General features: G+C 34.7%; 4 protein-coding genes and 1 pseudogene across 10 annotated transcripts; 1 reads left to right on the top strand and 4 right to left on the bottom strand.

The window, feature by feature from the left end:
• Positions 1-23,730: 23,730 nt before the first annotated feature.
• Not1 (CCR4-NOT transcription complex subunit 1) lies at positions 23,731-45,535 on the bottom strand. Of its 6 annotated transcripts, none has more exons than XM_090103107.1 (17): positions 45,176-45,535; positions 41,871-42,089; positions 39,858-40,041; positions 37,228-39,739; positions 35,698-37,141; positions 35,181-35,570; positions 34,927-35,106; positions 34,551-34,799; positions 34,170-34,475; positions 33,676-34,053; positions 33,434-33,580; positions 32,208-32,342; positions 30,631-31,074; positions 30,013-30,197; positions 29,094-29,357; positions 25,390-25,529; positions 23,731-23,895 (listed from the first exon to the last, which is right to left on the bottom strand). In XM_090103107.1, exons 1-16 carry the CDS (start codon positions 45,275-45,277, stop codon positions 25,451-25,453), a joined length of 7,218 nt encoding a protein of 2,405 aa, XP_089959233.1. In that variant the 5' UTR covers positions 45,278-45,535; the 3' UTR covers positions 23,731-23,895; positions 25,390-25,450. The 6 variants fall into 6 exon arrangements, with proteins under 6 accessions (XP_089959233.1, XP_089959257.1, XP_089959249.1 ...); XM_090103131.1 differs by having other exon boundaries at positions 30,631-31,059; XM_090103123.1 differs by having other exon boundaries at positions 34,927-35,103.
• Positions 45,536-46,026: 491 nt separating this feature from the next.
• Positions 46,027-47,203, top strand: ND-MNLL (NADH dehydrogenase (ubiquinone) MNLL subunit). Its single transcript, XM_090110623.1, has 2 exons — positions 46,027-46,131; positions 46,847-47,203. Exon 2 carries the CDS (start codon positions 46,975-46,977, stop codon positions 47,146-47,148), a length of 174 nt encoding a protein of 57 aa, XP_089966749.1. The 5' UTR covers positions 46,027-46,131; positions 46,847-46,974; the 3' UTR covers positions 47,149-47,203.
• Positions 47,204-53,175: 5,972 nt separating this feature from the next.
• Ets65A (DNA-binding protein D-ETS-3) lies at positions 53,176-107,322 on the bottom strand. Of its 2 annotated transcripts, XM_090103094.1 has the most exons (9): positions 107,197-107,322; positions 102,459-102,826; positions 98,304-98,387; positions 74,305-74,358; positions 68,777-68,848; positions 61,171-61,218; positions 57,387-57,576; positions 56,979-57,187; positions 53,176-55,835 (listed from the first exon to the last, which is right to left on the bottom strand). In XM_090103094.1, exons 1-9 carry the CDS (start codon positions 107,199-107,201, stop codon positions 55,711-55,713), a joined length of 1,155 nt encoding a protein of 384 aa, XP_089959220.1. In that variant the 5' UTR covers positions 107,202-107,322; the 3' UTR covers positions 53,176-55,710. The 2 variants fall into 2 exon arrangements, with proteins under 2 accessions (XP_089959220.1, XP_089959212.1); XM_090103086.1 differs by lacking the exons at positions 98,304-98,387; positions 102,459-102,826; positions 107,197-107,322 and adding an exon at positions 79,423-79,495.
• LOC149911128 (dynein regulatory complex subunit 11-like) lies at positions 89,854-92,556 on the bottom strand. The gene has a single exon (XM_090103074.1). The coding sequence runs from the start codon at positions 92,554-92,556 to the stop codon at positions 89,854-89,856; it is 2,703 nt and encodes a 900-aa protein (XP_089959200.1).
• A 30,911-nt stretch (positions 107,323-138,233) lies between the features above and the next one.
• Positions 138,234-138,704, bottom strand: LOC149911126 (uncharacterized; annotated as a pseudogene).
• Positions 138,705-144,179: the final 5,475 nt, after the last annotated feature.

The raw sequence follows: 144,179 nt of genomic DNA, 5'->3' as shown, positions 1-144,179 counted from the left end.
CTCGTTCAAATGCGAGAGACGGAGTACGGAACAGAATTAATTATAGGCCGTTTGTGTAATATTTGTGCATCGGTCTGATTCCCGCCCAGCAAGAATCGTCGTTGCATGCGCTGTATGGAATTTGCTAGATCATTGCCCGCGGCCACGTCGTGTAATAAATCGCAGCATTATATTTCAGATGTTGGCTCTGCCTCTGTAGTTTCGATTTCAAATGTATGACGTATCTTACACCTGAATAAATGTGAAAAATAGACAGAGTGAAGGATGAATATGCAGAATAATTGACTTAACTGTGTCCTGTGTTAGCCAAACCGCTATAGATCTAGCACTCTGATCTTCAATATTGGATTATTGTCCTGTTACTAGAACCAAGTGCATTGGTGTAAGGCTATTAATGTTATGAATACAACCGAACTACTCAGTACTTAACTTTGTAAGCGCAACTCTATACCATTGTATTATTTCTTCAAGCTTTGTAGACGAAACTTGCATACCTACGTCTTATTTAATTTTATTTCAGATTATTACTCAGGTCAATAAAACTTGTACCTATAAATTCTCTGTGATTAAGATTAAGATATTTCATTGTGATAGTTTTTATTTTTTGCAAACCATTACAACAATTACAAAGAGGGAATAGTTATTAGGTACTAGTTGCACTAGTAAGCCCACAATTCAATTCAATTATTCACTCATATTACTCGTACTAATTTACACATATAGGTACTTACAGTGCCATCCCTGACCATTCATGACTCTAATATTATATGCAACTGCAAGTGAACACATTGGAAGTATTTTTAATAGACATAATACAGCAATATATTCTGGTTTGTCTGTGGTCACGTCAGGCTCAAATCTAGCGGACATCAGGACTAGGCGGAAGGTGGCCACTCCAATTATTCTCCGCCTAATCGAATTCCCATGTCTATGGAGCAAGATGGACGCCTTTAGACGGCATGCTGTCAATCCAGTGTACATGAAGCAATCCCATTAAAAGTACCTCTTTGTAGTACTAATATGGTTGAATTAAGCTAACCCATTCAAGAAGCCACAAATAGATTGAGTAGAACCACCGCCACTTAGAGCCCTACAGTAGGTAGGTAGCCACCTGTAAATTTTCATCATTGTATGTACGTGTTTTCATCATTGCAAACCTTTGGTTGTTTTCTAAGGAGAATCCTGCGAAATGTGCCAAAGAAGTTTCAAAACGAGTTCTCGAAAATATTGAACAATATACAATTGTTTAACTTGTGGTCAAGCAACAATTAGCAATTGCCGAGAAACAAATTTTCCTTCAAATATTGTAAGATAGGTGTTTTTGCTTTAGTTCTACTTTTTTATTACTTTATATAACCAGAAAAAAGTTTACCTATTATCTCGTCAACGGCGCATGCTCGGAAAACTTTAAGAGAACCAACATTATGCTTTGAATTAAACATTTTGTATAGTACAATATTTATTATTCTATTTCTAATGGGTGTTGATTATATGTATTTCAATTATATAACTTAAAGTTTCTTACTTTGAACATAGACTTTTCGCGAATACGATTTCGAAAGCAACAGTAAATAACTTCATAATTGAAGTCCTGTGTCCCCAAGTGGGGTAAGGGGTAGATGCATTATGCATACATCTGTTTCACTGAACGATTTTCTTTAGGGACATGTAAGTGCCTTCTGTGGCCTGCCAGACCGAGACATTTTTTTTGTCTCCACCGGGAATCGAACCCGGGTTTGTCGGTTCATCGGTTCTACGCTAACGCTAACCACTGTACCTAAGAAGCGGTCAAAATACAACTAACTTCATACTCAACAGTAAGTTACTACATATTCTACTGGCGAATTTTGAGTTTAGTTATATTTTGTAAGAGCAGATGTTGAATATGATAAAAGAAACAGTAATAATATCAATATCAGTTTGCAATGCGTGCATATAATCTAGCCGATCGGAACCCCATCGCGTGGCCTACTTCGGTCTAGACTCGCAGGGGTGGCTATCGATGGAACATACGGCCACAATGTAGCAGCTCATTATTGTATTCGGTCTTTGCTGGAATTTCCATTTTTTTTCCTTTCATATGGTTTTTGTTGATATTTGAAGAAATTATAATACCTATTTACGGTGATGAATGAAGCCAATTGATGCGTGGTTAATGACTAAACTAGCATAGATACATATTCAATTGTTGGTTGAATAACTACCACATTCAAGTACTATAATATTTTGTAATAATGAGTAAAAATATCTATGAGTTATAAGTAAACAAAATACATATTTTATTAATTATATATTTGATAAATCTTAATGTGATGTCTAGTCAATTTCACGCTAATGTGGCCAATGTCAATGGACATTAACGCAAATTAATTATTAACCAGGCGCAAGGGATAGTAACTAGTAACTACTAACTACCTATAGATACCTATTTATTTGTGTACATAGTTTCATACTATGAGTTATGACAGACCGTTACTTTTTTTGTGCAGTAGGAATAAAAATTAAAATCTGCCCCTGATTTTTATGACCAATATTTTATTAAGTACTGTTAATTTTTCACTATTCTATCTTATCTAGAAAAATCAACAAACATTTTTAAAACTAGACATTTCTATTCTCATCTGTATATCCCGATTTATGATTTAGCCGTAACAAGAGCATAGAGTTATTTCCATTGATAGTTTATTAGATACTTACCTATGAGGTGGATAAATATTGGAACAAATGGACGTGAAGAAGCTACTATATCGCAATAATGAAAAAATAAAATCTCCTCATTACATCTACATATAGATAGGCTATATTAGAACGAGATATTTTAGAACAATGTGATGTAGTACAGTTCAAGTTCTAATCAAATTAAATAAAAAATTGTTAAAAACTACCTACTAGATTGCAAGACTATCTTATCTATCAGGACTACAATAATTTATATTGAAAATAAATAATACCACTAAATGTAGTACAATGTAATAAGTAGGTATTATATAGTAAACCAATTAACAGATTTATAGATATTAGATTGTAATAAAGTAATCTACCACTATACGAAATGTTATTATAATCAGTTCAGTTCTTTTTCAACGCAAGATCAACAAACATCTTCACATCCATCCACACACCGGACCTAATAACTAGATCTATATCATTGAGATAATATTAATATGGAGACGACACCGCCTACATCACTTATGTTCCACTCAACATACGTCATGTGACGTATGTTGAGCGGTATTTTTTAATGGTTTTAAAGTGAAACGCATCAAACATGCCTTCGTGTGTGTTACGATATTGCAAAAATAATACAAATAATACGGAAAAGTGCAAAGGGATAACTTTCATCGTTAAGTACCTAACTAGATAATAATTTTTAAAACTTAGTTAGAGCAAAAAAATGGCGCACAGATTTTGTTCGTGGTGTCTCCTCCATACGTAGTAATATTATCTCAATGATCTATATGTATATTATTATAAATTAAAACCTACGGATTCATATTGTACTCTTATTTAAATTGTCGGTTAATTATTATTAATTCCGTGAATGTAATATGGTCGTGTCCCTCCAGTGTCCCACATAACATGTCCATCGACCACGACTCACAGGCGTGATATCCGAACCGACATTGCAATTCAATTATTTATTGTAACACTTACATTATTTACATTTCGTAAACAATAGCTTCATTTACGATGCCATTAATTAGTGAAAATGTATGAATAAAGAAAACACGGAATCAAGCAACGCGTGATCAAAAATTGTACTGAATTTTAATTTGGAAGTCTATTGCTGTTGTCTTTTAAATATGTACTTACCTTGTATTCAAAACAGTAATTTATTTTATTGAAATATCTTTATTGTGCTAGTAAATAAATGGTTTCATACAATCATATATTTTATTGCCTTTTTACCCGTACCAATTGTTTGCTTTAGGCCTCGTGGATTAGTAAATAAATGTCCCCCAACTCATAAGTGCATACCTATAAACAATAGCCCAAATAGGCAAACATACCATTTGTGTAGATAATTTACTACCGTGGCGAACAAATGACGTAATAACTTTTTAACATATATAAGTCGAACGTCGATGTGTCTATGAGAAGCACACTGCACAGCAGAGGCGCGCCCATGACGCACGGACTCGCAAACATACTATAAAGTATAACTTTATTATGGCACCACCCTCTAAGGTCATTAGGCATCGACAAACATACAACTTTACCTTTATTTACTACTAACTATAAGCATTTATAACGTTTCTTAACCGGCACTACACGTTAGGTAATAGTCGTCGTGAATGAAATGTTATTGTACTATCAAATGTAAATTCTATATCTATACTTAGTAGTGGCAAATTTTTAACCATTAAGTTTAAAAAGACGAATATCTTGTTATGGCGAACATTTTATATTCTGTTCTATTCTATATTCAATAGTTTTTTTATCTAGGTTTTATCTAGAAAGTTTATTTTATCTAGTTCTTGTTTATCTAGAAAACAAAACACCGATTCTTATAGACACGCTTAAATAGGTACCTATTATTTGAAGATCAGTACCTTCCATATTCTTAACCTCCATCAACTCTGGGTCCCCACAGGATATGAAGATTTCATACATAAGTATTCTTAAACATAAAATAAAAGCAAAATATTGAACAACAAGACTGCCAGATTTATTTAAATGTTAAATACCTACCGTCTTAGTTCACAGTTCAATAACAGACTGAAGCAATGCCTGAATCTTGTAAAAGCCTAAGCCGGAACTGCAAACGACAAGAGGATATTATAATAGAATTTCAAAGGAAATCGAAAACGCCATGCTTCAATGGTAGACGTTGGGTGTGTCCTTAAAGACGATATCTGTAGGTAGCAAATCCCGACGTTAATTTACCTAGACTGAGCTCATAAGTGATCAGCTTAAGCCAAATTTGGATCTTAGGAAAATGTATCAATAAACATTTAAAGATTTAATTTTATTAAAAAGAAGTGATTATTGATTTGCTTTGCAAGAAAAAGTTGGTAAGGTTCTGATATAAATGTAATAAATATATGAGAAGAAAAGATTGAATTTATAATAACAAATTGACGGGGGTTTTGATGCATTTTCAAATGACTGCCCTATTGCTTCAACCCAGGGGCAAAAGGGGCTCGCGGGCTGCTTGCAGCCCGCGCACAACGCACTAGCTAGATCTTATCTTATCTTCAAGATCTTTCTGTACATAACTTAGAATTCAGAATGCTTAAACATATATTTCTGCTTACAACATTAGATCAGAATTATATGAAAATTGAATAGGTACTATTTTCTTAGTATTGAAATATCAACATAATAAGCTTGAATTCGCTTGTAAGTACCCGTCATGCTCAGAAGTCGTAAACGATATCTTCGTATGAAAGATGCTGATTATACAGGCGAACAATTGATTCCCGACGAATGCGATGTAACAACGTCAGATTTAACCAAAATATTTGAATATGAAATACCACAGAAGCAGAAGCGAGGCATACGGCTCGATACAGCCGTTTCTCCCCATTGACTAACGATTTGATTTGCCCCAAGGCTCAGCGATAGCTCTAAAATGTTACCAAAACGTAAAATTTCAAATCCGAATACGGCGAAATGATTGGTCGCATGTGTCGCGTTCGGATTAGAAAAATCTCTTCTATTGGTCGTTTATAAATTGATATAATTCAAATATTACCATCCCCGAGACGGTAACCTTACGGCAATTTATTTTCATGGGGAGCATTATTCAATTTTCTCTCACCTTGCCGTTTAATAATAAATTATATATATTGAGGGTTTACAGTTTAGGGACATCGAGCGTACGCAATTGAATCTTCCGTCGCGCCGCGCCTTGCACCGCGCGCCGTTCCCTCACCGAATATTATTCCACTAAAAACCGTTCACGATTGGAGCAATAGCATTATTCTTACTAGCTAAAATTCTAAAACTTGCTTCTTTTCTATGCATGAAATAATGGTCTAAGAATATGGTCTACTGGTTTTTTATAAAACAAGTTCTAAAAATGAGTAGAGGCTAACAACAACCATTGTCGAATTCGGTTTTTTTTTGAAGTGAAAACTTCTTTAGCGGCGTTGAGCAGTGAGCACTTTTTCTGTACCTAATGGGTATAAAATCTTAAACTCGCGTCAGGACTCAGGACACGTGACCTGATCGAAAAAGCGTAAGACTGATACCATTCCAAAATATCAAACATGCTCAACGTTTATAATCAAGTTTTCACTTCTGCCGGCACTCCCGGAGTGCAAACCCGTCTTTTTTTTATATATATTGGAATAATTCTACCAAAATGTTTCGTTCTTGATAATAAATTCGCAAATTAGACAAAAAATAAATTATGACGGCATTTAAAACATTTTCAAGCCAATTCAAATAAGTTGGCAGCAAATCTGTGAACAGGTAATCTAAGATGTTAACGAGTCGGTCAGGTTTCCGCGCGGAAATCACGGTCTGGCCTCTCGTTTCCGTCGAAAGGGAAAGACTATATAATGACAGAAGGAGCTTGTTAGTCTATATCAGACTCAAACATGAGAGATAGTGTAAGCCCCGCCCAACGAGGATCACGTTCCTCGAAAAGAGTGTTTATATTATTCTTAAATTATATTCAACAGTATTGATTGACGGATTAAACCAGTTTAACAATTTCCTGGATGAAGTTTTAACAATCTTCGAAAGCCGGCACGGGTAGGCAATTATTAGCTTGTGAAATAATGGGTATCCGTATCAAGTGCCAAATAAAAACTGTGGAAACGGTTTAATCAGCGCTTCAGAGTTCTATCAGTCGTTTAACGATACTTGGTAGAAAGTAAGAGCAGAGATTAAGAGATAGTAAAAATATTTCGTACCTACCCAGTTGTTGATCGATAGTATTCGAGCGCAACTTATTAATCGTGCATTTTTGTTGACTCATGTAAGTTTCATTAGCGGGGAAGTTTTCTAAACAATAATTGCAAGGGAGAAATAATAAAGTCTGTGCAGCGCGGTCCGTATCCGCTAGCAATAAAAATGTAAAACGCCCCGATAAGCGGCAGCGCTAAGGGCTCGAATGTTAAACCGTAGTGGTGGCTGAATTTTATCGACTATCGATAATTTGTATTGGTAAACTTTATAATATACACTCGCACAGTCGCACTACTACTGAGTTAACTTTTGCAGATAATACGTTCAATAATACACATAGATAATCGTCATTGGATCATCATCTACTTTTGGAAGATGCATTATGTCATTTAAAATTGTAGGTACGTGCGTCATTTAAATTGTGATATACTTCGAACTTCGGTCGAACAGCTTTAAAAAAATATTTAAGTATGTTAGCTATTCGTCTAAAATAATTCACATACATACTCATCCACAGCAAACTCTCTTTAATCCTATAAGTAATTATAGGGTACCTTAATTCATCGTGAAACAAATTGACATTGAATTAGATCTTTAATTATTGTGTACGCTCGGAAAAAGCTATCGACAAGAGCGAGCAGCACTACACTGCTCCGCCTCAGTTTTTACGTCCGGATCAAACGGCGGGCTATTTTGTCACACAAAATATAAATGTGGCTGGCTTCCTTCCTTCATTGGCCGAGTTTATCTATGTGATTAATTATGCCTTGTACAACCGTGCTTGCTTTCAACGGACACTGCGTTATATGCCGCAATGTTTGTATTATAATTTGCAATTTGTTAACTAGTTTCCATATGGGACTTCTTTGAATAATTGTTGGTGGTTTCCCCGCTTTCCGTTCGTTGGTCGATTGTCTTTTGGACTTTTGTTAATGTGAGCTTTTCATGCTAAATTGTGGTGTGGTGGAGCATTATGATATTAGTTGAAATGTTAATAAGAAAATAATACTTATACACTTTCGGCCATTCGTTGAGGGAAATCGGTTGGATCTATTTCGTTAGTGCTGTTGTTTTAAACAGTTTGATTCTTAGGGATATCTTAATGTCTTCTTCAACAGAAAAATTTGGAAATAGATACAATTTTCCAAAAGCTGTGAAATTGAAATGTACTTTATTAAACAAACACTTTGTACCTATACATCTGTCTACTTTTAAATAAATATGTACGTATTATAATTTATATTGGATTGTTTATTTATATTGGAAAAGGAAATTCGTTTTGGAATATAACCTTATGACTAGTCAATCGTTGACCCTTTATGATTAGTGAAGTCTTTGTGATCGGTATTTGGTAATAGGTATAAACTATAAACCTATCCCAACAAAATATTGGGCGACCCTTTACTTGTGAAAAATGGCGAAAACAATAACAATAAATAGGTTCAAGGTAAGATGTTGAACGCAAATCGATTAAATCACAACTGATACTTACTTACTGCTTTACAAGATTTGTATACGGAGGCACGCTGCAGCCGATACTAAACATTCCATAAAGTTAATTTATTCGCAACTATAATGTAAAAATCGTAGCTATTCAAGATCGTGAGAAAGTCATAATAAATACATCAATTTGAACATCGATCAGCTTTCTCGTGATTCTGAACTGTTTATTAGTAGGAATATAAGGGATAGCGGAGAGCACGGCGTCCATATTTATTGAAATTACTTTTGATTGTAGACAGTAATGAGTGGCTGCAAGCCGGTAGCTCCCCTTACCTTAAAATTAAGCCAGGTTTTTGTTTGAAACGGTTAGATTAGACGGTTTACATGTAGATTCGCTGACCACAGAACATTGTTTCTTGCTTTATACCCTACTACTACCTGGGGTTTATTCTACGGTGGAGATAAAAGATTTATTTCAATGTATTAATCATTAAATATTCACTAAAAAAGAAACTCAATCAAAATAATTTATAGAACAAATCAATTAATTTCAATATGACCCGATAAGCTTTCTATTTGATATAAAAAGATTCCCAGTTCAGTGAGGTTAATGAAAAGAGATGATTATTTCTTCTTATTGAAACCCGAAAAGTTATTGAAAGACATTAATGAAATATTTTATATTAACAGTACAAAGGGCAAATCACAGTTCTTATGTTATTGATATAATTAAGTATACTATAAAATCATATTAAAATCATGACTTAAGTACATAATATAAATTAAAATCTAAATAACAATAATTATATGTAATAGTGGTACTTAGGTACCTACTAGGTTACATTTTCATCAATGATAATAATAAAGTAAAACTTTGCAAGCGAACAATCAATTCGTTTAAAAAGGTTTAAAACCATGAGAAAGTTTAAAAATTAGCTATTCAACATAAGTATCAGCTCTTATAAATATGCTAAAATGCTTTTGATAAAATATTGAAACATATTAATTTTCGATGCAAATAAGCCGCATTTAGCTGATCAGTAAAATGCAGAACGCAAAAAGACAAAGAAAAAATCTCATACAGTAGCACTTGAAAAGCCTATATTGGCTATCCCTTTTGCTTGCGAGATGGAGGCGTATTTATAGCGGGGAATTTTAATTTTTAATACGAACTGAGGTTACTTATTCAGTTAACTGAATGAATTGAAATTACGTGTTTGCTCTATATATACCGTACTATGGTAGTGCAAATGTATGTTTAAAATAGTATATTTTTTATTAAGTTAAACAACCTCAGTTTTTAATTAAATAGTTAAATTCACTCATAACATTTTTTACTAACGTACCTACTTATGTAAAGATACCTACTGATCATCACTACATAGTATAAAAAAACAAAGTCGCTTTCTCTGTCCCTATTTCCCTATGTCCCTTTATATGCTTAAATCTTTAAAACTACGCAACGGATTTTGATGCGGTTTTTTTTAATAGAGTATCTATATAATATATAGATAGAGTAATTAATAAATGAAATGAATAAATTTAATATGATAACAAAACCTTTACATCATTTTCAATTATGAATGTTCTAAAATCGCGAATTTATTAAATTTATGTTTGAGGTTAAAATTACTATGTTAAATATACTAATTAGAATATTGTTCACTGGGCCAAAAATTAAGAAATTAGCAAGTAGACTTGAATGATTATTTTGCCGCGATGTGTGAAAAGTATACCTAATATAATGTTCATAATATTTGCTTAGACTCTCTCACTGGCTCCATACAATAATCATAACTTGAAGCGCATTGCCTCGCTTAAGACCACGAAAGAGGTTATTAATTATATTTTTATATAATTTCTAATGACTGACTGCGGGCTACCCGCTACTCGCTCGCCTACCCGTGCGCTTTCATTATCCTTACATTGTTTATTTTAATATACTAATACAAAAGCAAATGCAGAGAAATCGATCTATTAAAAACCCTCATTAGGTAGTCATTAGTGCTTTAGCAATAATGTCGTGTGTTTTCCAATTGCATTTAGAAATAAAGAATTATAATTATAGAGCAGGCTCCAAGGAGATCCGGGGTCGTGGACGATTTCTAAGAGTACCCGCGGCCCCGGCTAACTGCGCGGCTCGACGGAACACAGTGGGGTTTTAGTCGGTAAGAATCCGACATAACCCTTGGCTCCTTCCCCGGGGGCCGTGGGTATCTTTGGAAGATTTCCCCACTATAAAAAAAAGACTCCAAGGAGATGTTCGTTTGCAAAAATAGCGGACCTAAATCTTCTAAATAGTTTGGAAAATCCAAAAGTGCACGCCTCATAATTTTTTTTTAATAATGTAACACAATGTATGCAAGTTGACCGCACTCACAACTAGATGGCGCCAGCTGTCGTATCACGATAGTTAGATCTCGCTATCGTTTATCTCACTAAGAATAGTGACCTTCGGCCGCATACAAATATTTGTCGATCGCACTGCAGCAGGACACTTCCCGGACACGACACCTCGGACCATTAGGTCCCACCCAGTGCCCCGCCTGTAGTTGCAGGCGGCGTTGCCACCACTGAAAGGGGCCGTCGCCCCGAACAGTTACCCCGAGGCCTGTGAAGGCCTGCGTGGAAGACCCCGAGATGGATATTTGTCGTTCGGTTCCGTCCGGTTAGGGCCTGGATACACGCACGCTATACGCTTTCACCTTTGCTGAGACGTTTTAGTGTCAAGTACCCAGATATTCCCGTTGTTATCATAGTGAACTTCCACCCCTGTTGGGATTCACCTTGATAGCACGGCACGCATCACAATTGTCAGTACTCTGTATTTAATACTTTCACTCAATAAATACTGTAGTATCAATCTGCATTCTCTGTCACCCTTCACCCCTTCCCCCTTACAATAATTATTTATTAATTATTATTTTTGTTTATTTAATAACAATTAAACCACATCGAATCAGACCCTGAAAAATGAAAGGGTTCTATTCCTGAGCATACTCAAGCGTAAGAGAAAAAAAAAGACTCGATTAGTAAAGTATTTCGGTCGCTATCGTGTTAACAAGAAAATCCTCCGCACATACAGACACACGGACGTCCAAGACAGAACTTTTTTAAACTGTTTTTAACTAGTTTAAATAACAAAAATGACATCAAAAATATCATGAACGTTAAAAATAGTGTTTTTTCTTAATATGTGTGTGTATGTATTATCTTACAAGTGCAATGTATGGATACATAAAGACATTTTAAGTTTGAAAAATCAGATGTTTTGCGCGAAGTGACAGTAGTACCCACCTCAACGCTTCGCTTATGAGGCGTGCAATAATATATTCTAAATAATATACTTCAAAATAATATATCTTAATATATATTCATGAGTTTTCAATCTATAGTTAATATATATAGTTAATATATAGTTAATTTAAAGTTAACTCAAAAATGGAGCATTTTCGTAAATTTTCTAAAAAATCTTAGAGAAAGTGTAAGAAATGTTATAGTATGCTATATATTCGTGATCTATTTAATAAGCTCTTTCATTTGATACCCCACACGGCATGTTTTGGAAATTTTTATTTTTTTTCTTTGTATGCCATATTTAATTACCGGGGTGCGGGAAGGGGGACCACAAAACTGGTTGGCAACATCTGTCTATAGGATGTCTGGGATCTATACAATATATATCAGAAGTCAGATTTAGGTCCGCTATTTTTGCAAACGAACATCTCCTTGGAGCCTGCTCTATTACTTATTTCACACGTAAATTTCACTGGTTCAAAAGAACATGCAAAATGGCAAGCACATATATTATATCTATTTTTTAATAGGTATGTGACCGAGGTTTTTCCACGCTCAGTCAGTGTTGACGTGGGTCACCAGTACACACCACTCACCACACTGAGCGTGCTTCGCGAAGCTGCTTGCTCTGTGGGGAACTGCCTCATCAGAACGAAATATTTATTGAATAAAATAAATAATTAATATTTGACGTTTCTTATGTATAGTAAGTAATAGTAGGTTAGTTTGTACCTAAATTTTTCTGAGGTTGTAGAGAGTAATTACTGGATCTCCTAAAATGATTGTGTTTCCATAAAATACGATAAATTAGAGATAAAGAGGTAGTATCGTATAAATATGAAGTAATAAATGAATCTGAATTCGGTAGTCTATTTCTACGTATAACGTGCGTATAACCCTTGGTGATGTTTTTTTAAAAAGGCAATAGTTTGCGCGGTAACACGATCTGCCGGATTTTATTTAGTTGAGCCGATGCGTGTGAGCTGTCTGACAATCAAGCCATAAAATCGAATTTGTTCATTCCCGAAACTCCGATTAGGTCGAACTTTTAAAGTTTTCACGCATGTAATCCTTTTACAATTGGTGACAGCCGACAGGTTACCTTTTATTGCATTTTATATCTTTTATAATTTTTGTAAAGAACTAAAACAATCGCTAGAAGCATGGAATGTCCTTGGAATTTCAATAAAAATCACTTAAATTTAATTTATCTAAAACTTTTCAAATGTTATATAAAATATTTTTTTTTCTGAAAATTGTACAGAGGATGCTAAAGCTTTCTTGATAATGTAAGTAAGATTGAAATAAGAAGAAAACGTTTCTTGAATCTATCTATTAGCTTAGGTATGGAATCGTGTATGGTAATATCCTAACTCAAGCCACAACGCGAACGCTTTACATTACATGTAGGTAGGTTATTGATGAACCTTTCAGTTTTAAAGCTTTTTTAACTATTTTTTGGAGTGAAACTTCTTTAGGCGCGCTGAGAGTAAAATTTCAAGGTCGCGTCATGACAATATCGTCACGTCATGGGTTAAGGCAACGATTTAGATATCTTTGAAACTCGCCAACGAAGTTTAACTTCTGACACGTGTGCTCTACGCATACGCTCTTTTTTGCACTTCCTAAAATACAAAGTTAAGTATGTTTTATGCTATGTGTGTCTGTGATGTCATTGTCCAATCGTTGATCCATTATCGATCGGTCAAACGAATCGAAAATCATCAATAGTTCTACATATCATGAACGAATTTAAAACTACCAAAATATCTTGCCACAAAGATAGGTTGGTAGACATTCAACATTTGAACTTATTATTCGTGTCTTTTTTCCTCGGCGAGACTGGCCATCACATTGTCCCCGTTTAATTATATCAAGCAGCAAGTGCAAGCCGCCAACTTTCTATTTGAACATTCTACTCGAAATAAAGACAGGCAGAGAGCTAAATTAAGCATCGTGTATCTTCACAGGATTTAACTGTCATTAATAACATTTAAAAGCAACAATTACATTTTAACACATACCCTATAATTTCGCGCTAAAAACAGCAACTATAAACTTCGGAGATAATTGAGAGAAAATTATATAAAAATCATCCAATCTTAATAAATATTCACAACAAACGCACGACTGTCTGTTCGTATAGGTACATAATTGTATGTTGGTTGTATATACTGAGGGAATGCGGTTCGAGTCCCGAACGTATAATTCTAACTCATAAATTTCTGCCTCAAATAATACATATTCTCTGGCTATCGCATTCTGATTGATGTCAAGTCGTAGGTTATGCTTATAAGACTAGGCGTGTTTCGTGTTTTTGGCGAAACGTTTCAGAAATATAGACACATTTTACGTGGGGCTTTCAATGAGAGTTTTGTTTTCATCGCTTCGAATGTTTTTGTTCCGGTATTTTTTAATATTGGTAGGAAGTGTATAAACTATAAAACGAAAGGTATGTAATATATTGAGAAGGTCAGCATTTGGGCACAATGCAATCTATCTACGTAGGTAGGTGTATAAAGTTGATGAGATTTAAAAATAGTTTTTAATCTCATCTTTTTTGAGTGAATCAATATCAGTTACTTTACATAGAGAGAACATAGGTAAGTAGGTAATATTATAGATAATAACTACATACCTAATTATATTCTCCTAGTGACGATGCCAGATGGGTATACCGTATAGTTATGTGATCACTGAAATACGTCTTGTTACGTACGTAAATGATTGGGATGACTCGTTTAGCGTTTACCTACGGCCTTAGATTTCAATATAAAAGACTACGGCTATATAGGTACTAAGTATTTAAGCGATTAAATTAAAGAGTTCGAAATAAAAGGTTTTTGTGACATTAGGAATAATTAATTCAGGGCAGAGAATTACTAAGTGAGTGACTGACTGCGACTGACGAGATATCAGTAGAATAGCAACTTACAAACATTAATTTGAGTTACAATACAAAATAAGAAGCATTTGAATGTCAACGTTTGTCGTTACGTCCTGTATTTTTTCCATTTATTTATACCATATCTACTAGAGGTCCGCCCCGGCTTCGCCCGTGGTACATATTTCGCAATAAAAGGTAGCCTATGTCCTTTCTCGGGTATCAAAATATCTCCATACCAAATTTCATGCAAATTGGTTCAGTAGTTTAGGCGTGATTGAGTAACAGACAGAGAGACAGAGTTACTTTCGCATTTATAATAGATATTAATTAGTATGGATTTATACTGAGCAGTATTTTATCTTAAAGGAAGTGTTTCGAATAGAAAAACTTTTCCATTTCAAAATTTTTCGAAAATTGTATGAAATCATCATTTGATGAAATTCTTAATAGCCAATATAATTATTGAAGGGTAGATAATTAAATGAAACAATATATTCAAAAAAATATCTATGTAGATATTAACACCCATCACATGAAAAATAAAAATAAAATAAGACGCTTCAGTAAATAAAAAGGAACATCGACAATCTTTAGTTTTAGATTGTACTTATTAGTTATTAGTACCTAGTGCGTTAGGAATGTAAAACCCTAATTGGAATAATCGTTTTCCTCTTTGTATTTCTAGTCCTCGCAATTTGAACTGACGTAGGTATGTACCTACAAATACCTTCACTCATCTTCTGAAAGCATTGAATCTGAAATGTCAAGAGAAATGATTTAATTAATTTTAAAAATATACGTTTATCATCCTGTAATTATTTTTATTATTTTTATTATAGTTGGTTACCAATTCTGTAATTATTTTCAATCCTGTAATTATTTAATAGTAATTAGTTACCAATTATTATGACAACCTTCCAAGTTCCAACAATCTACATCTACTTTTGATAATTTTATTCATTAAACCAGATAAAGATTTTTCATCAAACAATACCTATTACGTCGTTATTTGTACATAAAAATTAACTGAGCAGCGATAAATTTTAAGCATCCAATTACAGGTAATTTCATATATACGGGCACATGATCATACTATTTTATGCAGTTTATTGAATATTACCAACTTTTTCTTAAATACGTAAGTACCTACATACGAGATGGTATAGGAATAGATATAGTTACTATAATCTAAAATATTACCTAAGCACTTGAATATAGCCCGCAGTGGTAGGTACTTCTGCCTTAACTCGCCCGAAAACCACCGTGAAATCAAGTTTTATATTGAATTGAGGTATCTTCACACGTGTAGCGATAAATCGCCGTCACACGTCGAAACTACGCAACTTTATCATTTCAGAAGGTATATTTACTAAGAAGATATAGGCTAGTTTCATGAACAACACTATTTGTACTTATTATAAAATCCTAGGTATTTTAAATACCTATATAATTTTTTGTAGCCTCATAAATTCCTAATAGACATTGAAATCCACACTACCTACCACACTTATTGAACAAAAGTCTAGATAATATAAGATCTAGGAATCAGGTAAATCAAGCTTGCTATATTTTATACTAGCTTTCCACCCGCGGCTTCGCCCGCGTTTTCAAAGAAAAACCCGCATAGTTCCCGTTCCCTTCTGATTTCCGGGATAAAACCTATCCTATGTGTTATTCTGATGAATAAGCTATATTGTGGTAAAGTTTCATTCAAATCCATTCGGTAGTTTTTACGTGAAAGAGTAACAAACATCCATACATCCATACATCCATACTTACAAACTTTCGCCTTTATAATAGTAGTAGGATAATACTCCGTTATCCGTTTAGTGTAATCCGTGCTGTGGAACGCGCCCCATGCCTCACTCCTTAACGTGTAGATGTTCGCGACACCCCACAGTGCCGTGGATGTAATTGAACAGTTGTGATGTGATAGACCCTTGCGTAGACCGCAGGGCGTGCTCCTCAGAACCCTAACGTGTTATTAAAACATCTAATGCGTATAAAATAATTTGAGCGCCGCCCGCGGTGACGAAAATGCTCGCCTAATATGTTTCGATCTCGCAAAAATACGTTTGCAACCTATTATACTGGAATCATATTTTTTATTGGATTAGTTGAGTTTTTTTGTGAGGGATGCATATTTTAAAGTGCACTAACTATTTGCGGAGGTCACATGATAAATTTAATCTAATATCATTTAGGACACTGTGTTGTCAGCTGTGCACTGTGTGCATACACGTAATTTAAATATATTTTAACCTGTGACTAAAAGTAAAGAACAATCAAGTAAAAGTTTCAAAATAATTGGAGCTAATAGTATTTTTTCTTCTACCTACATTTTTTTTTAATATTGGCTTAGATGGCTCCAATTTACAAAAAGACATATTATGCACTTATTTTTTTTAACTAGGTATAATATTAGTTAAAAATTTTAGAAGGAGCAGCTGTATAGAATTCAGTAGGTACGAATCATAACACTCCAACAATTAGGTACTCCAACTAGGGAAAGATCAGTTTTATCTGTACCTAAGAGTAGTATTAAAGTACCTACTAGATGATACGTAGGTATCTATGTATTTATGTATTTAGTAATCCGTGATGCTACCTCCTCTTTTTCTCCTAGGTATGTTTCATTCCTTATCTTTTCAAATTTCTCGCACTTTCTAGAAGTTCAATCCCAATTCCCAGCCAATTCTGAGGGTTGCAAAACGTAAAAAAATAAATTCCTTAAAAGACAGCCCCGTTACTAATTACTCGATATTAGAGAAGCATTTTATTGGAAAACACCCATATACTTTTACACTGTCAAATTCTTGCAAAATATGCTACTGGACCAGCTATGCTTTTTGAGTTGTCTAAATAAAATACCTATAACTATTTTACGAGACAAAAAATAATGATAAGAGATTGTAATGTTACAGCAATACCAATATTTAGGTCTTAGGATATTATAATAAAACTTTCATATGAATTACACGTATCTTATTCTTAAGACTCCAGTAGTATCTACCTAAAATCGTGAGGGCTAACAATTGTGTCTAATATGTATTGTGTACCTAGGTATATCACAGACCATACAGATATTCCACCCGTGCAATCAGTCAACCCGCAGGACACCTTGTGGCGTGGTGTCGGGGAGTAGCGACCCCGCGGGAACCGAGTGCTCTCGGGGGAGGCCCCTGTCTTCATCTCCGGCTCGCCTTCACCGGCCGGTCAGAGTGAAGCCTGACGAGGACAGGACTCCCACCTCTGGCTTGCCTTAACCGGCCGGCCAGAGTGGAGTCGCGAGAGCTTTTAGCTCGAAGGGTGGATGCGAATCATAAGTGGCGAGTGGGCACATGATGCTGGACCCTCAGGGAGCGCGTGATCGTAGTTTAAAGTCCAGGGACGCCTCTCCACCCTTAACTGCTCACAATATGTTGCTTTCTTGTCGCACTATTGCAGCGACTTATTTCGGGGGCCCATACAGTGAGAGGGCGAGTCACCACCTGCCAACAAATTTTTACTTCCCTTAAGTAGAAAGGCAGGTGCCATAGTTTCCATAGTCCCCAATTCCAGTCCATGTAGCATCCCATTCCATAGCCCGGTTTATTTTGCTTCCATTTCTCACAACAGTCTTACATCGGCCGCGGACTGCTGTATCTCTATAGTGCAGTCATGGGCAGGCTGCGGCTGGTGTCCCACAACACAGTAAAATTCTCGAAAGGGCCTCTGCGTGTTGGATCCGTGTCCCCACGTAAGCCTTCCAAAGGTCCAGGTACCGTCCTTCTGGTGGTACCTGAGTATTATGGAACCGAGAAACATAATAATAATAAAGAGCCGAAGGAGGACGGGGTATTATCCATATACAAAACCTACATAATAAAATTATTATCTACTAATTTACGTTCATACTTTCACAATAAAACCTTAGATTCCATACTGCACAAGGCTATCTCTCACACCGACAAAAAACTCACACCTCTAAACCTATCAGACAGAAGTACCCAAAAAAATGAAAAAATTAGAAAACCACAAGAGAAAATAGATGCATGGCTACAGAAATCTCTACATGGCAGACACCGACGCGATTTGATGAATACTGACATCGACAAGCTGGCATCGAACACATGGCTCAAACGCGGCGAGTTGTTTCCAGAGACAGAAGGTTTTATGATTGCCATACAAGACCAAATAATGAATATTAGAAACTATAGGAAGTTCGTACGGAAAGACCCAAATTTAGTTACAGACCAATGTAGACAATATCACAGCGCATCCGAAACAATCCAGCACATTACAGGGGCTTGCAGGTCGCTTGCTCAGACAGACTACAACTTACAAGCATAGGCACGACCAAGTCGCGTCTATAATTAATTCATCAATATCTGGCCATCAAATATAATCTCATCACCGAAAAAGTATCTTACTATAAATACACCCCTAAAATAATTCTAGTTTCCACAAACTACAAACTCTACTGGGACAGAACCATTATCACGGATAAAACAATACAAAGCAATAGACCTGATATTACCCTCCTAGATAAACGAAACAAAGTTGTATATTTAATAGATGTCGCTATCTACACACATACACACAACCTATACACACAACCTAACATCCACATTCTCCAACAAAATTGCTAAGTATACCTGATCTCTCCATTGAAATAAAAACTCAGAGTCAGTTATTATTATAATATATAGGTAGTAATTAATTAAGCGTGGAATACAGTAAACCTTTTCCATTTGGTACTAGTTGCGCCATCTTTTGACGTCAAAGATTATCTGATTTTCATGAATACTTCTTTACTTTAGCGCTATCTGTGGAAAATTCTATGAAGCCTTATTTTCCAAGGTTGACCTTGATGACCAGCGGTTCATTAGGAACATTCTAGTTTCTTTAAAACCTCAGAGGAATAAACCTAGGTTTATTGCTCTGAGTTTAAAACCTATTATAACAAGTACTCTTTTAGGAATCAGGACACCTTATCAAATTTAGTAGTCGACAAACGTTCCTAGCAGCTTATGTGGTTTAATTATTTTATTAAATACTAGCTTCCGCCCGCGACTCCGTCCGCGCGGATGTCGGTCTTCGCGTGGATGGTTTATTTCTCCATTTTGAGTAACTCTGACAATGACATCTTATAAATATCTATTGGACCCAAATACGGCTAAGCCTATAATAATACGCAACGTATTCGCGGTTCTACAGAACAACGTCTATGGAAAAATGAAAAATTAAGATTAATTTTTTTTCTACGTATTTTTCCAGGATAAAAAGTATCCTATTTTACGCCCAGGATAATAAGATATAATTATACCAAGTTTCATCGAAATCGAACCGGTAGTTTTCACGTGATGTCTTCACATACAGACAGACAGACAGGCAGACAGACAGACAGACAGACAGACAGACAGACAAAAATTTTTTTAATCACATACAGTAGCACCTCGTTAAGTCGAACCTCGATAAGTCAAAAACCTCCAAATCTCGAAAAAATGTCTTGTTCCCTTCCCTTCAAACCCGAAAACCTCCGTAACTTGAAATTTTGGCCCTCTGTTAGTCGAAATAATCACCGAGTCCCTCCAAGCCATTTTGGTACATATTTTCACTCTATAACTCGAAAAATTAAATTTGACCTCTGTATCTCGAACATGGCAACATTTTATTTTACAATCTTTATAACTTGATCATTTGGACTTTAACAACTTGCCGACAGTGCAGTACACTATAATTGTTTCTTAGAAAACATTTTAGGAGTATGCGATAATAAATTTATGACTCACGTAAACACGTGTTTGCATTAAGTAGGTATCTGATGACGAAATTATCGATTCAGTAGCTCAGAAAACCGATACTAATGATAAAGATGACATAGAAGACGTGAATAGTACATGCGCTCCATGCGTTTCCATCAAAGAGGCAAGAACCGCATTGAATACCTTACGAAATTTTATAGAGCAAACCAGTATCTCTGAAGAAGAAGAATTTTCTGTTCTTTATAGATTAGACAATGCTAGAGAACAACCAAATTATATAAAGCAAAAAAAATACTGACTTTTTTAATGCCATATTTTTTATTTTTTTAAATGATTTGAAATAATGTTGATTTATAATAAATAAAAACATGTTTGTCACCTCTGCAAGTTGAATTTTAATGTACTTTACCTCTCTAACTCAAAATTTATAAGAATAAACCTCAAACTCTTTATGTCGAATCAAAATCCGCCTAAGTCGAAATCCTCCTTAAGTTGAAAACTCTATAACTCGAATTTTTTGGCGTCTCCCTTGATATTCGACTTATAGAGGTGCTACTGTATTTGGGTTTGGTATCGATCCAGTAACACCCCCTGCTATTTATTTTTTCAATATTTTCAATGTACAGAAATGACCCTTCTACAGATTTATTATATGTATAGATGTCAAAGAATGAAAAATCCTGAATACTGAGTTTTACCTGCCTTTCGTCTAAATCTATACTAATATTATAAAGCTGAATAGTCGTTTGTTTGAACGCGCTAATCTCAGGAACTGGTCCGATTTGAAAAATTCTTTCGGTGTTAGATAGCCTATTTATCGAGGAAGGCTATAGGCTAGGTATATGTATATCATCACACTAAGACCAACGGGAGCGGAGCAAAACAAAAATATTTCTGCTTTATTATTTTCTAATATCTATAGCTAAATGTATAGTTACTTGACTTTTCAGTTATCTAATTTTAACAACATATTTGACTTACTTCCAGAACGTATTACTAAATCATTCATGCGTAATCCTATCCTATCCTACTAGTCCTACTATCCTATCCTACTAATATTATAAATGCAAGTTTGTGAGGATGGATGTGTAATATGTTTGTTACTCTTTCACGCAAACACTACTGAACCGAGTATAATATATGTGATACGAACTTTCCGCCCGCGTTTTCAAAGAAAAACCCGCATAGTTCCCGTTCCCGTGGGATTTCCGGGATAAAACCTATCCTATGTGTTAATCCAAGTTAGCCTCTATATGTGTGCTAAATTTAATCAACCGATTAAATTTAGCAGTAGTATTTGCGTGAGAGTAACAAACATACACATCCTCACAAACTTTCGCATTTATAATATTAATTATTAATTAAATAGGACTATGTACAACATGTATTACGAAACTGAATAGTGAAAGTACGTGCTACCATACCGTCCATACCATTGAATGACGATTTCATTTTTTGGATAAATTAATATCACAGTTGTTAATATAATATCGAAAGCGTAAACTGTCATTCAGCATGAAATTATAAATAAAGTAAATATCATATTCTCTCGGCTATTTAACCAATTACGTAGGTTAAATAACCAAAAACGGTCTCTTCACAAAGCTAAATATAATCATCATAGCCTAACCTTATGTATCAATACCTACTTCTAAATCCTAACAATTAAGTCTTGCCGTTTATGTTTATAATTGAAAGTATTCAGAGGTATTTATAGTTACATATTAAAATATTATGACCTTTTTAAATGCGAGTTAAAAATAAGACATCGATACAGAAAAAGAATAAAACAAAACTTTGCTAAAAAAATATTTATTTAAAACACCTTTAAAAAATGGAGTACATGGCTTACGACAAGTTGCAGCGTAGAACATATCATACGCCACTTTTATTACTTGAAATTACAAAAAAAAAAACGCTTTACAAATCGCGCTGCTTACCATCTGAGTTTGAATTCTTTTTAATTTATATTTCATTTAAAGATATTTAAAAGCCAACTTTCAAACCCTGGATAAAATATGCAACGCGCTTTGGTACCTTAAACTATTTAAGTTAATCTATATTTATAAAACAAAATCGTGTTACACCACATGAAAGTCAAGAACAGCTGAACAGATTTTAATGATTTTTGGTTCGCTGGATTTCGTTTCCGATAGGATTAGAATAACTTAAAAATTTGAAAGTCTTACAAAAAAGTCATCAAGCCGGGCGGAGCTCCGGCGAGCAGCTAGTATTAATTAAATCTACAATAATTAGTACTTGAACAACTATATCTAATTATTACACAAGTGAATCTTAAAATATACTTATATGCGAACGGTTCAAAAAACTAAGTTTATTGTTACAATATACCGCAGGTCCGTCTCCCTGTACGGGGACAACTTGATGCAGCTTCAGTCGTTCGCGTACAGTCACACCGACTTGCGGTCTGCAAACATTGACTTATGTGCGCAAGTTATGTTTAAGTTCATAAAACAATTGACAGTGATTCACGAGCTAAACATCAAATTTAATTATGATAAAAATATTGACGGCATCAGGCCGGATCGAGGGTGTAGCAGAGATCACGTTTACTAGAAAACTATCAGTTGAAATACAATGCTTATCCAGACGTGGCGTAAGCGTGCGAAGCCCCTTACATGTACATAGTGAGTCTGCGTCGAACAAGCGATAAAACATTCGTAGAGCCAAAATATTATGTATACATCTCGGCCTTATCATATGGACAACGTTCTCTGGCACACCCTCGCGAGTCGAGTGTAGCACAAAACGCCTTATCGGTATGTACATTATTCACAGACATCAGCATACGTTAAAATATCACATGTTTTTAAATCATTATACATAATTCAAAACCAACGTTCAGTTGTAAATTCATGATCATTGAATTATTCACTTTAATGCCAAAAGCCAAATTAAGAAATATATTAATTCCATCTGGTTAAAAAAATCATATTCGGAGGCCTGCACGTTTTTAATATGTAGTTTAAAAATTTTATTAAATCAAAATGTTTACCAGATAACATTCTATGGAAAGTTAAAACATTATTCACCAAAATTTTTAATTCATAAGACATGCATTAGAGGAAATATATTTGAGAAAGAATACATCGTTTCTAATTATCACTAATTAAGAATCAAACGAGAGCTTATTCGGCTAAGTATTGCATCAGTTTCATTATATACATACACATTCAATAAGGAATACATCTAGTGAGGGTATTAGGGCACATATCAGTCACCACGTCGCGGCGTAACCGAGTAGGACGAATAGAAATACATTATTGCATAGATTCAGATCACCTAATCGAGCGTGATCCGAGCTTATATACCGCAATCGGCATGTAGTCATTCAACGTTACACGAATCACTAAACGTTAACGCATCACCAAAATATCACAGAGCACGTCCACCGTAATCGGGACAAACTGTTTTCGTATATTAAAAATGTTTATTGATCGGCTGGTATAATGTGTGTCGTGGAATTAATTCAGCGTCAATGTTTGGAGCTCGGAATGAGCGTGAGATGTGCGAGTGCGCATTTCGCGCACATGGTCAATGTTTACTTCTTGAAGAGCTTGTTCCAATGCATCACTTTGGGCGGGGGGACGCCCGACGTTGAGGGCTGCGGCGCTAACTCCGCTTGCGCCTCTTGAGAGCCTGCGCACACAAATCACAATTCATTTTATAAAAAGACATTATAATTCAAAATAAAAAGTATCACATGAATATTATGCAGTGGCGTGCATTCCATAAAGACATAAAGACACTGCCTACCCTACCATTTACCAAACTCTGATCAATATTTAATATTATGCATAAATGAAATTCACAGCGTCATTAAATTTTATTAATTGCGCAATGTAGTTATGAAATAAAAATATATTTCAAATATATTTTAGATCCATCTATCGGTATTTTGGTAGCATTATTATCTAATTTCTCTAACACCGGCTCGGCTCAAGTCACTATTCATGCGCTGCACTAGCGCCGCCACAGGACCCAGTACGTCACGGGACGGCACAAACTATGCGTGTCTAAGTTTTTATATGTGTGCTCTGCGTGTCTACGCATATTTTATATGTGTGCGTGCCTATAAACACGGCACACTGATGTAATAAAACCACGCACACAAACACTCAAGGTAGGCAGTGTCTTTTTACGAAGATATACGAATTAGGTACGAACCGAATTCGGAACTACATCGAAAGTCGAAACTGAAGTTTAATATGCGACCAATTTAAGAAGTGTGATAATGTAAGTATACAATTTTGTAGCGGTAAAGACCATCTGCAAATAGTATCATTATTCGTTTGTTTTGTTTTGGAAATAACAAACGTTTACTTTGAGGTTAAATTTGTTTTTTGAGAAAATTAATAATGTTTACTACGACAATTTGCAAGTGAAGTGTTTTGAGAGTAACTAAAAAGATTATGTATATCATCAGTGTATTTTGTAAGATAATAAGGCATGTAAGTACCTAATTTAACGAAAAATTCTTATTTTTGTTTTATGAATAAACTTTTATCAAACAGAGAGTGATAGGAAAAAGGCCGATCTATAAATGGATCTATACCGGAATTTGTAATAGGTACACAAAGGTAAAGTTAATCATTAATTACATAATATAGAATACTAGTTAGGATATCATACCTACTTTGACAATTATTTTATAGATAACATGACCTATGTTCGTGATAATATGTTTTCCATTATTTTGCGGAAATACTATGTATCTCCAATCTACTTTCAGTACTGCAATATGAAATATTAGTTTTTATGACTTATTATCATTGCAATATTTCTGCCTACCCTGTCCAAAAACTCTGTGCACGCCCCTGATATTATGCGAGTTGTGTTAATATTTATAGGAGTGGTTCTATATTAATAAAGAAAAATTGACAATTTAATTGAAAAAATAAATCGGACTTGTATTCAAAATAAACATGAAAATATTTTATTTTTGCCGATCTTTGATATGTGTACAAAGTTTAGATTGAATGTGTCTATATTAAGGTCAACATCGTCTAAAGGGATCAGTTACAAAAATTCGTGTAGGTGAAGTTTGGTGTGTGTTGGAAGGTGAATAAAAAATATTTAGTGTCCATACTGTGGTTTAGTATGGTGTAGTGTTTATATGACAGCAATACATACCTCTCTCGGCAAAGCCATGGAAGTAATGCTTATACCGGACAGACTCCCAAATGGCTCGACGCTACTCAACTAGATCCCGTTCTCCCCCGCCGGCACCCGTCTTGTCGGCGATGCACGAGCGCGCCACAGACGCGAACAACCTAACGAGAGCGTTTATTGTTATTATACTGTTTATGTATACCCATATTGTTTGCACAACATTTAGTCGTATTATTATTTTACGCTCAGAGACCGAATCGCGATCGCTCATTGAGTGAAAATTTTGCGCACAACCCGTCGTGGTCACAGGTCAAAGCTGATTAGAGTCACCCGGCACCCAGTCCGTTTCGCCTCACCCCTGCGGTGTTATGGACTTGTATGCGCTCTCTACATCACCTCCGTAGCGTCACCGGGTCGCCTCCGGTCTCGGTGACAACTCGCCGCTGGCACGCTTTCCGCGCGTTGACTTCGCCTTAACAACGCGCGTCTCCCTTAAGGACCACAGTCGATTGACGACGAAAGGTCCACTGGTTGACCGCGCTATGTTTATTGGTTATAATCATTGTTCTTATAGTGTGGCGTCAATGCGTGGCACACTTTTAAACAACCAGCGGACGCCGGGCGTCAAGGCGGAGCGAGGTTTCGGGTGGCCCTAATGAACTGAAACCATAAAAGATCCTCATCGCAAAATTCGCGTTATGACTCTAGCTGAAACGCTCACGGCGCCTTGTTCCAATAATAAAATGATAACATAGGGAAATTGGTGTAAAACGACATACTATTCGACCACAACGCGTAGTGGCAATGAAGAAAAGCCATGACGCATTATATAGACCTAAAAAGAAAACATTAATTGATATTTCATCCTCTTATGAATAATTTCTTAAATTTCTATGAGACTTAGCAATTGCTCTATTTTCGTAAAATGGCCACTACTCGGGGTGAATCATCTACAAATCATAAAGAATAGAAAAAATTCGATCACGTGGCCCGCCTCGAACCCGCATCCTTTCGCGCCAAACGGGAATTTTTTTCTATTCTTTATAAATTTATATTTATAAAGCATTTGAATGCCATTAAACCAAAAATATCAAATTCAAAATGTACAAATCAATTCAGCAGTAGATTTATATTGAGCTATAATATTGACACGTGTAAAAAATGAATGAAAATAATAAAATCGTGAAGGATTTTAATTGTTGCTAATTTTTTTTTATTTGTAGGATGAAATTATAGCCATATATAGTAGGACGGATGATAATTAAAAATTTTATGACACAATAAAAATAAAACTTAAATTCTTTCCAGGCTCCAGCGTTCCACAATTCTACGATTTTAAAATAAAATACAGTATAAAAGTTTAGAAGTGCTAGATATAAACTACCTATTTATCTATCTAAAATATTTTAGCGAGCATTTTTTGTATATCTATAAACTGGGAAACTGCTACCTTATAAAATTTTATATGCAAGGGGTTTGACGGACGATAAATGAATCTGACTAAGATTAATTCAGAAAATATACTGAGCGAAGCTCGCTCATTCAGGGAAAATGTATTAGTTCAGAGTGTAAAATATATATTAAAAGAGTAACTACAGGGTGTCTTGACGGTTCTTATATGTAAACTACTTATATATAAACATAAATTTGTAAGTTTGGGTATCCAAGCGTATATATTAAAAAAAAATATAACAAGATGACTTCAAAAATGTTTTGTACAACTATTTGAATTTGAATAAAAAAAAAAAAAATTATGACGTGGCCATTTTACGACTCTCTATAACCTCCAAAAACATCAAATAGGTGAAGTTTAATATGTACTTCAAAATGATTCATATTATGAATTCTTTTTAAGAACGTACACACACCGAAATTAAGATTATCAATCGTCTCAGTTGTGATACAAAATGCCGCAAGCGGCAGGGCATCTTATACTGAATTTAAGATGTGTGACCGGTTAAAAAATGTATGTTAAGTATCATTTTCACATTTACATTCTGGTAGTGAGAGGCTAACTTATTTATAAGCTATTTCAACATTTCTAATCAGATTCATATCACAAGACTGGGCTGAAAAGTTCGGATATCACATAAGTAGTGTTACTATTATTAAATTGATTGGATTTCTAGTTAACCCTAACCTTAAAAATATAGGTGTACAAATTTGCCAGCTGTCGGACTATATATTTTTGGGATACAGAATTTTGAGTGACGCCACTTTCATTACTTTGAAGAAAATGGATAAATATGATTTAATCTGTCAAAAAAGATTCGTCGCATGAGCTCACAAAAACTAACAACGAGTAAATCTTTCAGAGCAATGTTTGAAGCCGTTGCACAATAAAAAACCTGAATGTATGTATCAATATGTGCCAACAGGTGAAACCATTAATATCACTTCTGAATCAAAAGGATCGTCGTCTGAGCGGAATACATGTGGTAGACAACTCCAAAGCTTGCAAACTTTTCAGCCCAACTGTTAGGATATTCTTATGATTCACCGAAAGAAGCCATTTTAGCCTTACTGGACATTAATAAATTACCATAACCCGACGTACAATCATTTCTAAATTCAACAAAGTCGATTTAGGCTCTCTGGTGGGTCACAGTCAACCTAACATATATTTTTTCGCTCAATGAGCGTTATCGGTCCTTAAGCGTAACGTAACGTAAAAGTTACATCACTTTACGAGCGGATTTTGTTTAATTTTGCTGTTGCTTTTGCTTTGTTGGATTTGAATCCGCCTGGAACAGGATAATAACTGGATAAAAATTTGACAAACTTACAAAAATATGTTACCCGGGTGAAGCCGGCGCGAGCAGCTAGTATATATATAGAAAAAAAGTCGTGTTAGTTACACCACTTATAACTCAAGAACGACTGGGCGCATTTTAATGAGAATTGCTTTGTTAGATATGTCTCCGCCTGGATTAGTATAACTGTTGAAAAAGTCATTGGGCATTTGACCCACTGCATACACAAATTTATTTTACAGTTAACTGGCTCTGCAAACTGTATGCAGTCTTTCATGAACCAGGTCAAATATGCGCAATGACCTTTGAAAAATATCTACATGGGCGGGCCCGGGTCAACAAGCTTGTTGTATCATAATATGAAAAAGTATTAGGGTCGGTGTCACGGCTTCTGTATATATACTTTTTAATTTAAGTTAGTTAAAATGACAGATATTGTATAAAAATATGTCAATTTCACAATCAGAGACTATGAGCAAGTGGTGAAACCGGTCCTTAGAGTAGATTTAAGCATGAGGTAAGAACTGAGACTTCTATTATTCTTTAGAATTAGCTAATAAAGCTTCAGCAAGGCATAAGAAGCATATTATCTATTTATAGCTTAAGAAAAAATTGTGTTCAGTGTAAAGATAAAATAATAATGTTGATAGGCACTGTTTCTCTTTGATGACAAAACTAACTCATCTAATATCCCTTTACCTTAAGTATGGTTAATAACAAATTAATGGGTTAATACAGGGAGAAAAAGTTAGTAAAATCCATTTGATCGAACATCACACTGGATGTAAAAGTACTCACCTGATACAGAATGAAAAGATAGCTTGCTGTGTTAGTTACGAAAATCAGGAATAATTGTAGATGAAGATACTATTTGTGTTCTTCTAATAAGAAAACTAACTCTAACGTACAATCTCATTACGATAGCATAAAGATATTCGCAAGAATGAGCCAAGTAAAAAGTCCAGCACTCACTTCTCGATTTCGGGCGCACAGTGGACGAATTCGTGCGACCAAAACTTATATATGGGGTTCTTGATGAGTTCTATGAATGTTATGAGGAGTCCCCAAGGGTGCGGTCGGTTGACTATGAGTCTCTCGAGCAGCATCCTTGTGATCTGCTCCTGGACCGCCTCCGAGTTGGCCTCCGCGAACAGGTAGAGCAGGCAGCAGCTGAAGTAGTGCGTGTGGCTGTTCGGGTACCGAAGTTGGTTCGCGATCGCGTTCAGGAACAGGTAGCTAGAAGTAGATTTGGGGGTTACAGTAAATGCTGTGCTGTGCATATCTATACTAATATTATAAAGCTGACGAGTTTGTTTGTTTGAATGCGCTAATCTCGGGAACTACTGGTCCGATTTGAAAAATTCTTTCGGTGTTAGATAGCCCATTTATCGAGGAAGGTTATAGGCTATATATCATCACGCTACGACCAACAGGAGTGGAGCCACGGGGGTGAAACCGCGCGGAGCAGCTAGTAGCTCATATAGCTAAAGTAAATGTTAAAGAATACCATTAAACTGTTAAACAGTACTAGAGTAACTAGTGTTTATAGGCGGTGGTGACCACTTAGCGTCAGATGGCTCACCTGCCCTTTGCTTTCTCTGACATTAATAAATATTGGACCAGTGCAAGCAAGCATTCAAGACCATCTAGTATATCTGCCAAAATTCAATTACGTAAAAATATGATATAAAAATTGGTTGTCTGTAAAGTCGGTTTACTGACGATAGTTGAACGTGACAACGTCCGATTGTGCTTCTTTGTCGCTCGTTCCGCGCTCTCGCTCGTTTTTTCGTGCGTGCAGTCGGCTCTATCGAATTATAAGACGTTGTCACGTCAAAAAGTGTACGAAAAAAACGTTATATCTATTATTATTAGGTACGAAAGCACTCACCGCCCCTCATAGTCGAAGTCAACGGTGAAGTTCTGGAAGATGTCCATATGCGCGGAGTGAGCTATAGTGGACATGTTCGGCGTCTGGCCCTTCGCCCTGATGTGTGCGATGGCCTGCGTGCCCACGTACAGCACCACGGCGTTCATCAGCTGACTGTTGTATCTGCGGCCCGGCTCGTTCACGATCTATAATAATTAGTCTCACATGATTAAACACCATTGGCTCGTATGGTTTTAATAAACAAACATCTATGTACTTAAATTCGATTGGGAAATAAAATAGTCTAAACATTTAAAAAAAAATTGGTTGTTCGTAAAGTAGGTTAAATATCGAGATGTTTACGTGATAACGTCTTATTGGTGGCAGCGCTCGAGACGGGAGATCGGTCCGTTTCTCTCTCGTTATACCTGCGATCGCGCTCGTGAGGTTTTGGTGTGACTCAAGTTTCTGAACATGTCACCCGACTAAAACGATTTTAAAAACGTTATCACGTTAAAATCACAGTAAATAATATACTGAAGGTAATACATATGTCCTGAAGGAAAAGGAATTTGCAAGACACTCCCGCAGTACATCCGTCACCAGGATCCAATATAGGCTATTAAACACTATAATCACCTGCATATTGCTTCTCAGTTCCGAGAGGAAAGTGACCGGAGCTCTCGCCTTGAGGTACGCGTCCAGGTCCTTCTTGAACTGCGACGACGGGATGAGGTTCGCGTAGTTGATGACGGCGCGGGGCGGGAGGTTGATCTCGGCCAACAGATCTACTTTCAGGTTCGGGGTGAACGGGTCGGGTAGTCTCATGTTACGCGGGAAGGCGGACAGAATAAGGTTTCTCATCTGAATACAATTCGGCGGTATCTCGTCGCAAAACCCGTAATGGTAATCGCAAAGGAATTCCGGGAAATCGTGAAGCAATACGAGCAGCACTTTCAGTGTGCCCTTATAGAGCATCATCACCGGGGAGGCGAGCTCTGTATTGCGTAAGAACGGATCTAAGAATTTGAACAGATCAATGAGGAGTGTCGAATACATTCCCCAGCCCTGGAAAAGTAAAACCTACTTATATTGCTGTATGAGGTCACATTCAACACTGAAGGCGACTCGATGCAATGATATTACCCTGTTCTAACGAGCCGTTCAAGCGTATATCAAACGAGGCTATTCATTCGCCACAAACATTGACGAAAAATAAAACATGCACACAAAGCAAACAATATAATTTAATCCAAAATGTAAGAAGCGGTCAATGAACATAGCATCGTGTGAACAGGTAAAACTTTTTATTTCTGATAAAATATTCTAGTTTAGAAATATTTTCATTTGGGATCAAAATGAATAGATTTTTTTTTTTAATTGTATTGAAGAATATTTTCTATTTAGAAGGTTACATTAGTTTAAAAATTTCATTGCATCGAATATTACACGCAAAAACATTGCAGAGCAAATTATAATTCAATAATTCACATGAAATTTAATTTAGCAATTGACAAACTCTTCAAATTCCATAACATTCCAAGTTAATAATAAAGTATTAATGAATGAATTGTTTTACCAGTGCGAATAACTTGGTGGCATAAAATAAAACAAAAATGGTATAGTTGTATGTTTATGACAATCAATTTATATAACTTATAACAAAGTTTATACATAACTAGCATTTATAAACTTCATTATAAAGTATACATATTACACAGTATTTCAAAAGTAAGATCACTTAAAAAGTGTTAATAGATTAGTACATCACTTGTATCAGTAAAAATATTCAGTGAAACAAACACTAATGTTCATCTTATTTTTCATATAATGAAGATCGATAGATGTGTTCTAAATGAATCAAATAGCAACAGAATGTATTAATGAAAATAAAGGCCAGTATTTAGAGAGATAAGCTCAATTAATCATTATGCCAACATGGTACAATATTCATAGATATCAGTAAAAACAAAGTACAATTAGCGTAGCACCATAAAATTGAGCTTCAAAGGTACAAGTATAAACGTAAAAGTATGTATATAAATCTAAAATCAAAATCGCCGGAGCACAAAACAATTCATTTGGGACATCTGACAGCCCGTCTCAAAAATGAATTATTCTGCGTCCGTCATAAGGAAAGGAGCGTTAAAACAAGCCGAACCGATTATTAGTATGTGTTGTGTGTAGGGGGTGTGTGTAATGTGTTGCATATCTACCTTCTGTTGCGGGGTGACGGCGAGCACGCGGTTGATGAACGATCGGTGCGCGACGAGCTCGAGCCACGCGTAGCAGAAGCCCGGCGCCAGGCTCGGCCGGATGATGCGGAACGTGTGGCAGAATGCGGTGAGAACCTGCCGACACCACGTGTTATACCAATGGGTCATTTTTTTTTATCAGAGCAAGCAAAGGAGCAGATGGGCCACCTGATGTTAAGTGGTCACCACCGCCCATAAACACATATAACACTAGAAGTGTTACAGGTGCTTTGCCAGCCTTTTATGGACAAATAAGCTCTTTTCTTGCAGGCGGCCCCAATGTCGTAGTTACCAATGAAAGTTAGTTACATTACCAATCATTCACCCGAATGTTTTATACAAATGCATGTGTAATCACGACCGCCTCCTTGGTACAGTGGTTGACGCGTGAGCGTAACACCTAGGGGTTCTGGGTTCGATTCCCAGTTCCCAGTTCGGTTTAGACGAAGAAAAAAAAATATCTCGGTCTGGCAGGACACAGAAGGCTGATCACCTTCTTGTCCCTAAAAGAAAATAGATCAGTGAAACAGATGTATAATGCATCTGCCCCTTACCCCACTAGGGGACATGGGACTTCACTTGTGCAATCACGTGTAATTATGTGTAATCACGAATCGTATTCACACTACTGTTTTATACCAAGCATGTGTAATTACGAACCGTATTCACACTACTCTTTAGTGTTAACACTCTCAAGTTGAAAATCCTACTTCCTACTAATCCTATACTACTAATATTATAAATGCGAAAGTTTGTGAGGATGTGTGTGTGTTTGTTACTCTTTCACGCAAATACTACTGAACAGATTACAATGAAATTTAGCACACATATAATGAGTAACTTGGATTAACACATAGAATAGGTTTTATCCCGGAAATCCCACGGGAACGGGAACTTCTTTGAAAACGCGGGCGAAGCCGCGGGCGGAATGCTAGTATATCATAAAAGTATACTAGAAGCCAAGTATGTAGTCACTTTTATGTTAGTAAAGTTAAAAAGAAATCCTTCAAAATTATGCTCGAAGCATGTTTGATGTCAATATTCATTCTTTATATTACACGATTACATAAATACATACACAAGAGAAATGGTGAGCACAGGTTTGATGATTAAACATATTACATACAACACGTTTCCGAAATCTACGGAAATCTAGACAAACTAGAAATAGCATAAACCACACGAACCTGATAGTTCATAGATTCTAAAACGGGTTCAGCCATGTTCATGTCGAGGAAGAGAATCAGTAGCAGTCTGTGGTACGGGAGCTGTTGGAAATTCGCTCCATGCTCTTCATGGTCTTGCAACAAGCAACCAGCGATGATTCCAAGGATCTAAACTCACATAAAAATGTACATTATTATCCAACTTCAATAAACCGAAAACAATTACAAATTAGCAAAGTCAGCTATTATAAAATAAATGTAACCTTGTTCAACAAATTCAACTTTGGTGTTGGATTCCCTGCATCTGCCGTATTCTTGATTAGCAAAGACACCAATTTTATGAAGGAGTCACACATTGCGTAGTATTTCTCCCTCTTTGGAGGCACAGGCGGAGGGTTCAGTCTGTCCTCAGTCAACAGCTGGTAAACATTTTCGACACACATTTGAGTCGCAATTCTAAAGAATCTTGTGATCATGTCGTCCGATTTGAGTATTCCATTCATATTCATGCGATGCACGTATATGTTGAAATTTTGTGCTATTTCGATTTCAGTGAGTGGGCTCAATAAAACGTTGCGCCATTCGCGTAATAGATTCTCAGTTTTCTCTTGTAGGCCAGGTGGGTCATCGTATTCACGATTCTATAAAATGAATAACCACGATTAGTACTAACAAGACACAAACAAGACAACAGTTCTCTTAAAATAAGTTAATTTATATTATATTTTGGTGCTATTTTAAAAAGATCTATACTCACTCGCACTTGCATAATTCCAGTGTGAATATGAGAAGTGGGTCCGAGCGGCGACCGCTCACCCAAGTACGTGCTCGGGTCCTGGTTGATTCTGATGGCCTCAATGAGAGACGCGAGTCCCTCCGGCGGCGGGTTGCGGGAGTGCGACATCATGCGAACCAGCGTCTCCGTCGTGTGGTACAGGTCCGACTCGTTCGCGTACATGTTGTTCCTGTCATCCACGAGATACAGCTGCACGAGTTGCATCGCAAACGCTACAGCCACGTAATTGTTCCCGCTGTCCATGAGGTGCGCGAGCGCAAGATCGTACTGAAAGTATTTTTTATATGATTGACATGTGCGAAGAGACAGCCACATTCATACAAATATTTGTTTAATGCTTACTTGAGGTAGATTAACAAGATGATTTCTAACAAGGCAATCTATCGCTTCCAGGTTGTATTTGAGCTCGTCGCGACATTCCGTGACGCAGCAGGTTATTTGTTTCGTAGTCCACGCGTGGCCGTACACCCTGGCGTCTTCTAGAAGCTTCAGGACTCGAAGGTGGATATCACGGTAGCGAGTCATCATCTCGACGTGCTCGCTACTTGCGCCTGGTTGAACTATGTGACCGTCTAGAAGCCCCTCTACGGCCTGAATAAAAAGCATATTTAATTATTGATAGACAAATGTTGTGATAAAATTGTCCTTTTAAATATGTATTGTTAATTAATGTACAAATAATTTTGAATATTAAATTTGGAGTAAAGGTATCGCTCACCCTCTGAAGAAGTGTATATCCAGAAACAAAGTCACGATTCCTTCTTGCCATGATGAGACACTCAAGAAGGGTGTGCATGTTTGTGGCCTGCACAGCAAAGGAGGGAACCGAGAGGGCATTGCTCAGGAACATTTCCGCTGCCGAAATCAGCGCACCCATTTCGTCGGTGCCGTACATCTGCTTTACGAATAAATACTCATTAAAACTGTAAATGCTTCAAATATTTTATATTTTCCTTAAATAATAGTACTAACCTGAGTCGGATTAATGACTTGACTGTAAGTCATCTGCGGAATCTGCTCTTGGGATGAGGGCTTCGGCATGAACATACCGGCGTCACGCACCGGCACAAAGCCGGGAATGTTACACGCAAATTCTTCGTATACAACAATTTGTGATTCTGTCGGACCGCCTACACGACAGCGGACTCTTTCTGGGATTCTCTCAGTTTGGTAGCTCAAAACGATCGGATCGTAGTATCGTCTGCCTTCTTGCCTCGCCAGTTTCCTCAATTCATAGTCATTGAGCAATCGTTTGTCGAGTTCTGGTAACGCCTTTTCGACGGCGGTTTTCTGTATGAATGCGCACGCTAACTCCATGTTCTCAGCTGCGAGAACGGCTGCGGCGCTTTCGATTATGTCCTTCTGGAAAGAATGAGTGTATGAGTCGATTGTGTACATTTTAAATAGACTTTTGTTTAATTTTTTTAGTTTAAAATTATAACAGTATAATAAATCAACATGATAATACAAATATGAAACGAACTCGTACCTGCTGTGGTGTAGTCGGTAAAAGGGCAGTAATAAATGCAGCTTTCAAATTGGTGGTGATCGTATTTATGATTTGCTCCCGGCAAGTAATCATCGCCATGCCTGCGGTCAAGTTACGCATCATGTGGTGTGCACATGTACGCATTCGTACTTCATCGGGATCGAAAGCAAAATCTTTTCTTATTATTTGTTCGCATGTCGTCAGAGCGTATTTGATCGATCGGTCGACAACAGGGTGAATCCATTCTTGTATGGATCGTTCGATGGCTGGTTTCACGAATTGCTTCAAATGCGGATAGCTTTGGAAGAGCAATATATGCGGATTGAACGAAATCTTCTGCCCAAAAGCTGAAGTTGAAGATACATTAACATCCAAGTAGTTAAATCTAGGTTCTGGGATTCCTATTACACCCATTAGGGTAGGATCATTTACTAAGCCGTTAGTTGGAGTTGGCGCCGCAGCTGAAATGTCCTCTGTAGGAATCATAGGCGTCTGTGGTGGTATCATCTGGATTTGCGGAGCTTGAATTATCGTTTGATTAATGGTCATAACATTGGGCTGCGGTTGAGGCGGCGGTGGCTGTTGCTGTTGTTGTTGCTCTTTATTTTGTTTTGGTTGTGAGAGCTGGAACTCTATTGTTCTTATTTTGTCTGGATCTTTTAGGTACAGAGTAGGCTTCAAGTCTTGTATGTCGAGACAGAGGTTTTTACAAAGTACTTCTATTTCAAACTTCAAATTAAGTTTCAAATCTGGTTCCTGATGTAATTCAGCCAGAACGTTCATTAGAGCCATCGACCATGGATTGGGCGGTTTGAAAACAACGCTCTTAGCGCAGGATTCTAAGACCTTGGCTACAAACGGCACCACGTACAATAACTCTTGTTGGCCTTTGTGATAAGCTTCAAGTAGAAGTGCTTTGAGGTCTAGATCGACTTGAAGAATGGGTAAATTACGCGCCAATGTAAGCATGCCTAACCAATGACCAAGATTCTTGAGCAAAGAACGGTCGGAAAAGTTAGCTATGCCTTTGTCAGAACGCAATAACACTCTGATATTCCGGTATGTTTCTTTTGTCACCAGTTTGTTTATTTCCCTTAATTTGAGTACATCTAGGAAATTTGAATATAAAACGTGGAAATTTAATTCAATTGACGCTCTTTTCATGACTAGATATTGCGCAAGCCAAGGAAAATATTCGTCTGTTATTATTTCTTTCAATTCATCACATTTCGCTTGTAAATTAAGCTGGCTGAGGTTATTGAAAATGAAAGCAGTTTTATCTTGAATAGCCTCTGGAGGTGTATTTATCTTGTCGTCTCTGTCTGTAGCAGTCAATAATGTATCGATGTTTGTTGCGTTTGCAATGGATGGCCTACTGCCTATTCCACCGGCAGCACAGTTTGCATTCTTGGATAATACTGATATGCAAGGTGGAACAACCGTCCTGAAAAACAAAAACAGATTAGAAATATGAAAATATCAGTCAGTACTAATACAGAAGAAGAGTCAAAAATGGGTATCAAATAGTACCTGTATGGTGCAGCAACAGTTACGACAGCAGTTTGGCTCAACATAGAAGCTAATGTGGCTGGTAACACCGCTCCTTGCGGTTTAGTTGGCGGCTCTTGGCTCTGCAAGCCATATTCGATGTATTCAATCAAGTGAGGAGGGAATTCACTAAAATGTGGGATGGCTCTTACGTGTTCACAATATTTATGATAATCTTTAAGCCTGGACTTAAATCTGTCCAAAGCGGCAATGCCAAAGTAGTACATTTTAGAACCCTCGGGTTTCCTTAAAGCGTCTAAGACGAATCTCAAAGCTAGCCCGAGCGATACGTAACTTGGAACTAGGCCCTTTTCGATGATACCACCAAATAGTTGTGCAGTTATATGCAATTCCTTATCAGGGTACTGTGGAAAGAACTTGTATTCTTCAAATAAATTTCGCAACATACAAGAGAATACTTCGCGTTCTCTTTTATTAGGCGAATCTTGAAATTTCTTCAACATATCAAGCACTTCATCAATGGACAGAGTTGGATGCGGGGGATGATTATAGATCCTTTGAAAGTACCCATTAGCCTCATCTTCGATTTCTTTCGATACATTATGCATAATTTCAGGAAAATGTATTGGATCGGGTATACGGTGTTTATCCATCGCTGGCCCGGGCGGCATCCGGGCTAAAGCACTCATAGTTGCCACATTAGCACCATGTTGCATCGGTATCATAGGGAAGGGGCTATTCGGACCCGCACCAATGAGACGAGACGGTGACCCCGGAGCAGTCACCAAAGGTCCAAGGGTGCCAGGCATTGCAAATGCCGTATTACCGGGAGCCCCAAGAGTCAGATTTGCTACATTAGGAGTTAAACTTGCAATAGAATCGACATGCGGAGTGAAAAGCTGCCCGCCTAAACCGGCAGGGTTGAAGGGTGTTTCTATTACTCTCGTGTGAGCTCTTGGTATTGCTGTAATATTTGGTCTAGTTTTACTCAGTATTAATGTTTGACAATTTGTGATAAGTGCATAAATTGCTTCCTGTAATTCTTGTTGAACATTAGGTACGCAAAGTTGTAGGCATGCTAACATAGTACCGACTGTTTCTGGCGGTAGTTGAGCTGCTTTAGGAAGTTGTTCTTCGGGTACTTTGCCAATGACTGGTGGACATCTTCGTTGTAGAAACTTAACCATAGCAGTAACAAAAGACTCGCCATGGTCTCGTATTTTGTCTGTAAGCCATTTATCGAGTTTTAAATATTCTCTCCGAGATGCTAAGCATGCCAGATCAATGATAAATGGGAATGACTGGACATTCAGCAGCAGCGAAAGTGCCTTGAGGTCCTGAGCAACATCCAATATTCTTGATAGTTTTGACTGATCACAATCTCCGCGCATGTACCAGTCTGCCATAGCGTGCATTATAATTGGTTTTATATTTGGATTTTGGGTATGCCACGCATGTTGTAATATGATGCCTGAATTTGGATGATTTCCCAAAAATATCGGTATTAGTGTAGTCAGTAACTCTTGTCTGAAAACAGTGATAGGTGGACTGATCTGTAGCAATGCCAAGAGCAAGATATCAGGACAATGTTGCAATGGAAACTTAAAAAGTTCATGTACTTGTAAATAATAGCCACGCTCAGAGGCATACAAAAGCAGTTCGACTAAATAGAGACAACGCCATGTTGCTACTTCTTTGTTGTCAGTTTCTGGCGGTGACTTCAGTAAATCGATTGACACTGGATGGAAAGGATAATCGGCAAGGCTGAACACATCGGGGTATTTGAGAATATTTGTGATTAGACTCATCTGTCCTTCTAAATTTGTCCATCGTCGACAAAGATATTCTACTGGAAAGATATTCGCTGGGTATCCTGCGCTTTGTAAACCCAAGCGTAAAATTGTAAAAAGCAAGCTTAAACCTTGCCTGTCGGGAACAATAAATTCGGGGTGATCTAGTTGAAGAATTACTTCTTTCCAATTTAAGTTAGAAGCAAGCTCTTTCAATGTCTGCACAAACACTTCTGCATTCCATGCTTCGCCATGTCCATGATTAGCATCTTTTTTGGCTTCGTGGTTCACCCAGAAATTACCTGGGTTTTGAATTTGTGGAGTTTCTGGAATAGTAGCATGATATCTCACCATAAGTGATATGATTCTTGCCACATCGATAGCTGTAGGCTCTCGTGCACCAAAGTTCAACATGTGCGTTTTGCATTCTTCCACTGAGGCTGTAAATGCATATCCGAGATCACGAATAACTTCGGCCAGTGAATTGTCCATCATCGTTGTGGCCATGTCACTGCCTGTTGTCATTTCCTCAAGAGGCGTCTTTGTATCGTCGGGATATAGGAGAGGAGCTAATACAATAGGAACTACTTCTCGTGGAAAGTCTACTCGTAATCGTTTAAGAAATAAATCCTTTGTGACTGTTGCTAATCTAAAATTATCATAAGTGAGACTGGTCAATAGAGTTTGCAAAACTTCAGGGCTGCATTCCTGAAGACCTGCACGCTCCGCTTGGTGTCCACGCTCTGCAAGAAACATTTTTTGTATGATTATGCTCTACAATTATAACAAAAAAAAAGTAATAATTCTTACTATAATTATTCATTAAATTTTAAAGATAATATTTGTCTATATTTAAAATACCTGCGTCGAGATAACACTGTACTAGATCCAAAAAACGTTTTTTGAGATGTTGTTTTGCAAATGTTGCTATCTCAGGCTTCGAAGAGTGTCTTCTTAATACCAGTGAGAAAGCGACATCTTGAGCAGTCGTTAATTTTAGTAGCCTTGCAAGGCGAGTAAGTAATGTGTTTGTTGGTTTAAGAGTCTGAAATAAATACAATAATAAATATTCTTATATGATTATCATTGCATGGGTGGTACAACTCCAATAGAGAACTGCAAGCTTTTATTTTTTAATTATTTTGTAGTAAACCGTAAAAGCTGTTGATTTGACCGTTATCAATCAATGTTATTAGAACAATGATGCAATATTCCTCTGCACAACTTTCTTGTTTTATTAGTATTCCTTAGAATTAGAAACAAAATTGTTCTAACAAACATTACAGAAGTTTTTTATATAATACATAATACATTCCTTTGATGCCTTAAAAATTAATCGTATTTATAGTATTTAAGTTTATTAAATTTGACTTTGTAATGTCCAGTAGTTTAGTCTAAAATATAGTGTCATCATTTATGCAAACCAACTGCTTTTACAGTGATTCAAATGACTAATCATCCCTACGCCCACATAGTTAAATATTTTCGTTTTGTATTAAAAATTAAGTACCTACATCTGCATGTCGCCTGTTATGTCCATGTCTACGTTAAGGTCCAAGCCCAGCGGACCAGCTGCAGTTAAAAAAATATTTCTCAAAGAAGGTTTGTGTCACAGCTAAACTTAAAATCTGATATGTCACAAATAAAAGATAGACAAAATGATATGAAATAGAGAAAAATACCTAATATTTCATGCCACCTTACGCTAGTAATAAAAGTTATTATTGATATGTAATTGTCATATCAATTGAAAGTATGTATTTGATGTTGAAAAATCTTATTTGTTTTCATATAAGAATCAAGTAAGGCAGTTTGAAATTAAACAGAAAAGGACAAACAGACAACACAGGATGATGTACTAAGTAAAGAAATTCTATGCATGCTTCGAGTCTAGAGGATAAGGAAAATCTACTGGCTATGGGCAACCAATAATTATGTAAATTATAATAAATAATAAAACTCATCACAAACCATTTTTTGTTGTATAATGATTAAAAAATCATACTTTTAAAATAACCTTACGATTTTAGAGAGGAAAAAAAACATACTGAACAAATGTTAAATGTACCATCCGAATGTAACCTTTAATTATAATTTCATTTTCTTTTTTAGTGATATATTTTATATCTACCATATAAATGAATAACAGAAATAAAAGTAAATTAGCAGTATATATTTTTAATAGTACTTTATTAGCATTTATTAAATATGTTTCAAGAACAAACTTAACCAATGTTGAAATTATAGAATGAAAATGTAATATTGTAATACTTTATTAAAGTTTTTATTAAATTCAGGTACATAAAGTTGAATTGTTTGTTCCAATCACTTTTCTAATTTCAATTTTACATATTCCATTCAGTTTCCCATCATTTTCAAATAAAATTGAATGTTAGTAAATTATAATATGTATTTTAAATGTTTATGATCAAAGAAGCAAAATAACTATAATATGTTATGCTGTAAAAACCAATGTAAGAAAACTTTGAAATTGCTAACTTTATAATGGTCAAGATTTTTGTTAACAGAATTTATTTTCATCATGGTTACATACACATTATATTGACATTTTTGGCTTGTTTTATATGTTTTACTCATGACAAGTTTCATAATTACTTAACACGTAACAGTAACTGGTAGTATTAATAATTAACTTATGACTATACAACTAATGTATATGAAAAATAATATGGTATAGTTTTCCATGCATAAGTTCAACTGCATCTCGCCAGGCTTGTAGGCTCTAAGCAACTACATACATGATTTGATGAGCATGTAAAATTGCGCGTTCTTTATTGCATAGATCCATGTTACCATGCTCAATGATCCATATGATCCAACTAGAAAATGTAGTTCGCTTAACTTCATACACACCTTTTGCAAAGACCGAGCGGGGTTATCAATAGCCCGACATACAACTGTGGATTTGGCTGGATGGTTGAGGAGAGAGGCAAGAATCTGAGCAAGAAGTGATGCGTGGATGCCGAGGCTAGTGGTCCCCGTGCGATCGTTGTCCCACGATGCCTTCACAGCTTCAGTGAACAATGACCTCAGCAGTTGATTTTCAGCTTCCAAGCCATGAGTGTTGACAATCTGGATGAGATAAGAACATTGTAACAATACATACAATCACAAAAATTTATCCAACATAATAAATCGCATTGCAAGTAGACATTAGCAATGTAATGTAATGTACAATACATTTTTTACACCAAATGCACATTTGCAATGCAAAAAGGCAACTTTTAATATCTCTACATATTTACATTTTATAATTAATAATTAAATAGCAGTCATAACAAATCAGATAAGCTGTGAAATGAATGGCTGCCACAATATTTACTAGAAATTATTTTTTAGTTTACCCACTGTATTAATATTTAATTTCTTCTATATGAAATGATACTCATTAAAAATTTAAAAATCTGTCTTTATTATTCTCACAATAAATATAGTTCTAAAGACAGAAGCAAAAATACACCAAGCGGAAGGATACAAAGCAGTTACAAACATGTTATTTCTTTTAACTGATAAATGAAAGTAAAGGCTCTAACCCCATTGATATGTAAAAGAAATTTCATAGCATTTAATATTGCTAGCATGGAAAGGCATAGACAAAGAACACAAGTAGCAGAGCACAGATTAATAAGTATTTCATAGCTAAACGAACAACTGCCATTATTAATATCATAAATAATTATTATTTATTATACATATTATACTAATTCATGATTTTGTATATATTAAAATAACTATGTGATAATTATCTAAAGAGATGTGAACTATTTTATCCAATACAAACACAGTGGCATTGGGAGTTGCTACTAAAAAAAAAGAAAATTATGAAAATTACTGGAATGGAAAACTACACTTAACACAACTTAGACTCTTATTAATTGCCATCATTTGGTATGATTATTTATTTAATGAATTAAAAAAAAATGTTTTGTTTCAAAGTAATCAATTTAACAAACTTATTAACAAATTTTAAGAAGAATTTATTAAATTCCCAGTAAGTACTAAATTCTATGTATATTCTACTAAAATTTTATGAAAATAATGATAATATACACTCATACGTCTTATGTCCCAGCAGTGGGAACAATATGGGCTGATGATGGTGATGATGAATGATAAGGTATGTACATATTATAGGATGTATAAATGTTTCTGTGCATGTTATTGTCACTGAACTTCTCCCTAATGGCTGGACTGATTTCAATGAAATTTTTTGTTGTGCCTAAAGGTGAATTTTAAAATGGTTTTGATTTACAATTCAAATGCAAAAGAAACTGTAGGTTAAAGATAATATATAACGAAATAAAGAAAAATTCGCATTGCTTGTAGTTTTTGTAACTTTATCTTATTGTATTATTTATATGCATCTATAATTATTTTTGTACTTAGTAAAGCCGGGTCCGCAGCGACAATTTTCTAACAAAACATGTTATCGAAACATGTCACCAAAACATGTTTGCAAAACTGCTCGTCCGCTGCGCCTATTTTTACGTTACGTCCCAAAGCACCGGTCTTTCTCTAATTAGTTGTATAAAATACAAAGTATTTTCTTTATTCCACTCCATCACACACAACAGAAACAAAACAAAGAGAATTGTCATACAAAATCAACACAATTATGGCGGACATCAAAGAGAATATAGGCGGACGGACCATAGATAAATTAGGACGGACGTCTTCTTCTCGTGAGTGCGAACATAAAATGCGTTCCTTCCCCTCCCCGCAGGCGAACGCGGGGGATGTTATCCATTCGTCTCGGCAAACATGTTATTGTGATTTTGCTAACAAAACTGTTAGGCCACACCCCTATTCGGTTAGCAAAACATGTTATCGTGTTAGCTAACACGATAACACGTTGCAGGGGACCCGGCTTAATAGTTACTTTATTAAAAACCAACAGACGTACAAATAAGTAATAACAGATAGTGTAATAATATATTATTTCATTCAAATATAAAACATAACATTTAAATTGTATTCAATTAAAGTTATATATAATTCTATTTTAGTTAAATATAAAACATAACAGTTAGAATTAACGAAATGAAAATGATCAGCAAAGCACATGGTTGAATACCATGTGCTTTGCTGAAAATTTCAAACTACCCTCAATTAAATATCTTTTTATTCCAACTAAAAAATGTTCTCTTAACGGTAATCCAATATGAACTGGCAGGAAACTTGGTTACTCTACCATTCTTAAATGAAAGCTATTATGCATGTTGTGGAAGTTATCAATATGCAACATTTTCTTTACTAATAGTTTAAATTCAAATAGATTGTGAATGTACCTACTAATTTTAATATTGTATGTTGTACATTTAAAAGTTTAACCCATTGAGCCCTGAATGGCCCGATTGGTCCACGACACAATAGATTTTCTATTGTGTCTGTGATTCCGGGGCCTGAGTTATTACACCTAATGACTCATTTGACTCATTAATTTATATCCAGCTTAAACAGATTAGGTATTCATAATAATCTTAAATAAATACTGTAATAAATAATAATATTAAAATCACAGGTTTTAAATTGAAGACCTTTGTATTGAAGTGGATAACAAGGGCAAAACTCAAATATGCTCTTGAAGTAAGTCAAGGCTAATTAATGGTATAGAAAATTTACCTATAAAAAAAAGTTAAAAATAAGACATTTCGTTTTGTCCATTTTATATTGTATGTACCCAAATTATTATTCAGTCTTCCAATTGAAATATGTAACGGTTTTATTAATACCCTCAAAAGCATAACGATTATAACATGATTCTTCAGAACGCGGATTTTAATAGAATGAGTCAATAAGGACTACCATACGTTGATATCGATAGTTCGTTAACGTAATGGCGTGATGCTACACATAAATATAAAAACAAGTACCTAAATGTGTAATACATCGCACAATTACCACACAATACACAGTAAATCGCGCAGACGTGTTGCTTATCAATTTCACTTTACGTCACGTTTTCAGACATCACACGCAAATATAACCGAGTATTTGGCAAGAAGGCGCTTTGCAACAACAATGCATATGCAACACTTATAGCAATTCATAACAAATTACATAAAAATAAAAAATCCTTACAAAGCTAACTCGTGGTTTCCGTTCACAATATGGCGACAAATGAAAAACAAAGACAATTCAAATACAATAGTTCTCACCTGCGTTAACTCTTGACTTGTCTGCTTAAAGTTCTTCTTATTTAAATTAACAACGAGATTATTGATTTGTAATAAGCTAAACGTTAAAGGGTCCAGGTTCATAGTTCCATTAATGCGAAACCGAAAGCTTCAAACACGTTTGAAGCTTTCTCGATTTTCGACGGATTACTACGGTGAATTTAGGTTCTTTTACAGTTTTTTGGCGAACTAAAGACAATCCTAAGGTCAACATCACCAATACTGTTGTTCACTTCAAAATTAACATAATTTTAACACCCCACTGCAACAAAATCCAACTTCAAGAGGAACCGCACACGATGACGAGGGCATTCGCTTCGCTCGAACGTGATTCGTCCTCGATTACTTTTGTCCCCTTTCCCCTTGCTGGGCTGGGGCAATTTCCAGTAGTGCCAACATACTATATGTTGCCATGTATCTTTAAATTAATACAGATAATTAATTATAATACATTATTAATTCTAAAAAAAATATATGTATATTATAATATATATATATTTTTTGCTTAAACAAGACTTAAATACATAGTCTTCATGTAATATTATAATTATATAAAGCTGTGCAAATTTATTTTCTTAAAATAATATATTTCCCTTATTTTTTTCAAAGGTTTATATATGATTATTGCTGTGATTATTACTTAGTAATTATATTCGTTTAATTTAATTTATATTACCTAGATTTCTATTATAAGAACCTTTGAATAGCTGTCAGTCTGGTAAGTTTCTCTAAGGATTAAACTTAAATAAATCAAAATATCATATTTTACTGAACACTGGACTGAACACTGGAAATAAGAGAAATATTAATAATCTGTAACACAATGACCATAGCCTATACTCTGTCAATAACCAATAGGTGTAGATCCGTCATCCGTTATGTTGGTATTCATTTATTATATTGGATTTGCGAGACGTCAATCGTCATTCGAAACATAGGTTAGTTTTTAAATTATTTTTTTGTATTTTTCATCCATAATCTCATCTAAAAACTTATCTAAAATAACTAAGATTCCATTTTATTTCAATATAATCAAATAGTGAACATTGTAGCTGCATTGTCATAATTCGTAATTTAACAACATTTTTAATAGTAATTTGCCTTATTTCGGTTTTCATTTGGTATCTTGTGAAAAAGTAATAAAATATACTACGAATAGTTTCCATAAATATCATTAAAATGATAGTAATATGCTAAGTAAGCAAGTAGTACGAGTTACTAAAATACATAAAACATTACATAACATTTATTAATGGAATTGTTTACAAATCTAAATGCGATTTTTACACGAGTTACTATGAAAATTAATCATTATTCTATTCCAGTCCTTATTCCGTCAAATAGAAACTTCTAACTAATTTGTCTTATTTTATTAATCACAAAAAAAAAAAAACACCAAAGCTACTCAAATTTATCCAATGGAGTTAAAGTTAAAATTTGCGTTGTTATGATATTGCTGCATTAGTTCAATAGTTATTAACTAATACATGCACAATATAAGCAGTAATAAATAGGAATCATTATTTCATAATTATTTCTTATTATTGTAAGTCACTTTTTAAGGTAGAGAATAATATAAACTAGTTAATAGTTAAACTACTAAACAGAAAATTGTTCATATTCCAATAAGAAATTTATGTTCATGGTTTGTAGGTATATGGCGTTTTTACAGTTCCTACGCAGGAACTTAGTCAGCATCACATTTCCTACGCTAGCTGCTACGTTCATCTGGCTTGATTGGAGCCACACTAGGAAGTGGAAAGCACTGAAGAAGGAGTAAAATGGCTATTTTTGGTATTACAACTCGCTATGTTTGGTTCGCTGTCCCCATGACTGGATTCTTTATTGGCAAATACTTGGATGATCAGGAAACATTGAGAATGACTAATTTTAGAGATAAATCTGCTCTTTATGGAGGTAGAGTGAAGGAAGGTGATGCGCCATCCTGGCCCTAAATCTATTTAAAATTTGTGATGTAATATTTCTGTTAAATAAATGTAGTTCACTGTAGATCTTGTTTATTTTTCATCAAGTTACTAATTGATCACACCTGAAACAAACCTTAAAACATATGAACTTTATATACTTTAGATTCTCTTGTTCCACTTTTATTTAATTTCTGATATAGGAATCGGTTTTTTATTTTTATTTAATTTAAAAACATCTAAAAACTATAATATGCAGTTCCATTAAGAGTTAACAACTAACAATACAAAGTATAAATTATTGTATTTGAACTTTATATAATTATAAAAAAAGAAATAATGTTCTGATTAGAAATATTAATAATTGTTAAAATAGAGAGTGAACTAAGTATCTGAATTTAATTAAAGGTATAAATCATACTAACTACCTATAACCACAATCTATAACTATCACAAAAACAAATTGTCATTTAAAAATTATTTGTAAAACATGCACAATATTATTTACGGGTCAACTGGTGATTGATCAATGGACAATGGTATTTAATTAATAATAAAATAGTAGTAGTGCTACAACACTTGTTTCATATTTATTAAAAGTTAATTATGTACCTATCTACTTATCAAGTAAAAAAGTGTTACTTTTTATATTGCCCTGGGGCCTGGAGTTTAGTAATTCTCCAAAATATTGTTGAGGTTATGTAGATTTTATTATACAAAAAGTATTTTATTTAATTATCTGTAATTAATAATTATGAAGTTGGTTAGAATTGTTTTTTGTAGCTTCTAATGTAATTTTCTAGGTTATATTGTGTGAACCATCAGGAAAAATGTAGATGTTCTTAACTCTACTGTGGTTCAACTACTGGCCTAACAGAATAGAAATGTGCAGTGTGCTGTTACTAAAAATGTAGTGAGCAGGTACTTTTAAATTTAAAAATTATAAACTTAACAGAAACTTTAAAATTATAATTGTTTTTTTTTTAATTGTATGTAAGTATTCATATTATCTATTACTTAGTAATTTCATGTAAGTATAAAATGAAAGTCTCGCACAAGTATTCATGGGTTGTTAAAGTTAGAATACCTACTTCATGAAAAGAGTACAATTTTTTTATAATTTTTGTTGTGTGATAATAAATAAGTAAGTACTTAACTAGCACAAAAACATTTATCATGATGTGGAAACAGGGTAGAGATGTTTTAGTCTTCTAGGAAAATAAGTACCTATTCTGTATATTTTCTACTAGCTTTCCGCCCGCGGCTTCACCCGCGTTTTCAAAGAAAAACCCGTTCCGGTAGGATTTCCGGGATAAAACTTATCCTATGTCCTTGCTCGGGTATCAAAAAATCTCTATACCAAATTTCATGCAAATTGGTTCAGTAGTTAAGGCGTGATTGAGTAACAGACAGACAGACAGAGTTACTTTCGCATTTATAATATTAGTATGGATTATACTTCGTAATGAGTAGTGTTTTGCCCATCAATGCAATAATCTTCTTCTTATATATAAAAATGAATCGCAAAATGTGTTGGTAAGCGCATAACTCGAGAACGGCTGAACCGATTTCGATAATTCTTTTTTTATTATATTCCTTGAAGTACGAGGATGGTTTTTATGTAGAGAAAACGTAAACATGTACCACGGGCGAAGCCGGGGCGGACCGCTAGTAATAAATAAAATAATTAATTTTATTATGAGCTATCTTGATATGCGCCATCTAGTAAACCTATGCTATACTTATACTATACTTGTCATGTCCACGCCATATTAGTTTTCTAAAATCTCACTAGGTGGCGTTTGAGGTGGTGTTTAATGTTTATTCTATTCAAATTCAGCTTGGGACTTTTATTAATTAGATAGCTGCGCCCCGCAGTGAGTCTTTCCTTTTAATCCTAATCTTCCTGTGGTAATATCGGTAAAAAAATAGCAAAATTACTCCTATAGCTATGACATTCCTTCAAAATCGGTCCATCCGTTCTTGAGATAAGCCGGAACAAACAGACCTATAACCATGGACTAATAAATAAATTTATTAGTCCATGCCTATAACTAAGTCTCATAATATAAATTTGATTTTATTTGCGAAATATTGTACTAACGTTGGCCTCTAAAAAGCAATGAAACAAAATGTAACAATATGTAGTTATTTATTTATTCAATATAGATACATAGGTTCTACACGTTAGAACGTTCTCTTGGCCATGGAATACCATAGAATAGCGTAGGGTGCCCACCAGCCAACTCCAAAGAAAACACAGAATACAAGGGTACACACGTATCTGAAAAAGAAAAAATGTTATCTTTAGCGCACAAAATTAGTACAATATTTCGGTAGAAGTAAGTAGATTCAATTCCTATTAACCTTTTGACCGCCAGAGCAAAAACGCATCGCCGTGCCCTCCACGCCAAGCCACAAATTCAATGAGATAACCTTGAAAATAGTAGGGATTCCAAAATGTTATCGATAAACATAATAATTCACGTCTGAATATTTGAATAAACAGCTTATAACACAAAAATAATATTTATTTAACCTCATCTCCTACTGTAAAAACTTAAGACCACATTAAATAGCAACTATCAACAAAAAAATCAACCTTTTGAGATACAAAAATACATATAAAATTGCAGCAAGTTACAGCACTATTCTCTATCAGTTACGCCCCATTGGCATGTATACATGCCAATGGCGCGGGCAACCATCCTTTTTTTTATAATCTCTCGCTTCTGATTAGGGATGTGTAGCTGTATATTATTATAACTTATCGAGTTTATTTATTAAGTTTATATGAACTATAGGTATTATTGTGGAGTGTTTATTTGTAAATATCAAAACAACTATTACCTTTAAATAAAGGGAAATGCATTATGAGCTATTACGCACTGTCGACTTACTCCTGGACGACAGTGCGCAAGCCCCTATTTAAACTATAGTAAGTCACAGTCGCCGGCGACTTGTCGACAGTGCGTAATAGCTCTAAAACTACATATTTATTTTCCAATCATTTAGTTTAATACTTGAGTTATTACAAATACTAATTATATGTAGGTTACCATATTTTGATATGACATAGCGACAATTTGTATCATAAGAATATTCTAATAAAGGCACTCACACTCTCGGCAATACTCGATAAAATATTTTTACAACTTTCCGCACTTAACAACACGGCACGCGCTTACGACGTCACCAGTCCGACATCTATTCATGTCAATGGCGCAGAAGGGATTGCATATCGATACTGTGCTAGGGATGCGCATGATTGGCGAAAAGGAAAATATTCAAATCAGCAATATCCACAATATAGACAATATGGTATTATACCAAAGAATGTAGTATTTACCTTTTTTCTCAGTGACTAAGCTTATATATTTTTTTTGTAGTTATTACAAAAATTAAGCGAATTAGAATAATTTCGCTGAAATTTTAATGAAGTTACTTGAATATTACACTACATCACTAGTAGGCACGTATACATGTCATTGGCGCGAGAGAACATGCTTTTTTAGCCATTAATTAAGTTATTTTTTGTCATCAAATATTTGAATAACTACTTGGCAATTTTGTTTACTGTGTACAATTATGTAATAACTGGGGATTCAGTTCATAAACTGTATAAATAAAACACGTAAAAGTAAAGGTTTAATATGTTTATTTTGTATTTATCTATGATCTGTTTCTTGGCATGTATAGGTGTCGTTGGCGCACAGGGCACGATTGCGCATGACATCTATAGATGTCATTGGCGTTCAAAAGGTTAATAAAATATTCAATGCAATAAACTTTAGTAAAGTCGTCCCTTTCACTACTGCGGGCCACCGACGGGGCGACGGCCGACCGCGGCGTCTGCAGCTGGCCAGCGACAGCTACTTGACACACTTTTTTTTTCATATATTTGTCGCGGACACTTCTGTGAAAAAATATATGAAAAGGTGTGTCAAGTGGCTGTCGCTGATCACCACCGGCTGTGGTCGTTGGCCCGTTTGCGCCGACCATAAGCCGATAACGCAGCATGACAAGCCTTACGTGGTGACGGTGTGATTGAATAATGATTGAAATGAATAACGTGCAAACTATGTGCTGGGAGCTCATTGGTGAAGCTTTTTATTTCCTATCTTGCTGGCTGCCTGTTAGACTGAGATGCAGCATGATCGTTTAGACAATTTGCTGTCATGCCAAAGGCTTTGAGATTTCATGCAATATAGTTCTATCACAATCAAAGATGGACGCGAACTGTATAAATCACGTAGGTAAATTCATGTCATGCTTGGTAGTCCCTAGAAGGGACTAATGCAAGAATGACGTGGGTTTAGGTGAATTATCATGCTGCATGACCGTCTAAATATCTCAAATCATCTTTTTACTTAGAGCATTATCTAAGTATTTTTAATACAGTTCGCGTCCAGCCTGAGTTTAATGCATGAAATGTTCTAAGCTTTTGCATGCAATCGATCAAAACAATCATGCAAGCAAGCAATCATACAAGAAAAGAGAAAACTTCACCAATCAGATGCGGGATGCCAGCACGTAGTTTACATAATAACAAATAAATACATAAGTGACTTATAATAAATCGAATAAGTTACTTAATAATTTTTCTCGTACAATAAAATTTTTTTACCTGTTAGTGACGTTAAATGGTAAGTTATCGAACGGTTTAGTAAATTCATCATGATGCATTCTCTGTATAGGCTTTGCTGTAGGTATCTTGCGAAGGATGCTGCGACCACGACATGCTCCTGTTATGAGAGAACGAACGCCAAACATGCTTTCTTCGTATTTATAACAATAATAAAGCTTGATACAGGCACACAAGTCTGCACTTTATTGACAATTGCCTGATTGTCATACATTTTAAATGATATAATGTTTCAAATATCTAGATCTAGATATTTTATAGTGGCCAGTATTACTAATGCTTCGGAACCACAGAACAGTGGTTCGGAACATTCTTTGGGAAAAAATTCCTTTAAATTAATGCTTTTAAGAAAAAGGAAGATTAAGAATAACTTTTTAAATATTACACCATCGACGTTATCATAATATTATGCCTTAGGTTTTCAGGTTGAGGATTTCTTCTACATAACCAAAATAAAAAACCCCTTAGGATAGATGGCAGGAATAGCAAAATATGTTCATACTTTGATTATACTTATAAATGATAGAGGGCGCTAGGTGTTATTTCAAAAGTCTAGTCTGGTTTATATTGCGGGTGGTATTCATAATAAAATCACAATACAATATAAAACATACAATCTATTTTCCATAAAGATTCTACCTTTATGCTTACATATGTGTTTATTCGATGTAACTTTTATATCGACAGTAATACCTATTAGAACTAGTTCCTAATCTGTTCATAAGCGTTAATATTGATTTTGAGAGGTGTCTGTAGCATTATTTAGTAATTATTATTGCCTCTTTTTTGTGGTTGCGAATCATATAATGATTTAAAAGTTCCATTTTTGCACAGTATGAGCTTTTGTTTTTAAGACGGTTACGTAGCCTACAGCTACGTCGCGTAGGCACTACGTAGCCTTCGAGAGAGGTGATAAAAGTACAAATTAATTAGACTTTAGAGTATTGAAGTGATATCCAGCGTCAATAATTCTAATTTGTTTTAAAGTATTGTTGTGAATACTGTAACGTTATAATGAAGCTTGAATGTTTTGGAGCTTATGTTTGTCAATGACCTGAAATATGATGTTTTTTCTATGATATTCAACTTATGTACCTAGTTTCTATTTATTTTAAATAGTGGAATTTATTTAATTTATTCCAATAATTTCAATTCCAAAAATTCGCTGCGGTTTTAAATTTTAAAGCGATATTAGCTTTGAACTACTGAAATCTTTGTTTTTGTATCTGAATTACGTAAAGGAGAATAATCTCAATTGTCACGGAATTTAATGAGGTTGTAAGCGATAAACAGTATTATACAATAACCTAAGACAATAACCTTTAAAATTTCGAAGGTATATGTTAGTGGAGGTAGGTAGGGGATACAATAAATTAACAATATGTTTTTCCTTTCTCTTTATTCATTTTGCAAGTACAATAACATCTATACAATGACACTACGACTAAATGTTTATTAGACACATGCATTTAAATAAAACTCTTTATAAATTAAAATATTAAATAATTAAATATCTCTACACATTATTGACTGGAATACTGTTCTATCATCACAATAAGGGTAACTATTATTATAATTAAACTAACTTTGGAATGATATGAACGTAAATAATTACCGTTGGTTTGTTACCTATTGCCGAAATTAGCTAAAAACTCGTAACTTATAAATTAAATATTTAATTACATTTATTTTAGTTACTTATAACATTGTATTATTTATTGGAAATATAGTAAGGGTTTATGCTGCAATAGACCCGGATAGCGCTTTGAGTGATTGAAAATATCGCTCGTCGTCAAATGAAGATAGTGTGCGATCCGACGGCGAGCGTGTTTCCAGCACCTTCGAGATGTCAGAGCCCGAGTGCCATCCATGAACCGCCACGAGCACCCTAAAGCCTAGCATGCGCAAATGACGCCTGCATCGCTCCTTGCCAATCGTAACTGGCTGGATCATGTTAGACAGTTATTCGAGCATGCTAGACCCGTTATTACGTTAATACAATAATCTATAGCTATATATAATACACAATTTTAGGTACATAAAATGATACAACTATTTATCGAATCTAATACGATTGCACTTTAAAATCATACCTAATTTATATACAATAGACATTTCTCGTCCGTATGCATGTGTAAAATTTTCATATTTCAATTTTCCCTCTTTCAAGAAGCTTTTTGTAATTATAAAACATATAATCTTAAATTAAACAAAGCAAATACAGCTAGACTGTTATGTTTAATAATATGAATTTGTCATGCACCGTTATTTTACATTACGTTGATTATAGGGCACATAAAAATGAATTATTACAATAGCCTACATAAATAAAGTCGTACTTAATTAAGAGTATTTAGTATTTACAAAAATTGTAATAAAAAGACTAGTCTTGGGATTAACGTCTAAGAAGTTTAATAAATTATAATTTTTATTACAAATAAAATATATAATTAGGACATTTTTTTATAATTATGAAATAAATAAAAGTTATAACCAAAATTAATTTCGTAGACACAATAAATATATCACAATGGAATAAAGATCTGTGAGTAAAGGGAACTGTATTTTCTATACAGGCGACGCAAACTTTTAAATTGAATCACTCCACATTGGATATTTGAAAAAAATACTACAACTAATAGGACTGATACAAACTTTGGCATCAGAAAGGGAAAAAATGAGTTTCACTCTACGTCTTTACATAATCAAATGCGTGACGAAGTATGCGTGTTTGACAATGACGTGAACAGTTTTATAGCGCCCGTCGGCACCCGTTACGTCGATTTTTGCGCCCACCGATATTTTATGGGCCCTTTTCACAATGGCCAGCGTTGGCCCAAAAATTGATCGTCGATGTTTGCTGCTATTATGGCGATTATGATTAAAAATTTACTGGGCCCTCTTCACAATGGGTAGCGTTAGACCATCGTGATTGCCAATGCAACGCTGCACATTGTGAAAAAGGCCCATTAGGCGTGAAACTTAAATATAATACATCGAATTTGTTTGATACTCGACATTTCAGCAGAAACAGTACATCTGCAGTGAAAACAATGTTTTTATTTTCAGTCTAAAATACATCTACAGTTTATTTTTCAATGTAACTGCAGCGGTCACGAATCTTTCAGAACCTTTCATCTATTTTCAATTTATTTTGATAATCTTTTTATTTTCAATAAAATATCTACAAGACGTAGTGATATTTTAAAGATAAAAAATCCACTAAACAAAAATAACAAACTCAGGGTAAAATGTCTGATAGAAATTCTTGGATTTCTATCTTAGTCCGATAGATATTCAAAGTTAAAATATTATTTCAAAATCCACAAATTTAAACTAATCTATTTATTTTCTTTATTTTTTTGCACCTTTCTTTCAAAATATTTTCGTCTTTTGCATATAAAAGTCATATTTTTTAAATCACAAATACAAACTTACCTTCCATCATTGGCGATTTAAATTATCAACCCAGTTAGAAATAGAAACGTTATATATCTTGAAGCCCAAAACTTAATGGTTGTGATTTGTAATTTAATATTGAAATATAAGAAAATATCATATAGGTTAGATAACCATCGATTCTAAGTTTTTGTTTCGTAGCCCTGGGCGTAGAAGCAAGTCGCGTAGCACGGTGTAGCTTCTATCAATAGTCTGCTATGTGACTTGCTCCTTTGTCTATTGTCGTTACCGAATCAAAAGGACGTTCAACCATTTTAACGCAAAACTACAAGACTATTATTGTGTAAAATAACACAATACGAATGAAATCATTACATAGACTGATTTCGTTCGTATTGTGTTATTTTACAGACAGAAGACATTACAGTTTATTGCTATGAAAATATGATAATAAATGAATAATTTAATGAATTCACGATTAAAATAGTTGCGTTCCTAATGACTCGGCTGAAGTTCATAAACTGTTACACAAGTGTTTAAAAAGCTGGTCATGCGTAGTGCGGGTACGATCCCAGGTGCGACGCCACGTGGGGAGGAGCCATAGAATGGGGGGAGTACAGGTTGCTCCCACCACCGCCCCAATTACTCCATGACGCTGATGGGAATATCGAAGCTGCAACAAGAAGGTTTCTAACCTAAGTTAACATGTGAAATTGGAATTGCGATTGAAATTGCATTTTGGACAACAATATCCGCTCGCTTCGGATATCACTATTTGCCTCAAACAGACTAGGCTGGGTATATTGCCTGGTGATCGTAGCGAGCGCTATATTTGCTTATCTAAAACGCAATTAATTAACCAGCCAAATGCATGGCGGTATTCATTACATGCCATTAAATATACCTGAACCAAAAATGTTTCAAATTAAAATAAATGAAGTATAAAAAGCAAAAATAAATAAAGTAAAACGAGTAATAGATACACAATCAAATATTTATTTCGTCAGTCGCTCACAGCAAATTCGCTTCAACGCTAGCTTGTAATGATTTTCCAAGGACTTCTGGAATAATTATCTTATTTAATATTTATACATTGCAAGTTAGATTAATTCATAATCTGAAAATTTTAAAATAAAATATAAATTGAATCTTGTGTACAATCACATCGAAAAGCTATTTGAAAAAAATTTAATAAACGTAAATTTGTAAAAGTAGATAAATACGGTTCGCTAAATTGTTAAATATGTACCAGCAAACAAATATATAGCATTACAATCTTATAAAATCCGGTGTATTACATACATTCCTGTACAGGATAAGGAATCGCAGTAAATTATCGCAGTCAAAATATTTATTCCATTAAGTCAAGTGCGTGAAGCCAAACCAGTGGCGATGACAAGCCGTTTCGAGGAGCGTGCTAATATTTGTGCTAGCGAGTGTACGGGTATTAGCACCGAATGCAGATTACACCCGACTGCGTTTGAAGGGTGCATGATATTAAACTGGCCTGTTCACAACTTTTTTAATCTGTTAGCTTAAAATAACTTTACACTGTCTTGTAAATCCCGCTTTTGGCTTGAAAATATTTGAAATTTAAAAACTTTAAAGTCTGCTTATTTTTTTATACTTAGTTAAAAAAGTTTTGATAAACTCTACTAAAGTACTTGGTTCACAAAATATGAAAGTTAGTTAAGTTTCTTTCCTACCTCTTGACTATGACCTCATCGTCCTTATTGTCCTCAGAATTCCTTAGAAAATCATGAAGTGCACACAAGGTATTAATTCGCAAGCTCACCGTACATTATAACAACATTACCTGTGGACGTGGGCATGGCCGCGTGAGGCGCCATGAAGGACGACAGCTTGGCGGAGTGGTGGTACGAGCTCATGAACAAATCGCTCTGGTACTTGTACGCCTGGTCGGTAGCGGCGGGCTGGGTCGCAGCCGCCAGCCCTTGGAAGTCAAACTTGTACGCGTAACGCTTGCCGTGTACCTTCGTCATTATGTTCTTGTCGTAGTAATATCTGTACAGAGTTGGCTCGATTAGTTCTCCTGCCTATAATTGTGATAGCACTGTGGCCATAAATACAAATAATCAAGAAATATAGTCATACGGAAAACATTTTGTCGACATAGGGACTATAAAATCGCACCGCACATACAGTATTATGGGTACCCATGGACATCGCAATTGCATCACCGTTACCGCATATGTGACGTTACCTCAGAGCCCGGCTCAGCTTGTCGTAGTTCATGTTCGGTTTGGACTTGCGCTCCCCCCACCGCCGGGCCACCTCGTCGGGGTCCGTCAGTTTGAATTCACCGTTTGTCCCCTCCCAGGTGATGCAGCCTGCATTGCTCGAATCACTCAGTAGCTCCAGAAGAAACTGCCATAACTGGATCTGACCTGAGCCTGTAACGATAGATTTTGCTAGATCCCACACATAAAAGTATAGCCCAGTGAACCTCTTAGTAAAATCTAATCTACAATTTTTACGTCTTTCGATATAAATACCTATACATTATAGGAATTTAGGTTTCTAACGATCATATAAAATGAAAAAAAAAAACGACAATCATAAAATAAGAGTCATTTGTTGATGAAAGAGAAAACTTTCGCACCACAGACAATATAGCTAATGCCTAATGGCTTAAATAATATTGAAAGATTTCACCATCAGCAACCCTATCATTACGCAGTCATAAAGCGGTAGTTACGCCGCGCCTGAGGCATTGCTCACAATACGTAATAGTTCCTTGAATCGATTAGGGATAACGCGACTACACGCTGACACGGCACTATTAATATTATTTGGGTGGCTTTTCGATTTACTCAACCTCTTGGCAAATAACATAAGCGATTGCTAAGTGTGTTAACTACTAAGGTTTTTTTATCCGTTTGTGCTGTGTCCTAGAATCTAAACGAAATATTATGTAAAACCATATTTCCATGAATTATAACTTTGTGTACCTACGTCTATTGAAATTTCACAGATTTTCTTTAGAAGACGTTCAGTGATCAGTCTACATTACATTACCTACCTGATCAGACCATCTGAACAAGAACCACGCAGATTAAATTGTTCCTAGCTTTTGGATTTTTTCTAACAATAATTATGCAATTTCCGTCCATACCTACAATATGTATATACCATTGACAGTGATTTAGCAACATGCAGTATTTCTCATCAAACCCCAAGCCATCATTAATTGCGAGTAATAAAATCGATGGGCCATAACAGACAATGAGTCAAGCGAAGCGAGATGCGAGCGAAAACGTTGTGACTTCAACATAATCGATCATGGTATAAATCACCGAGATGCCACGCTCGTGTGAACTCGCCGTTTTAGTGGAGTACTGTCCCCATGTACAATTAGCCTTTTTTTCAAGGGAAATTGTTTTATTGTCTGTTGCAAAACAATATAATCTTCTGATTTTGCATTGCAATCAATATCTTGTTTAATATCTTATAACTCAAAATCTTCAAATAAAAGTTGTCGGTTAGAAAATGGGAGAATAATGTGTAAAACAAACTCTTTTCCATAGTCTATATTCACTTCATTTAGATTTTATACCCCCTCATGGTTAGTCAATTGGTTTTAATACTTCAATAAGTCAACCAAATTAAAAATTGCAGTGAAAATAAACAATTGAGCATTTAATTTAACATTTTTATATCCATAAACCTTAAAAGTATTGATATAATATATCTAATAAAAACTGTAAAAAATATGTTACATTTTTCACTCATTCGTATACAGAAAAACAAGTACGAGTTTTCTCTACTGGTGAACGTCCATTTTTTTTCTGACGCTACTTCTAGACGATCGCGTTTCGCTCAAGTCGTGCGTACACGTTACATGGCCGCCCAATATCCCAACATGCTTCTATGGGGGTTCCTTCGCTTCTGAGCCTCGCTGCTTGTAAATCACTATTTTATTCAGCAAAACATATTGCCATGTGTTGGACAATATTTTAAAGTGGCAAGTGAGATAGACATGTAATTTTAATATGATGGCTATAGTGAACTATAATGAGGAATAATTTCCATTGTCTCTCTTTCCTACAAGTAACTATTATGAATTTTAAAGAATACTTAGGTAGTGAGTAGTCAATGCTTTATAAATAAGAAATATAGAAAAAAATCAATCACGAGGCGGGCTCCGAACCCGCGTCTTTCGCCTTGCTAGATGTCGCCCCGGCAAGGCGAATCCAACGTAATTAGTGTAGAGCCTATACTTGTATAAGTTTTTTTTCCCACTATTTGTAACAAAATATATCAATTGAGAATTTGAAAATGAACATAGGTTCTTCTCTCCTTTGTATCCTAATCTTATTAGCTATTAGCTATTCTATTCGCCTGTTATAAAAATCCGGGAGCAATTCCACAATAACACTACACGGGCTACATTGAATCATTCTACCACTTCGTTGTTCAAATCACGATCACAGGTAAGTTGGCCTGCGCCCGCGTGAAATGCGCAGCGTAATTACAGTCAGGGCTGCCACGTGGCTTTGATTGTCTCACGTAAATTGCCGTTCGACGCGCCTGACACCGCTGCGTAGCACGGCACAGTCATTATGTACTTGCGTATATAATGTAAGGTCGTAATTTTATTTTTATTCCAAATATATGTAAGAATCAACATTTAAGTACAGATTTGAATGATGGTTTCCAAATCTGTGACATCAATGCAAGAGATTCCCTATTATTCTTTATGATTTTATTAAAGGTCGAGTTTCCACCTAGTAAAAACTTTGTTCATATTATTATTATATTCAGTGAAAAAAAAGATTATCTAATTCTAGACCACATTTCTTTGATTTTGTATTATGGCTCGTAGTTCCATCGTACGAAATACAATACCGTGTTTACGGAAGATTCATCACTGATGTCTGGACGTCTGACGTCTAAAGTGTTTCAGTTACCTACATCTACCGTAAATACCTGGTCAAATAAACTATGAACAAAAATGTAACAGTGCGTGCTGCGATTTAGTTCAACACCATTTTATTAGTCTATTAACATTTTAACTTGCCGAGGGGTAAAGTGCAGATAATATCCATAATATATGTATGCAGCACGTTCCCAAAAGAATAAAATTAATGTTATCTACACTATCTAGTAGCCGCTTGCGTGCACGAGTACGTATAAATAATTGTTCGTAATTGACAACCCTACCTGTGGGAAAAAATCACTGAATGTTAAAGTTAATTGCTAGTTACGTGCAAATCAATACACAAATTTATCAAGATATACATTGACCTTTTAACTATTATCTGTTTAACCAATCTACAAATATTTCACATATTAGAGCAAATTGACTACTGCCTAGTTATTTTTAAATTTAAACCAGTCTTTGGTAAATGCGTAAAATGATCGAGTGTAAAGATTATATTATTCTAAAATACTACTAAACAAGAGTTAACCATGTCTTGAATATGTAGGGTTAATAAACTTGCACCAGACGAATTAATGCGTATCTTTAAAATACAAGTTAAAAGTGAAGTCCGCGCATTTATTTCTATCATTTCAATACATCGTTTATCTAAAAACTTGTACGGTATCTCCAATCAAATATGTACATGGTAAGCCGAACGGGGGCTGTTATCGCCATTTCGCGTGTTAACTGCCGACCCCTATTTTCTCACAGGTCACCCGCTTCTTGACCACTTTCACCTATGAAGGGACTAAATTTAGTTTTAATTAACCGATATTATTTGAGGTATGAATGGGCGGAAAGAATTACATATGTATAATTCTCAAGTGTTTTATAAATTGGACCTGTACAACATTTTAATCCGCCTAATTTTAATTCGTTCGAACATGTTCTCTGTAAACATATCAAAATTTCACGTTAAATATAAATAAAAAACACTTTAAAAACTTTATTATCTACTCATGTTTTAGGATATCTGGACATCTTTGTTTTAATGATCATTATCTATTGATAGTAGATTATAGTGGTAAGTGATTTTAATATGAACTCATATTCATAATCTTACCTGAATTAGCAAGGCGACTGCTTGTGGGTCCGAACATTTGATATGGATCTGAAACAGAAAAAAGTTAATTTACAAATATGTTTAGTATAAAAATGCATGTCATTTTTCCACGGAGATGGTATGCTGATGGGCTTAGCCAAATAATATCTATTTGGTGATACAGTTTGTTTTCTATAACACTTACTGCACGGCTAGACTAAAAGATAGTAGTTTCCCTGACAACAGACCAACAACACGGACCAAAAAAACTCAGATACAGTGCATAGATTGCATTTTAAACAGCCGTAATGAGATCGCCCCGTACGTGTAGGCTTCTAAATTTGCATAGATAGTGCTTGGGGTTCTTACTAACCGTTTGTCGCGAAACTAGACTACATTTTTAGAATGTCTAAGGAACCGATTTCTTAGAAAGACTGACGTTTTATTTGGATAATTCGTCAAAATTTACTTCACTTCAATCAGAATCCCTTAGCAGAATCCATTGTGAAAGATGTATGCAGTGTATAATTGAACATTCAAATAATGAGATCCTTGCTCGTTATAGGACCTCTTATATCGTTGGATGTATTGTACAAAAATACTTAGGTACAAATTATACGAATGTTATAACGGTCGAATTTTTACGTTTTTTTTATTTTAATTAAATATGAACTCTAAACTACGAAACTTAAGATCAATTTTGGTGAAGTAATGTCCAATTGTTTGAAATTCAATTTGAAACAAAAGGGACCCCAAGGGTACAGTCGCCTTTGTTAATATTATAATAAAATAGTAACTGTTAATGACACTCATGTTGTTTGTGGGTTGTAAAGCAGGGTACTGTGACTAACTCTTGTGCCATGACTAATACAAAATGTGCTATAAAGTCTTAAGAATCGGGGGATAGACGGTGAATAACGTGAAATATAATACATATAAATATAATATATTTAACTAACGACGACTGACGATATTTAAAGTCACTTTTAACACTTACTATAGTCCTTTTCACCATAGCTAGCGCGCACGAGCAAAGTTTGTCTCCGCAACTATTTTGTCTCTCCCATCAATTGTATGGGGAGTTACGTAGCATTTGCTTGTGACTTTACCTGTATTCATGGGCTGACTGCATATAATTCACATCTTTTCGTTCATAGCTTTTTTATTAGTTCATCAATTTAACGGAGTCCATTCCACCTGACTCCGACTTTCCAAGGTGATAATTAACCACCTCGAGCTTCTTAATATTAATGTATATTTATATTTTATTATCAAAATATAAAGCAAACATTTCGTTATATGGATTTTTTTCTTTTTCAGATTTTTCCCCTTTGAACCAACGAAAATGTACGGCACATGAAAAAATATTATCTATGCATAAAATACCTACTTTAAAAATAAATTTATTTCGTGTTGTGTCAAATGACCCCCTGGAGTGGGGAAAGAGAGGGGATTGCAACTCTCGATTTTTCCCCTTGTCCCCATGATTTTTGTACGGCGTTGCGGAATAATGGATTAAAAGCAGTATAGCAATAGTATGATGCCGTACATGGTCAAATGACCAAATTTACCCCCGGTAACTCTCGGAAATTAAATAAAAAATCCGACTTGCTGGACCAACATTTTTGTACGGCACTGAGCGGTTTCTTATTATTTTTAATGGATCTATCGATGGTTAAGAATGCCGTACAAAAATATATGACCAAAATTCACCGAGTCTACCTGTACTTTTCAATTCTCATCTGCACTCAGTTGGACAGCTTACAAGTGACGGCATAGTGATGAATCTTATTATTTTATGCTCTTCTATCGTTCTAGATATGTCCCCTGGTGGTTCATTTGACCCAATTTGACCCATATTTTTTTCCTATGCGGGCTTGTAGTCTATAACAGCATCATCTAGTTGACGGGGTGAGGTCGTGAGGAAGTAAAATAATATTTCTAGCATTTCAAATTTTCTTATTTTTACACAGGCAATTCACTTCTGTAGAATTAGCAGCGCAGTCAGTAATTCAATAAATGGCGGTACAAAAATGTAGAGTCTCTACCACTCTACAACTCTAAACCAAGTAATATTTTTTCCTTTCTGTTGTTTTTTATGCAAAATATCTCGAAGGCTTTTTGACTAAACATATCTTGACACAATCTTTATTATATTTTAAGTTTAACATAGAAACGCAAAAAGTGTATGCCCCGTCAATTCTGCCTCACATGATGACAAAAAAATCTGAACAAAAACTAAAGTAGGTAATTGTGTCAACTTATAAATAAATCCTATAATTATAACTGTTAAAACATTGCAGTTTTTAGCCCTCAATAAATGCCATACTAATTATGTACCTCTTTCCGATTTCTAGTTATTATTCAGTGTTTAATGTAGTGCCAATAATAAATTGTTTAAAAATTATAAGTTAAGAAGTGAAACGTGCATGACTAAGCAAGGGTTGATTCAGAAAAAGTTGAATAGCAGTTAAACGGGGGCTCATAGAGTTCCCTGTAGGGCGCGGCGCGATCTAATCCAGATGATTATGATAAATGACCCGCTAGGGATCGATGGACGGGCTAATTCAACCTGTACTTTATTAGAAAACTATTACAAATATTCAATATACATCAATGTTTGAACAGTGTCATTGTTCGTGGTAAGTATCGTCACCTAAATTTTAACAATAAAAATAACCGTAAACAAGTTTCAAATGTCTATTTTATATTACTATTCAAATCTGAACGTAATGAAACTAACATCTATGGAACAATACGTTAATTTACTTGTTTCGTGCCAGTCGGATGGGACAAGGCTGTATTTAAGGATTTTAACGTCAATCATCATAAGATGACAAAGGTAAGAATTCCCTCTGATTGCCCCTGACATTGACTATCCGGATGCAGTTATTATATTTATAAGCGGACAAAAGGCACGAGGCCGCAATTTGAAATGATTGGCCCTCTTGACGTCTGATACAGATGTAATGGCGCGGAAACGTATTCTAATCCATTTGCATCACTTTATATTTCGTTCCTTTCAAAATAAATCGTAAGTAGCAAAAGATGTTGAATACAACTACAATATGCTGAATAGATATCGGCTCTTGCAACACATCTTTCTAATTTACTACACATAAATATAAGGTTATGATTGGTTATGATTCTATAAAGAACTTTATTAATTTTACTTTTTAAAAACTACACTTGTATTAGGTATTATGTTTCAAGATTTCTTGTAGTTTTTAAATGTACTATTGTTTTACATTTGCGGAACAACTAGTAAAGAGACAAAACCTTTCTGCGTAGCTTTTAAAACACGAAAATTTAGTAGCGATATAGCATCAACTCATTGCGTACATACGTACAAATAGCATCGTCAAAAGTGATTACATTTTCCATTTCGAATCAAAATTGATGGGACGAGCTCAGTTCTGCTACCGATTTATTCGTTTATGTGATTGTTTTTCCCATTTAAGGGTGGTATAATTTGATCTTCGTTCGGTTGTTATAAGAATTTACAGGTTAAACTGTTTTCAATGGAATAAAATGAACTAGCTCTAGAAAGATGCTTTCGTAAACCAACTAGGCAAGTTTAGTATATTCAATACATAATTATCAATATACATTTTTAATATTGTCTGCTAACAAAGAGTTTAAAACTTTTTTTACTAAGCCTTTAAAAAAATTAAACATCATAATTAAATAAATTTTAAGGAATTTTCAAGTCTGGCCGTAACTAGGTATTTGCTGAATCATATTTATAGGTATTTCTTTTTTAGGTATGTATTTTGATTGAATAATAACGGTCTTCATATTACTCTTGCAAAATACAATATTAAAAATGGTCAACGGTAACCGCTTAAATCGACAAGACGGTACACGTCTGCTGCTTGAATTGTTAAAGAATCGAGAATTGACACAACAAAAGCGTGTCTGCATCTATACTATTTGTTGAAGACAGTTGTCGTTGCAGTATATTTTCAGTATACCATTGAGACCCCTTGTGGTGCCAAGAAAGCGCTCCGTCGCCTCCCCGCTCGGTCAACAATACATTCTTAGAGCAAACACGACACCCTCATATGAAATTTATGGTGCTACTATATTGGCTGAATAGGACATTTTCTCGATGGCCATGGGGAATTTTACAAATGTGTTAAAAATATTCAATATCTATTATTGTCTGGTAGTGTAGCATCAGGCTTTAATACACCCTATGTTGTCTTAAAAGTTAGATTACACCTAATTGTCGAAATATTAAGATATTAATTATTATAACGTATGCTTGCCTGAACGTACCTAATTATGATTAATTGTCATTTCAGTTTTTTTTATTTAAACAGTTAATAAAAAACAACATATTATTCCATGATGTGGCAGTGGGTAATAAAAATTTAACCCTCTAAACGCTAAATGAAACAGCATGACGCTATACATAAGCATAAGCTATGATTTTTTCCATAATCGACGTGTTCCCTTTACTACTACACATTATTTTCCATGAGTGTTACGACTCATTAAAATAAAAATAACATTTGCAATAACATGGGTATTTCTAGTAAACTATTCAGATATTTTTAATTTCTCATACATCGTAATGATTGAGTCCCGTATATCAGAAAAGAAGTCTATCTTTAATTGCTGGTATCAAGGAGAGTGGCTCTAAGAGGCCTCCTGAGTCACGTATGGTGTTTGTATTAACGAAATCATTGCGAAGCTAATTCTGGACGCACTCCGAACCCCTTCGATCTCTGCTCGCCAAATGAACCTCGTAATGTCCGCCTTTCTACTGTAATTACGCACCCATTATCAACACTAATCTTTGAGCAACTGAAAATAAAAGGTACCTCCCAAAAGAGCCTCTATTTTAGTATCCGCTCGGTTCAGTTTTATTCGATAGCTGCCACGTCGAGGTAAATGTGTATTTTTTAACAAACTCGAAACAGTCCTTATTACGATAGCGCTAAATCCAAAATCGTCGATCAAGCGTGAAAGCAACGGAACGTAAATCTTACTACACGGTGATATGAATTTGTTTTGTTCATCAAATGTACGGTGTTGAGGGTTAGTAGAGGCTCGAAGGAGTTAATGCGTTACACACAAAAGGCCAAATCACGACCCTCCGGTCGTGCGGCCCCATCGTCAAAGAAGAAATTTGTATTCCAATTATGACGCTATAGACGATTAAAAGTGTTGGTCATTTTAGTATTCCAAATAAAAAGAAAAAATTATAGCAAATTGTGTCGTTCATAGAATATTAATATTTTTCATAGAGCATAGATAACACAGCGCCAATATATTGATAGATAATAAAATAAAATTTCCTTTCTAATTATTAAAAAATAAGCTCTAAAATATGCTGACTAATTTATAAACAAAAATTCTTACAAAAAATTGCATTGTTTTGCCATCCGAAATTTACTAATAATAACATTTCACGATCCAACGAATTATCGTCTTAAACTTGAAATACGGAGACAGATAAACAATAGAAATGCGCTCAGAACGGCAATAAAATAATAATAAAAGGATAATTAATCGATTTCAGTGCATTACCGGGTACATGGGAGTAGGGGAAATAAAATGTGGCCCCACTAGCATTAGCCGTTTGATTGCAATACGAGACCCCAATCCGAGATTCAATAAGGCGAGCCCCGCAGATATATTTTGACATTTCTATTTGTTAAGACATATGATTATTGTGTGGCTAATTATTTTCCATCTATGGACTAATCAAGAGCAATATAATTTTAATGATTGATTTGGAAAACGATTCTAACCTACGATTTTAAATATTTTTTTTTTGTTTTACTATAATGGATTCTAAAAAAAAATTCATACAAAGGAATCTCATCTTAATACTTAAATTGGTTTCATATATCTTACTGGTGATTGGCGAAAAACAAAAACAATAGTTTTGTAGATAGATAACTTCACCTTTAAAATTTATACTAATTCATACATTCATTTATGAAGACATTTTAAATTAGGGTGATGATATTAATTTTGTAATCATTTAAATACCATATAAAAAAGGTTCTTAAATTAAATATAATCCAGATATACCGAGAAAACTATATTGCTCTATATTCACTCTACGCGCTGGCTATTACGTGTGATTTTTTATTTAGCCGTTGTTTGCTAAGGGTGTTTGCGTAACGCGGTTTGTTAAGGGTGGGTCCGATCAAACGTCAACCAAACTGATGGCAATAACATTGTCTTATGGAGGCACAATTAGACTCGTGTCAGCGATCATAACTGACGTGACATTTTAATTGATTGAATGCTTCATAATAGCCAAAGATTTAAAAGACCGACAGTTCCTCATTGAGGCAATATACAGTGTAACAAATTGTCCTTATAACTTTGCAACACGCTTTTAGAAATCTGATTTGATGTCGCTATTTATAATTATTTTTCTTTCTTTGAAGAAAGCTTTTAAGCTTTAAAAGAAAGTTGTATATCGGAAGCCAATTTAGGACATGATCCTGTCCGATATCTTGATTAAATAGTCCGTCCGATGCTGCCTTTACTGTTTGGTCTGCACAATATCAATGCTGCGATATTTTAATCTGAGTCCAAACCATCTTATCCTCGTAAAGCTATCGCGAAATGTCGTACATATCGGATATGTGTAAACAAATCCCCGCATTTTGGTCACAGTTGTAATCTGAGACGTGCAATGTCGAGAGGCACGCGGCAGACACGCGCAAACACCCTATGTTGTCCTGTCTAATGAAATGGATATCTGACAGACTGTCAGAACTGTTGATAGAACTATAACCGCTTCACTTTACCAGCGAGCTTATTATAAAAAGAAGTCATATACCGCAGTAACGCGCTGTTGTGAATTACACTCCAGATCATACCACTAAATAACTAACCAGGCAAATTATATGAAATATTTACAAGAATCTGGTATATTGACTTCCACTTTTAAAGGTGTATTCAGATTGGACAGTGTATACTATGCACAAGTTTGTATGAAATTAATGACTATCGTAATTATCATAGAAATTAGGCACAAAGCTGTTTATTGGTATGAACCTAAAATTGAGCTAATATAACAATCTACGTGATAGATATCCTTCGTGGCTTGGCATAAAAGTTTTCTCTCGTCATTGGGAAACGCAGTCACGTAGGAAATAAAGTGGAATTGAGTTAATGCGTTACTTGTTAGACAGCTCTTCTTATAATGAAAATGTTTTCGTTTGAGTACAATAAACGTATCTGAATTCCAAATAAATAAGTTATGTTTTCTCTTTCATTTGAGACAATATAAAAAATAAATTTAATAAATTAGATAAAGATAAAAATATTTACATTTCTCGAAACCTATGCGAAAGAGCGTATTTTTTTCAAATAGCCATTTTTGCGAGGGCACCCTTCAAGAATATGTTTGGTTACAATGGGTGGAGGAACAAATAAATGTGCCCTGGGTAACTGACCGTGGACAACAAACACATGAAGCTTGACCCGTTTGCAAATGTAAATGGATGAAATAAAATTTATAGTTCGTTATGTTACTTAGGATTTAAGGAGCTGAGGCATGCTTGTGTAAATATAAGAAGTAAATTTAGATTTTTGGGTTCGAAGACTTATTTTTTTGTTTTGTGGGTTCATATTATTTTGGTTTCGTACTTACCCGGTTGCCGCAGATGTGAGTGTGCATCCAATGTCGATTTCGACATAGCTGATAACGAATTCGTCCCATAGCCTGCAACAAATATATGTATCAACTAAAACATAATTTTACCTTAAGAAAATTAAAAATTCAATTATTTACACGACAATACTTCACAGAGGTTACAAGAATGTCTATCCTATCTGAAATATCCACCAGTTAATTATAAGCAATACTAACTTCGGGCTGTCTATGCTAAAATGCGTATGTAGGGCAAATTTTACCAAGACGTCATTTATGTCTTAAATCCGCTCAAATACTAATTTTAGTTTGAATGGAAGTATGTAAGGATTTGATTCCTTTATGTCATTGATAAGAACTATACCAAGAGTCTAACCATAAATTGCATAACCGCCACGGATATAACATGCGGTTATTGCTCGTGGCATAACATTGGCGCATCAGAGCCACACACAGCAAATTGTTTTATAATTAACACGACCAGCTCATCAACGCGCCTCAGGCGCAATCTCTGCAGATAATACCGCCCAATATTCTGTAGGCGATGACACTGCCTCAGGCACAAAGGGCGAGCTTAGAACAATTTTGCACTCTAAAATCAACACCATTAAGTTTAGTATTGGCTACGCTCTACAGATCAAGGAGAAGTCTTTGATGCTCTCAATAGGATTTCACGCGCTGTTAGTGTTAGAGCAACATTGCGGAAACTCCTTTTGATTTCGGTGTATTTTTGATTCTATGTTCTATGCTCATTGAATTTTTGGGGGACTGATAGATGATTGTTATGAATTGTTTGTTTCATATGAACTAGAAAAACTATCTTTTAAAATTATTGTTTTACGCAAAAATCTATTTATTATTCAATTTTCTGAAAGCAAAGAGATTTAAAATACACAAACTTTGACTGTTTGAAGACAAGTGTCTTGTTTTCTCAAGATACATCATATCAATGGTTTACCCTTGATAACCATTAAGCAAAGCATTAACTATTAAGAATTTCGACATATCTAGTGTGTTAGCAGCGTCTGATATAATATGTCTACACGCATGGACATAGGATATCCATTGTTTGCTCACGTATCAGCACACTATCCCAAGGCATCGATCATACATGTAACTCGAGATCCCAATAATAATATATAATAAAAATGATTTTCTTAGCAACTTTAGTGAATCACGTAGGTGACCTATGTTACGTACAAAATTAGATGTTGTGATCACTTTCAGCAAGCTTTCAGCACATTCCGTCAAACTCAAGACTCAGAATTTAAATTAAAATAAAACAAAAGAAGTAAAAGGTGAATTCAAAAATTTAAATTCTATTCGCCGAAACATTTTACAGCAGACAAAGAAATAAAAAAATCTGCAGCATCAGATTAAAAATTGGCCAAAGCAAATTCAACGCCCGAGGCTGTTTACCAAACTGACGCCTTTGTCAAATGTTTTCGCACGAGCCCTTTGATCTCTTGCTATGCGATGGTTAAGCCCTTTCAGATTTCGTCTCGCCTCACTTATTATACATAATTCTGGTATGTAAGTACCTCTATCCGATGGTTAGAAACGATGTAAGAGAAGTGGATTATTGTCTTTATTTTGCGTAGATTTGGTAGGATTTCCATAAATTATTGTTTATGTGACTATCTATGGTAGTTTGTTTTACAATTATTCGAATCGATATTGGCAAATGTAGCCAACTGAAACAAATCCTTATCTTTACATTTTTTATTTAGATAAGTAAACATACTTATTTGAGAAGTGCTTGCAAATATTACATCAACTCATGGTTCATGTAAATTACACATAATTTTGATACTTAAGTAGATACTTATCTCTATATTATTGAGAATTTTCCCAAATCAAATCGATAGTTACCAAACAGCTTTATAATTTAACGATATTTGAAAAGTACATTAATAAAAATGTATGAATATCCATAATCCTCACTAAGGCAAAAATAAATAGCTACCACAAAGGATGACTACGTAAAGCATTATCCCAGTAAGTTTTGAATATTATATCATATAAAATAGCTGTATAGCTTAGGCTAGATAACGGTCTGATTTTCATTTTAAATTACAATCCTCCGCTTAATATACCCTAGAAAACGTACAGCGCTCGTTTTCGCTTCACGGCACGCAAAACAATAGGGGCGCTTACTGTTTCCCTTGAAGCGCCTGAAGCGTTTTCCCCAGCATACTAGCCTTTTCACACTTACCTAAATCGGATGAGAGAGAGGAGCATAGAAAATCACTGGCGAATACTACTTTCAGTTAATTTTCCAAGCCGCCGTTCGCTTCGTCTCCTTTCAACGAAACCCCGGTTGTATTTTTTTTACTTTTTCCTTTATCCTTCTCGATTCTCGAGTTTCCAACATTTTTTTATTCATTTATTAACAGAGTAGGTATCGTATATATGTAAAGTCTCAACTCTATTGTTCATCTGAAAATTTCTGTACGAACTCTACTAAATTAAAAATAAGGCTAAAACTTACACGGTCAGAATAAACTATTATTCAAAGACTATATTCCAACGAACCTAAATATGCAAAATAAAGTTATTAATAACTATTTAGCCATTAGGGAATTTAGTCATTAGGGGCGTCACCTAACAAATCTCACATAATGAATAACGTTTAGTTTAAATAATGTCGCCTGCGTATTTATAATTCGTTTTGAACGAGCGACGGGGGATCATAGTGTATAGGTCGATTTGGGGGCTTATTACGCAACTAAAAGTAATAGTTTATAGAAAAAATATATCTAGCAATTATAAGTATTGATTGATTAGACTCAAATGACGTTTTCAATATGCATAAAGTGATCTAACAAAGGATATGATCGATTAAGTGCCATCTTGTGACGTCATAGATGTTAACTCAAACGAATTTCAATAAAGTTAAGAAATAATGTAATTAAACATTGTTAATTATACAGTTTTTGAAATGCTTTTTGCATTTCTAAGAAAAATATTTCTTTTCCTAATAACATTTGACACGTTATTAAATAAATAATAAATAAAATAAAATTTATTAGCAACTTCAGATATAACATTACAATATTGCTCTGCCTTCTGAACTAGGTAATTACCTGTATCTCAGAAGGCAGAATAATTATTGAAACATAAAAGGGCATTGCCGTTCTTTCATTTCTCTTTCATTTCTTTCATTTTATTTCATTATATCTTCATTCTTTGATGGATCACATAGTACTTTGCTTTCAACTTCAATTTTCCAAACTATTTAATAGGATGTATGGGTTGTGTTGAGATAATTTAAAATTGTTATAAAATAAATTCGCTTCCCGCTGTTTGTTTGTCAGTACCTATGTGAGCTTGGATCTTTAAAACTACGCAACGGTTTTAATGCGGTTTTTTTTAAGATCAAGGGTTTATAGAGAACGGTTATTGTGCATACTTTGTCAAGTTTTAGACAAAGCGCGAAAAATCGCGAAAAGAAAGCTACTCTATAAAAATAATTAAACGTGCAAAATCATTGGTAAAAACTAAAATCCTATCACTACCTGTAAAATACGATCACTACATGAAGGTTTTTGAAAGTAAAAAATAAAAATTATTGATTTTGCTCTCTCGCTTTGTATATTTGAGGGTATGCGATACATTTCGGCAATGTAATATCGAGTGATGCCATAATAACCGTAAGTATAATCGCTCCCTAGGGCGAGACAAAATCGTTTGTAGCTATTGTATAGGGGCATTAAGTCGTCACGGCTCGACGCGACGCGATTTTGTATGTTTGACTCGTTCTGTCATCGTACGCTATCATTAATCATTAATAAGTAACAAAGGTTTAATGGTGCAAAGATTATATAGCAATGAAAAAGTATAGTCAATGTCTTAGAATTTCTGGAAATACTTAATTACAGAGGTAAACCTTAGTTCATGAACAATCTATAGGCTTATAATTGTAGACCTCGAGATGGTAACATTACATGTCTAACAAAGTATGAGAAATAGAAAAACAATGTTTAAACTAAATACCTACGTCCCACATTCACAACATAATTCACACAAAATTGAATCCTGATTAACTAAAACTGATTTAAGTGTAACATTATACGAGAAGTCAAGCGAGGAAACAATGAAAAACGGCATTGAAGCGTAGCGATAACTTCCCCCACCCCAGATAATATTGCATCACTTACCGAAATATTGTAAATGTCAATCAAAGAATTAAAGTCATATTGTTCACTTTATTCGGCGCGTGGCCGCCGCGCGCTCGCTCCGCCATTGCGTGCTATGTTTTGGGGTAGTTTCTATTTTAACGTTAAAAATGTTCAACGAAATTTTATACATGCAACTTGCATTCTTGAATGTAATAGTGTTTAATTGAAATGTTTCTTAACACGTAACTATGAATTGTTTCAGCCCAACTAAATACCGAGAGGCAGTAACGAGCTTCATGATCGAATAATTTGTACAGTGCTCACAAGGTTTTATTTCACGTTCACTTAAAATACAATGAAAAGTATCGTTTCGCGTTTGATATAATTATACATTATGGTTATTCGTTTGACCTTAAGCGCATTCCTTTTTTTATAATCCAAGATAGGTACCGATTTAGGTTTTTATACTAATCCATTAATTTATTAATACATACTAATACCTGTCATAAACGGGAAATATTTGTCTATTTGTAATTACTATTTAGTATTGAACGTAAAAACTACTCTACTGATTTTAAAAATAGTTTTAATATTACAAGAGATAAAATAAATATTTTTACCCTTAGTCAACTAATAACGGCCTTGTATCAAATAGTTAGTTAGTTAGAATAATCGTTTTGTGCAATGATGATGAAAGATGATTGCAATGAAAAAGAAAGACAACATGGAAGGTACGTATCGTATCGATAATTTATTGTCATTTGATAATTGACGTTTGGATTCTCTGAAAGATATGATCTACAGTGTAGATCTCAGATTGAATCTGTAGTCTGATTTTACATAGAGAAACGATGAGTAGGTAATAGATTGCCACAATAAATATAAACAGCTATATTTCATCAGTTATATTAGACAACGAATTATGAACAAAAAATGATTCTTTGGTTTAGTAATTTCCTTTTTAAAAACCTCAATACCTGACAAAAATAAACATAATTTTATTATATTGTGATTTGTGTATTAATTTTTGCATTCTAATATTTATGAATAGAAGCTAGCACTAACTTTATTTCTACCATCTTACTATCGTATGAATATCTATTCATTACATTACATTCACCACTCTGATTACAAAACACGGTCTAACTAAAAACCGGGTTTAAAACGTATTAAAACCGTGGTCTAATAAAAGTATTATATGTATATTACAAAACATGTTTGCGTTGAACCATAGACAATAGTTAAAGAATAAGTTAAAACTATGCACTAAACTTATAAATGGTTTAACTTTAGTGTCTGGGTTTAAAGGACTACTTAGGTGTTTGTAATAAGACGGTAGAATTCTACATCGTATACCGAAAAACTGATTGTTATTATTAATAATAAAATGTATTTCCACATAGTTACCTTGTGAACCCTGTGTTGTTGCATGTGTTGACCACGAACTTTTATACGATGCATCTGAAAATAAGAAAACAGTTTAAATACTAGAAATCAAAGCCTAACTATATAATAAACAAATCATTGAATAATTGGATCTCTATATATTTTTAACCCGAATTGTAAATAACCACCAGTTAGGTTTATTTGAATAAAACAGGTAGACTTTTGTTTACCCAACGCTGTGAAAAAAAGACGCAAACAATGAATGTTTGTTTTGACCTATCTGATTTATAAATTCAAAGTACACTTCCATTTTTTTGGATTTTAACTTGTAGAGTGCAAATTTTCCGTACAAGTGATAGTTTTAACGAATTTTATTCTAATTTGTGAGAACGTTATGTTAAAATGTATTAAGCACACAAAAACAACTGAAAAAGATTTGCTTTTCCTTCAAAACATTCAATACATCTTATAATATATATAAATCTCGTGTCACAATGTTTGTCCTCAATGGACTCCTAAACCACTTAACCGATTATAATAAAATTCGCACACCATGTGCAGTTCGATCCAACTTGAGAGATAGGATAGTTTAAACAATATGTAGGTACCATGGGCGAAGCCGGGGCGGACCGCTAGTTAATTATATATCTGGTGTACAAGACACAAGTACAACTAATAGTAATTGATTTCTTTCAGTTGTCCTAATAAAATCTGGTATGTTTAATATTGTGGTATAATTTTATATTATATAATGAGATACAATTTCAAGGCAAAATCAAACAGCAATCAAATGTAATAAGCAAAGCCAATATGACAATTATCTTTGTACCTCGGCAAAACAATTGTTACTCAAATGAAAAAATAATGAACCTTAATATGCTACAAATATATGCGTAAGTAATATTGTTCCACCCCAAAGTTCAGGGGTGTTCCTGCTCCGTGACGGCACTGTGGTCACAGGTCAACCCCTAGTCTGTGTTTATCGTGCTTTGTTCTAAGTCAATATTAATCGTTTTTAAATGTTAATTGATTTGCGTAAAATATCATTTATAATCTAGTAACCACAGATAATATAATACCAGTAGTAACAAAGCTTATATAATTAAAAATTGTTGTGTGGTTTTATGAAACCACGGTAAAAGTGAAACTTAGGCACAAAATTATCGTATTTGTACGATAATTATCGTACGGTTCGACCGTCACGCGACATGCGCTACACAGACCAAAAAGTTTGAGACGATGTAATAAAAGTTTCACTTTAAAAATCTACTTAAGATACTTTTAGGCTTAGGGAAATGGCATAGAAGATAGAATAGTATTTAAATGTATGGCATTAATATAGCGGTAAGCAATTTTAAGTAACGTACAGAATTATTTGTAAGGATAGTTTATAAGTATTTCTTTGAGATTAAATAGTTAAATGTTAAGCAATTATAGCACTAAATATACCTTGCACTTCTCAGTTCTAATAGTTTTCTTCTAATTTCAAATTGATTATACAAATCAATATTTGAAGGGCTCTATATTTCACACTCTTCAATAATGATATTATATTATGCAACGATATGCGATTTGAAATAAAAGTTTACTTTATTAGGTTTATTTTTTCATTGCTTGTACAAGTAATTTATGTTTCAATCAATTGCAATACTTATACCTATCACTTGTCATAAAAATAGTTAATGGCTAAATAACAAAAAATCCCGGAGAGCCAATTAATTATTGGTGTAGAGTCCAGGGTTTAACATAAAAAACGTTTTTAAAATCCCCATCGATTCTATGTATGCTTCAAAAGTAATTCAGGGTCAAAGTTTATGATCATTGTTTATGGACTTTTCCCGAACAGAATTCAAACCAAAAACTGTTGATCTTATAAAACTCTACAAAGTGGCTTTCATGTTTTTTTCTTAAGTGTTACCATTCCTGTGATATAAACTAAATAAAATAGCCAGTTTCAGAGGTAAATGTTACTTTATACCTATTTGTTTACATTTATTCACATCATTATTTATTAACTTAACGGACTTCAACCACATTATATTAATATATTTTTAATAAATAATATATTTGCATATAACATAATATATATAATAGTCATATAAGGTAATCCAGATTCGTGACCAATCATTGAAAAATTGAAAATTCTTTTTTTAATCCGGACGGTAAATTGAAATAAACGTTGGTTTCGTGTCATAGGCCTATTCAAATAATAGAGGTACTTTTTTTACCCAACGCAGTGAAGTAGTCACACACAATGAACAATCAGATTAATTATAAATTCAAAAAACACTTAAATTGTTTGGATTTTAACTAGCAGAGACAAATTTTCCGCACAATAATATTGCTTGTATTAAATATTATTTTTTTACTAAGCGACACCGACCGCGTAACCCAGTCCTAAATTCTTGAATGTGGTGTTTGCTCTTTATAACTTTTTTTTTATCGCTTAAATAGGCACACGAGCTGGCGGATCACCTGATGGAAAGTGATGCCCGCCGCCCATAAGCATTCGCGATGCTAGGGCCACCGCGAATGTGATGCCGGCCTTTGAGTGATGATGTTGATGGTCAATGATGGTGTTTCTAGAAATATCATATGCTCATCTTCATGAGCAAATATAATGTTCAAAAGCACTTATGAAATTTATTTTCATTTAGAAGAACATCTTTAGCTTTCCACATTGTCCGTCCGTCGGTGATTGCATCCTTCTTAAATTATAATCCTAATAAATTCTAATATCTAAGTATCTGAATGTATGTATGTTTTTTGTATTTCACATAAAAAACAGCTAATTAGATCTGTATGAAATGTTGTACATAGATAGATTATAGGCTGCAATTAATTATTATTAATCAAAATAACATTATATGCAGGGTATAAGCAGGGTATTATGTATGTTAGTTATTATTATTTTATTTAGGTATCTATAAATTAAAATAAGTCACAATAATTCGTCACAAAAAGTCACATAAGAAGCATCAATAAAGGCATCAATAATAAATCTATACAAGGAATAAAAAATCATAGATTAGGTAATAAATCCATTATTTAAAAATGTTTTAAATGCAAACATTTTTGTTTCTCTCATAAAAGCTTTGGTATTTTTTGAACAAAACCTTGCACTAGCTATGAACATTTATTATGCCTACTAATATTTATTGTAATGCTAGAGGAAATAGTAATAATAATCTTAATAAAAGATATCATTAATCGTCACGTAAATCTTGATCATAAACCTTTATTCAACTTCTTTGCTATGGAAAAGTCATTTGTATTGTTGATAACAATATGAAATATTTCCAATAATACACCTAATTTAAACATTTTCTTTATGTACATTTATGTAAGTACATACATAGCACACTTGAAATTTCAACTTAATAAATCTATGTTAAAAATATTGTTCATGTTGTTATTGTTTCTGTTGTTATTTATTATTTTATTTTCTCGGGCTCTATCATAATACAACTTGCAATGATATGAAAACAGTATAAAAACTCTAAACACTGACTTTCTTATTACATTACATATTATAAAGCACTTAAACTGCTACAAATGCAAAAGACTTTTTTATTCAGAATCTTGCCAAACGTCAAAAAAGTCGATAAAAAGACTGCAGGACTTGCACTTTACACAAAGGTGTAAAAATCTTCACTATGCCGCGGCATTTAAACGCAAGCAATTAAAGGAAGATGACACTTGTATCGTTAGTTAGAACTGGGGTGTCTCGAGTACTAAATTGGTCTTACGACTGCTCACAATCCCTGCTATTTAGTGCCTTTCGCCTCGCAAAACACGTTGGGAACACTTTTTGCACTTTTCTGTTAGTTACAAACAAAGTATGAGATGCTATACAAAACAATCGAGCACTTCGATTAAGCTCAATATGTTATTAATACGTTAAGGGTTCGAACCAGTAATAAGTAAGTTATATTTTTATAACATTTGTTTTATGAAGATTTAAATAATAGTTAATTTGGTCTATGAATCTATCTATATAAATAAAATTGAATACAGAAGGCAATCCTATAGGAAATCGTTATAAATAGATGGTTATTAATAATATCTATAGGTAGAATAATATCTTTAGGTAGTAGGTAAGTAATGTTTTATTTTTTAATAATGTAATATTTTTATAAAAAACCATATCGCATAATTCTATGTTCTCATCTATGGTTAATCAAAAGCACATGCAATAAATTAATTCCTCTATAAAAATTATATCAATATTTACCTAATACGACATGCTATATTTAATATTATATTCTAAAAGGTAATTTGATATTATATTATTGTATTCCGATTAAAAATATTCCCTACCCAAAATTAATTTATGGTATGACGTTTGAACACAGTGCTTTACAATTGGCTTATAACTATACACATTACACACCGTAGAATAATAACTAGTAAAATTATTGCTAATTGCAAGTATAATCCGCTTAACAGTGTGTAAATAACTAGGCCTACGGTGACGCTACGGCCTACGACGTAGAAGGTTACGATGGTCAACATACAGCCACAGCCAGGAAGCTGTTTGCCATTTTCTGACTATATACGTCAATTTTTAATAGGTAAAAAAGCATTGGGTAAGCATTAGGAGGCATTAGGTATGCAAAAGTTGACAAAGTTTTTCTTATAAAATTCCGGAGTAAATCTATCATGAAAATTTTGACATTATGATTTTACATTTACAGTTAAATACTGTCTTTTTTTCCAATTAAGTGAAATGTTGAGTTAATGCTAGTTGATAAATAATCAAAGGTTATTTTAGTGCCGTAATAAAAAATTCACCAAAAGTTGTTTTTATTTACTTCTACGTCAAAAATGATTAGAAGAGGCCGCATTATAGAAATTATAAAAAAATAAATTTAACAAAATATAAAATCCTAAATGTTATTTTGACTATCTTTTAACACGGGAAAAGATTATTATATAGATATTTACACATGATATCCATTTTTAAGTAACCATAAAGAATAATAATAATAATAAAAACAAATAAACTCCCTTGTTTATAACATCGCTTGTTTTTGCTCTACATACGATATCTATATCAATTATGTATCATGCAATTTCAGAAGGTAGTGCACATAACACTTCACAACACAACAATCACAAGTAAGGAAATATATTCACCAAATAGCATCGAGAAGTTGGTAAATGTTCCCGACCGACTGAGGTAGTCGGCGGAACCTTTGATGTCGAGCATGGCGCGCGTTAGATAGTTGACGGGAGCATTATACGTACGTTACGCATCGCAGTGCCGACACTTTCGACTAACATCTGCATCCGACGATATTCGCTACTTAGGGGCGGGAGCTTTTCGAAACCCGCCCCTGACCGACCCCCTCTCTTTTCCACAACTCACGCCGCCAATAGCAAAACTCTACGGCTAATCTTTATCTGAGAAAAATAAACAGGGGTGGGAGTTAATGACGAGGTACTCCTACGGCGCTGGTAATCAGGAGGCTTTGTGGGCCGCGACAGCCTGTTAGCGAGCTTATCCGTCGATGGTTTGGCGAAAATTGAATGCTTTGTGCCGTTTTCAGTTTGCTTTTTTGTTCACACTATCCAGACTTGCTGCAGAACAATCGAATTTTACAATTTAATAGGCTCTCGTTACGGAGAAAGATACTTTGAAAGCATCAGTAGCGTTGTCGGCATAATAGTTGAAATACGATTATTGTTGTGTAAGTTTTGTGTTTCGGTTGGGTATGAATACTATTTCAATTTTTGTTAATAGTTTGTATTTATGGAATATTGGCGTTCCGTGGTTTCACCCGCGTAGGCATAGAAAAACCTTATCCTTTATCTGTTAACCAAGCTATCGCTGTAGCAAATATCATCCAATTCGGTTCAGTTGTTGAAGCGTTAAGATGAGACAGACAAAGTGACATTCGTATTAATAATATTAGTTAGAATGGAAATTTCGTAGCGGTGTAGAGTAGGTAGTACAATATGATTATAATGCATACTAATGTTTTTTTTTTTATTGATTTACGCATAAGTAAATATTACTTACTTTAATAGAAACGCCTAAAACGATTGTTAACAATAACATAAACGCAGAAATATGTTTTTCAGGTATTGTATTTTTTCCCTAAATTTATTCATTTGTCATGATATCATATTTTTCCTATTAAGGTTTCACGGTGAACAATAGCGGTTCAGTCTTTTGTACATGTGTTCTTTTTCATTTATTATTAATTGTGCCTGTGAATGTTTCCTCTCATTTCGATTGTATGGACCTCCATTGTCTTTGTGTTCAATTTGTCGAGCCCGAGCAATTATAAAAAACCTAGTATTTTTATCCTTATTCACTTCCTCTGCCTGCTTAACATATTTGTTAAGATATGTGTGTTGTGTATGTGTTACCGGAAATGTATGAAATCAAGGAATTGTATACAATTCCTAGGAAATGTGTACAATTCCGATACCATTTAGGAAATGTATAAAATATTGTTTAATAAACTATTTAATGCATGCATATATATCCTAGGATATATATAAGAATGTATAATCTTCCTAGGAATTGTATACAATTCCAATATCGTATTAGGAAATGTGTAAAGTAAATGCTTTCTGTAATAAAACACGTTGTTATTTTTTATTATAGCTCTTATTGATACAATCGGGTAACAGTCATACCGTAAAATTGTAATAATATTATATTCATATTATTATCTTACTAATTAACATTTTAAAAATCAACTATCTAACTTTTAACGTAAGTATCACAAAATCAACATATATTTATTCTTATGAAATCAAATTTTCATTTGGCAAGTAATCAGTCCCCTCGTCCCGCTGTCCCCGCGTATATTCAATCCGCCGTATTACATTACGGCTAGCTTTTTTAATATGCCGAAAATTCGTCTTTTTCCAAAATTCTACAAAAAGACGGTCGCGAGCCGACGGAGCCCCACTTCGTAGGGCTCCTATTTCTGTGTAGTTTTAAACAACACGAACCTAACCTAACCCACCTTATCCAAACCAAAAATTTCTGATTACGAATTATCGGCATAGTTACTACAAAATGCCGACCGTTTGTAAACGGCCAGATTATATATCTACAATTTGCCTGCGACATATCAATATCTTAAATGTTTTACATTTCCGATAGCTATTTAGGAAATGTATAGATTTCCTAGGAAATGTGTATGAAATAATTTATTTCACACATTTCCGTGCGATTTTAGGAATTATATACATTTCCTAGGAATTGTATACAATGACGGATTACATACATTTCCAGTAACATATGCATAAACTCGTAATGTAAAATTTGAACATGTAGAATATTCTACATGTTCAAATTTTACATTTGATACACATATGTGTATCATGCAATCGTTTTCGATTATTCGAGCCATTAACTGGAGTGGGTGGCAAAAGTTTTGTTTATCAACAAAGATCGCACGTGCAATACAGAATATATACACAAGTTATGCAAAGTACGAGTAACGTTGTCGCGTCACTGATATCGAGATAGGGCTCTAATGTCGCCCCTCGCTCCAACATTACTGTTGCCCGGGCGGCGGTCGAAGCGTGAACAAATTCTACATTATAACACTGAATTCTTGCGAGTTGCGTGACGGTGTTAAATCTTTTATTTTGTGAAAATGATTGGCAATAATATCTATTTTTAGAAGATTGTTAATGTTACTTTTATTTTATGCTTTATAATCTATACTAATATTATAAAGTTGAAGAGTTTGTTTGTTTGTTTGAACGCGCTAATCTCGGTAACTACTGGTCCGATTTGAAAAATTCTTTCGGTGTTGGATAGCCCATTTATCGAGGAAGGTTATAGGCTATATAACATCACGCTACGGCTAACAGGAGTGGAGTTACGGGGGTGAAACCGCGCGGAGCAGCTAGTGATTGATAAATAATACCTACCTACTCAATTTTTATCAAATGAGGTTTTTGAGTTGTTTAATTTTATAAATGAACATACACAGTACGCTATTTTGAAATATTTGCGTTAAATGTAATTATAGTAGGTTTCTGAATTTTTAAAAACTCGAGTAAATTAAAGCAGCGCCCAAGTGATTAGCTTTAAATTATCCATTTGCACAATACCCATATACCCCTACCCCCATTTAATAGGCACAAGAACTTTTTGTTCACACCTGGATACCCTTATGATGCAGCATCATAGATGAGAGCATCACAGGCTGAGAGTTGGCAACCCTTTTTTTTCTATTATTTACAATTTCCGTTAAAATACGTAAAATATAGCTGCAATTAGTATATGAAAACTGATTGTAAAATGCAGATGCCAACTTGCGATAACAACACACTGCTAATCGATTGCATACTTTCATTTAAAATTAATTTCATCAAAACCACATATACACAGAATTATGCAGTAGGATCACAGGATAAATGATAAAATGAGATTGTCATTAAACTGACATATTGTAAAATTAAAACGTTGGACTACATGCGATATCTACCACTCGACTCTACTGCGACAGTACCAACACGTACTTGCCCAGGATTGTGGTCTAAAGTTTACTTGTGGGTATTGTATGATGTATCTCAGAAGAGAAATCAAAATAAATTAATGTACCTCAATTGCATATTACAAGTGTACAGTTTAGTAAAAAGAAAAATTGTAAATTTGAGTTCTTTATTAATTCAAAGTTACCTGACGATGCACTCAACTTTTTCACGTGGATTTATCTGTTTTGTAGAGCCTACTAGACTAGACAAATTATGTTTACTACAAATATACACACCTCTAATTTTTGTTCATTGCCTTAGGTACATACTTAGAATTTATTTAATATTTTAACATACCTAATATACAACAGTCAATAAAAGTAACAAGTAAGTTAATTTAATATGATGATAATTATTGGAGAAACTAATTTTTTTTTAAATACGGATATTTACAGGAACGTAGTTACCTACAGTGTTCACGGCCCGTCGCGCACATAATTTGATTATTAGCAAAGTCGATCGTCAACTGCTGCAATCAATTCAAAGGGGAAAGAGAAAAATACATAATACATATACAAACTATCTATACCTTATAGCTGACCAAGCGCCGAACGATCTGTTTTCATGTTACCTCACTTACCGTAAACTAAGCCCGCCATTTTCAGAAATTAGAAAATTATTTAATAAGCAGTAACTATTTCACCCTTTACATATTTTGCTTTTGAGAAAAAAATGTACTCGTCCTTTTGCAACTTTGTATTTATCTATAGGTACAAAAAAATAATCTAGTGCATTCAGGGCTTCAAACGGGAAATTTTTATAATATCTTCTCTCTCTATCTATCTTCTATAATTTTTATAATATATATCTAACAATTTCTACTATCTCTTGTGTGAGATATAAATAAACAAACATAGAGCTTGAGCTAGAGCAAGAGCATTCTTTCGGGATCTTTTCGAACGAAAACTGGAATTCAGTGTTATTCAGTTACATTACTTATATAGAATCCTGTCGAACGCACTAAGAACAACGAAAGAATGCTCTACGTCTGTTTACAATAAAATTTTTTTTTTCATAGTGGGGCTTTAATGAGCATTCGCTTGTTTGATATAAGTGCACCGTAATAGTATGTTATATAATATACTAGCGGTCCGCCCCGGCTTCGCCCGTGGTACCTACATGTTTAAACTATCCTATCTCTCAAGTTGGATCGAACTGCACGTGGTGTGCGAATTTTATTATAATCGGTTAAGTGGTTTAGGAGTGCATTGAGGACAAACATTGTGACACGAGATATATATAAAGATGTAAGTATATGTAGTTTAAAAAATTAAAACACACTTAAACTCATGAAAGGATTGCATTCACAATGATCCTTCATAAGTGTGCAGTTTGAATTCAATCTGTCCATTTAAAATAGGTCAAATGCGAGGCCAAAGGTTACAATACAAACATGTAGGTTGCATACAAACATGCAAGTGAAGCTGATAAAAGAGTGTTAAAAACGACGAAATCTACGAAAGAGAAGTGATTTTCACAGATTTTTCATAATGCATGAATTTGCACGGTCTAAACAAAACTACCTACAGCCAATTTTTATTTAATCTGATTACTTTCGTGACTTCAGTCGTCATTTACTTTATACCCAAACAATGAAAAACTATATGTAAAAAAAAGTAAAATTCACATACCTAACAACGTGAACAAAGTGTCATTAGAATATGAACACATTTTTTTTGAACATTTATAAACTTTTCATTATATTATTCAGATCTAGTTATGAAATTGTTATCACTGTTGTGGACGCACTCCAGTCAGGCGCAAAATCTATAATGAAATGATTTCCACCTTTTCAATCTGTTCACAAATCACAATAAACAAAACTAAAACGCAATTTAAAGTACAGGGCAAGGCGCTGCGAAGATTCGTGTTCGTGTGCATCTCGTGTACAATGTGCTTTTGTGTGTGTGTGTGTGTGTGTGCGGTCATGATCGATGCTGTCGCGCGGTTGCCGCGCCGCTAACTTCCGGTACGTTGCCGCCCTAGACGCTTAGGACACGGCTTTGAAGTTGCGGTCGCTGAAGCGGGAAAGTCCCATAGGAATTAGCGATTTAAACGTTTGAACAAAACTTATTTTTGTAACAAATTGAGGACGACTTATCAGAAATCTAATGAAGCGAATTATACAATAGTATTTTGCTAACATTTCGCAATTCCAAATTTCCTACTCATCATATGAGCCGTTTTGCATGAAAACTTAACAATCATGTACCTATCAATCACTATCTAAATTTTCACGTTTATAATATGTAATTGTAAATAAACAATAATTAAATGTTACTCCTGGAATGCATCTTGTTGTAACAAAGTAAAAAATAAGTTACAAAATATACCTACCTAATATTCACGCATTAAGTCAAGTAAATAAAAAATAAAAAATTTTAAATTCTACATGTAAGTGTAATAGAAAATAAAAACGATAAGCAGGATATTGGTTAAGCGGGACTTAACCAATATCCAACAACTTTATTTTATTCACAACGTATTTTACTCCATTTTCTCTTATTGAGGCTCAATGAAAAGCTTGATCGTTTAAAATGTTATTGGTCCGTAGCCTGTACCTGTTTTCATGTTTAATTCATCATGTATTTTCTAGTAGTAAATCTCAAAAAACCTTTCAGTTTCAATATTTAACCCTACAACGCATGATTTTTTATTTTCGTCTCAAAAAAATATATGTGATTCTCTATAGGTATTCTCTATACATGTAAAAAAATAATAAAGAAAAATAAAATTCACCTAATTAGTAGATATTTTTTTAAATTCTGTCCATATGTGAACACTATGCACATACACTAAGTATTGGCTCTTACGTAGGAACAATCAACAAAATGAAACATTTCTTTTTACTGATGCATGCTGTAAAAACAATTGTTAAAGTATAACTAAACACGAAACTTTTCGCAAGATATAAACGTTTTCCCTTAGCACTGGTGATACAATTCTCCTTCCAGATTGGAAAGTGATCTTAACTTTCACACCCGTACATATCGGGGGTAAGGATTGCTGCATTTGATTTTTTATCTTCTCAATCACTTCATCTGTTACAGAAGGCTACCTGATTCTATTTTTTTGTAACGATGGACCACACATTCAAAGACTTTTAGCAATCTCCAGTTTATTTTTTTTAATTCAGTCGGTGTTCATTCTTATACCCTTTTGTTCAGTAATTTATGGTGAAGATTTCGAGAAAATTGTAATTTATTTTACAACGTAGATACTATTTTAGTACTCATTTTTATTTTAGACTAGCCAAAAAACTAATATACAACTTATTCCCAAGAAATAATCAACTCCATCCATACGTAGGCTTTTACAACTTTAGGACCATCTACTTCAGTTGGTTTTTTTCCAACAAATTTTTTTGATAAAACTAAGAGTTTGTTTTCCTACCACATTACTGTGCTAATTTATATTCCATCATCAGCTATTCATTCTTCTGAATATCCCCGTTCTGTATTAGTACCTTTCAAATCTTTATTTCCAAAAAATGGAGAATGGTTGGGCTGAATCTTTACAGCTAGACTTGTTTTTCATGGAAGATGTTGTTAATCTAATATAGGTACGTAAATGTTATGTTAATTAAATTAAATTTAGATTGCGGTTGTGCATCTCTGGTATCTATTTATAGTAGAGCCATTTTAATAGGCAACATTTGACAGTTCAACAAAATTCAACAACGTAACCTAGTAACGATGACATAGAATAACATGATATTTCGTTTTGTTAGAACTGCACATTTGCTTAACTTTTTTCAATTACGATTACATATTTATAATAATAATGACCGATGCAACTAATTTTAGGATTTGATTTTACTGATAAACCATTCTAAACATAATAAACATTTTCTTATTTAAAGAACTGACGTCGCTACAATTTTGTGTCAATAAACCTTTTTTCTTTTTAAATACCAGAGACGTTACTCTAAAAATCGAAATCTGACATCTAGAATCGAATGCATTGATTACTTGGAAATAAAAATCATCATAAATTATTGACATGTGTTTCAAGTTCGATTGACAAATGTTTAAAGTCCGTATCGATTAATTCGCTTTAATCGATGTTTTTAAGCAGGTTACCACCCTATGAAGATAAAATTGATAGACGTCAAATGTTGCCTATTAAATTGGCTCAACTATACTAATGAAATTTGGCACACTTATAGTTTATGTAACGGAGGAAGGCAGTAGGTTAATATTATTAAAATGCACGCATTTATTAGTTCTCTTTCTTTTTAGTTATATTTGGTCACAAGCCGAATTGCGACCACTGGGCGACCACTACTAACTTATAATTCCATAAGTTTAAGCGTATCGCTTTTCCTTTGCCCATGCACAATATGTTTTTAGACCCGATCGAGATTAGAAATATGATTATTATATTGTGTTTTCACATGCCTAATCTTGTCTAGGAAGCCGTGACATTTTTGCTTGTCGTATAGTTTTATGAAAAAAAAATTAAAACAATTACTTCTGTGGTAAAGTTGTTTTAAAACGGTAAAACCTAATACCTGAGGCTTAACCTGAGGCTAGGCAATATTTAGAAAGGCATTTCGATTTAATAAGATAGCACAGCGTCGGAGTAGGTATGCGTTATTTTTGTACATAAATTATTTTTATTTGTTTGACAGTATCGCTCTTTACTAAAACCAATAACGAACATCTATTGTACTCGCATATATGGTAAATCGTGCACAAAAGATTGCAACTAGTTTCAATCAATACTTTAACAATAACACAATGCCCGCGACATAATAGTCCTTCCTGACGTTTCACAAACGCTGTCTACGTGACGTCAGACAGAAACAGATCAAAATGAATAACCAATCTCAAATTCATATTCCTGCTAACGTGCAGACGACTCGGCTTATCTGTGTTTAATTTAAAATTAATACAAACAGGCGGCGCGCCGGAAATAAGCTTAGAGAGCCGAACACGGGGTGGCAGTCAAGGGAGGGGCGAATTAGGCATCACCGACATCCTATTAACGGTTATTAGTAGGTAGCACTGATTTTACGATTGGCTTTCTACCTCTCTCCATCAGATTACATGCATAGTTTATACTTCCGCCATGATTTTGATAAATATTCTCTATTATATTATCTATCAATATAAGCGATAGTTGTTTAAATGGTTGGTTGTGTTTACAACCAACCATGTAAAGTGCACGTTGATTGAGTGAAACCTATACAGAAATGTTCAATTTTCTTTTTGCATTTCGATTTATCTCAGTAAGGGCATTTTAAATAATGAACACCGTTTTATGCTGTAATTAAAAGTGCGGAATTTCAAAATAAATAGGTACGTGAAATTCTTCAACAAATAGTAAATTCAGACTGATTGCCAACAACAAAAGGACGAGGCTGTATGAAAATAAGTTTACTGCGGTGAGCTTTGATAAATTCAGATAAAGTTTTAATTGATTTAGCTTAAGTTCGTAGACATTTAAATTATATGGTGTGGTATGTTTGTGTTGTCACTTACACAAACGTTTTATAAACTATCCCGAAAATCAAGGATCTATTTTGTACTATTATGTATGTCCTAATCTTCATTTACCTTTATGTATTATTATATCTGTTTCTTTTTAATTATAATTACACTAACTAATTTTCACTTGTTCTAAACTTATAATAAAAAATCTTATCCCTGTGTCTACGACGATATTGTTTTATTTCAAGATTTCTCTCCTGGCCGACGCTTTAAAGTGGTTATGATTGTTGAACTACTACAATACGTATTTAAAATAGAAAAGCCAGTTATTTAGAACAAAAAAAGTCGCCTTCGAAAAGCAAAAAGAAAACTGGCAGTTGATGCTTCATATTAAATGTTTAACTTGGTTTGGGCACATAATATGTGATTTCCAAAATGTGGGTTATAGGTGTTCTAACAATAGTGAGCTTCGACTGGCGGCCCGGATCTCAGTGTCTCCGCTCCCCGCCGCTGTATCCGGCAGATCCCCACCTGGGAGGGGTACGGGAGGGGCCGGGAGGGGACACACAATGGCTCCTCTATACCCCCACAGCGCTAATCCAGTGAAAATGAGATTAAAACTGTCTTTGTAACGTTTTCAGTATATAGGCATGAAATGGCTTTGTTATTTTTTTCAGTTCAATAGTAATATTTTAAGCGGCTATGTTTGAATTCGAGCTATACACGATCCACTTAGACGGCCAAAGCACAGATAATATAACATACTATACCGGACCAAAGTATAATATAATATTTTGATATTTTTATTACATTTTATTTTCCATCTACCAAAAAATATATTTAAATGCTCTACCTCTATACAAAAAATATATTATACTAGCTTTTCGCCCGAAGCTTAGCCCGCGCAGTCAAAGAAAAACCCGCATAGTTCCCGTGGGATTTCCGGGATAAAACCTATCCTATTTCCCGGGGTAAAAAGTAGCCTATGTCCTTTCTCGGGTATCAAAATATCTCTATACCAAATTTCATGCAAATTGGTTCAGTAGTTAAGGCGTGATTGAGTAACAGACAGACAGAGTTACTTTCGCATTTATAATATTAAGTATGGATTACATGTTCCTTAAAATTAATATAACTGCCCTCTATCGGAAGCTTAAAACATCAACAGGGTAGTGAGCTTTGAGCTTAATGCCACCTCTCGTAATAATTTAAAACTATTGTAAGTCATTGCAGCTTACGCGTTTCGTGCGAGGGGTAGATTTTATTTTGTGACATGTGCTGCCCTACAGTGGAGGCAAATAAAAATTTTATTTGGTACCTAAATATTCGTATTGGTATATCGTCAGCCAAATCATTTCATTTAATATTTTTTAAGAAACTAAAATATTAAAATATCACAATTTCTAAATAGTTTTTATACATATACATATATCTATACATTATTTTTGTTACATTTATTGTGGCCGTATAAGTTCAAGTAGGTAAGTTATGAACGAATTAGGTAACGTAACGATTGCTACTAAGAAAAAAAATTATATTATAAAGAGTAAAATAATATATTTGTAAAAATCAAAAAGTAAATAAAAAATAAATGTCCGAAAAATTAAAAATATGCATTTCATTACTTTTTCTTCTTTTCTGCTTTTAATTTGTAAATTAGTTGAGATTCCAACATTTGCATATAATCGTAATATTTTGTTCCCCATGGTGAATAAGAGTGATACCAATCTTTATACATTTCAAAGTCTGTTTCACCTGTAAAAACTCCATCAGCATCTAAAACAGATGCGACCACTTCCATAGGCTCTAATGGCTTATAATACAACTGTGCGACTCTTCGGCCATTTAGTAAGTTGTCAACGCCCTTTTTTATGCTATCAATATCATATCCTCTCAACGCTTGAGCTACACAATGCACGTCAAACTCTCTATCCATTCCATGATATTTCATTAACATCCTGGATAAAATGTAGGATATACTACCATAATCAGTTCTCGGGATTAATATTGTTGAAGGAAAAATTTTATACATGGGAGCATTTTTTGCTAACCAAGGTTCAGAAGCGGTTCCTAAAATTAATATTTTGTCTTCAGTTAATGAAATTGGTTTTATAATTTCTTTGAAAAAGTCTTTTTGGAGCCTGGTTACATCAAACATTTTTTCTTCCTTAGGAACTTTCTTATAGAACATTTTGTCAGCGTTGTCTACCAATATTACAGTGGGTTGCATTATCCTACTTATTTTGTTTATTAGCTGAAACATTGTCTTTAAATTTTTCGGACCAGGGAATTTATCGTAAACGTTCATGGGAGATAAATCAATCAAAATTGAATTAGTTTCAGTTGCGATCGCATAAACTAAACTTCTCTTTCCGGAACTTTTGGGTCCTATTAAAAGATGTGATCTAGTAGCATTGGGACAGGATGAACCCATTGCCAGAAGGCACCGAATTCTTATTTGCTCTTTGACATCTCCAATACAATGAGGAGGAAATGTTGGCGTCCACAGAACAGCACGCGTGTCAGCAGCTGCATAGTTTCTGTCTCCCCAGAAATCGTCTAATGTGATTCGTGGATACTTTCTGACAATTCCTTCGTCTACCAACATCTGGAACATTCTAGCGGGAGGAATTTTCTCAGGTTTTGGTAGCTTTACTTTTTTAGGCTTTTTTCTTTTTTTACTTTGTGGTGGTTTTGCAATTCCTGCGGCATTGTAATCCAACTTCAATGAGTTTTTTAACATATTTAGTTCTAATCGCATCATATCATCCACAATTGGTCGCAATTTTAGTTGAACATCTTTATACGCATTTTCCGTAACGAGTTCTTTTATAAATCCCTTCAATACTTGAATAGGTGCATCAGGCGTGTCGATATCTTTCCACTGATTCTGATAGAGTTCCCAAGCTTCATGTAGTGGTTCTAAACTTTTTCCTATTGTGATATAAATACCAGGGTCATTATCTGGATTAAGACGAGATTTTTTATAATCAAGTAAACGTTTTTGTTCTCTGATTTTAGCGTCAGCTTCCAGCCTTCTTTTTTCTTCTCGAGCTGCCAATTTTTCTGCTTTAATTTGTTCTTTTGTTTTCGGGGCTCCAGCTTCTGCCTTAAGTCTCTTATCTTCTTCTGTTCTCCATTCAATGTATTCTTCTATTGTGAATGTTTCACCTTTAACTATTAAAATAGATCCTCCTTCATCCGGCCAAGGAAATTCATCGAAAAGTCGAACCTCATTGTACCATTCACGAAACCATTGTCGAATTTCATCGGATATATCTTCCATAATATCGCCTTCTCTCAATCTAAGTACACGGGCATTTTCTTTTAAATTTTCTTCTAGCCATTTTGTATAATACATCTGTCTAAATTTTCTTCTGTCTTGTTTGACTTTTTCTAATTGATTTTTTGCTGACGGAGGCGTCCAAGAAGGAATAATCATCCCTAATTTCGCCTTAAGTTTTATGTCTCGCTTATGTTCTCTTTTTATTTCCATGAACCGTCGGTATAGTTTTTGTATAAGTTTTGCAGCTTTTATTTGTAATGCTTCTCGTGCTGGAGGTTTTTTGGTTCCTGCAAGTTCTAAATACAAATTAACATCTTTATTGTATTTTCTTACCTTCTCCCTTGTCATACACCGCGATCTCTCCATTCTTTGAATATTATTAACACATTCATTATATTCCGCTAATAGCCTTTGCTCTTCTATTTCCTGTGGAGAGAGTTGTATTGATGATGCTGCTTCAGATATTTCCTCGCCCATAGCCATTTTTCTTTTAAATTCCGCCTCTTTCTCTTCTCGTATTCTTTCTTCTTCTTCTAGTCTCTCTTGTTCTTTGCGTTCAATTTCGGATGGTGTTGGTGTTGGATCACCGATTCTGTTTCCCGATAAAATTTGATCTATAATATATTGCATTTCTTCTTGTCTTATTTCAAATGGGTAATGGAAAGGACATAAAACTTCGATATCTTGAGGGACCATGAGTAGCTGTTGAAGTGCATTGTCCGGGTAAGTAAATTCAAAAGCTTCAACATCTTCCAGTGTCGCTTTCAGTTCGTAAAGACGGCACGTAATAGCATCAAGGATTTTTCGGATATATGGTCGTCTTTGTACTTGATGCATTTGATCATAGCAATCACATAATTTGTTATATATATCGCAATACTTGCAATATACTCTTGCAACCAATTCAACTGCTGTACCTTGAGGTTTAATTCCAACAAAAGCTGCAGCCAACTCTTGTAAGCGTTCATCTTCGGAAAATGCAATTTGCATTTGCTCTTTCATTTTCAGCCATCGTTGGTAATAATCTTTGTTAGACATATTAAATTTTTGTGATCAAGGAAATCTGTATCAAATTGTTGTATATTATTATCAAAATTATAGGTTTTTGTTCTAAACCTATCTATCAGAAAATAGAAATAAACAAGGAAATAAATGACAAGACAGGCTTGACAGAAAGAATAAATTATCGATAAAAAAGATTATATAAATAAAATATAGTATGCTCTGCGCTAAGGCTCTGCGAGAGAGTTCTTCATTTGATTAAAATTCTAGTTATAATACAATTTAGCTTAGTAATTTAGGGATTTAATTCATACTTTTGCACAAGTACATATTGGCATCTGACGATGATGTTACGAAACCGGTTTTAGCTTGATCGTAGTTTTCAATTTTTTTGAACTATTGAATTGTATGCTTCATTTCGAAATATAATACTATAAAATACAATTATTTAAAGGTACAAACTACTGAGATGGCCAATTTTAAACACTACCTTACATTATGTAGACTTAGGTTAACTAATAATGACTGTATAAAAATTGAAGAGATCGATTTTAATGCATATTAGCAGCTTTTAACTAGAAGAGTATCGTTAATTATTCATGCACGTATTTAGTTGATACTATGAAGAAAAACACTGTTTCTGTCCTAGAATCAATACATATAAAACGCATTCAAAACTGACTATAAACTCCATAGATAACTATGGAAACCTGCGTATTGTAACCTACAAAGCCTTCAGAACGAAAGTCTGAAGCGAAATGAGTTTACAAAACGAGGGGGTTGAACAATGATCGTTCAGCCCCTGTGCTGGTTACAATAAAAATGTTTCAAGTGCGCCTCCGTACGTTCCATTGAACATTAGCATCGACGCACGCGTTCGCTGCTCGCATCCGGTGCGCGTGTCGCTTTTCTGCATACAAATAATGGACGAGCGATAGCGACTTATAGCAGAACATTATATAAGCGGTAGCGGCGTATAATAGCCGCTTTTGATGTAAGATACCTATTTGGTGTTCGTGGAGAAAGTTTATTCATATACAGTATAAGCAATAACACTTGTCAATAACATTTAACATAGAGAGATCTAAATGTATGTACTTAAAAACTGGTTAGAATCTCAAAACTTGACCTTAACCCCAAATGTAAAATAATGCGTTGTGATCTTTGTTACGATGCTACCATTAAACTCTATGCATTATAACGTTGTCAGCAGTAGGTAATTGAAATATTTTTTATTATAAACGTTCAAAAAATTCAACTTTAGACAAAAAAAAAACAAATATCCTAATTTATTTACACGCTTTTCACGAAAACATTGATCATATAAATGTAACTTATGTATGTTATTTTCCAGTCTATGCACTCATATAAAATAAACAATTTATAATGCGTTTTTAGCTTGTAACTTGGCACAGCCACTGAAACAGCATCGCCCAAATGCAATGTAACAATGATTTATTTAGTCCCTCCTATGTATTCATTACTGGTGTAGAAATTTAAGCCATTAATTTTGTTAACTCTGTCTCGGTCAATAAAACAAGCTTGGGGTGATGCTAAAGGGATCGGCTTGTTATAAAGTCTACTTTATGATTATTTTCTTATCTTAAACAATAAATTATATTGAAAAGGGTTACGTTAAGTTTTGTTAATTACTTGAATATTTTATTTAATAATTGTCATAATCCATACTAATATTATAAATGCGAAAGTAACTCTGTCTGTCTGTCTGTTACTCAATCACGCCTAAACTACTGAACCAATTTTCATGAAATTTGGTACTTATGGAGATATTTTGATACCCGAGAAAGGACATAGGCTACTTTTTATCCCGGGAAAATGATGCCATCCCGTAAATCCCACGGGAACGGGAACTATACGGGTTTTTCTTTGACTGCGCGGGCGAAGCCGCGGGCGGAAACCTAGTCTAAAATAAATGGAAAGAAGTAGAATTTTAAACGAATAAAATTTAAATATACTTGTATCATTTCTATGTGTGTTTTTAAATTTTATAGTAATTAATTATTAGATCTAGGTGATCCATACAAAATCATTCTGAATGTTAAGTAATCACCGAAAAAAAACTACACAATAAATGTTATCCATGACCTCATAACTGACGACTGATATACAACGAAAAACTTGCCGTTTAGCTAACATGCATATAGTTCCATACTTTAACACCAGGGAAGCGTCTCCTCCCCACAGTTCTCACGAGCTCGTCTTCATTAATTGTTAATCTGGTAGCGCAACAAATTAGTCTCTCCACCCATCCAGTTAGTCCGTTCCTACCGGAACCGATCGGAATGATTGACGATACTTACAATGGAGTATCATTCGGAAAGCTGTTTGATGCACTATCACTAGTCTCCTTTATAGCAATTTGGTAAAATTGCTTTTAAGTTGATTGGCTCAGGTAAGATTGGTCTTTGTATAAGAACAGGTAAAACTTGATAGAAGAGCGTTTCTATATATGGTATGTTTACATTATAAAAAATGTAATATTGTGTTTCAGTGAAAATTATTTAAAAAGGACATTAGTTTTTAATTCAATATACTTTCGCGTTTGTTTAATAACATACGAAAACCAAGCGAAAACCGAGAACTTTAAAAAACTAGTCAAATATAAACAAAAAGCTGATCAGCCACTTATATTAAGTCAACCCTAAATGTTACAGCAAAATGTATATCTGATCTTTTGTAATTGGTACCATTGGAATACCATGAGAAAATTCCCAACGCTACACGGTTGTCACCACAAATTTGTGAACTCTCGAAGCAATGCACGCGCTATCATTGGATACGCTTGCTGGGGTCGATCTGACCCCTTAACGGGGACCTCACATTATTCGAACATGATTATGATCTCTGGAATATGTTATTTGAATACTTGTTGGTTAGAATTGCCAATTAAAATTGATAGTATTATTAAAATAATATTTTCGGACAGATCTATCGGTTAATCGGATAATGCTAGTATGTTGAACTTTAAATAATAAGTATGTGAATATATTTAAAGCTGAATACAGAGCAGTTTCATTTCTCTGTACTACATATTTTATATAGGCTCTATTTGTAGTGCAAGTTACGTAGTGCGTCTTTACTGCTCTATCTTCTATGCGATACAATTTTTTTCTCACATTTTAAATATAAACCATTAATAAATAAGGGTGGTATTATGGAACGTATCGAATGGTAGTGCCACTTCAACATCGAGAGCTCTTAATTACATGCAACATGTGACGACGCGTGCCGAAGTTTAGTCACGGCCCTGGGTGGCCAATGTGGATCTGTTTGTTCATTTCACTGTTTTTCACTTTGCCTTATATTATATAGTTAATGCTCGATGTTATAAAATAAAATACTACGCATTTGATGGCGTTTCCTGGGATTTGAATTTAAATTTCAACTATTATAATAGGTAGTATTAATACTATTCTATAATAATTTTAAACCGATTATTTTATTAATTGACTAGCTGTTCCCCGCGGTTTCACCCGCATTGCTCCGCTCCTGTTGGTCTTAGCGTGATGATATATAGCCTATAGCCTTCCTCGATAAATGGGCTATCTAACACCGAAAGAATTTTTCAAATCGGACCAGTAGTTCCCGAGATTAGCGCGTTCAAACAAACAAACAAACAAACTCTTCAGCTTTATCATATTAGTATAGATTATAAAGCATAAAATAAAAGTAACATTATAGTCCTTTCCACCTAAGATGATTTCTGTGACACATCGATTTTTGACACGTGTAGAGATGTCGGTTACTGAAATCGTATCAATTGTTTCCGATAATCGATAATATTCTATATGGAAATGAAATCGATTTGAATGAAGTACCAAAATTAGTTTTTTCGGCATTTCGCCAACAATTAACTAAGGAAACTTAGCAAACAACAGGAACAAAAAGTCAACAATAACAATTAGTAACAATAACAGAATACCACGTAAAGTATCAATATAAAAATGCAACTTGTATACAAGGCTGACGCACTCATACAGACGATTGACTCGATTAACAAACGATCACAAGATGGGCGCCGATTATATGATTTTCCAACTCTATGATTTTTCAACGATCCATTTCATGTACACGAATTGCGTAGGTATTATATTTTTGTGTTATTTTATTTTATTTTTCATTATATTAAACTAAACAATACTGTTTTTTATTTATAAGCTTAAGATGTTTCATTTTTATATTTTTGGTAATAATGCCGCCATAAAATAAAAATATTATGCACTAAAATTATTTTGACTTTTTAAACATAAAATTCGTAATTCGGAACACGATGAAGTGTCACAGGAATCATCATAGGTGAAAAGGACTATAACAACATGTATTTAATGAAAATTCATATTCAACCTATGTAGAAGGTTGGTAATTATGCATTTTTCTTTTCTTTCTATTCTATCCACCGAATTCTTCCAGTTAACAGGAAATAAAATTCTGTTTATCTTACTGTATATTTCATTTCTAATATTTTAACCATTAAAAGTTATTTGTAAGATCTCCAACCCTTAAATAGTTACCGGCTCACGGAGCGAAATAACCGCTCCTTTGACGTACACGATAACTTTTAATTGTCATCTCTCTTTGACTTCATGCTTCGCCTACCCCACTTTAAATCTTTGTGACTGACTAATTATCGTCACAATTGCATCTAGGTCAATTTAAGATTTGATATAATGATTTGATGACTTACTTCAAGAAGAGATTCTTCCCTTTGTTTGATATATATTGAAGTGTTCAGTAAAATGCAGTAAGTAAAGCAAAACGCATAGACTATCTTCCTAGTGTTTTTATATTCACAAACTATCTTTGCTTTCCATTGGTTCAGACTTAGTAGTAGTAGCACCAGTAAAAAAATACCGTGAAACGACCGTGAATTGCTTGCACTCAATACCCGACTTAAAATTGTTAGTAAAACTCTATAATATGTAAATAAAACTAAGTAAAACATAACCTGAAATATAAATTAGACATGAACATACCAGTTCCATACAGTACTAAATTATTTAATAGAGTTTATAGTCCATTCTCACTTTCCATTAAACCGAGTTAAACTTTTCACAACCGAAATCGTTTGGGGCTGGAGAATAATAGTTATCTGAATAGCCATTTAATATCAGGGACGTATGTTCATAACTTGAATATATGTATATCAGTTTTTGCGATAGCAGACTAGGGGCGTGACGTCATTAATCAGGTTGCCACGGTGACGTCATTGGGGCGAGATAACTGAAAAGTTATTTACTTTGAAGATACCATGCCGGTGAATAAATTGCTAAATAAAATAGATATTATGTTGACTGGATACAATTTCATTTGTATTCCTAACCCTGGGCTATAGTAGGGTCTTACTGGCTTACGTAGGTATATTTTTGTTGGTCTTTATACCAAGTATTTAAAGGACATGGAGCAGAAAAGTTGAAAGAAAACATTTCAAATTTCGATTCATTCTAGTAATATATATAAACTTTAAACAAGGTCTTGTCAACATCTACAATGCAAGTGAATGAAATAAAAATGCCAATGCGTATAACCATAATTTATTAGCCATACGACAGAGGGTCTATCTATAAAGAAATCCGTTTCAAAATTTTTGAAACTAAATCACACGATAAAATAATATCCCGTTAGTAAAATATATAAGTTGTGATAACGAAACACGATGCTTCCCCTTTTTTATAGCATCCTAAATAATAATACCTTACAAAGCATCGCTGATAATCATAAGACGCACTACTAAAAAATAAAAACGTAAATATTAGGGCACTTACCTGAACATTTGGTTGACCTTAACGAGTCACTGAGACTAGATGTAGAGTAGCCCTTACTTAATCCGCTTGATAATTTTTCTGTACCTAAAAATTAATCGGTATTAAAATATACGAAGATTACACGAACATTGTTAAAAGATTGGGCTTATATTAAACTGCTCGTTCCTACTAAACTAATACCCAATTTTTCTATTGATTTTACGCCTTGAAATTGAGGTTATTATCCGTTAAAATGTATTTTATAAAAAAATAGAATTAATACTGTAGTTAACATTAGTAAACAATTTATAATCACCCAACACCAAATTATGTGCATTAATATTAACTTTCGTATTTTTAATTAAATATGGACTTTGCAATTGTTTTTTTTATCTCTGTATTACATACAATTAAATTAACCCATCCCCAATACCGATCACTTCCCCATCGAGTATCCCACGCTAAAAAGTTAACGCATCATTGTGAACCCGGAATTACTCTGCGCAGTGCGCAATATGTTTTCAAACTATTTATTTATTGTATAAATATGCTGAGGCACTTTCGGGTCGAGCAGAACGCATAAATCTAACGGACGGGGGGACATCGCATCATTACTGGTGTTCCTTTCGCACAATTAAGTGTTCATTGTATTCGCCACGGTTCCCATGAAGTGGCACCAAAACAACGTCGTGCGCGTGCGCAATTGTGACGCGAGCCATCTATTGTCAGCTATACGAACTAAAAATCGTGTCACTCTATCTAACCCATTATCATCCCTGATTTATACTTCGCGCACGAGTGCCCTTCGATTGTCCTATAATTGTTTGTTTGTTGGTAATCCGAGGGATGAGTGGGAATTTTTATTGTCAATAAGCGTATTGACTTTGCGGTATTATATAGTTCGTCCAAGTCCAAAAATAATATCTTTAATTTACGTTGTGAACTTATTATTTACAACTCACACAAAATTAAATTTATACATTTTTTTTTTAATAGAAAACGCAAAAATTTAAAAGGGGTACAATAAAAGTAAACGCCATAAAACACGCATAATCTATTTTTATTATCTGTGAACTGTAAAACTCGTCATTGATTCTGATTAACCTCGCCGCTGAATAGCAACCGATTCACTAATGAATATAAATTATGAAACAACCCCAGCCCTTACGCAATAAACATTAAAAAATCAATATACGCATCGCGCGAGTTATTATTTATTGATATATATTTTATCACGATACAATCTAAAGTACGTACGTAATTGATGATGGTTGAACTGTTTTGAGATCCCACTGGGCGGGAGGGAATCATTTTCGTGTTAACAACTCTTTAGCTTAGCCCCTGATGGCTTATAAATTTTAATACGCTCGTTCCTAATGACCGAATACAATGGTTGATACAAATGTTTGAAAAAGTTTAATTATGTAGAAGATATTGATCAGAATAATGACGATAATAGGTAATTAGGTAAGTTTCTGCTCACATAAATCTCAGGAAATTTAAAAAAATTAAAATTACTATTCATAATTTTATTATTTCCTTGCTTCACTGAACGCTATGTTAAGGCGATCTTCACACTGCCCCGCACCACGCTGCATGTTGCGTGACAGCGTGTTTAACGTTACTTGTAAGTATCTCCGTTTGTATGGAAAACACGCACAGTCCAACACACTGAAAATGCAACCACGCGCGTTCATACGGATCACGCGCATACACGCGGAGAAACATGCACCCCCGCGCGTAGGTGCGGGGCGAGACGCAAGGTATGGCACACCGAACCCCGCAGTGCCGCGCGTCGTGATGCTCAGTATTGCACGACCACCACAGAGAACGACGAATAAATGAGAGCCGCCGTGCGTGAATCTACAAACGCACCTACGCGCGTGAGTGCGCAAAAAAAGCCGCACGATGATGCAGATCTGCACTCCCGCAGGAAAGCGCGTAGGTGCGTCGACACGCAATATGCAGCATGATGCGGGGCAGTTTGAAGATCACCTTAAGCCATAAAGCACTTGATGACCAAACATACACACGTAAAACGGCACTATATTACGTACTCTATGTTATTCATATTTTAAAGTTAAACCATTTAATTGTTTTAAAAGTTAACTGCATTGAAGCATTAATTGTAATTACAGCTATACAGTATACAAGGTATATAATTTTTTTCCTCAGCGATTCTATATAATTTTTAATAAAATTTATTTTGTATGTTAGCTTTAAATATCTGAAGAAACTTTCAAAAGATAAGTTACTACAAATAAATGATAATAAGATAAAACTTAACGAGATTCAATAAACCGATTATAGCTTTATTATAGCTTGTTATAGCGAAGCTACGTCTAAGAAATGTAAACTTTATAGCAAGGGTACTCTACCCCTCTTTCTGGCACGTGGATTTTGCACTAATTTCAATACATTTATGTAAATATTCACGTTTGTATTCATTTTGTTTCTTGCTTGATATTCTTGGCTGGAGTTGCCTGTATATCATCGCAACGGACTAAAACGGATATGAATAAAACTTATAAGAGCGGCAATTCTATTTTTATTTGTTTTTATGGTAATAATTTATGTCATGTGTTTGAAGAAAAATTTATTGTATCTCTGCTCTTTCAAAGTCCTAAGCCATCTCAAATGTTGAATGAAATAAATGTTTATTTAATATAAATATTATATATGTGCGTTTGCGGTTTGTGAAAGAATTAAAGCATATTTCAATACTTAATGAGTAATTTGGACCCTTGATTATAATATTCCTTAATTTAATATTTGAACATATTTGATTAATTGAAATTACTTACAATAAGTGAAGCTGGGAAATATTATAAAATAACATAAGTATATCGCATGTAAGCTCAACATTAAACCACTGAACCTTCAAATTAAAGCTGTAGATCAAAAGTTAAAGAGGTGGTCTTGTACACAATATCTCAATATAAGTAAATATCTTGAATATTTAGAGAATATTAAAAAAGGGCAATTTTATTTCAAATACCTAAGCGAAATGATACCTATAAATCTACGAGCCTATTGCCTCAGCTGCCGACATTTGAAATGCTGCAGTGTTGAAAATTTCAACTGCACATTTTCCTTGACAATCGACCCCCTCGTTAAGCCCCGGGAAACGCTGCACCCCCGGGTAACTTTCGGAATAATGAACTGTACGAAGATAATAAAATTTTATTTTTTGCTCAAATAGTATTTATAAGGCAGCGATGATCCAGCCGGGGCGGGCGTGGGCGTCGCGTTGCTATGACAACCGTAGGGATGTAGGGTAACCCGCACGCCCAGATATTCTCCCTTTGAGAGATTGTTATCCAAAGAAACACCCCACCTTGCTGTACCTACAGCCTCCCAGAGATATCAAAAGGGTTTAAACGCCTACAATCAAAAGTATAACGTATTGCTGTACGATAAGGTGTAAAATATTAAAATCACAAATAGCAGGTCGAAATCGATATAATTTTCTGCTATGTTAACTATCTCCTTTACGAATCTTACATGGAGAAAACGAATGATAATATTTCAATATTTCATATAAAAGCAAAAATATATTTGAGTATGTAACATGAAGAAGTACGAGAATTGGTAATTTTGTCCAGTTAAAAAAGAAATTGAATGCATTGTGAAGTAATATACAAATAAATATAGGTACCTACCTACCTATTTATACATTAAGGTCACTGCACAAAGCGCGGATACAAGGCGCTCATTAAGTTATTAAATGCATGAATTGAATATGTACGTACCATTAAAATAATTTGTGTTTATGTACGAATCCAATAATTTTTATTCCTTTCGTCATGTTTGCCTAATATAAAACAATGTCGCGTCTCGCAATTTGATGCGATTTTATTTTACATACGGAGGTTCTTCAGGAGGGTTTTATATAGTAATTGTTAAGTTTTAATAAACGCTTAAATAAGAAAAATAACGTTAGAAGTACTATAATTGAACAATATTACTGACAATAGTTACCGGGCTAGTTTGTAAAGTTCAGTTCGTAAATTTACACAATACAACAATTATTTGTTTAAGTTATACAACCAGCCTATTAATAATGAATTGGCCTGGCTACAACTCTACAGGATTCCAGTGCCTAGTTACTAAGTTTATAGATTAAGCAAGAGCTGTGTCAAGCTAGATAAATGCTATAATAAGAAAGAAACTTACCTAATCCTTTATTCTTATCTACAGACCCGAGCATCGACTCCTCTGTCCTAGACGTCCGTCCGAAGCCAATAGTGCTTGTGGCATCTTGCCCCAGTTGTCCCCCGTAAAAGTCACCGAACGCCGTCGCGGTCCCCAGAAGCCCTGATCTGTCTTGAAGCGCGGCCTTTGCTTTCTCTACACTCTGTTTCAATTGCTCGAACGTGGACTGGTGGAGGCGGTACGGCGGCCATTCTGTGGCAGGCCACGGTTCTTCCTTAAGAGAGCTTCGTTTTAATTCTAAAGCCCCGCTGTAGGAGCAACTACTTTCGTACATCGCAACTTTGACGGCCCGTAGTGCGGTCGCACACTTTAGTCCGCGAACGTCGATCCTAGGACAAAAAAATATTATAAGATAATATAGGATCAGACAGCCAAAGGATATTGATGATACATAGAATCAATATTATGTTGCGGTTTAATTTATGTTATTCAATTTAATTCAAAACAACTCTTCTATAGTAGGTAAAGGTTATCGTTAAAAATGTTAATTTTCTTTATGTTATAGATGTTATGTTATGTATATAGTATGTAAATAATAATTTATTTATAAGTTTTCTTTTATTTTATTAAATTACAATAAAACGCATTATGTTATGAACAGACATTAAACGAATTGACTATTGGGCTCAACGAATCTCCCTGATTCTCAATCCTCCCAAAACAATTATAGGAAATCCCAAAGTTGTTGAAAAAATAGCGAACTTCGACCCTATCATTACTATTAATACAAGGACAACTGATCGTCAGCGTGAAGCACGTAAGTTAAGATTATTTTTAGAAGAAAGCCTGTGGTTTGGAAAACATATCAACAAGATAATTTACAGTTCATTGTACGAATTAAAAATCATTTAGAGGATAAGGAATATATTGAATATTAAAACATCTCTACGTATAAAACTTTGTGATGCATTTATCCTCTCCAAATTTAATTCCGGCACTGTTTATGGTCCCAGATTACTCTCTCGCACAGAAACAGCAATACAACACGTTCAAAATGCGTGAAGGGCGAGCGCCTTTCTGCTGAAACATCACCAAGAAGTCATGTCAGTCTATAATGCGGTTGTAATAACGTTGTATGAACTATGAAGCATATTATTTACTCGTGTTTTAATGGAAAATAGACGCACGCACATTTTGACAATAAATGTGTTTATTTATTTAAATTGGCTTGATGACTGTAAGCCCACGTTTGAATATCAGATCGATACAAGTAAAATGGAACACTACACAAGACACAAGCCAGACAGATTTTTTTTCGTAGAAAGGATCAGTACACTCGAACAACGGAGAGATATTATCGACATGATGCTGCTTTATGACATAATGCGTAATAGACTGGACTGTCCAAATATTCTCGGTAATATATCACTACAAGCACCGTCATTACGAACAAGGCATTGCCAACTATTAAAGGTTCCTCTCGCTTCAACCAAACACCTGCAAAATTCTACACTCTTCCGTCTACCTGATATTTACAACAAGAAATTTTCAAGTGTTGACATATTTCATCTCTCCCGTAACAGTTTTAAAAAAGCAGTAACAGACATCACCAATTCAATAATTTCTTAGTTTACCATACACATTCTCACCACACTACACCATTATACACTACACACACAGTACACACACTCACACATCCAAACATTCTATAATGGGTACGTTTTCCTCTTTTTTGTATACCATGTCCAAAAAAAATATATATTAATTTTTTCCACTTTGTCATTGTTATAATTAATGTAAAACTACTGTCACATTAATTGTCTTATTATTGGTATTCCTTTTTATTGGCGTATTGTTTAGTTAAAGTTAATTATAAATATTGTAATACAAATAGCTGTAAGGAATCTATGTATGTAAAAAATAAAATAAATAAATAAATAAATAGAATGTACTACATAAGAGCGTATTCAGAAAGAAAGCTTGAAACTTATAAGCGCTTATTAGAATCAACATTGTAGCAACTTAGGGCGTATTCAGAAAGAAAGCTTGAAACTTATAAGCGCTTATCGGCGCTTATCAGCGCTGGTAACCCGCGCAGGAAAATACATATATGAACATGCGCCGATCAGCGCTTATCGGCGCATGTTCATATATTTTCCTGCGCGGGTTACCAGCGCTGATAAGCGCCAATAAGCGCTTATCAGCGCTTATAAGTTTCAAGCTTTCTTTCTGAATACGCCCTAAGTTGCTACAATGTTGATTCTAAGTCATGTACTAGTGTCAAAAAAAGTTAATTTTAAACTATTTTAATAATGAGTAAACACTTATTGTGGAGTATAAAAATCTTGCATCAAACCTTGTAAAAGCAAATACTTACAGTGGTGTACGTTTAATTAGAAACCATTTATTTAACATTTGTGTAACAGCGTATAAGAGATTAATTATTAATTAAAATAATGTAATAGAACACCCGTTTATCTAGTTTCATAAGAAATTGCTTAATTTTAATCAAACGTTAGCTTGAATTAATAAAAAAAAAATTAAATTAAAGTCTGATTTCCGAGTGTTTGCAGTGTGGACAACAAATTAGAAATAACACGGTTCGAATGTTCCAAATTCAACCCTGTTGAAATATCGCCCATATTTTTTCTTCTACAAATATTTTCACCGTTTTTTAAAGGTTCTATCAACAGTTTCTGAAAATTAATTAAATTTGTCGTGAAAATAGGTAAAAGTAAGAGCTGTGAAGTAGGAAAAATAATTTCAAGTTTATATTTTGACAAAAACTGGAGTTACATGAAAATTGCAAATCATTTAGTGTTCTTTAGGTATTCAATGTTAGTCTATTCAAAAAGCATACTTCTGAAACTCGAACATGAAAGGCATATATGATTCTTTTAGCAAAGTTAGATCCATAACAACGACGCGATATCACGTCGATATAATATATAGAACGTAAAATACTCACTATGCCCTGATGTAATATTCCATTGCAACTTATCAAAGATTCGACAATGAAAATATCAAAATTTCATTCTTTTTTTTATTTTGGGTTATCAAATTATAGGTCTACCAGAATCTGATGGCATATTTATATTTAAGTAATAAAAGATTTTCATGTGGCAACTTATTTGACAACTATCAAATTGGTTGTCAAATTATTTGTCTTTTTTGCAGTTGATAAATAATTTTTAGGATTTTGTCTAAAAAATCTTCGAAAATGTCGAAAAAGCCGCTGTGATCACAAGCAAGAGGTGTTGTTTATAATGTGTATAGAAAAATATTAGATGAAGAAGGGTCAAACACATCACAATTTTCAATTTAGAAGATTTTATTGGTAAATTGGACTTACCCGCTTTGATACTTTCAATTAAAAAATATTATATGTAGGTTACTATAATATTGTTTGTTGATTGGAATATAATTTTATGAAAACTTATTACAGGAGTTTCCAATACGGCTATTCGTCAAGTCCAAGCTGTCCAAGTCAATTTTATAATGTGTGTATCTGTTAATACTTACGAAAATAAACATAACTAGTTTTATTTTATTTTTATTTTATTTTATAAAAAATTATAAGCAGTCTAGCTTTCTATCGATATAACATCGATATTTTCACATGGCATAATGATAATGAACATACAAATATAGGTATGTGTAAATAATAATATGTATTACCTGTATAAAAGTAATATGTATATTATACAAATGTATCTACCTACATAATATTAAGTGGATATCTCATTATTAGACATCGGATTATATGCACTAACAAAATGCCAAAATATGCATGCAAATATGCACTAAAAAATGCCGAAATATGCACTAAAAACGACTGATATGCCTAAAATATGCACAATACAAAATCAAAAACCTTTATTATTTTTATATATTTTAATCAATGATTGTACAAAAAAGAGGGAAATTTTCTTAAAATTAATATAGTTTTTGTGGCAATATACAATTTTCGAGCGCAAATTTGTGACATTTGTCACCCGCGAGACCAGTTTTGCCACCTTAGACCTTTTCGGGCTAAATCTAGCCCTTTTCTGGAATTCAACCCGTGTTTTAAGTTTTTAGCCCCAAAAGGGGCTTCCAAAAGCCCTATTTTGAAAGGCTAAAAATTTACTTAAAATGGAGCCCATTTTGTAATTTTTTGCCATTTTACCATGCCAGAATAGGGTTTGTTTACTCGCTGAGCGTTCTGATTGGCTAATAAAGGTTAGTCAACCAATCAAAACTCCCGTTACTTAACGAAATATGCACGATTGGGGGAAATAGGCTAAAATATGCACTAACGCCGTAAATAGAGAGTTTTATGCATTTGCATATGCAAATATGCAAATGCATATAATCCGATGTCTACTCATTATTAAGTACAGTATTGTCCACTTATGTAATGTGACTAATGATATTGAGAACAAACTAAAAAATAAGCAGTATCAAGATCGTTCAGTCCATTGTCCCTAGGGTTGCACACTCAAAATTTTGATTTCCCTAATTGCCATCAGATTCTGGTTTACCTATAATTATTAGTATTCGTTTTTTCACTCTGTTCTCTATGGAGCACAATTAAAAGTGATATCAACCTGACAAATTTCTCGCAATATACCTAACAGAGATTTGTACGCAAATAAATATAAAAAAAGTATGAACTGTTTCTTACATTTTTTAATAATTCGTTCTCCTACTAGTGGTAAATTTATCTGTAATATGACAATAATCATAGATTGCAATTTGCATGCTAATAAAACCTCACCTCATATCGGAAATTCTCTTTCTTTTTGGTCGCTTTTCAAGTTTCTTGCTATTATCCGTGGTGACGATTAGTGTGGTATCACATTGCAGTGATACCACACACTTTTCCTTAATTACCGCAAGTATCTTGTACGCAAATCACACGTATTTATTATTTTTTTAGCATTTAGTGGCGAAATATTTAAAAGTATTTGACGATCATGTCCGATTTTTAAATTTCAAATCAATTTTATAATCACAAATTATACAGTAGAGTGTTTGAATAAATAACCATAAAAGTTCAGAGTTACTTCACACTAAATTTTTTATCTCACTTTAAGAAACTGATAAAAACGGATATTTAAACGAATATATCACATCACTGCACATGAATGCTAAACATTAACGTCACACCACATTTAACATTTATTTTCTTTATTAAGAATTAGTTCGGATTAATTAGTTCATTTTTTAAGATCTATGGTGGTAACATAACCGTATCCTTCCAGCGACTGTAATGCCGCGCCTGCGCTGTGCCACTCAAATTGATTGCATCCGGCATAAGGGAAATGTGTCGTATAACCAATTTATTTACTGGTCGATTTGACCACAGACACTAGCTCATTTAAACGCAATACCATACCTAAAACGACATTAGAAAGTTCATCTCGGCGCAACAACGCAGGTAGATGCGCCGTGATTCCGCTACTTCGGTCTAGTATTGACTAATCTCCATAGCACCTATTAATGTATAACAATTTTAACCTGGCATAAAAACTATAAAACACAATAAACAAATAACATCAGTGTTTTAAATTCAAAAATATATAATGATATATTATTTTACACGTGAAATATCGCATTATTAGAAAACGACACCAAAAGTAATGAAAGCCATCCATCCGATCCAAGCGCTATAACGGGAACTGTAAATGAAATGCTTCGTCAATGGTATCAACATTTCATAATGAGCATGACAGTTCGGCGTAATATCCGAACACTCATCGTTACAATTAACATTCAGTACACGGGCAAAAGGAAATAATATTGCTTAATTACCCAGAGAGATCGCATGTTAAACGACAACTGCATTACATAAAACATTAATAGTAAACATTACGTAATACAATTTAGGATCGAATAGGTTGTTCAAAGTGCACAAGTGTTGAGTCCAATCGATGTTCAGTCCAACCTCAATAGTCTGTGTCAATGATCACGCAAACATGACAGACGCAGATATAATATTTTCAGTATTCCGACTTCCTATGCATCTGGTAAGGGAATTTCAACTCAGTTGCTAGACGTAACTGGCAGCAAATGATTTGCCTATGCAGATTACGGCGGGTGCGCGTGGGCGCCGTGCGCGCCACTTTACTGCAGGAAGTCTGTACATTACCTTATTATATCCAACAAAAAGTTTCATCCGGCAGTCTATCCTGCCGCTCTTCTCCTCAAGTATTGGCCTTCACCTCACTCTTGACTCGACCACGTGCATCAGTATTGTTATGCCTTTTTGCGATGCCATTTTTATTGTTTTTTTATTTCAATATCACCTTTCACAACTATCTTTATCTAGGTATCTATTAAGTATTTGTTTCTTTAAGTGCATATTGATCTTCTAAAGTAGGTATATTGCATATATATAATATACTTACTAGATATGTAAAAAGGTACAAGACACAATGGTGTACAGCTATAATTTTAATCTAAAATCTAATGCAAACTGGCGCACACCAAGCCGGTTAATTAAGAACCTATCTATTGTACCCTTGTATTATACCTATATATTATAAATAATGGATGATTTCTACACAATCAATAACTTTTTGATTGAACATATTTTCACGTTTTCACTTAAGTCTTAGTCCGGGATACATCGCCCATTTTTGCAAGTGATTACTATCAAGCTAATTTTTCGTGAGTAGCTTTATTTTGATGAGATGCCCTATAATTTCATGTACGAAACTCTCGATTGTGGTAGCTTACAGAGGTAACAAGGATAAAAATTTTTGATTTGACGGTTCTCAAATATTTATTACGCAATTTGTAGGACAAAATGTCTGTTGAATTATATAAGTATTAAATAAGTGAAAATAAAAAAATCAGCTGGTTAGTAATCATTTATGATGACTTCGTTATCGATACACATTGGAAAGGGGGACTCTTTGATCAAACCATAGATTTTGTAGGACAAATATTTTTTCGAATAATTTAGATAATTATCTTGAGATTGAACAAAAAAAAACATTCAGTTAGTAATTAATATTTGAGAACCATCAAATCAAAATATTTTATCCTTGTTTACTCTGGTAGCTACCACAATCGAGAGTTTTGTACATGAAATTATTGGGCATCTCATCAAAATAAAGCTACTCACGAAAAATTAGCTTGATAGTAATCACTTGCAAAAATGGGCGATGTATCCCGGACTATCTTGTTTTTTTTTCAATATTTCAATCGAAAATTTCTCTTTTCTTGCTCCTCTTCAAGGATCATTTTATCGTCTTGTGAATTGCGTATTGTATAGCTTGAATATCGTGACCTAATTCATACCTTCGTGCATCTTATTGGACAACAGCCACAGTATAACTACATAATATTATGTACCTATTTGATATTATTTATATCAAATCCTCAGATTTACCATTAATTATCTGTATTTACGGATTTTTATTCAGAAAAACAAAAAGATTTTTATTTGGAAAATCTTTGTTAACTTCTTTTTATACAAACCTATCTTGATACATATTATTGCAATTTTTACCATATACCAGATAGGTGTACGGAATTTGGTTCCCAGGTTATGGAACAAGTATATAGTTTATTAAAGATAGAAAAACTGACATCGACAGCATACCATCATCAATCAATTGGTTCTCTCGAAATAGCTCATAAGCATTTAGGTGTATTTTTAAGAAATTATTGTACGAATAGTAGTGATTCTTGGTCACATTGGCTACCATTTTGGTGTTTTAGTTATAATACTTGTGTTTACACGCAAACTAAATACACACCTTTTGAACTTGTTTTCTGTAGACAATGTCGTTTACCCAATAATTTAGATAAAATTTAGATCCTCTTTATAATGCTGATGATTATTGTTTAGATTTAAGATATAAATTGCAAATTGCATCACGAGATGCAAGAAAGAATATTAATAGAATGTAAGGAAAAAAGAAAAGATTATTATGATTTTAAATGTAACCCTGTATCTTATAAATTATAATGCAAATGACTTAATTTTAGTTAAAAAAGAAAACTCTCCTGAACTTGACTGTGTTTATGATGGACCTTAATTTGTAGAAGATATGGGAGTAAATGTTAAGATTGAAAAGAAATGAAAATTAGATATAGTACATAAGGATAGAACAAAAAAGTATGTTACTTAGAATAAGATAAATAAAGGATAGAACAAAGTGGTTCTTACGTAGAAAATACATTTTTTTTTCTTTTTTTTTTCTTTCACCTCCGGAGGTGAAATATGTGAAGTATATGAAGTAAGTATATGAAGTATATAGCTTAGCGTTATATTATGTTATATTGTGTGTACCTGTTTGTAAGTCAGTCTTGAATACAACTTATAACCGAACGGTTGTTTCATTTGAACTCCAAGCCTCTACCCATACTTCACATCCGTAGCTTTTTTAATTTAATTCAGTACCTTATTTTCGTGCTTATCCAATTAAATTCATTTATAAATGATGATGAAGTCATGAATTTAAATTGAGTTTCAAATAGGTATTATCCTTTTGCATTTTATTTATTATAGTAACAAGTTAATCTTTTGTCTTATGGTCTAACTCAACTGGTATCTGCACCCCACAAGGATTCCGGGCGTGGAAGATCACACGCCATCACTACTAGATCTTTTCCTATCCTCTCATCCGGACGACTATCAGATATCCGTTAAAGCTCCACTTGGATCGTCTGACCACTGTTTGGTTCAGAGTACTGTGTCCATCACGCACCAATCTCAGCCGCGACCAGCAAGTTATCGACTTGTCTGGCACTACAGATCAGCAGACTGGGACGGGATGCGTACCTTCTTCGCGTCCTACCCATGGAGGTAAATTTGCTTCTCGTCTGAGGATCCTGATGCTTGCGTTGACTCCGTCACCGATGTGGTCACACAGGGTATGGAACTTTATATTCCCTACTCCGTGGTATCTATTGGCGGCAAGTCTCAACCCTGGTTCGGGAAATCCTGTAAAGTGGCATCGCGTTTTAAACAGGATTGTTTTCAGGCCTGGGTAAAAGCGACAGCGGAAAATAATCCCAGAGCTTCGTATTTAAAAAAGAAAGTATAACTCTGCCTCCAGACAGTTCAAGAAAAAGATCCTTAGGGCAAAGTTGGATTTCATTGTTAAGATTGGCAAGAAGCTAGTACAATACCCTTCAGGCACACGGGCTTTTTTGTCACTGGCCAAAGCCACAAGGGAACTTTTGCAAATCGTCTTTTCCACCGTTATGCAGAGATAATACCTTGATACCTTGGCTTATACTGCAAAAGAAAAAGCTGACAAATTGGTCTATTTGCGTCGAATTCGACCTTGGAAGATGAAGGAAGGGTTCCACCTACCATCCCACACTGCAATAATATGATGACAGATGTGAAATTCACGCAACGTGCGTGCGTAAAACCCGTGCGTAAAACCCTTTTTTCTCTGGACGTAAATAAATCGAACGGGCCGGACGGAATCCATTCAGTTCTAACGCGTTTGTTTCGGTGCTCATACGCTTCTGGCAAAGTTCCGGGCTCTTGGAAGACCGCCTTGATACACCCAATACCTAAGAAAGGCTCAGGCTCTGACCCTAAAAACTATAGGCCAATTGCTGTTACCTCCTTATTCTCAAAAGTGATGGAATCGATCATAAACTGCCAAATCTTACGGTACCTAGAGGATCATCAGCTGTTAAGCGACCATCAGTACGGTTTCCGCCGAAGCCGCTCGGCTGGTGATCTTCTGGTTTACCCAACACATCGATGGGTGTCTGCAATTGAGAGTAAGGGGGGGTATTGAGAGTATGGCAGTCAGTTTAGATGTAGCCAAGGCATTCGACCGGGTGTGGCACAAGGGGCTCCTCTCCAAGTTGCCTTCGTACGGCCTTCCTGAAAGACTATGCAAATGGACAGCCAGTTTTCTCACGGCAAGAAGCATCAGGGTTGTTGTCGACGGAACATGCTCAGAATCTATGCCTGTTAATGCTGGTGTTCCACAGGGGTGCGTGCTAAGCCTACGCTATTCCTCTTGCACATCAATGATATGTTACGAATACGCGATATACATTGTTATGCGGACGATAGTACGGGCGATGCCGCTTATACCGGCGTTGCAAATATATTGTCTCAGGAGTAAGTGGCCCAGCACCGGAAAGAACTTGTGTCGAATATTCAGAAATCACTCGATGAAATCTCGATTTGGGGTCAGAAAAACTTAGTCGAGTTCAACCCCTCCAAAACACAAGTTTGCGCGTCTACCGCGAAAAAGAAGTCCTTTGCGCCACAATTCCAAAACACTCTCCTTAATGCCACGCCTTAGATCAGAATTCTCGGGGTCGACATTGCGAGCGACGTTCAATTCAGGGGTCATTTGGAAGACAAGGCTAATATCAGCTGCTTCCATTTGACTGCCTTCAACGTCGAGCATCTCAAATCGTCGACCGACCCGAGCTCACCGATCGGCTGGACCCACTAGCACTCCGACGTGATGTTGCATCACTGTGCGTATTTTACAGAACATACAATACAGTTAATACCAGCTGCGCAATTCCACAACCGCACTGCGCGACACAAACTAAAATACCATCGTCACCACCTGGATGCGTGGCGCTCGTCTACTGTGCGATTCACGAGACACTTTCTGCCGAGAACTACGCTATTGTGGAACAAGCTCCCTGCCTCGGTGTTTCCTAAGGGCGTGTCCACATGTACACGGCACGGCGCCGTCAACGCGCAACGATGCGATGTCGCGGCGCGGTGCGTTGCCGCGTCGTAGAAATTAACGTTGCCGTATCGTAAAAATTCACATCACTATGCCGCAACGTTACAGGGCACGGCAGCCTTGGCAGAGAAGTGGCAGTCTGTAGCACAGTGTGATCAGATTTAACAAAATTCTGCGATTTTAGCAGAATATGACCCCCGCAGAAATTCTGCTAGTTGCTTGGTTAATCTGCTAAAATATGTAAACATTTAAAAAAATCCTGAATTTCTGCTCTGCTGAAGGGTGGCCAAGGAAAACACCAACAAAAACGTTACATAAAATGGAAATGATAGATTTTTCTATGTTTCTAGCACAACTATTTCAATGAAACCTAGTTAACTTACAATAAATGTTGAATTATGTTAAGATTATTAAGATTCTGCTAAAAATTGTCAACTTTATCTATTGTGCGGCGTATTATGCTAAGCCCTAAATCAGGGTTCATATTCTGCTAAAATCGCAGAATTCTGGTAATTCTGATCACACTGTGCTACAGACTGCCACTTCTCTGCCAAGGCTGCCGTGCCCTGTAACGTTGCGGCATAGTGACGTGAATTTTTACGATACGGCAACGTTAATTTCTACGACGCGGCAACACACTGCGCCGCGACATCGCATCGTTGCGCGTTGACGGCGCCGTGCCGTGTACATGTGGACACGCCCTAACTTATACGACATGGACACCTTCAAGAAGAAAGCGTATAAATTCCTGAAAGGCCAACAAATCGTTCATAAAGTGTCCGACAATGCGAACGCTCATGGGCGGCGACGAGCTTCCAAAAAGTAACTCGCTTGCTCTTTTGTTGGTGATAATATTAAAAAAAAAATTTTTAGAGGAGCATAGGCCAAGATCCTGTTGGGTCGTTGCGCCGTTGAAGTATAAAATATAGATGTCTTTATAGTCATATGGTTCACTTTCATGTTCATCTTCTACCAGTTGGTTGTCACTTTTATATCAGTTACACAATAAATCAATTTGCATAATTATCATTTTATTTCATAAAAACTACATTTAAAATATTATAAGATGTTGTATTTCATACAAAAACTTTGGTCATACATACTTAATACTTAGTACTATACTCTCAATACACCTATTAACAAAACTCCTATAAATGAAGATAAAGATAAAAACATTTAACCCCTAATATCTAGAAACATTAGCATCTTTGATACGCAAATATATTCTGGACATCAACATGCATTACCATAGTCGCATAAATTGAGCCACACAAGACAGCGCTGAACACTTGAATAATATTCGCGTAAATCATGTTGAATTAATTATTGCACGAGTACGTTATACTTGGTAATTATATAGGTTATGTTATGTTGTTATGTTCATGAGATTAGATTATATTAAGCACTGGCTGGTTAGGCTTAGCAGGCTTAGCAGCTTTGTTTTAAGCTTAGCCACATTGATGAATAGACTTTGTATAAATATGCTATTCTATCCTACTTACTAATACATATTATAAATGCGAAAGTTTGTGAGGATGTGTATGTGTGTGTTTGTTACTCTTTCACGCAAATACTACTGAACCGATTACAATGAAATTAAGCACACATATAGAGGGTAACTTGGATTAACACATAGGATATTTTATAGGCTTTTTCTTAGAAAACGCGGGCGAAGCCGCGGGCGGAAAGCTAGTAGTAAATCGTTGATTCTCTTCACATTAACCACTCTTACTTCTATCTGTTCTTAAAATTTGCAAAATGATTTTGATCTTGATCTACTTATCTGATTTCAGTCGTCATAAGTCATAGAGAATCAGCAGAAGTTGTTATGTGTGTAAATTCCGTGGAGCTTTGCTCTTGTGGATTTCAAAATGTAACCAACCCCATACTTATTATACATAATATTATATATTTTTGGATAGTAATAAGCAATTGCGTAGTAATAGACTACAAGCCCGCATAGGACAAAAATATGGGTCAAATGAACCACCAGGGGACATATCTAGAACGATAGCAGAGCAAAAAATAATAAGATTCATCACTATGCCGTCACTTGTAAGCTGTCCAACTGAGTGCAGATGAGAATTGAAAAGTACAGGTAGACTCGGTAAATTTTGGTCATATATTTTTGTACGGCATTCTTAACCATCGATAGATCCATTAAAAATAATAAGAAACCGCTCAGTGCCGTACAAAAATGGTGGTCCACCAAGTCGGAATTTTTATTTAATTTCCAAGAGTTACCGGGGGTAAATTTGGTCATTTGACCATGTACGGCATCTGTGTCATACTATTGCTATACTGCTTTTAATCCATTATTCCGCAACGCCGTACAAAAATCATGGGGACAAGGGGAAAAAATCGAGAGATGCAATCCCCTCTCTTTCCCCACTCCAGGGGGTCATTTGACTAAGTACGGCTTCGGTTCCAAAACATTATCTAGCACTCAAAAGTACTATTAAAAGCAATGCCGTCAAAAAATAATTGTTCTTTTAAATGTATACCAATAATCATCTTAATTTCATCTAATTCTTGATATAAAGAGCTGTAAGGTCATTTGACCCTGTACGGGAACTTTTTTTTTAACATGATATTGTAAAATTCAATTGTTGTATAGTATTGCCGTTCAAAAGAAACCGTTCTTAAAAAAGTTATAGAGAAATGCAAAACCAGAAATTTTGTTAAAGTTTAAACATCGTAGATTAATGAAATATAATAGTTTTCTACACTTTATCCGTTGTTTTAAATAGTATTAACATAGATAAATTAGGAAAAAACGATGCCGTACATTTTTGTGCAGACCACATCTTTTAGGCTGATGAAAGCGACGAAAGCTACAATTTTAAGAGTGCTTTATGGCCATTTGATACAGTACGGCATTAACATATTTTTACCCAACTACGGCAAAGCAAAAGGAGGGTTATGGTTGTTTACAGGTCATGTATGTATGTTCATCTATTCCCTCGTAACTTCTAAACTACTTATCAGAATTCGACAAATGACATATCATTAGAAGCGTCTGAATTGTTCACTGGATAACCAACGACCAGCTAGCTAAAGGCTATATGGGGTTTCACAAAATCTAATGTGGCGCCCTCTAGCGGACAAAACATACAGAGTAAAAAAATAAAGTTAAGATAAATATGCAGTGTTTGGTATCATTTGAAAGCGCTTTACTTGTACATTTTGAATATGTATATATTACTAGCATTTGCTTGTGACTTTACCTGTATTCATGGACTGATTGCATATAATTCACATCTTTTCGTTCATAGCTTTTTTATTTGTTCATCAATTTAACGGAGTCCATTCCACCTGACTCCGACTTTCCAAGGTGATAATTAACCACCTCGAGCTTCTTAATATTAATGTATATTTATATTTTAGTATAAAAATATAAAGCAAACATTTCGTTATATGGATTTTTTTCTTTTTCAGATTTTTCCCCTTTGAACCAACGAAAATGTACGGCACATGAAAAAATATTATCTATGCATAAAATACTTTAAAAATAAATTTATTTCGTGTTGTGTCAAATGACCCCCTGGAGTGGGGAAAGAGAGGGGATTACAACTCTCGATTTTTTCCCCTTGTCCCCATGATTTTTGTACGGCGTTGCGGAATAATGGATTAAAAGCAGTATAGCAATAGTATGACACAGATGCCGTACATGGTCAAATGACCAAATTTACCCCCGGTAACTCTCGGAAATTAAATAAAAATTCCGACTTGGTGGACCACCATTTTTGTACGGCACTGAGCGGTTTCTTATTATTTTTAATGGATCTATCGATGGTTAAGAATGCCGTACAAAAATATATGACCAAAATTTACCGAGTCTACCTGTACTTTTCAATTCTCATCTGCACTCAGTTGGACAGCTTACAAGTGACGGCATAGTGATGAATCTTATTATTTTTTGCTCTGCTATCGATCTAGATATGTCCCCTGGTGGTTCATTTGACCCATATTTTTGTCCTATGCGGGCTTGTAGTCTATAATCCTTACTACATAATATTATAAATGCGAAAGTAACTCTGTCTGTCTGTTACTAAATCACGGCTAAACTACTGAACCAATTTGCATGAAATTTGGTATGGAGATATTTTGATACCCGAGAAAGGACATAGGCTACCTTTTATTGCAAAATATGTACCACGGGCGAAGCCGGGGCGGACCACTAGTAGTTTATATAATATAACTTTCAGCAAACTGGTCTTTCCTTTCTAGGACCATCAAAGTAGGTTCTAAATTCGCAGTGCTTTTGTTATCGGATGCAATCTGCAAGAAACTGGAATGTGGCTCTAAACTATTATTATTTAATTATTTCTTTAAACATTGAAGGTTAAATTAACAGATCTATTAAACTTTCAAAATTAAAAACAGCCTTTCTTATGAAGCATATTAACTTAATAGTTTACTCATTAAATTTCTTTATTTCAATTTGAATATATGTAGGGTAATTTGGCATAAATAATTTGCTTTGAATGAAAAATTCAAACCGGACACCTAATTAGTGACTCATATTATTAGAACATACATAGTGATTTTGGTGATTTTATGCTGCATTATAACAGTGTTATATGGATAAGTATCATAAAAGGAAGTCTTTTTTGTCATCCTGATCATATAATCATTGAAAAATAAATTAATTAAAAGCAGGTAAAACTTTTACTTATATTAAACTAGCGGTCCGCCCCGGCTTCGCCCGTGGTACATATTTACGTTTTCTCTACATAAAAACCATCCTAGTACTTCAAGGAATATAATAAAAAAAGAATTATCGAAATCGGTTCAGCCGTTCTTGAGTTATGCGCTTACCCACACATTTTGCGATTCATTTTTATATATGTACTAGCGGTCCGCCCCGGCTTCGCCCGTGGTACATATTTACGTTTTCTCTACATAAAAACCATCCTCGTACTTCAAGGAATATAATAAAAAAAGAATTATCGAAATCGGTTCAGCCGTTCTCGAGTTATGCGCTTACCAACACATTTTGCGATTCATTTTTATATATAAGATAAGAAGATTACATAAAGCGCCTTTTAATAGAACAAAGTTACGAAATATAGAGTGATCAATGTTTTAATTAACTTGCATAATAGTCGAGGAATAAGCTCTTTATTTACATAGTACGTTATTTATTCTAAAATACGATACGCTGGAATGGAACGATATTGCTGGAACGTTCCACCTAGGAGCCACATCAGTCCCTATCTTAAAGACGCCAGTATTTTAAATATGAATGGACGTAGGCAATTACATTTTGCTACTTTATTATTCGGGTTAATGCACAAAAAAATACCATCATACCTATATAAAAAATTAGCTTGGTTAGGTCAACGAAGCGACCTAAAATACAAAACCAGATTTGCCAGCATAAAGCTTTCGGTTCCCATGCACCACACTGCATCATTTAGAGGCGGTTTCACATACGGCGCCACTAAGTGCTGAAACAACTTTCGTTTTAAATATAAAAAACATTTATTAAATACTCTGTACCAGCCTTAGTGTCGTTGATGTTTCCCGCTGTATTTGTATATTTCTACGTATTTAATATAATACTTGTTATTTTAGTTATTTATTATTCTGAATTTAGTTTTTCTATACATACATTTTTTATTACACATTATTTCTTATGTTATATAAGCAGAGTAAGTGCTAATATTAATAAATATATATCACACTATCACTTTTCCATCGTTGTAATGTATTATTCAGATTTATTATCTATTTATTTATTATAGTCTGTGTTTGTGCTTTGCTACAATGCAAAGTACGTAGGTATAAGCTGTAACTCCAATCGTCGCAATCGATAGGGGCTCCTGAAAATCAGTGCTGTCAGTGTTTCTATGGAGCACTACAGCTTTTAACTGAGTAGTCCCTTTTGATGATGGACATTACCACACAGTTCTTGGTTGTCGTTTTTAGTTATATATTTTTAAGTGTAGTTATAAGGATTTTTTATATTATTTTATTTGTTTTGTTTTGTTTTAAGTTTTATTAGTTTTTAGGTTTTTCTTTCTTTAAGTATGTTATGTCTTGTTTTGTATCTGTGTGGTTTTTTTTTTTTGATCAATAAATGTTTTTATTATTATTATTATAATTAAATATAAAAGAAAATTTCAATTGATAGTCCATTAAAATGATCCATAAACTTCCATGCATTGAATTTAGATTAATAAAGACCGTCGCTCTATATCTATTTATATGAGCGTCTTACCCAAATATCATTGATTTATCAAGTCATCAGTTGCAGCCTAATCTTGAAATTGAATAGATAGGTATTTCACAAAAGTATAATGAAGATAATCGTTTTGTAAATATTTTATTTAAACAACAAAAAACTAAAATTTTGTGCTGTTGCCGACCGCCCAGCTAGTAATTTCGAACCGCCCTTTTTCTATGCATTATTAAATTATGCTCAAACACGATAGATTAATACTAGATATGATTTATTATAATTGATAAGTCATAGTTTAGTTTGTAGATATTTAATTTGCGTACTCGCACTGTTATCTCTTTTTAAGTAAAAAATAAATTAGCTATTATATCTTAATACGTTTAGAATATTATTTCAATGTAAAAATTAATCGTTAAATTACTGTTTCTATACTGATCATTTTAATTTAATCATATTCATAATTGTAGAGTGCAGGCTGCTCGCCCATGTACTTATATTTGTAACAGGAAGTATATAACCTTGTAAATGCCCATCGTTAAAACAACGGGTGTTGTGTTAAGAGAACATAATCCGACACCTCCCTCTTAAATACACAAGTGTCTTACCTCGGGTTAGTGTGATCGGCATCGCACGGATGTCGCGTCACCGTTCATTCCGGCGCCGAAGCCCGGACACAACACTGACACTCGGAAGAACTTGTTTGCGCGGTAAAAAATAAACAAATCGATATATATCTGAGGAGCAAACGAGCGTCTGTGGACAGGAAGCAAGCATAATACCGAGGCCTCCGGTGGGCCAGGGTGGTGGAAACCACGCCCTGGGGCGGAGCGAGGTTTCGCCTGCGCGGATTATAGTCCTCCACGCGCTTACTCGCTGATACCACCAAGTAATTGTGACACAACAAAGGATGGCCTACTCTACGAGAAAATTTTAATATTCCTCTCTATGGATCGCTTTTGCGAAATTATTGTTCGATGTTTAAGTATATATTTTTTATTAACATTTTATCATGAAAAAAGGGAAATTGCGCGCTTTTTACTTTTGAAAATTTTCTTGACATCTTATCTACACTAATATTATATTTCATAGTTTTAAAGAATTTAGTTGTACTAAATTTATAACTTAATAGAAATATGTATTAGATCAGAGACCCTCTTATAGGATTAATGAATACATTATGGAACATGAAATCCATGGATTGTCGCTGAATAATTTTATTTATTATTTTATTTATTATGATTGTTTACATGTTACCTCTATATGTACATTGTACATACCTATTACGTAAAATCAAAATGTAAAATTGGCATGATTTTAAACCCCAAAGTTGCAACTATGGAGTTCTTCTCCGTAAAACTTGATTTCCAAGGGTAAATAATTAGGGTAGTAATTATTTTTAATTTAAATGATCTACCTGACATAATGGACCAAAAGTGTATTATTGTTTGCAGACGACATTTCAATAATTTATTCTGACGATCACAAAGAGATTAACTACCTATAACACGACAATCAACAATAATTTAGAATTAGTATTGACATGGTTTAATGATAATAATCTATCTGCGAATATGACTAAAACAAAATTTATTCAATTTTCGAATTATAAAGCTCGACACACACCGCTTAATGTAACGGACAAATTCCATACCATCGAACCAACACATTACATACGTAAAGTTCCTAGGGTTAAATGTAGATCAAAATTGCAACTGGAAAGCTCATTGTGACATGATCATGATTACTGGAAAAATAAATAAGTTCGTTTACGCATTAAGAAGATTAAGAAAAACAGTGTCCTTTAATGCTGCGCTTACCGCATATTACGGATAGGGTTACATCTGTGATACGGTATGGAATTATATTCTGGGGCAACTCGACGGACGTGACAAATGTATTCTTGGCACAGAAGAGGTGCATAAGGCGCGGGACATATACAAGCGGCGCGGCGCGCATCGGGCGCACCGCGGGCGCGCTGCCGGCGCGCCGCGGGCGCGCTCACGACGGGACAGTGTATATTCAAGTTTTAGATTTTGCTCTGACAAGATGTCTTCCTCTGACGACGAAGACATGCTAGCCCTGGTGCAAGTGGTCAATCCTCTTATGTTCTTCCATCTTTCTTTACAATCGTGTGCTAAAACCATAGAAATCTAAATAACAAGACACATAGAAGGGCTATAATGTCATAATTCGTATGAAAACCGCTGTCGCCAAAATCAAGACATTCAAACCGAAAGCTAAACAGTACACACAAGTAAACTATGCCTTTTATTGGACAGCTTGATTTTAGTGAAAACTAACTTATCTATTAAATTAAGCTTTTGAATATGTATCCTAACGCACGAATTTACGGTTTATTTTAGAATAACATCCCTATGTATATGAGACTTTTTGCTCCAATACGAACAAACGTGATAATAAGAATGGTCGACTGTGTCATTCATTGTTATTTCGATTACTATGGTGACACTCGTAATACTTGTAAATATTCTATAATTTTAAGGAAAAACGGCATTATTTCTAAAAAAAAATATTTTCCGATGAAATATTATTCCTTTATAAGTATAACTACAACTTGTGGAAGAATTTCCGCAATGGGAATTGCTGAAACACACCATCTATGCACACCATGTAGATATACACTCATACGTCTCCAGAGCAACTGAACAGTGACGAATGCACTGGTGATGTGCAAATCACCTGAGTGGCGACAAGGTCACGCACGCTTACGACTTCTAGTGTCTTGTTATTTAGATTTCTATGGCTAAAACAATAAAGATAAAGCATAAGTAGGTACATTACGGATATAAGTTAGTGATAGCGCGCGAAATTAAAAAAAAATATCCGAAATTGTGTGTGTGTGTGTCCGCGTGATTCTTATTCATAGATTATACTTGTTTACAGTAGATATAATGTTTAATGTTAATTATTATTTACAGGTACTTAGCAGATGGATGTTCGTTCAAATCACTATCTCTTTATTTTCTGAGAGGCAAATCTACCATTCGACAAATAGTGTATGAAACTTGTCAAATTTTGTGGGAAGTTTTACAACCAGAATTCATGCCTAGACCGAACACAGAGAAGTGGCTCGAAGTAGCCCAAGGTTTTTACACACTATGGAATTTGCCCAACTGTGTTGGAAGTATCGACGGAAAACATATTCGAATAAAAAAACCAGCAAACTCTGGCTCGGAGTATATAAACTATAAAGGATACTTTTCTGTAGTATTAATGGCAGTGGTAGATGCGGACGGATTTGTTGGGGAATACGGACGAAATAGCGATGGACGTGCATTCCAAGTTAGTAGTTTTGGCCAATTGATGCAACGAGGTATCCTCCATTTACCAAACCCTACTCCATTACCTGGAGAGCAATATGACGTGCCATTCTATTTTGTGGGAGATGAAGCATTCCCCCTTAAAAATAACTGCATGAAACCTTATTCACGACGGCAATTGACAAATGATAGAAGAGTTTTCAACAACCGATTATCAAGGGGACGAAAATCAGTAGAATGCGCTTTTGGTATGTCACGGACAAAATTCCAAGTGCTGAGTACGCCTGTATGCTGCAATCCTGATAAGGTCGATATAATTGTACAAACAATGTGCATATTGCATAATATCATCCGAATATACGATGGGAAAAAGTCAAGTCCCGGGATTCCAAATACCTTGAGAGGTCAAACTATGAACGTTTCGCAACAATATCTGACAAATCCTCAAAATATCAGGACATATCTCACAAACTATTTCAATGAACGAGCTTCTATTCCAAGTCAAAATAGACATAACGTGTAAAAATTACGATTAGTTAAGCCACACAGCGAGAAATCCAATCCTGGCAAACGCGCGACGTTGCCGTTCTTTCCAAATAAAGGATCTCTCCAGCCAACGCGCGCCGCCATGTTCGCACGCGTTGCCGTACTGCAGCGCGTCATTACGCTCCAAATTAAAAAAAAAACTTAGCATGGAATCGAAGGATGTGTCGATGTGTCGCTATTAGTATTGGATACTACGCATTCGATTCATGTTACATAATTTAATATACTTGTCTCACATATAAAGTTTTTTTTTTATTAAAAAAAATACAGACAATAATTTATTCACCCTTTTTACTTTTTAAATATTTTATGCAAAATACATTTTTGAACGCATTAACATTATTTACCGTATTTGACAGGATTGACAACTTAATAATTGACATGTACAATAATCAAAATTTTGGGAAAATATTTATTCGTCTAGTTTTTGTTGTTTTTATGATTTATTCTCCTATTCAGGACGGAGACAAATCCAAGAAATCCAAAACCATGAAAATTGGTACAGCAGATCTCGAGTTATAAGTGTTGGAACAAACACGACTTTCTTTTATATATATAGATAAAGTCTTAGAGATAATGTAAATATAAGATTATATACTATTTACCCTTTGCGTTTAATTCTTTGCCGATTTGTTCCCATATCTTCTCTTGTACATAACGATTGGCATAATCTGGACGATTATAATCGTATAGGGCTGGGTGTTGTTCTACTAATTCACAGAATTTTATGTTATAATCCGCATCGTCACGTAATTGACGCATTTTTACAGTACTCCAAAAGTAATAATGCGCATAGAAAGGAGAATGGCGAACTCCCATAGGACCTTGGGCCTGATCGTTACACTGATGATTTATGTGGGGTTAAATAGATAAAAATATACAGATTCTATAAATATAAAAATTAAGGATCTGTTCTATGGGATAGCAGAGATATTGAGCATGTAACGTCACTAAAATTGAGGTTAGGTTTGCTCGAGTTCAATGAATAGCTTTGTTTCTTTCTAAGTAGAGGTAAGTTTATATCCTATAATATATTTAGATAAAGAGTGTAACAGAAAAACTGTTAGGTAATAGAGATATTGGATCGAACTTTTATTCTTTTAGAGTACCTACCAAAACATCGTAGGTACTTATATATAAAATAAAACACGTTTTTTCATAAATCGTTTATTCATCATTATCATCATAAACAACTAACACATTATCCAGAAACTGTGCTGGCGGCATTAAATCTGGTTGATACCTTGCCCAGCTAAGGTACCATATTATGCACATAACGTGACAGCAGCAACCTACAGTTCTTCTTCCTACTAAACAATTACAATAATAAACTGTTATTGCTTCCCTTCCTATGAGAGCCCTCACCCAGCAATAATGACATAGATATGTTGCTCTATTTCCAATCTTTAAAGAAATACTTTGTTAAAACACCTTTCATTTTTACTTTGAGATTTAAAAAGAAGATTATTGGCAACTTTTTACTTAAAATATTATGAAAACACTCAATAACTTAAATGACGAGGTAATATCCACTCTAATATCACTGCTCTAATTCTTTGATCGCGTTGAGAATCAGTTCTTAGTAAATGAAACCGTGTGCGCAATACAGAACGTCCACAATAAATGCATACACGTTGATGACCCAGAGTTACAGTGTCATCTTCATGATTTTCAATCCTCAAAGAATCATTTGAAAGTTTCCAGCATGCATCACATATGTGATCAGAGTGAGTGATCTACAAATAAAGAATTAATATTACAATTGGACAAAAGAAAGTGAATATATATGTCGGAGACGGTCAATAGCGCGGATGTAAAACGACTCTAAGCACGAGTTCCGGGAGGTGGCAGCACAGTGAAGTTGGCGGCTTACTTCATGCTTGTACCGGGTCGAGCCCGTGAAGGCTCGCCCTCGGGACGGCACTTCACATTCGAACATCGAAGAGTTCGGACCTTCCACTACTAGGAACTGTTAACCTTTTCTTTGCTAGTGTTTAATTTAAATGTGTAACGTAACGTTTATTAAGTGATTGTATTTAAAGTGATTGTATTAAAACTGACATGATTAAAAAGAGCAACTATAGAGTTTCTTGCCGGTTCTTCTCTGTAGATACTGCTTTCCGAATCGGTGGTAAATAAAGAAATGATTGAGTTTGAGGTGTTTCTTTGCTCGATTACCCAACGCAACGCCCACAGCTTGAAAATAGATTCACAATCTACATCTTGCTCCGACATCAGAATTGGGATCAAATCGAGCAAATGAGAAAACACGTGGCGATAACCTCGATACGATATACGATAACCTGATTAAAAGTCAAAGCGCCGCAACCACGTGGCACTTCGATCCAGTTTCAACGGGAAGAAGCATCCTACAGATCTACGAGCATACGTGTCACTGAGCAGCCAGTGACAAAGGGAGAGCTCGTAATGTGCGGGCAGGGTGGCAACTTCGCCTCGCGCTGCGCGGATGCCACTGCCGCTCGAATCACCGCGTCGGAATCCGTATCATCGCGAGCTGCACCGTGCCATCGCGTCGAGCGTCCGGCTTCGAGCATCATGCGTCGATCGTCGAGCATCATGCGTCGAGCATCATGCGTCGACCGTCGAGCGTCATGCGTGGCGCCATGTGGTGCATTACGCATCCATACTGAGCGCCGCGGCACCAAGCTGGGCTCCGCGACACCACGCCAGGCGTTGCACATCCACGCCAGGCACCGCAATACCACGCCGGGCGTCGCGCTACCATCACTACCATCAACACGTCGAGCCTGAGATCACCGGAACCAGAGCGACGTGTCGACGTGTCGTGCAACTATCCTTCAATCTCATACAAAACCGGTCAGTAGATAACATTCCACTTTGAGTGTACAGTAAGATAAAGAAAGTAGGTTTTCAAAATGTAGTCACTTCAAGTAACTTATTCGAAAGAAAAAGAAATTTATTGCCAAAAACATTAGTTACAAAATTTATTTTAAAATTAATTGAGGAAAATGGTCACAGCCTCGGCAAAATGCTGCACAAAAACAGCGCTAATTTACAGGCTGTACCGAATGTAATGATTACAGATTTTGTTAAAAGTTGTAACCTACAAGACCAGTGTATAGTTTAATCTTATTGCATTACATTTAACTCGACTTATTTACGCAGTGTTGTTATTATTGGGTCGTGCGATATTGCTTTACGGTTTTGTAGTTAGTTAAAACTTATTCCATTACATTCAGCCCATCTTAGTTACGCAGTGATAAATTAACAGTACCTATTTCACTTATTCAGGGACGGGTTCACTTTAGTAGGTAATTCACGTAATTTTAAAAAATACTTTGTGGCGTAAGCACTGCCATCAAGATAAATTAAGTAACGAATTGCTTTAATGTTTGTTATTTTGTGAGCTAACACTAACAAAGAAAGCACATTAATTGGTACACTGCATCCAGATCCTTCAATCGAACGTAAACAATAAACATTCACTTGTCCGTGTATCAGAACAAAAACAGTATGCGAATTACTTTCAAATTAGTTTCTTAACTACCCGCGTTAGTTTCTTGACTACCCGCATTTATTTCTTAAACTACCTGCGTTAGTTTTTATTTAGGCTATAACCCTTGACAAATAGCAATTAATTGCTACACAAAGACAGCCTTATTGCTATTCGATTAAAAACGAAAAGTAATGCCTTAACATTAGAGGTTTAAAAAACTTTTCGTAGGTTTTATTTCAGGTGATATTTGTGGTAATTTCTTAAAATAAAGTTGTGAATAATTCACAGTATACAGTTTTTACGATATGAAGTTTCATGAAATGTTACAGATTTAGTTTGATCGAATAAAAGGTACCTAAATGGAGGCATTTAGTTTTGAATTTTTACTTGGGAGAATTTATTAGGTCCTTATTTAGGCAGTTCATAATACAATGTCGCAGATAATTAGCGTGTGTTCAAATAAACATCTGGCGTAAGATAAATCTTTGGAATCTACATTTGGTATAATGTACTAAAACATTAGATTGCTTTAAAATTAAGAACTATCCCATCAACGTTAGGGTACGTTAAATGTTAAGATATTAAGACGGTTAAAGAAAAAAGAAAATGAAAATAATCTTAAGGTTAATAGCGCCTTTACAGTTTACATACTATCGTCAGATAATGTCTGTTTAATTGCATAGAGAAAAGAAAAACCCATCCAGGTTTTCTGAAGGTTTTTGAAGTGAAACTTCTTTATCGGGGTTGAAAAAAGAATTTAGTGTAACATTTTTTTTCGTTACGCGTGACATTTTTCCGTTACGCACCATTTTTTTCTTATCCATATCGCGCGTGATTCGACATATTTCTGTAAAGTTGCATATAGTAAATTATTTTTTTGAAAAATAAGGTCATAAAGAAGTTTCATTTCTTACGTGTGTACACGTACGCGTAGTACACGCACATATTTTTTTGTTTTTTTAGCTTCAAATAAGTCCTAAACGTGGAGTAATCGATAATACCTAATCGATTTACATCGATAGTACCTAATCGATTTACATCGATAGTACCTAATCGATTTACATTGTGTGCATTTAATGTAATTTCTTGATAATAGTTTTTGTGACTAGCTGCAGTTTAACATCAACTGAATACATCAATTAGGTAGTTGTTGAGCAGTTCAATCTTATTACGTTGAAACTAAAATTTAGCTCAGCCCTTTTGCCGTTCGAAATTAGATTAACAGATGAGTTTAAGCCTACACTTATTAATTGTTTTAAATTAAGTTTTCAAAAGTAAACATACCGTTAGGAAATTTAGCCACATGTAAATTTGCCGATAAAAAAGGGTTTTGAAGTGTTTCTCGCGATTTTTTTGTAGGCAGATATGTTATCACATGATTACTTTAAATTCAAGTAGGTAAATATTCAGTTGAGAATAAGCTTTCACCACTTTTTGAGTGTTTTCTGCGGTTCAGTTACGAATTATTCGTTTTAAACTTTTTAAGATGTTATTTTTGTGCTGTTGTCACATTTGTTTGTCAATGATCATAACAACAAAATAAAACTGCTGTTAAAATTTGAGCAAGCAGCACGATAGACTTGGGAGGTATAATTCAGTAGATTGTAGTGGAGTATAGTTGTAGCATACTGATGGTAATGTAGTTCATCGAAGGATTGTGGTGTTCTATCTGGCATGAGGTCCAGGATAGTTATGTGTTCTGACCGGTCAGGAGGACCGGGGCAGTATGGTAACCCTGTAAGGTCAGTGTGGGCCGAGGCAGGATAGTAGTTATTTTGGTATCCCGAGATGAATTACCGTAGTAATGTAGTGTGAGAAATGGCGTACGGGGACGCATGATTGTCAGTATGGCTGTATAGGAGATAGCTTGAGTTTATTAAAACGAAAAACGATTAAGAATATTGATTCTGTTGGATGAGTAATATTCAGTTCAGATAAGATTTCACTTTTTTTTAACTGTTGAGCTATTGAATCCTATAAACACCAATAATCACTTTGAAAAGAAAGATGTTGTTTATACAATGTTCGGGTAACTTCACTTTGTTAATATATTGAGAATGCCTGAGGGCCAAGTACCACTTGAAGTTGATTAATGTTTGAAACTTGAATTTGAGTTGAGTGATAGCGGTGAATCTTAGTTCGATTGGTCAGAGTGTGCCAGTAGTCATTTCGTAGCCGTAGTCCGTTGAAGTCGGTGTCTGCTATAAGGGGATTATGGCTGCTTATAGTAAACCGTGGATGCGCGGTATTACCGTAGTCCGTTGAAGCCGGCGTCTGCTATTAGGAGTACAGATAGCTGCTTATAGTAAACCGTGGATGCGCGGTGCGCGGGTGACGCTGGCGGAGGTTGGGTCTTGTAGAGACCATTGGAATATGGGAGTCCGTGGGACTCGGCATTCGGAGGAATGCGTGTGGAACAAACATGAGGTTTGTTGTTGGGCTTAGTGTAAAGCCAGAGTTGGCATTCGGTGGAATGCGTGTGTGTTGTTGGGCTTAGTGAAAAGCCAGAGTTGGCATTCGGTGGAATGCGTGTGTGATGATGGGCTTAGTGAAAAGCCACAGGCCTCGGATAAGATTCATGCTCTAGTTTTTTTGTGATACTTTAATAATGATCTTCTGATGACAATAGCAGTGAAAGTGGTGTTTGGTCGCTTATGCGTTATTTTCTTTTAAAAGTAGTTCATAAATTTAATTGAAATGATCAGAATTCAATGTTTCATTATTTTAATCAAAATGGTTAATTTCAAAGGGTTGAAGTTGGAAATTATTTTAGGATATTCAAATTAAGAAAAAAACCTGTTTTCATATGAACTTAAATTTTGTTTTATGAGATTCTTTGCTATAGGACGTTTCTTGTACAAATTTCATGATTCTGTGTTCACAAGAAATATCCTGAAGGTATTGATTCCTTGTGTCCCCTGCGAATGTCGAAAACTGCTATCTTTTGATCGACTGTTATAACTTTTCAAAGCTTAACGGATCGATGGTATGCGATATGAATTTCAAAGGTCTTGATAGATAGACTGATAGACTTACGGACAACGAAGTGATCTTAAAGATCTTATCTTAAGGGTTTAGTTTTTTTAGTTTTGTGGTTTAAAAACCTAAAAATTAGATATCAGAGTTTAATTGTAAAAATTTGTCAGGATTGGCCGAAGAGCATGTACTGTGCGAGATGTTTTCTGTGTTACAGCACCCACAAACACGAGGACGTGTTCAGCGCAGGATGGCCGTGTCGGAGACGGTCAATAGCGCGGATGTAAAACGACTCTAAGCACGAGTTCCGGGAGGTGGCAGCACAGTGAAGTTGGCGGCTTACTTCATGCTTGTACCGGGTCGAGCCCGTGAAGGCTCGCCCTCGGGACGGCACTTCACATTCGAACATCGAAGAGTTCGGACCTTCCACTACTAGGAACTGTTAACCTTTTCTTTGCTAGTGTTTAATTTAAATGTGTAACGTAACGTTTATTAAGTGATTGTATTTAAAGTGATTGTATTAAAACTGACATGATTAAAAAGAGCAACTATAGAGTTTCTTGCCGGTTCTTCTCTGTAGATACTGCTTTCCGAATCGGTGGTAAATAAAGAAATGATTGAGTTTGAGGTGTTTCTTTGCTCGATTACCCAACGCAACGCCCACAGCTTGAAAATAGATTCACAATCTACATCTTGCTCCGACATATATATTATTAATATATATAAATCTCGTGTCACAATGTTTGTCCTCAATGGACTTCTAAACCACTTAACCGATTTTAATAAAATTCGCACACCATGTGGAGTTCGATCCAACTTGAGAGATAGGATAGTTTAAACATGTAGGTACCACGGGCGAAGCCTAGCGGTCCACCCCGGCACACATTGTTTTATATATATTTATATATATAAAACAATGCACACATTGTTTTATATATATTTATATATATAAAACAATGTGTGTTTACGTTTTTGTTTGATTTCAATAGCTAGTACTAAATACCTTAGATAATACTAATCCACTAACCGTTAGAGGAGCAGCCCACCCTTGTATAATTGATATTATTGTGTTATCTTGTAACAAATGCATACGTATAGCATTGTAACGATTAGCATTAATACCACAGTTGATGCAGTTCATATTTGTAAATGAAAAATCGGATGCAAAGTCGGTGTCCAGGTAGGGTAGCAGTAGTGAGTCGTAAAGGCAGGTAATCAAAGTCCGGTGTGCAAGCGTTGGTTGGTAGTAATAACAGAGATCGTCGTCCGTAATACGTAGCGAAAGTCGATAAAAATGAAGAAAATAAGTTAACCACGAAACGAAAAACCTCAATCAAATGTCAAAAGTCAAACGACAAACATGTCATTGTAATTAAAATTGAAGCGGCTAGCTACATTTCAGAAATATTCTTACAAAGTGCGGCCGCCATGAGTAAATATGTATAGGGTGCACTCACACACATCAGTCACCGTCAAGTCACCGATGACTGATCGGTGACGGTTTGTGTACGTATCCACAAACACCAGTCACCGTCATGTTGTCCGTCAGTCACGTCGCCGGTTTGACTGAATCATTGAACACATACATCAGGTTAGTCAGTGATTAGACGTGTGTCACGCTAGAGAACATGTAGCAATTGACGGTAGCACGACGCTGACTGAACTGAGACGTGACGGCACCGGGTGAGTGGGGATAAAAGTATGATACATGTATGGAAAGATTATTTGACGTGCCTGACCGGTGACGTCACTGATAGATTTCGTGCCGGCGACTGTCGTGTGGGAACAGAGTCATACTAGAACTATTGATACATATTTTTTTTTAATCCTGTCCGGTGACGTGCCGTGACGGTGACTGATGTGTGTGAGTGCACCCTAAATATTACCTAAATAAATAGCGTAGTTAAAAATAAAATATGTAACGCAGTTAACTTATAATTCTGATTTATAAAACATTTGAATTTTATATAAAACTAAAAATGAAAATAAATATTCATTCGTTTTAGGGTGCACTCACACACATAATATTCATTCGTTTTAGGGTGCACTCACACACATCAGTCACCGTCAAGTCACCGATGACTGATCGGTGACGGTTTGTGTACGTATCCACAAACACCAGTCACCGTCATGTTGTCCGTCAGTCACGTCGCCGGTTTGACTGAATCATTGAACACATACATCAGGTTAGTGAGTGATTAGACGTGTGTCACGCTAGAGAACATGTAGCAATTGACGGTAGCACGACGCTGACTGAACTGAGACGTGACGGCACCGGGTGAGTGGGGATAAAAGTATGATACATGTATGGAAAGATTATTTGACGTGCCTGACCGGGGACGTCACTGATAGATTTCGTGCCGGCGACTGTCGTGTGGGAACAGAGTCATACTAGAACTATTGATACATATTTTTTTTTAATCCTGTCCGGTGACGTGCCGTGACGGTGACTGATGTGTGTGAGTGCACCCTAAGGGTGCACTCACACACATCAGTCACCGTCAAGTCACCGATGACTGATCGGTGACGGTTCGTGTACGTATCCACAAACACCAGTCACCGTCATGTTGTCCGTCAGTCACGTCGCCGGTTTGACTGAATCATTGAACACATACATCAGGTTAGTCAGTGATTAGACGTGTGTCACGCTAGAGAACATGTAGCAATTGACGGTAGCACGACGCTGACTGAACTGAGACGTGACGGCACCGGGTGAGTGGGGATAAAAGTATGATACATGTATGGAAAGATTATTTGACGTGCCTGACCGGTGACGTCACTGATAGATTTCGTGCCGGCGACTGTCGTGTGGGAACAGAGTCATACTAGAACTATTGATACATATTTTTTTTTAATCCTGTCCGGTGACGTGCCGTGACGGTGACTGATGTGTGTGAGTGCACCCTAAATCGATATATCGACTATTTTACTCCTGACAGCACTGACAATCTCTGCTTGATAAGACCGGTAGTCATAGAAATCTAAATAACAATGCCGTTAGTGAACACATTATCTTTTTTTTCAAACATTTGTTTTCCCATAGAATCAGAAGTCAATATTTTACCAAGAATTATTAAAAATAACATAATGAATTTTAAATATAGTATGATTTCTGTAAGGCCCTAATTTTGTTAGGCCCAGTTTCGCCATTCTCCTTTCGTCACTGTTTGGCAACTGTCATATTCCCGGAGCGTCCGAAGATGATATTTATATAGAGTGGTTAAATGCATTTTCTTCATGCATAATTTAGTAAAATTATGTTTTTTGTGCTAAAAGAGATTAACATTAATTTGAAAGTAACGATTTTGTTTTGATAATTCCTTGTAAGTAAATAGCGAGGATAACCCCACGAATGCAAATATATCTTTGTTGGATTGATTTACTTGGAAAATTTTATAGTACTTTTAAAGTAATTTTAAAGTAGTACTGGTGTAATGATGGAAGAAAAGAAGGTTAAAATAACACAAAATTTATATTGTACTAACGGTCCGCCCCGGCTTCGCCCGTGGTACATATTTCGCAATAAAAGGTAGCCTATGTTCTTTCTCAGGGTCTAAAGATTATCTGTGCCAAATTTCATCAAAATCGGTCCAGAAGTTTATGCGTGAAAACCATACATACATACATACATACATACATACATACAAACCTTTCCTCTTTATAATATTAGTATAGATAAAATATGGTTTTCAAACACAGGTTTACATTTAAACCATATAAATCTAATCATTAAAATCTCAGTTCAAAAGTATTTACAGTACCGATCATTCCACAATATTATTACAATTACAAATAAATAAAAAACACAATCAAAATCAGGATTATCTTTATTTCTGACATTGTAGATACATGGGAACTTTCATTATGCTCTTCTTCATTTTCACTTTTCCTACTGCCATCACCTGTGTAAATCATTTCATCGATTAATTCAATTCACCTTTAAAAACTACACGAAGAAGGGTATGTATTAGCAGCTCTATATAATTCCACACAGAGAGAACACGTGCAGTCACCACCAATATTTAAAGACGACTGACGGATTTTTGAGTTTTTTGACTGACAGGCTACCGTCTCCGCCCGATTTGTTTTTGATTGTGTATGACCGTGAATTGACCTCTATTTGGGGAAGCGCGCCTGCGGTACGCCTGCGGTACGCCCGCGGCGCAACGGTGGCGTGCCGCCTCGACGCCTGTCCAAAATTCTTTCATACAAAATGTATAAGAAGGATGTGGTGCAAAACAGATTGAAGAGGCGCGCTTATGGCACGCCCGCGCCCGCACCGCTTGTGTTTGACCCGCGCCGGGCTTTGTGCAATATTGGTCCCTTAGAATCTTGTCGACCATTATTCAAAAAGCACCATATTTTAACACTCACGGGTCTATACATTTTGGAAATATATTTATTTGTCAAAAAACACGGTGAACTTTTTAAAAACATGAAAGATAACTCTAGATTGGGACTAAGAGATCCTACACGTCTTATGATGCCTAACTGCCGTTCAGCACTCTACCAAAAGAATGCCAGTGTGAATTGTGATGTGTATAAGGATAATTAACCATACTTATACCAAAGCATATAAGGGAACTGCCAAAAAATTTAATGCACAAAAAATTAAAATCGTGGCTTATAAATCACTGTCTCTATTCCTTAAACGAATTTTTTAGATTATAATTCCAGAATTTTGTAATGGAGAAAATAATAACGTTAAGAATCAATTATATTGTAATAATCAAATTGTACTAATAAATAAAATTGTAATATTGCTGTATTATAATGTATATCTATAATAATAATAACCTAACTTAAATATTTGTATGCCAATTTGTTGGCGAATTGTGTGGATGTGAAATTTATTATATAACAACTTTGTAACCACAATTCTTACAAATAAATTATCATTATCATTATCATTATCATTATAAAAATATGTTATGACGACTTAAAAGTGCTTCTAGAGCTCTAATTGAATAAAGAAATGTATGAATTTGGGATCATACAGTTAGTCAGCGTTCGAAAAATCTTTTTCGTAGTCTTCATCACAAAATATGAAACTTTCCTATTAGACTTATAGAGTAGATAATTTTTGAAACAAAAACAAATCGCAGTCGGATGAAACCCATTAGAAAAGGAGGGGAATATGATGAAAATAAAAGGAAAAATAAATTACGGTCAATCCGAGTTCGGGAAGAGGGAGGGGGGAGCTTTTAAGAGAAAATAAAATGGTCTCTCTCGATTTCCGACAAAACTACAAGTCCTACGGAAAAAAATTCAATGGCAAAGTTGTAGGTAATTAAAAGTTCTACAATTTTTGTGTTCATAATTTGTTCACATAACCTCAAAATTTAAGTGAAAGTTTTTTATTTTTATCTACTTCAAAATTTATTTTTTTTCTTCGAAATTTGGTGGAAACTTACTTTATTATGTCCTAAATACACTGTAATTTATTTGATCGAAAATATTTATATTTTCGCCTGATTTTGAATTAATACCAAGAAAACAACCTAATTTTCAATCGAAAAGTCACCCGTCAAAATATCAGCTTTTTTTAAAAACTTGGGAAGCCTTTTATTCATTGTAGAGCAGGCTCCAAGGGGATGTTCGTTTGCAAAAATAGCGGACCTAAATCTGACTTCTGATATATATTGTATAGATCCCAGACATCCTATAGACAGATGTTGCCAACCAGTTTTGTGGTCCTCCTCCCCCCACCCCGGTAATTAAATATGGCATATACAAAGAAAAAAAATCAAAATTTCCAAAACATGCCGTGTGTTGTCCTTTCATCAAATGAAAGAACTTATTGAGTAGATCACGAATATATAGCATACTATAACATTTCTTACACTTTCTCTAAGATATTTTAGAAAATTTACGAAAATGGTCCATTTTTGAGTTAACTTTAAACCACTATAGATTGAATGAAAACTCATGAATATATTTTTTAAATTATTATTTTAAATAATTAACAATAGTCCATTGTTTACGATTAAATAGTTCGTACAGTGAAATAGTTGCATGGGGGAGTGGGGGGAGCATTCAAAGATGGCGAGTATATTTTCAAGTTTAGAAGAGGCTGATGAAGTTAAGAGGCTGATTCAAGAACGTTCTGCCATATTTTTCATTCTGTCGAACACAACGACAGTGCAGAGATAATTATTCTAAGCCCTGACACCGATATTTTTGTATTAGGCCTTTATTTCTGGCATAAACTTGAAAATATACTCAACATTTTTGAATGCTCCCCCCCACTCCCCCATGCAACTATTTCACTGTACTAACTATTGAATCGTAAACAATGGACTATTGTTAATTATTTAAAATAATAATTTAAAAAATATATTTAGACTAGAGTAGATAATTTTTGAAACAAAAAAAAATCGCAGTCGGATGAAACCCATTAGAAAAGGAAGGGAATATGATAAAAATGTAAGGAAAAATAAATTACGGTCAATCCGAGTTCGGGAAGCGGGAGGGGGCAGCTTTTAAGAGAAAAAAATGGTTTCTCTCGATTTCCAACAAAACTACAAGTCCTATAGAAAAAAGTTCAATGGCAAAGTTGTAGGTAATTAAAAGTTCTACAACTTTTGTATTTACAATTTTTTCACATAACCTAAAAATTTAGGTGAAAAATTCAAAAAACCAAGTTTTTGGTCTTTTATTTCTATTTACTTCAAAATTTATTTTTTTTCTACGAAATTTGGTGGAAACTTACTTTATTATGTCCCAAATACACTGTAATTTATTTGATTGAAAATATTTATTTTTTCGCCTTATTTTGAATTAATACCAAAAAAACAACCTAATTTTCAATCGAAAAGTCACCCGTCAAAATATCAGCTTTTTTCAAAAACTTGGGGTGCCTTTTATTCATTGAAATCTCTACTTTCATATGGTGTAAAAAAAATAAACACCACCATAGTAAATGTTCTCAGGAAATGCATACAAACAGTCTGAAAATTAGCTTTTACTAAATCAGGCACACTTCTCGAACTACCTGAAATGTTTTTATCGACATCATTTTGCTTTTGAATATGCTGTAAAATATTAAACTTAGAACAGATAATTATTATTCTTTTGAAATATTACCGAAAAGCCGATACAAGAGAAGATATAGAGTTCAAGAAGTGTGCCTGATTTAGTAAAAGCTAATTTTCAGACTGTTTGTATGCATTTCCTGAGAACATTTACTATAGTGGTGTTTATTTTTTTTACACCATATGAAAGTAGAGATTTCAATGAATAAAAGGCACCCCAAGTTTTTGAAAAAAGCTGATATTTTGACGGGTGACTTTTCGATTGAAAATTAGGTTGTTTTTTTGGTATTAATTCAAAATAAGGCGAAAAAATAAATATTTTCAATCAAATAAATTACAGTGTATTTGGGACATAATAAAGTAAGTTTCCACCAAATTTCGTAGAAAAAAAATAAATTTTGAAGTAGATAGAAATAAAAGACCAAAAACTTGGTTTTTTGAATTTTTCACCTAAATTTTTAGGTTATGTGAAAAAATTGTGAATACAAAAGTTGTAGAACTTTTAATTACCTACAACTTGGCCATTGAACTTTTTTCTATAGGACTTGCAGTTTTGTCGGAAATCGAGAGAAACCATTTTTTTTTCTCTTAAAAGCTCCCCCCTCCCGCTTCCCGAACTCGGATTGACCGTAATTTATTTTTCCTTACATTTTTATCATATTCCCCTCCTTTTCTAATGGGTTTCATCCGACTGCGATTTTTTTTATCTTTTCATTATTTTCAAAGGCTTCTACCCCAGGCTAATTCATGAGTTTTGAATCTAAAGTGGTTTAAAGTTAACTCAAAAATGGACCATTTTCGTAAATTTTCTAAAATATCTTAGAGAAAGTGTAAGATATGTTACAGTATGCTATATATTCGTAATCTGCTCAATAAGCTCTTTCATTTGATACCCCACACGGCATGTTTTGGAAATTTTTATTTTTTTCTTTGTATGCCATATTTAATTACCGGGGTGGGGGGAGGAGGACCACAAAACTGGTTGGCAACATCTTTCTATAGGATGTCTGGGATCTATACAATATATATCAGAAGTCAGATTTAGGTCCGCTATTTTTGCAAACGAACATCTCCTTGGAGCCTGCTCTATTGAAATCTTTACTTTCATATGGTGTAAAAAAAAATAAACATTACTATAGTAAATGTTCTCAGGAAATGTATACAAACAGTGTGAAAATGAGATTTTACTAAATCAGGCTGTTCCCGCTTTAGGCATGGGAACTGGAATTTCTTTAGGGAAACTCAATATTCCTTGTATAAAGATTTTATTTTCAACACCAACGCCCCATTTGTACAAAGGTTTCTTTAATGAGTAAAAAAATACATTCTACCCGGCCAATAAATCTTATATATAAAAATGAATCTCAAAATGTGTTGGTAAGCGCATAACTCGAGAACGGCTGAACCGATTTCGATAATTCTTTTTTTTTATTATATTCCTTGAAGTACGAGGATGGTTTTTATGTAGAGAAAACGTAAATATGTACCACGGGCGAAGCCGGGGCGGACCGCTAGTAATAAATAAAAATGACAATCCATGTCGGTGCGCGAGCGATTGCTATTATAAATTAACAGGCATAGACATAATCCTCCCCCCGGTGAAAAGCGTAGATTTTCAAGCTTGAAGGTCTTCAGAAGTGGGCAGAGGACACAGTCGAACCAAAGGTCTTCGAACGCAGCCTCTTGTAGTTTCGACGTCCGCAACTCGACAAACGCGCCAACAAAGTGGTGGAGAATTATCCTCTTGAAGCAGTACGAGGTCTCCGACGTTTATTTTTTATTTGTCAACCTTCCATTTGGTTCGTAGTTGCATTTCTGAGATATACTCTTTCTGCCATCTCTTCCAGAAGTGTTGGCGAATTTGTTCAAGTCTGCCATATCTATCCAGGGAGCTCTCTTTAGCGTTATCCAACGAAGGAGCCGGCAGTGCATTCAATGGTCTTCCGATTAAGAAGTGCCCTGGGGACAAGGAAAGGAAGTCATTGGGGGAAGATGACATGGGACACAGAGGACGGCTATTGAGAATGGCCTCCACTTGAGCAAACAATGTCGAAAGTTCCTCAAATGTGAGATGAGTATTGCCCATGACTCGCTTTATATGATGTTTAGCGGACTTAACACCGGCCTCCCATATTCCACCAAAGTGAGGAGCGTAAGCGGGGAGTATTGCTGCTGCTCAAATATTGTTTAATCATTATTTGAGCAGAAGCAATACTTTGGACGAAATCGTTCTCAATGTCGTCTCTTTCATCAATCTCAGAATCTATATTTTCAGAATTAAGAACCTCAATCTCAGTCTGCAACACATCAAACTTTGTTGACAATGCTTCAAATTTGCTAAGTTTCAATTAAAATTCAGCCATTAATAGTTCATCCATTGAAGTGGACTCGCTAATTCTGTCCAAATAATTTTTAAATTTTGTAATTTGGCCCTTAATAGCAGACCTTTTTGAATATAAATCTCTTAATAACTTTGGATTAGGTTCCGTAGATATTTTGTAAAATAGTTTAATTGAATATTGTTATGAAATTAAAATTTAATTGTATGTAATTATTTTAAAATTATGTAATTATTTTTCGATTAATTAATTATTTAAATGCACGTCAACAAGCTTGATAAAATTATGGAAGAAATAAAATGCTTATCTCACGCTCCTCGCCTGGTGGAACCTGCCGCTGGTAGCCGGGCTGCTGCTTACACGCAGCTGCTTCGCAGAAGATCGTGTAAGCGATATTAAGTTGCCTGAGAAGACGGCTCCTGAAATTATTCGGCGAAGTCGAGTTTATAAGCAAGAATGGGCTATGATATTCGAGATTGTTGTAAACAAAAAATTAATTTAATTTGGAACAAATAAATTACGATTTACATGCCAGTCCCGCAAGGGAATCTGGCGTAAAGAAATGAGAATAGGTATTGATAAACCAATATTACTATAATTTAAATTGTTTAACACAAATGGAAGCGAAATTATAGGTAATTTTTGGTTATTTTTGAACGTGAATTTTATGTTATAAGGTTAGGTTTAGGAATGTGTTATTGGAGTTGAGGATTTGCACTTAACTTAATGAGCTGCACTCCGGCACGATACTTTAGCTGTATCGTTGTTCAGACAAGCAGGTTATCCTTTTCGACAGGAATCAGTCCCAAATTGAAGTCGTCAATTCCAGAAACAATGTTGCGTAGATATGTAGATAATTTATCGCAATTAACTCGTATTTTGCGGTGAAATCCGTTTTAGTTCTGTCACGGTCGCCAAATTGTTCCCGCTTTAGGCATGGGAACTGGAATTTCTTTAGGGAAACTCAATATTCCTTGTATAAAGATTTTATTTTCAACACCAACGCCCCATTTGTACAAAGGTTTCTTTAATGAGTAAAAAAATACATTCTACCCGGCCAATAAATCCATACTAATATTATACATGCGAAAGTAACTCTGTCTGTCTGTCTGTTACTCAATCACGCCAAAACTACTGAATCAATTTTCATGAAATTTGGTATGGAGATATTTTGATACCCGAGAAAGGACATAGGCTACTTTTTACCCCGGGAAATAGGATAGGTTTTATCCCGGAAATCCCACGGGAACTATGCGGGTTTTTCTTAGACTGCGCGGGCGAAGCCGCGGGCGGAAACCTAGTAATAAATAAAAATGACAATCCATGTCAGTGCGCGCGCGATTGCTATTATAAATTAACAGGCGTAGACACAGGCACACTAACCAGCGACCAGCTTTAGCTTATTTACGTAGTAACACGCTTTTTACAACAATGATAAAATCTATACTAATATTATAAAGCTGCAGAGTTTGTTTGTTTGTTTGTTTGTTTGAACGCGCTAATCTCGGTTCGATTTGAAAAATTCTTTCGGTGTTTGATAGCTCATTTATTGAGGAAGGTTATAGGCTATTATATATCATCACGTTAAGACCAACAGGAGTGGAGCCACGGGGTTGAAACCGCGTGGAACAGCTAGTATATAATAAAAACAAACAAACGTGAAATAAAATTCTTCTCCTCAATAATCGGTAGAATGTTTTCAGCATAGGGTAATATTTCATCTTTCCGTATATTTGTATTGATGGTTCCATGTTACCTTCTATCAACTTTACAGGTACAACACTGTCTCCTGAAAAGTACCTACGGAGAAATTTTCACCCACATACCAACTTGTATTAAGTAACTTCTGTGTATAAGGGTCAAATGCTTTATTGGGGAGACGTGGTACGTTGACGTACGACAAAGTAAATTTTTCCATTGTCGTACAATCCAGATTTCATACTTTTTTCGTAAACCCAAGCTGGGCTTGCCTGTGGTAACATTTCAACATGTGTACCTTTCTTGGTATCCTATCATACAATTTGTCTTCTACCAAAGGTTTTCCAATTCGTGTTATGATTGCTGAAGGCTTGTTTTCACCAAAAGCTGCTTGTTTTCTCAGTTCTTTGGACCCTTTAAACGGATCTTGTTTTGCCATACGAACGATGCTTCGGTCATCTCGAGGATTTTTTTTTCTCTGTTGAAGTACACATGGAACATTCGAAGTAGTTGGATACGTAGCAAAATGCTTTACAGCGTGGAAAAGTAGTATGTATAAGTCAAAACTGTACATTGAATGTACATTCCATACAAAACGAGGGTAATCTAAAGTGACACACATTCCGCATTGCGAGGGACTACAATGATTCCTTTGGAAGTAAAGGTAAATAAATTCAACTTATTTTCAAGATATGCTGAACCTGAAAGATTTTATACATTATAAGTATATGAAAAACATTTTTATTTTTGCAGGTCCTTTGAACGCTAAATTTCTTGGCAACGGGATCCTACAGAATATAGTGGGTAAACCAATATTTGTCACAGGGAACAGTAAGTCGTTGTACCTATACGGCAAGTTGTAGAGGCACTCTACTCATACAGTTTTAACTACATGATACGGAATACCTATTTAATTTCCTCAAACACCACACGAGAGGATAAGAATAAGGCAAGATTTAAATACCATTTAAGATGAATTTCTCCTCTTTGCTTTTCTGGATTTCAAAGAAAATTTCATTTTCTTGGTGTTATTGTCTGAATTGACTACACGCATAGAGCCATTATCAAGACAGATATCAACGAACATCAATATTTTAATAAGAAAGGATATTGGAAAGGATACGACTCCTTAAATGTTCAAATGGTATGCTTTGCAACAGTTGAATTAATTTTATTTATTTATTCATATGACAAATTATAAATATAATTCTATTGTTAAAATATATATTGATATTTTTTTAAATATACCCTCATTTGTTATTTAGATGAAACATTTTTTTATAAGATGATTTCAATATCATGAATTAATAAAAAACAACCTCTGCCTGCTGCAATTAATAGTAATTAATTAATTAACAACTAATTTATTTTTAATTTAAATATTTTTTGACAATTTCTATACTTCGGTATAATAGAAATTGTCAGTAAAATTATGAAAATAGGGAGTAGATCCAAGGCAAGCAGTTCTTTCGAGATTCGAAGATTACGCAAATAGAGATGCCAGAAATCAAGCGTATTTTATTATGTTAGAAGTATTAAAAAAAATTGACAGTGCGGCTACATTAAAAACCTTAAAAAATAAGTTATAAGAGCCGCATATGACTGTAATTTTCTCTATTTCTATAGTAGAATTTAGCCCATTCTCTTCGTACTATGGTCAACTGACATATTACTCTATGGTCAACTGACAGCTGGAAGGCCAACCGTCGGACAATCTGTAGCAATGTTGGAATGGTTGCCATGTCGGTTCCAATATGGTTGGCACCAACCAAATCGGAGCGTCTGTAATGCTCTTAGCTACGTCTCCGCGACTGTATCACGTGACGGCAGCCATATTTACAATCCTGTCAGACGTTGAGCATCATTCTGACAGTGGCGCCGCAGTTACCAGTTCAAACTTGTATCTCGTCTTCAAAAGTTTATTTTACAGGTGTTTTTTTCCTATTTTTTGGTGAGTTATTTGTTGTTATTTGTAATTATTTGTATTTAAATCGATAAACTACGCTAGTATCCAGTGATTTCGATTAAGTTTATTGAAATCATTCTAGTTATTTTATGGAATTATGATTTTTATTTGTTTTTCGGTGAATTGGGACAAAATGACATACATACAAATTGGACAAAACGACATAGTGTGCCATTTTGTCCATAGTGTTTCTGTTAACATAATTTTGATGATTTATTTTTTAGGTGTACCAAGTATTGATTTATTTAAAAAGACAGATTAAAAGAAAAATTTGTAATGAGGATGAAATAAATATTTCTGCTTCTAAAAACGCTCAGAGAAAAGAATCAGGGAAGAAATTGAGAGCATCGAGGCAGCGTAGAACTGCTCCGAAATATGATAGCTCAGGAAGCGAAGATTTCTCATGCGAGGCCAATGACGACGATAGTGACTGCGCTTGCATTTATTGCAATGACCTCTTTTCCAATTCTAAGCCCGGCGAAGGTTGGTTACGATGTATAACTTGTTACTTTTGGGCTCATGCGTCATGTGCTGGTGTCCCAAAGAAGACCAAAGGATTTATTTGTGAACTTTGCTCTTAAAAATTTGTATGTCATTATGTCCTTATCTTATATGTCATTTTGTCCATACTATATGGACAAAATGGTTTTTGTTATTAGTTATATTTTTTATTATTATATATTTTATTATAGATCCTACTTAATTAATAGACTGTGTTACTGATAGTCAATGAACCTAAGATGAATATAAACGATTGAGACTGATTATAATGCCATTAAGTAAATAAATATGATTGGAAAACAAAACACCCTGTCATTTTGTCCGTACTTCCCCTAATATTACGAAGTAACTACCCAAACTATCTTCTTGTTTAATAATGATTTACATAATATAATATATATATATATATGTAGGAGTATAACTGGCTGGTAGAAGTATTACTGGCTGATGAGAATTACATCGGAACGAGATTTGACAACTGTCGATATGGCGGAGCGTCGCGTCGATGGTCAGCGGCAGACGTTGCTTGGTTACAAACGAAGAACGGCTAGAGCTTAGGCTAGAGCACCACGTTTGCGACGAATCGCTATTGTTCCGAGTAATCTTGTGCATTGTTGTATCGAAACTAATTAAAAGCGATTGATCAAGTGATTCCCTAATTACTAGCGCATAGATTTGTGCGATTACTTAACATTTGTTTGTAACATTGATGATTCATTTGTTTCCACCAACATTATAATTTACTGAAGATATGGGTGATTCTGATGATTATGGCCATCCGCCCATATATATTTAATTATAGTTATATTTATTTGTGATTAAATAATAGTTTTCAATAATATTTCTATAAATTTAAGACGTAGACGTACGAGGGCATCACCTTTTCAAGTGGAAGCCCTAATCGACCATATTGAAGTACAGCTCTTTTTGGTCACTCGCCGTTTTAGCGGTCCACGAGGCCGACAAACCCATAGGTTTACCCAACCTCATAAGGCTGCTTGGACTGAACTTCCTCCCTGCAGTATGGAGCTATTAAGACACCGGACTTAAGGAAAAA

This window comes from Colias eurytheme, chromosome 1 (assembly GCF_061535395.1).
Source record: "Colias eurytheme isolate Ceu_HAF_F1 chromosome 1, ilColEury1 Martin Lab GWU primary, whole genome shotgun sequence".
NCBI lineage: Eukaryota > Metazoa > Arthropoda > Insecta > Lepidoptera > Pieridae > Colias > Colias eurytheme.
This window is presented reverse-complemented; position numbering and strand designations above follow the sequence as displayed.

Bases quoted from the DNA above. Each gene is read 5' to 3' on its own strand.
- LOC149911128 (XM_090103074.1), bottom strand. From the start codon at position 92,556: ATGTCTAACAAAGATTATTACCAACGATGGCTGAAAATGAAAGAGCAA.
- Not1 (XM_090103107.1), bottom strand. From the start codon at position 45,277: ATGAACCTGGACCCTTTAACGTTTAGCTTATTACAAATCAATAATCTC. The intron at 42,090-45,175 runs GTGAGAACTATT...TATCTCATCCAG, and splicing joins CAAGTCAAGAGTTAACGCAG to ATTGTCAACACTCATGGCTT. The intron at 35,107-35,180 runs GTTAGTACTATT...TTATTCGTAAAG, and splicing joins AAGTCATTAATCCGACTCAG to CAGATGTACGGCACCGACGA.
- ND-MNLL (XM_090110623.1), top strand. From the start codon at position 46,975: ATGGCTATTTTTGGTATTACAACTCGCTATGTTTGGTTCGCTGTCCCC.
- Ets65A (XM_090103094.1), bottom strand. The intron at 57,188-57,386 runs GTAACGTCACAT...AACTCTGTACAG, and splicing joins AAGCTGAGCCGGGCTCTGAG to ATATTACTACGACAAGAACA. The intron at 55,836-56,978 runs GTAATGTTGTTA...TTCTTGTTGCAG, and splicing joins GGCCATGCCCACGTCCACAG to CTTCGATATTCCCATCAGCG.